This window comes from Gobio gobio (genome assembly GCF_949357685.1).
Source record: "Gobio gobio genome assembly, chromosome: 16".
In the NCBI taxonomy this organism is placed as follows: domain Eukaryota; kingdom Metazoa; phylum Chordata; class Actinopteri; order Cypriniformes; family Gobionidae; genus Gobio; species Gobio gobio.
Window position 1 is genome coordinate 25,136,727 of NC_137109.1, and position 142,483 is coordinate 25,279,209.

Below are 142,483 nucleotides of genomic sequence, written 5' to 3' on the forward strand. Positions count from 1 at the left end.
ATGTGAACAATTCTTTAAAGATTTACTAAAATTTGTGTTTTAAATTACACAACAATAATACATATACATATATATTTTTTAAAACAATGTTGAACGCCTGAAGTAACAAACAACAGTGCCAGATGCCACACGTTTATTAAGTTGTATTAAATGAACCATTACTCTTCGTAAGGGGAGAGAGATGTTTCTTTGTGCAGTTTAAGGTGATTACGTTTAATTTATTTTCCTGTTATACTTTGTGTCTCCCCCTTATTTTTCAAGAGGTCCTCACAGATTGTGTTCATACAGGGTTCAGGCTTTCACAAGCTGTGAGTTTTATGGATACTGGAAACCTGGTTCTACAATCTGTTCTCACTGGGTGTCCAGAATGTGATATAAGGGAGCTATTGTGGGTCAAGCCCACACAGTAAAAGGCCAAATCAGAGGGCAACATATGTACAGCAGGTCATGCTTGTTGTCAAAGTCATCCAACCAGATCACAAAACATCTGTGTCTGTCTAAAAGGACAGAAGAAGGTCTATTTCTTTTTAGTTTCACAAATTTAAACAGTTTGTCTCTTTTACGCTATGTCACTGCCTTTTGAAGGAAGACTGAAGCTGGCTGTTTTCTGTTACTGTAAGCCTTTCCATCAATGAAAACTCGCTCTGACACTGGCGAAAAGACAACAGCTGCATGCAATACAACGATTTAATTTGAAACTCATGACTAGCATGAAATGACTGCCCTAAGATCCATTTATGTTTGAAAGTAAGCTCTGACTCATTGTGCATATTCCAAGCAAGATTCAAGTTGCCAAAGAATTCAATTTTTGCTTAGCCTACGTTGTGTCTGTCTGCTCTTTGCTGGATGGTTATCAACACTGTAAAAAAGTGAATAGGGTGTGTGTGGTTGATACATTCAAGTTATTTATCTAAAGTCCCCTTGAAGTCTATGTATCCCTTAAAAACTCATCTTTGACTACCAAAAAGACCTATTTAAACGTTTTGGGGTTTTAAAAAAAAGTCATGCCTTAAAATAGCTTGAATGTAACTCTACACCCTAGCTTCATTTAATATACGCTGATTCATGAATATGCTAATTAGCCCCGCCCCCACTCGGCGCACAAAGGTATCGCTCTTTACGACATCGGACGCATAACGTAATTAATATGATTAGCCTTTTGCTTGACTACATTATCAAAAAGCTAATGTCTTGCTAATGTTACACAAACCATGTTACCGTTCAGAAACGCTTTAAACATCATACTTCAATGGAGAAAGGCATCTAGTTCATCATAACATCATAAGTTACATCATATACATTTATTAATCATAAACCCGATTTTTAATATGACATAAAAATATAGTGGGATAACCTGGCTTCTCTTGTGACTACCCTCTTTCAGAGAATAGTTAATGATATGCTAAAACCCGCCCACACGTTGACGTGATTGGTTACAAGGTAATTGTGACAGAAACACCAGCGATTTCAAACCGCGTTTTTGGTTCACTGCTAGCCTGGTTAAAACCCAGATCATTCTCAGTAGTAAAATCTTTAACAAAAAAATAAAAAGATATTTGTAAAAAATTCTCAGAGCAAATCTAAATTTGCCGGAAGTTGTCTGGGATTTCCCAGGCTAGTTCACTGCAGTTTTAAGGAGAAAATACTTAGCAATGGTGCCGATTTATTGATGGTTTGTCTTAAAGCATATTAAAAACAGTCATATAAACAACAGTAAAAACTTGATTTTCACCACAGGCGGTCTTTAAAAATGACTGTTTGGTGTATCCTTGAAGTCAATTAGAATCAGACAAATGAAATCATATTTTGACTTGAATAACCAGTAAATGTAGATGTGACCACACAAAGCACAATTTTTACAGAGAGTGAAAGAACACATCATTGAGTCGTCAATGACCGTACATGTGTTTTCCATTAGAAAGGAGATAGATAGGCCTACAATAGCCATGCGTAGGTGTAGCTACTAGAGACACTTCTTTTTCAATTTGGTCCACAGTGCAGAGAATTGTAAATCACCACTGATATTGCAATAAACACTTTACCAAAGCTGGTTATCTGATTAATTTAAATGCAGGCTGTCAAAATAGTGGACAAAACATCTCTAGTTTGATACTAAAGGAAAACAGAAATTAAATGATTTATAAGGGTCTGAGGCATCCAGTGTATTCCTGAATTTAATACAGATGTAGACTCATTAGACTTGACATTTGTTTTCGTTCAGTGATTTTAACTTTGTGGTTAAACATTGAGGATATGAGCGGATCTTAAATATTTTTCAGCACACTGACCTTTGGTTTCTACATACTGTAATAACATAACAAGCGTGTTTGCCAGCAGGTTTCAGTGGCACGAAACCTCATTGCCTTCGATCTCTGACACAAAAAAAGTCTCCCAGTGTCTTGCTATGGAAGTAAAACGCTGTTGGAATGAGAAAAAGTACTGTGCACATATGTTTCCTACTCCAGCTCTGTTGGGAAACTCGAGACATCCCGTCCCAGGAGCGCTGCTGGGTACAGAAGCTCTGTTTAACATCCTCAAACTTTAGAGTGTAGTGATATAACAAGCTCAGTAAAGAGAAATGGCAGGTTTAAACATCAGGCATCTTTCCATGTAAAGTCATTACGGAAGCTCCCATTGGCACTTTTCAGATTCCAGTGGTTGGTTAGGATCCAAAAATGGCAGGTCTGTTCTGATACTTATAGGGCAATGCTAAATGTAAATAATAAAATGCAATGAGCTATATAATTGTGAGTCAAATGAAATAGGTTTAACAACTTTTAAAGACCCCATGAAATGTAAATAAAAGTTTTATTGCTTTTAGTCATGTGTTAGCTTTAAGGTCATCTACTGTACATGTTAAACAAAAACTCATGACAAGATCCACCTTTAAGATATATGCATTCAAAATGTATAGTATTTCTCTTCTGGGAAATAGGAACGAAATATTGACGACTCATCCATCCCTCCAAAACCACCTGCACCTGGCAACAATGACAAACATGGAGATATTATTTACTTAACCCTCGTGCACTGTTCGATTTTTGGTTACACTCCTTATGGTCCGTGTCAAATTGACCCTAATTGGATTCAATACAATTCCCCAAAAATCACACTATGAAAAAACACATACAATCAGGTACAAACAATTCACTTTTAATATCAATACTTTTCACACATTACAAAGAATAAATATCTGAATTTACGATTTATAAAAATACTTTTAACCACTATTTTTAAGATTGGCCCTTAGGACACTTGCCTTTATACATTTAGAACAATAATATCTTAGTCTAAACCTAAAGTAATCTTGACCAACTATATAGCATTATAAAAATATACATATAAAATATAACGTTTAAATCTCTCAAACCATATATGGAAATCGAAGAGTCTACATGTCATCTAGTGGAAAACGTTGGTACTGCGCACAAAAACATATATATATACCTCTCCTTGAACTGTCACCTTATCGTGGTGGAGAGGTTTGAGTACCCGAATGATCCTGGGAGCTATGTTGTCTGGGGCTATATGCCCCTGGTAGGGTCTCCCAAGGCAAACAGGTCCTTGGTGACGGGCCAGACCAAGAACAGTTCACAAACCCTTATGTCCACAACCACACCAGGCCCGGAGTTGGGGCTTATATGCGAGCGCCTGGTGGCCGGGCCTCCCCCCATGGGGTCCGGCCGGGCTCAGCCTGAAGGAGTGACGTGGGGCCACCCTCCTGTGGGCTCACCACCTGCAGGAGGGAGCGTAAGGGGCCGGTGCATTGTGAATCGGGCAGCAGTCGAGGGCGAGGCCCCCGACGACCCGATCTCTGGACACGGAATCTGGCTTTACATTTACATTTACATTTAGTCATTTAGCAGACGCTTTTATCCAAAGCGACTTACAAATGAGAGCAATAGAAGCAACTACAACAGTCAGAGGCTACAGTATGCAAGTGCTGTAACAAGTCTCAGTTAATCTAACACAGAACACACAGGATTTTTTTTTATTTTTTTTTTTTTTTTTTTAAATAAATTAGACAGACAGAAAAATGAATAGAATGTTAAGTGCTATTCTTGATTGGTCAGGTGCTGCTGGAAGAGATGCGTCTTTAGATGTTTTTTGAAAATGGCTACAGACTCGGCTGCTCGAATTGAGATAGGCAGGTCATTCCACCAGGTGGGGGCAGTCCAGGAAAAGGTCCGTGACAGTGATTTCATGCCTCTCTGGTATGGCACCACAAGGCGTCGTTCACTGGTAGAACGCAAACTCCTGGAGGGTGTGTATGTCTGAACAAGCGAGTTAAGGTAAATTGGTGCAGAGCCAGTGGTTGCTTTGAAGGCGAGTACCAGTGCCTTGAATTTGATGCGAGCGGCTATTGGTAGCCAGTGGAGTCTGATGAAGAGAGGCGTGACGTGCGCTCTCTTCGGCTCGTTAAAGATCACCCTCGCCGCTGCATTCTGGATCAGTTGCAAGGGTTTGATAGTGCATGCCGGAAGGCCTGCTAGAAGAGCATTACAGTAGTCCAGTCTGGAGAGAACAAGAGCTTGGACCAAGAGTTGTGTGGTCTGCTCAGATAGGAAGGCTCTAATCTTCCTAATGTTGTATAATGCAAATCTGCAGGACCGGGTTGTTGCAGTAATGTGGTCAGTGAATTTTAGCTGATCATCGATCACAACTCCAAGATTCCTGGCTGTCCTGGACGGAGTTATGGTTGATGAACCTAGCTGAATGGAGAGATTGTGATGAAGTGCTGGGTTGGCTGAGACCACAAGCAGTTCAGTCTTTGAGTGAGTCAGTGAGTGCAGGAGTAACAGAAGAAGAAATGGCCTGAAGGAGGTGAGTGGGGATATGGTCAAGCGGACAGGTAGGGGGGTGGTTGGAAAGGATGAGTTTGGAGACTTCAGCTTCAGAGAGCAGAGAAAAAGAGGGGAGTGTATGTGTTATGGTTGTTGAGATGTGCGTGTCGGTTTGTGGTGCGGAGAATTGGCTGCTGATGGAGGAGGTTTTTTGTGTGAAAAATGATGCAAAGTCATCAGCTGTAAGAGTTGATGAAGGGGGGGGGGGGGGGGGAGGACAGAGGAGCGAAGAGAACGTTCTGAAGAGTGCACGAGAGTCAGAGCAGTTGTGTATTTTGTTGTGATAGTATGTAGTTTTAGCAGAGGAGACGTTACTAGAGAAAGAAGCGAGAAGAGACTGATACAGGGTCAGGTCAGTAGTGTTTTTAGTTTTGCGCCACTTCCTCTCTGCCGCCCGGAGCCCAGAGCGATGTTCGCGGAGAACATCAGACAGCCAGGGGGCAGAGGGAGTGGTGCGGGCTGGCCTGGATGAAACGGGACAGAAGTTGTCTAAGCAAGATGTTAGAGTGGAGTAAAGAGTGTCAGTAGCACTGTTAGTGTCTAGTGCTGAGAACTGAGCAGGTGGAGGGAGTGAGGAGGAAACCATAGTGGATAGACAGGAGGGAGAGAGTGAGCGTAGATTACGCCGAAAGGTAATCAGCGGAGGAGTGTGTGTTGTATTAGGAGTTAGTAGGAGGTTAAGAGTGATGAGAAAGTGATCTGAGGTGTGTAAAGGAGTAACTAAAGTGACGTCTGTGGAGCAGTAGCGTGTGTAGATAAGATCAAGATGGTTACCTGATTTATGAGTAGCTGTAGTAGATACTCGCTTAAGATCAAATGAGGTCAGAAGAGTGGTGAAGTCTGCAGCCTGGGGTTTGTCAAGGTGAATGTTGAAGTCACCGAGCAGTACCAGAGGAGTGCCATCCTCAGGGAAGTGAGAGAGTAACATATCCAATTCCTCCAGGAAGGTACCCAGTTGACCTGGAGGACGATAAATAACTACAACATGGATTTTAGCAGGGTGAGTGACAGTGATTGAGTGCGATTCAAATGAGCAGTTGCCAGATAGAGAAGGGATGGGCTCAAATTTCCAATCCTTTGAGATGAGCAGACCAGTACCTCCGCCCCTCCCAATCTGGCGAGAGGTGTGTGAAAAAGAGAAATTATTTGAGAGGGCCGCAGGAGTGGCAGTGTCTTCTGGTTTGATCCAGGCTTTAGGGACGTGGAATGTCACCTCGTTGGCGGGGAAGGAGCCTGAGCTTGTGCGGGAGGTCGAGAGGTACCGACTAGAGATAGTCGGGCTCACCTCCACGCACAGCTTGTGCTCTGGAACCACACTTCTCGAGAGAGGCTGGACTCTCTACCACTCTGGAGTTGCCCATGGTGAGAGGCGGAGGGCTGGAGTGGGTTTGCTTATAGCCCCCCAGCTCAGCCGCCATGTGTTGGAGTTCACCCCGGTGAACGAGAGGGTCGCTTCCCTGCGCCTTCGAGTCGGGGATAGGTCTCTCACTGTCGTTTGTGCCTACGGCCCAAATGGCAGTGCAGAGTACCCGGCCCTCTTGGAGTCTCTGGGAGGGGTGCTGGAAAGTGCTCCGACTGGAGACTCCATCGTTCTACTGGGGAACTTCAGCGCCCACGTGGGCAGTGACAGTGACACCTGGAGGGGCGTGATTGGGAGGAACGGCCCCCCTGATCTGAATCCGAGCGGTGTTCTGTTATTGGATTTCTGTGCTAGCCACGGTTTGTCCATAACGAACAGCATGTTCAAGCATAAGGGTGTCCATCAGTGCACGTGGCACCAGGACACCCTAGGCCGGAGGTCGATGATCGACTTTGTGGTCGTGTCATCAGACCTTCGGCCATATGTCTTGGACACTCGGGTGAAGAGAGGGGCGGAGCTGTCAACTGATCACCACCTGGTGGTGAGTTGGATCCGATGGCGGGGGAGGAAGCTGGACAGACCCGGCAGACCCAAACGTACTATGAGGGTCTGTTGGGAACGTTTGGCCGAGCCCCCTGTCAGAGAGATCTTCAACTCCTACCTCCGGCAGAACTTCGACCGGATCCCGAGGGAGTCTGGAGATATTGAGTCCGAGTGGACCATGTTCTCCACCTCCATTGTCGCTGCGGCCGCTCGGAGCTGTGGCCGTAAGGTCTCCGGTGCCTGTCGAGGCGGCAATCCCCGAACCCGGTGGTGGACACCGGAAGTAAGGGATGCCGTCAAGCTGAAGAAGGAGTCCTATCGGGCCTGGATGGCTTGTGGGACTCCGGAGGCAGCTGACCGGTACCGGCAGGCCAAGCGGACTGCAGCCCGGGTAGTCGTGGAGGCAAAAAATCGGGCCTGGGAGGAGTTTGGTGAGGCCATGGAGAAAGACAATCGGTCGGCCTCGAAGAGATTCTGGCAAACCGTTCGACGCCTCAGGAGGGGGAAGCAGTGCCCTACCAACACTGTTTACAGTGGAGATGGGCACCTGTTGACCTCAACTGGGGATATCGTCGGGCGGTGGAAGGAATACTTCGAGGATCTCCTCAATCCCACCGACATGTCTTCCGTTGAGGAAGCAGTAGCTGGGGACTCAGAGGAAGACTCGTCCATCACCCGGGCTGAAGTCATCGAGGTAGTTAAAAAGCTCCTCGGTGGCAAGGCATCGGGGTTGGATGAGATCCGCCCTGAGTACCTCAAGTCTCTGGATGTTGTGGGGCTGTCTTGGCTGACACGCCTCTGCAACATCGCATGTCGGTCGGGAACAGTACCTCTGGACTGGCAGACCGGGGTGGTGGTCCCTCTTTTCAAGAAGGGGGACCGGAGAGTGTGTTCCAACTATAGGGGGATCACACTTCTCAGCCTCCCCGGGAAAGTCTATGCCAGGGTACTGGAGAGGAGAATTCGGCCGATAGTGGAACCTCGGATTCAGGAGGAACAGTGTGGTTTTCGTCCCGGTCGTGGAACACTGGACCAGCTCTATACCCTTTCCAGGGTGCTGGGGGGTTCATGGGAGTTTGCCCAACCAGTCCACATGTGTTTTGTGGATTTGGAGAAGGCATTCGACTGTGTTCCCTGTGGCATTCTGTGGAGGGTGCTCTGGGAGTATGGGGTCGGTGGCCCCCTGCTTAGGGCTGTTCAGTCCCTGTACGACCAGAGCAGGAGCTTGGTCCGCATTGCCGGCAGTAAGTCAGACTTGTTCCCGGTGCATGTTGGACTTCGGCAGGGCTGCCCTTTGTCACCGGTTCTGTTCATAATTTTTATGGACAGAATTTCTAGGCGCAGCCAAGGGCCGGAGAGTGTCCGGTTTGGGGACCACACGATTTCGTCACTGCTTTTTGCGGATGATGTTGTTGTGTTGGCCTCCTCGAGCCAGGACCTTCAGCGTGCACTGGGATGGTTTGCGGCCGAGTGTGAAGCGGCTGGGATGATAATCAGCACCTCCAAGTCCGAGGCCATGGTTCTCAGTCGGAAAAGGGTGGCTTGCCCGCTTCAGGTGGGTGGAGAGTTCCTGCCTCAAGTGGAGGAGTTCAGGTATCTTGGGGTCTTATTCACGAGTGAGGGAAGGATGGAACGGGAGATTGACAGACGGATCGGTGCAGCTTCTGCAGTAATGCGGTCGATGTACCGGTCTGTCGTGGTAAAGAAGGAGCTGAGCTGCAAGGCAAAGCTCTCGATTTACCGGTCAATCTACGTTCCTACTCTCACCTATGGTCATGAGCTGTGGGTCATGACCGAAAGGACAAGGATACAGGCGGCCGAAATGAGCTTTCTCCGTAGGGTGGCTGGGCGCTCCCTTAGAGATAGGGTGAGGAGCTCGGTCACTCGGGAGGAACTCGGAGTAGAGCCGCTGCTCCTCCACATCGAGAGGAGCCAGCTGAGGTGGCTCGGGCATCTATTTCGGATGCCTCCTGGACGCCTTCCCAGGGAGGTGTTCCAGGCACATCCCACCGGGAGGAGGCCCCGGGGAAGACCTAGGACACGCTGGAGGGACTATGTCTCCCGGCTGGCCTGGGAACGCCTCGGGGTTCCCCCGGAAGAGCTGGAGGAAGTGGCTAGAGAGAGGGAAGTCTGGGCGTCTCTGCTTAGACTGTTGCCCCCGCGACCCGGCCCCGAATAAGTGGAAGATGATGGATGGATGGATATATATATATATATATATATATATATATATATATATATATATATATATATATATATGTTATATATTTTACATGTTCATAAACTTCTATAACTTGTTTTAAACTTTACTTTTACGACTTATACAGTGATGGCCAATTTCAAAACACTGCTTGATGAAGTTGTTAATCTCAGCACTTCAAGACTAGAGTTGAAGAGCTCTGAGATACAACAAAATGTTTTGTATTTTGTGTCTGTACTTGCTTTTTGAATAGCTGTCCTGTATGGGTTAAATTGACCCACAAAATTTAAATTTTGATATGCACATTTCACAACTCATCAGCATGTTGAAACTTTGCATGCATGTTAATGACCCTAAATGAGAAAAGGTCACACAATTTCAAGAAAAACAATGTAGGTTAGATAGTATTTCAGATAGATTGAAAAAAGAAATTATAGCTCATTTTTACCATATGTGGCATACAAAAAATATTTCTGTATTGAAAAAAAGGGGAAAAGCATTTTTTTTTAGCTTAATAGGTTAGTAAAAAACTAAAATAACAAAATATAACCAATACATTTTATTATTTTGGGTCTCTAGAATTGCCTCAGAACATTAAAATATGCGGGTCAAATTGACCCGTGAACATCACGAACGTAACAGTAAATGTGTGTGTATATGTGAAAACACATCAGCGTGTTGAAACTTTGCATGCATGTTCATGATCCTAAATGAGAAAAAGTAACAAAATTTAAATAAAAAAAACATAGGTTAACTGATGTTTCTGACAACTTAAAAATCAAAACGGGTCAAATTGACCCGCAACATAACACAAGGTTAAGTTTTTAACTTAATTTTACATTAATATTACGACTGATGGACATTTCTGTTACTTTTTATGAAAAACTATTTTAGCACTGTGTTGGGTCTCTGAGCCCTGGTTGGTCAAAGAGGTCGGAGAAGACCCCCTGGAGGTCCAAAACCGGATTATCGGGGTTGACAAAGAGGGAGTGAAAGTGGATGACCCTCCTTTTCAAACCATCGTGAGGCCCACTCAGAGTCACTTTGGGTGGGCATATAATTCAATTTCCACCGTGGTGGAGCTCTGGAACTCTGGAGCTTCATTGTGTCCAAGGCAGTCACCCAATCCAACCAGGGGCCACTCTGGTCGGTCAGAGAGGTTGGATGAGACCCCCCCCCTGGAGGATGTGATGTTCAATGTAAAATCCAGGTCTTGAAGCAAAATAAGCCACCCAAACTGCTGGTATATTTTGGTTTTGATCATGTAAAATGAGCTTTTAAGCAAGAAACCAGAAATATAAAGAACTTGAAAAAGGGGCAAGCAGACTTTTGAAATGATCATCTGAGTGAGACTTTTAATTACCACACAGATCAATCACCACATTATGACAATCCACCACATTGTGACTTCAGCTCAGTGAACTGACAAATTGGCTTATAACAGACAGAGCAAACTACATTCAAGGGCACTGACTAGTTATATGTAAACTATAACTCTGTGGCTACAAAATGGTCATTTTATTATGAAATATGCAGAAAGGGATCATTAGGTTTTTCATAAAATATCTTTGGTACAATATGAAAAATAATCTGCACAAGTTACAGGTTTTACATTGTAGATTGGAAATGAAGACAATTTGGTCTGTGTTTTCATGTGCCAAATAGCATTTGTTCCAGCTTAAACCATGCAAACATGCTACAGGTATATCAAATACAACAACCAAAAACAATAAAAAGAAATACAAAATGTTAATAAAAAGTGTTGAACCAATATCTGATTCAAACAATTCAGACTAAAATTCCAAAACAGAAGTCGAATGAATATCCAGAAGTCGAATAGACTGCTCTAGCTGCTTCTATTTCCCTCATTTGTAAGTCGCTTTGGATAAAAGCGTCTGCTAAATGACTAAATGTATCCAAAACATATGAAGTGCCATAACAAATTGCTGTCATCAAGTTGTGATTAAAAAAAACAAAAAAACATTGCTCTTCATCCAGGGGTCTTTGGCATGTGAAAAAAAGTTACAATGCAAACTGCTTTCCATTTTCAGCATTCTGTATTTTGTTGCCTGGATTATTTTTTAATTATCTCTCCACTGCGCAAAATAAGACATTGAACTGTGTTGCCATCGTCTAAAAGTGGTGGAGGTTCAAATGAATTACAGTTTTACTTTGCAGAGCTACGTTTACTGAACACGAGACATTGTTCTGCTGCTATGACTTTTCAGGACCTTCTGGAAGAGATCATCTGTAATGTGACAATAAATAAATTAAGATTCATTATAGTCAATACAGTCACAAGAAGAGACTCTTTATTAATTGCATTTATGTGGGGGTACAAAAAAAATGCAATACATACCATTTTTCAGTACTTGAGACCCAGCCTGGGATGGAAAATTGAGAAGATTTATTTCATTTATTTTGACAATTCAAGCACAAAATATATTTATAAAAAATAGTTTATGACATACTAACCCTAACAGCAGCGGTGCGTCTGATTGTTGAGCCTTCAGCCTGGTCACTCACAATTTTAGGAGCTAAAACAGAGTTGCACGTCACACTGTTATGATGCTCTGAAATAAGATTATTATCAGATGTTTAAGAAAATTTGTCTGGTGGCTTACGCAGTGGCTTTATGATTACATCAACAGCATGTACAACTCCATTGGTAGCCATCAGATCACCCTCGACAACAGGTATCCTGTTCACATATATGGTGGAGTTGCGCTGAAAGTCATAAGAAATCAGAATGAAATTTAAGAATTATCAGAGGAAATCAGGAATGTTTCACCCATAGATGAATATTCTGTAATTATTCACTCTCCCTCACTTCATTAAAAAGCAGTTAATAGTGATGAATATTCTATGTGAAGATTCAGCAGATTCATTAATTCTTTGATGATTCATGATTTGGTGTGTGTGTGTGTGTGTGTGTGTGTGTGTGTGTGTGTGTGTGTGTGTGTTCTGCAGAAAGTAAATAAGTAAATACGCGAGTAAGTAAATAATGACAGAAATGTATTTTTATGATATTATATATATATATATATATATATATATATATATATATATATATATATATATATATATATATATATATATATATATATATATATATATATATATATATATACACATTATATATACAAATAATTTAATATATATAGATGGACAGACAGATAGACAGACAGACAGACAGATAGATAGATAGATAGACAGACAGACAAACATATAGATAGATAGATAGATATAGATAGATAGATAGATAGATAGATAGATAGATAGATAGATAGATAGATAGATAGATAGATAGATAGATAGATAGATAGATAGATAGATAGATAGATAGATAGATAGATAGATAGTTAGATAGACAGACAGACAGACAGACAGACAGACAGACAGACAGACAGACAGAGACAGATAGATAGATAGATAGATAGATAGACAGACAGATAGATAGATAGATAGATAGATAGATAGATAGATAGATAGATAGATAGATAGATAGATAGATAGACAGACAGACAGACAGACAGACAGACAGACAGACAGACAGACAGACAGACAGACAGACAGACAGACAGACAGACAGACAGACAGACAGACAGACAGACAGACAGACAGACAGACAGACAGACAGATAGATAGATAGATAGATAGATAGATAGATAGATAGATAGATAGATAGATAGATAGATAGATAGATATACACTACCATTCAAAATATATTTTTAATAGAAATGAATACTTTTATTCAGAAATCATATATTGCATTGATCAAAGGTAACACTAAAGACTTTTATAATGTTACAAAAGATTGCTATTTAAAATAAAAATTGATTTTCTTTTCTAATATGCAAATCAGCAGTTTAGAATGATTTCTGAAGGATCATGTGACACTGAAGACTGAAGCTTTGCATCACAGGAATAAATTACATTTTAAAATATATTAAAATAGAAAACAGTTATTATAAGTTGTAATAATATTACAAAATATTACTGTTTTACTGTATTTTTGATCAAATGAATGCAGCCTTGGTGAGCATAAGAGACTTCTTGGTCTCTGTCCTGCATTGTACATACTATGTACTTATTACAGCAATTACAATAACTGGGGTATAACTATGCATACTAACCCTATCCCTAAACCCAACCTTAACCGCTGAAGTTACCTTATATTACCAGTACTTTCTTGGGTAATTACATTGTAAGTACACTGTAAGTACATGTACTGTAAAATAAAGTATAACCGTCCTCTTTTACAAAACCTTTGAACAGCAGTGTACAAATATGTCGACCTATATTCTACTTGACTTCTATTGAACACAATATAATAGCATTTATTTTTTTCACTCAATAAGATAAGATTGATTGCAGTAGTGAGTACTGACCGTGCCTAACTCCAGTTTATCGCCTGCAAGGGGCTTCATTCTGGTATGCGAGGTCACAGCGCCGCTCACCAGGAACTCATCACCAATGTGGTATTTCAGAAGGTTTGCCAGCTCCTTGGGGTCTCCTATGTACAACATACAGTAGCAGGGAAACAACAGATGTTAGTATATGCTGCACATCCTCAAATACTGCTTACAGAAATCCCAAATCACGAGTAATCACGCACTAAACATCTGTTTTATGAACACATATGGTGACACATGAATGGCACTTGAAAGACATTACTCATGAGTTTGTTGAGGTCGGCGGGGGGCATTGCACTGAAAGCAGCATTGGTGGGGGCGAAGAAGGTGTAGGTCCCTTTTTTGTTCAGGAGCTCAGTCAGGCCGGCTCTCTGAATGGCGTCAACCAAGGTGCTGTACGGATGGAAGAACATTAATGCACATTATTAGGAGTTTATCTTTAGGCTATAAAGACAGACTGACAGCTCAAATTCCACCCAGGTCATCAGAAATCTGAAGAAATTACAGCTTCAAGTTTGAACATGCAACTACATTATCATTATGAAAGAAAGAAAAAACGTTTTGAGAGACTGACACAGGTCTTTGAATGTGGGTGATAAACAGCAGCTGCATATTTCCTTTCAATAAGACTGTGAAAACAATTACACCCTTTATGGTGGAACATTTTTTCTTCTAGTTTTTTTATAGGGCATTTCGGGTTAAGCACCACTGATGTGAGGTTAAATCTTTTGTACTGAAGTTTATACTCTTCAAATACCTCTAGATTGGCTTAAACAGACATTAGCATCTTATTTCAAATGAAAATGAAAATCCTGTCATCATTTACTCAACCTCATGCCATTCTAAACCCTTAAGTCTAGTGTGGAATACAAAATGTGAGTCTTATTTCCATATAAGCACTAGGTCGTTTGGGTGTCAAGATCCAAAAAGTAACTGTAAAAACATCATAAAAGAAGACTATATGACTTAATAGCTTTAGTGTGCTGGTGCCTTTTGACACCAAACGCCATTTGTTCTTATCAATGCCATATTTGATTGCAGAGCTACAGTGGAAGGGAAGATTCAGTGAATAACTATTCATAACAATTTCAGAAAATTGTGTCATCATTTACTCACCCGTTTCTTTATTCAGATATTTTGAAGAATATGGGGAACCAAACAGTTAATGGATCCCACTGACTTCCATAGTATGGGAAAATAAATACTATGGAAGGAAGTCAATGGGGACCAGCAAATGTTTGGTTACCGACATTCTTCAAAATATCTACTTTTGTCTTCAGCAGAAGAGAGAAGTTCATACAGGTTTGGAACAAATTTGTATTTTTGGGTGAACTATTCCTTTTAGACTTCACTGTGAAGAGTTTCCTTTGAATATGCTTACCTAAAACGATTATCTGCCTTCAGGACATCCATGACAGTTCCCATGGGGGGTGCCAGGAGTTTATCAACGATGAACATATTTGCAAAGCGGCCATTTTTGTCATGGGCAGCAATGCAGGCATTCTCAATGCACAGGCTCTGCAAGATCCAAATAAGTGAAATGGTTAAGGTTATCGGTAATACAGATCAGCACATTTGTTCCAAAGCTCTCTTTTCTCACAAGACTGATGATGCATGAAGTGGGCTGTGGAAAACATTAAGGTGATCCAAAAGAGAGGTTTCCGGTGGTCTGGGAATTCCATTACAAAGCAGAAATGTGAGAGCGCAGAGAGAACTATACCACCCTCGCTGCCAGCTACAACATGGCTAGAAATAAATAAAATTATGCGTGTTTGATGGATTGACATATAAAGACTTACATTTCTGAACACAAACACTCTAAGTTTCAATCCACCAAGAGTCTCCAACTCTTGCCCATGGTAAAGGCTCTTAGAGGAAAACCTCTCCTTGAGAATGTGGTTTCTCAGCAGTTTTTTCATGTCGGGTGTCATGGCCAAGCTCTTGTCTGCACACAAATGATACAATTACAGTTATTTCAGAGTTTCTTAAGGCTCATTTGCTAGATTAATGAAAATGGAGTGAGCCAACCTTTAAAAGCATCATCCAGTGGGGCTAATAAGGTCACAGCCTCAGAGCCAATGAGATGATCAGTAAGACCGGCTCCTTTAAAAAGCTTTGCGGCTGTACTAACAACTGATCCCTCTGCAAGCTCCAGGAGGGTCTTAGCTAAAACAAACAAGAGAGCACAATAAAGCATTGAATACAACTTGGTTAAAAAGTCAACTAAAAATAAGAGTGTCCAATATTTGATTGCGTTCAGCACTTGCTCTGCAGTAAATCGCTGAGCCATTTCAAGTTTTGCTGATGATACTTCAATTCTTTTGTTTTCTGCCTGCGGTAACTATGAGTGAAACGTCACTTCAGCATTGTGTATCAGACATTGCCAACTTGTGGAATAAAAATTAATTGCACTTATTCAGTCATTAAAGATACAATTTTTGTTGTGCAGAAAAAAAATATACTTACACTGTTACACACCTCGGGTCTTTAGCGACCCAATACAATTTTTACAAAACAATTATGGTAAAATGTATTTATTTTAAATTTATATTGTATTGTTTATAATTAATTGATTGAGGAATACTAAGAATGTAGATGTCTAACTTTAAATAAAGAATGAGGAGGAGGGTGGTGAATGACGTCCTGGGTCACTAAAGACCCAGGGTAAGTGTTTATGGGTTAATAGAGCAAAAAAAAAAATTTAATTGTGTCATGACACAAACGACTATACGTCTCCTAAAGATCATACCTGAGTCAGGGATGAGAAGTTCATTGATGTAGTGAACGACTCCATTGGTTCCAAGTTTATCTCTCTGCATGACGATGGCTTTGCCGTTGATGGTCATCTCTTCACCATCGCAGCCGACTTCCAGCACGGAGCCCTGCAGGGTTTCCAGAGGTGTTCCAGCCACAATGGACTCAGAGCAGTGCAAGTTCTTCAGAATGTGGTAGTTCAGCAGATCTATATACCAAAAAATTATGACCAATTGACAACACATCTCAACATCAGCACAGCTGTGCTACTGGGAAAAGACATATCATAATAATAGTTCTGGAAATGAAACTGCTGTTGCAGCATCTGAAAGATTTCTCCAACATGAACTCAAACCCAGCAAAACAAAATTGTCTCTATTTTTTCTGCATGTTCCTGGTCTTATTGAGCATTATACATTATTATTAACAAAACGTTGGTCTACCTAATCTTTTAGCAAAATTGAATAGCTTTCTTGGCTTCTGAAACATTTTTCTGTTTGGCTGACGTTACAAATGAATCTCTTGTACTTCCTCCAACCACCTGGCTCCAATCTGGTATGTACTATAATGCCAACTTTTCACAATCCAATCACATCCCAATGGATAAAATTAGTCCCACTCAACATTTTTTTTTTTTCATTATAGAAGTAAAATGGATTGTGACAGGTGCCGTATGCTGAAGAAGAACAAAAGTACCTTTAAGAGCAACAGGGTCTCCCAAAATCCTGGTCAGTGTTTCTGGAGGGATCTTCTCAAAGGCTTCATTGGTTGGAGCAAAGATGGTGTAGGAACCCTCGTTCTCCAACAGAGTGGTGAGACCAGCGGCAGCAACTGCAGTCTAAATGAAAAGGAAAAAAATGTACTTTGTACCATTTATACTACATAACATTCAATGCCTATTGAACTAGTAAATTCCCTCAATCTACCCGTAGAGTGTCCAGGTCATCATCAGTGTCAATCAAAGAGTTGACATTGTTCGTAATGGCGGTGATGACTCTGTCAACAACATGCACAATTCCATTGGTGGCATGCTGGTCTGTCTTCACAAGCCTTGCACAGTTCACTGTCACAATCTGCAACAAAACATATGGTTTGGTAATGTACAGAGAACTTCACAACAAATCATTTGTAATAAAAAAACTAACGCTTTCACATTTGACTTACTCCATTAGAATAATGGTGGATATGAACATCAAAGTCCTGATACATGGAGGCGAACGAAGTGCCATGCTTGAGATCGTCAGAAGTCAAGCGTCTGTTGATCATGTGGTAGTGCAGAGCATTGAGGAGTTCAATGTTGACGTTGCTCACCAACGCATCCAGAATTTCCTACAGCACATTTTGAAACGACATTGAGCTTATTTCGATATTTTTTTTTTCTGTTTTTACAGTAGACAATACATCATGTTTTCTGGGAATTCTTTGTCTGCATAGCCTGAATATGACGGGCTACGAACACTTTATTTGTTCTACGTGATCTATGGAGACACATTGCTGGGAACTCACAGTGGGAAGCGCAGCCCAAGCCTCATTGCTGGGAGCGAAGAATGTGAAGCTGCCGGGTCCTTCGATCTCCTCTTGCAGTTTTGCTCTTTCAGAGTACATCTTTGTAGTAGTGGCGCCAATCACACCCAGGGTTTTATAGATGTTCGTCAGAGGTAGAGCTTTGGAAAAAAAAAAAATAATTTTTTATTGCTATATCATAACAAACCTCTTTTCATGCATGCAATTCTAATTACATACCTGCTGGACAGCCTTTTTCTCCAATGGCCTTCTCATAGCCAGGGCAGCACTCATAGCTGATCACCCTACAAAAAAAGTGATTTTAAGATTTAACAAAGTCAAAACACATTGCTCTACACTTCATTGAACGTTACAGAAGATTCTGCGGAAATGGGTGTTCTTCAAAAACTTCTGCAGGAAATCAGGTCTATATTTCTCTCTTTATTATTGCGAGGGCTGAAACGGAGACAACCAACACACTCCTCAATGTGTTTTAAATTGCATGGCTTAAGCTATACTGTACGTCTTCATTTTATTTCTTGCCAGATATTTCCATGATAAATAAGGTCTGTGTTTGAGTTGGTCTTAGAGGGTCATAAAATCTCATTTCCTTTGGTAGCAGAAGAATCCGGAGGCACAGTTTGGGCCAGGGGGAACTCCTGAGAGGGAACTCTGACACCAGTAGTCCTGTCAATAAAAACATTTGGAAATACCTAGGAATTACCATACAAAGGTGCAATAATTGAGACACTGCAGATTGACACATAGCTTTCCATTTCAGAAAAATGTTATGATCATTTACTAATGCAGATAATCTTTATATGCATGATCGGTTTTGGCTTGGTTTGTTTTTTTCAAAGAAATCAACATTGCATTATTTAATTAGTGTAAGGTTTTTTTAGTGACACAAATAATGACAAAAAAGTGCTTGTATGGGACTAAATAATAATCACTAAATCCATTTTAAAGTTATCACCAATCTATAGACTTAAAGGTAAAGTATTCTGTGCTTATTTTAACAATATTCTTATGCAGCATAAGAATTTGCTATTGCAACTTTTCGCAGAAGCTCAAACGTGCTGTGTAACACCAGAATGAGCCTCATTGGTTCTTGCAGAAGCTCAAACATGCAGCTTAACTCACAATAATGAACCTCATTGGTTCTTGTGGAAGCTTAAATGTGCTGCGTAACACATGAGAATGAACCTCATTGGTTCTTTCGGAGACTCAAACGTGCTGCGTAACATGAGAATGAACCTCATTGGTTCTTGTGAAGCTCAAATGTGCTGCGTAACACATGAGAATGAACCTCATTGGTTCTTGCGGAGACTCAAATGTGCTGCGTAACATGAGAATGAATCTCATTGGTTCTTGCTGAAGCTCAAACGTGCTGCGTAACATGAGAATGAACCTCATTGGTTTTTGCGGAAACATATGTGTGCAAGTTGAAGAATGTTTTTATGTGAATAAAAGCCTAAATTCAATCTGTTCATCATATAAAGCGATTTTGGACTAAATAGCTCAATTCATATGGATTAGTTTTTTCTCTTTTGACGCATTTTGAAGCGTCAAAGTTTCAGTTGCGTAGCTGTTTATGGAGAGTACAGAAAGCTCTAAGATTTCATCAAAAAGATCTTAATTTGTGTTTCGAAGATGAAAAAAGTCTTACAGGTTTAGAATGACATGAGGGTGAGTCAATGAGAACAGACTTGTCCTTTTTGGGTGAATTATCCTTTTAACATATTTTGCAGAGGAATCCTTGATACATCGATGATGTATTCCATGGTATGTGCACTTAGTCTAAGAGGAATTTGAATTATATCTTTTAACGGTTGCTCACATACCAATTCCAACAATTGTTAGCAACTAGCTTGAGTAACCCACAGCATCTTAGAGTGTGATCAAGTGGAAGACTAGAAGGCAAATCTAAACAAAGACAACAATCCTGACATTCAGGCATGGGGTAGACTTGTAAAACGCATGGAAGAGGAAAGCAGACTGAACTGATTATCAAAACAGATGGTAACTCAACTCTTGTTTGTCTTCTGCCAACATAAGCAAAGATGGTAGCCATGGATTTCTGACAAAATAAACAGCTAGGCTGCATCCGTTACATATTGTGCACTTTCAAGTGGTGTGACAAGAGGTTCCAAGAAGTATTGTGAAAGTTGTATTATGCTATGTTGAAATCTATTTTCAGTGTATGAATGGTCAGCTGATTTATCATTTTGCGTCTTCTAAGAGGTCTCACTTCCCAAATATGAAGGATATCAAAAAAGTAACACTAACAACATGATTTCTCAGGCAACTTCTTCTTAATTTGGAAAAATGAGATGATAGCAATCATCCTTATTTTGTTCATTAATTATTTCTTTAAACATTTTAAAGGTTTGCTGAAATGATCCACCCATATTATAACCATTCAAATCACAGATATTCAGCAAAAGGTTTTCTATTAAATAAAGTGCCTGAACCAGGGCACTAAGGAATACATTCTGAAGAAAGTTATTAGTCTCTCCTCAAGTGACCTGGAAACATTCTGTTCCACAGTACTGACCTTTATAAACCAGTCATACAAAGAGTGCAGTTATTCCCACAAATTTCCTCTGACCTCAAAACCTCGAAACCCCAAAGAAACTCTGTAAATCAAGTGTCACAGAACACAACCTTGGGCTTTCCTGAGGAAGCTACATCCTTTCACTGCAAGACTTTTTTTTTCACACAGACATCAGAAAAACAGAAAACTCCTTGAGACCTGGCCAATGATTTGTGTGCGTTTGGGGATATACGGCCTTCTACAGGACTCCCAACTGAAATAATTTCCTTAAAAGCATCCAAGCACCCACAACTCTGACTTCCTTTTTTTCTTTCTTGAGAATTGCTATGAAAGAAACTTTGTTTAAAAATGGGAAGATGAATAAAACAAATCCTTCTCTGTCTCAAGATTGCTGTACACTCTTAAATTATGTTCTTGATCAGATTTGCCAAACAGACAACTTTTAAACATTTGAATAAAGGAATGATGAAAAATAACAAAAGGCATGACAAATAAAAGGCAAAATAACCAAAAAGAAAGTCGTTCTAAATGATCTATGCCAACATCCTTAGATTTTTACGAAATGGGAAAAATTCTAGTCACTCTTCCACAGCATTGCATTTTTGATGTACTATCTTCCAAAAGTTTGGGGTCAGTAAAATATTTATAAAAATAAATGAATAATGGATGCATTACACTGATCAAATGTGAGATTAAAGACATTTATAATGTAACAACAGATTTCTATTCCAAATAAATGCTGTTCTTTTGAACTTTCTATTCATCCAAGAATAAAGCACTTTCCACGAAAATATTAATCAGCATAACTGAAAGTAAATCTGTTTCTCAAGCAACAAATCAACATATGAGAATGATTTCTGAAGGATCATGTGACTGGAGTAATGATGCTGAAAATTCCGCTTTGCATCACTGGAATAAATTACATTTTAAAATACATTCACATTTTTAAATCTAATAAAAATGTAATATTACTGTTTTTACTTTATTTTGGTCAAATAAAAAGAGTCTTCTTTCAAAAACTTTTAAAAATCTTACAGACCTCAAACTTTTGAATGGTACTGTAAATATAAATAACATATGGTGTCGCAAGCACTAATTCAGCACTAAGTATAATCTCTAGCCAGGATACATGGAGTTGTTCATAACTTCTGCAACAACAAAAAAACCCCTCCCAAAACTTGTTGCTGTACCTACTTAACATGTACACCTTATGTAAGCAACATTAATCTCTTACATAATGTCTCCAAATCTAGACGCAAATAAACATTCCAGACTCCTCTCCAGATTCCAACATTCTTAATAACCATCCATCATGGAACATTTGTACCAAAACGGCAACTTCGCCCATTTAAACTATCCCATTAAATAAATCGATTTTTATTGATCTTTTAAAAGTAAAAATGTTGTTCTTGCATTGTAGACACTGAATATGCGGTTTCTCCTGAATATATATTTGTCTGTGGAATGTTCATAACACCTTCCCCCCCTGTGGGGACATTAAGTGGCTGTCAATCAAACAGTGTTTCTACAAGTTGTAATTGTAATCCAGGTCTTGGAGCACCGAATAGCTTTTAGACAGAAAGGCACTTAATTCAGGATGTTAGGCAATTTAACCCCATGAAGACTGAAGCCAATTTACAACAGACATATGGTAACCATTACTACACAACGTTCTTCTATATACTGTCAACTTGAACTCAAATACCCTGTTCAATGATTCATACAAAAGAAAATTGGCCTTTACAAGAAAAAAATAATCTGTCCATTGTGTAAAATTATAACTTTTATGAGCTACACAGCTGGTGGAAAATCGAGACTGAAAGATGTCAAAGTGCGCCATACAACACACAAAAAACTTTAGAAATATTTTAGCTTGAAGTCATCACTTTAACAAGACATTTCCTCCTCATCACGCCAAAAGGTTGCTATTTGGAAAATGCTTCATCAGACATAGCCTATGTCTCATGGTAATAAACATTATTTAGAACAACCATATCGATGATGTATTATAGAATATAGAGGTCATATAGAAGTTTATTCACATATTCATCTCTCAGCACATTCTGCCACTTTAGACGAAAATGCTGAAAATAAGTAATTAACTTAAACTTTAATGTGGGGGAAAGAATCTGGTATGACAACTGGTGAAATATTTTCCATCTAGTTATGTCCTGAGAGACCATTCCCTCTTCAACTTGAAAAGACAATGGAATTTTACCTAAGAAGAAATTATTCAAAGTGTCCGGTACACTAGTTCAGACTTAAGCACAGTAAAAAAACATGTTTGCAAAAGGCTAAATGTTATCCTGACAACTGTACCTGTCTGATAGACAGATAGAAAGTTAGACAGATAGACAGATAGATAGATAGATAGATAGATAGATAGATAGATAGATAGATAGATAGATAGATAGATAGATAGATAGATAGATAGATAGATAGATAGATAGATAGATAGATAGTAACTCACGTTGGTTTGCCACATATTTTGCGGTGATACCATTGCTTGCAGTTGGTGAAGTACTTCTTATCCGTTCCTTGAATCTTCTGCATAGCACAAACATTGGGGCTGCAAAGCAAATCAAATAAACACACCCTTCTTTAAATGGTCCATACATTCACCAAATGCTTAATGCATTTTGCAGGACTAAAGAAAAGGTAAAGCTTTTTACTGATGTTCAGACCATGTTGGGAAAATGATCAGCAGGGCTGCATATAAATCAAAGGGTCATATGTCTTTATTTGTGTTCATTGTTTTAAACCCATAGTGCACACAACAGTTACCAGTTATTAAAATGATCTACGAAAGACAGCAGAACAGCCCTTACCCATGAGTTCTTCCTCTTATCCTGCTGTGCTGAAGAACAGCTTGATACGGGGATTTCGCGGCGAAAACTGTCGCGATTAAGGTGATAGCCAGAGCAAACAAAGTTAAGCGCTTCATTTTGCGTCCCTGCACGCGCACTCCACAGCGGCACTGCGTGCAGCAAGGACCGGCTTTAAATACAGGGACCCCTGTGCTCTGATGCTCTGGGAGGGGCTTCAGAGGACCAGCAACACGACACTTTCACTTACAGACACAGACACATTTCAGATAAAAGTAAGATTTACTAGCATGATAAAGCTCTGATACACTGTAATAATTGTAAACGTTTTTTTGTTGTTGTGTGTAACACTTTAAACATTAGGCTACACTATTATTATGTAGGCTAATATAGTTAAGACAACAAGGTGTAACTGTGCACAAAAAAAAAAAAAAAAATTATATATAAAACTTAAGTAGGCAAATGTACAGTATTATTATGTATTATTATATCAGCCATGAAAAAAATAGTAAAATACCTATTTATATGCATTTAAATGGAGCAACCAACAGGAGAATCCAGGGAGGAGCTGAAGGCAGTAGGACCCAGGGTGGAGATGATAGTGGGAGGAGCCAGGATGGATTGCCAAGCCAGAACCCCAGGATGAAAGCTCACTGCAGAGTCGAGGGAGGGAGGAGCCATGGTGTAGACTTAGCAGACAGAATCAGGTGAACTACAGACCGAGACAAAGCCGATGTGGGTGGAGAACCAGGTGGAGCCGAAGAGCCGACGAGACCGGATGACACAGAAGGTACTGGAGACAAAAGGGGAGTTGTGGGGATGAGCAGCCAGCGGCGGAGCCAGTGCGCCAGTGGACTGAGGTGAAGCTGGAGGGAAGCCAGAGCCCAACGATGCCAAAGGGGTGGTGGGATGCAGATGAAGGCCTATAAGTCCATGGCACAGGGAGAGCGATGACTGACCAAGGCGCAGCCGGAGGGACAGTCCCAGGTGGAGCTAAGGGGGCGAGGGGTTACGGTGGAGCGTACAGGTCAGCAAGCCAAGGTGACGTGACGGGCACAGAGGTTCTATGCAGAGCATGCAGATCGACAGTACAGAACTGACGAACTGAACTTGCCGGCTCAAGTACCTGGTCAGACATGGTTGGCTCTGGCTCCGGGACAATCTGTGGCTCAGGCGTTGGTTTTGGATCACATTTCACGGCAGGCTCTGGCTTACTGTCTGCGGTGGGCTCGGGCTTAGCGTCCATTGGCATGATGGCTGCAGAAAGCAAGCTGAATTCCTCCTCTGTCCCACAGATATTGAAGGGGGAACCATTATGTAGCAGCACCCAGTCTACATACCCCCTGAATGTCCTTTGAGGTCTGTCTCCGGGCAGATCTCAACATGGAGACACAAGCGTGAGGGAAAAATACATGCAGGCTGTCATTATCATATTGGACAAGATGGTACAAATCCAGGAAGGCCTGTGTGTCTCTCGAGGGTCTGTTCCTCCTGCGAGAGGAGGAGAATTTTGATTGCTGCTAAATGCTAAATTGCTGCATTTTTTTTTCGTAGCGCACAATAATAACTTATAATAATTCACCGCATTGTGATTGTAGTAGCATTCTTAAATGGGATGGGGTATTGTAGCAAGGGAGCTGTTTCTTTCTTCTTTGTTTTAAGTACAAATAAAACATCCATGTTAGAGATCTGTTGGTTTGCTTACTGCTGTGAGTAAATAACCTCAACTCTGACCTCTAAAGACTCTACCAAAGAATGAATTACATGAAAGAAATACAACTATTCTGGAACTATAATGTTCCCTGATAAACCTCACCAAAATATCTTCCACCTTACTTGAACAGAACATCAAAGCGCTTTGGATTCAAAACATGTAGGACAGCACTCCATTACTTATAGAATGAATAAAACAGTTATCATGTTTGGTTTTATTCATATATATATATATATATATATATATATATATATATATATATATATATATATATATATATATATATATATATATATATATATATATATATATATATACTGTATGAACTGATAACACTTTCTCCCATTTTCCTCACAACAGCAGAACAAATTCAAAAACACTTTTCTTTCCTTACTGAAACAATTTTCTTTCGAATGTGTTTCCAATAAGCATTTAAATGTACAATAAAGAGGTCAAGTTTCCAATCCAGTTGGATCACATTAGAGGAAATGGGACAATAAACACTTGATATTTCTTTTGAACATTTAAATATTTAAAAACAACCTTTATTTAAACCAGTTACACTTTTACAGCTTTTTAAATTTATTGTGGGAGTTATGTGGTTAGTTATGATATGTGTCTCAGTAAAAAAATAATGATTAAATTATGCTTTTTCACCTTTCATGTAGTGTGTGTTTCTGCTGCTGACAAAAGAAGAGCAAGACCAGGGTTGGGTTGAGCATTTCCGGGAGACTTTGAACCAGCCTGAGTCATAGCACTTTTGTTTTTGACCCCAGGGATTTCTCCCCAGAACTGCAAGTGAAAACAGACACAATCACAGTTAATGAGATGGGGCAAGCGTTGAAGACTGCAAGTCAAGACCAGATTCCTGCAGAACCTCTGACACTTGGTGGAGCAAGTGTGGTACAAGCACTGACACAGATGATGAATAAACATTGGGAAGAAGAATAAGTACCAGATGAGTGGCACCAAGACATGATTGTAAAGTTGCTGAAGAAAGGAAACATCACTTACCGTAAATGTTGTGGTATCAGACTACTGTCAGTGCCAGGAAAGGCCTTTTGCACTGTCCGGATAGTAAGGCCCTGATCAGACAGAACACATTTTTCAGGTTTGAAAACGCGAGACGCACTACACTGCCTTTTTTGGTTGACGTTTTTTAATTTAGAAAATAGCAGTGCGCTGCGTTTAAAAAAAATAAAGTTTCTAGGCAACCCCTGAATCAGCTGTGCTGTCAGTCTAATCAAGATAACCATCAACACAATGGAAGACCCGCCTCTCCATTCATTCGATTGGACAATGGGGAAAAATCGAGTTGACGTCGGGCACTTTTCTGCTCAGAGTTGATTTTTTTTTTTCAACTTCATGCGCTCAGAGCGCTCCTTCAAAAAACCAATGTGTTCCAGCAGATGCACAATCTCTGGGTATCACCAAGCATTAGCATGTCACTCAATATCTGCCTCTATATGTCCATTGTGTTAGCGATTGCAATCGATGCCTGCTTGTGGTGTCTGTCAGGCGTTATGAAATTATGAAGCAGACGAGACAGGAGTAATGAACTTCATCCCTCTTCTTTACTTTATTCACTTCCGTTCTCACACATATTACGTCAGAACACAACACTTCAACAGTTCGGACTTCCTCTTCCAAATAGTAGTCCACAATATAATTCACTCATGAACACAACACTGCAAGACCTGAAAAAAGACAGTACGCATTGTCCACAAGTTGGACGTGTTCCACCAGTGGTGCCTCAGATGTATTCTCCACGTCATGGAACATGACCGTGCTTTCCGCCATTTTGTCTGAGCATCGCATCAAACTAGCAGGTCACATTCTGAGGCAATCAGAACAACACCTAGCAAAAATTGCACTGACATGGATGCCGCCCAAAGGATGGTGAAGGCGAGGAAGGCCGATGAAGACCTGGCGGAGTACATTCAAAGAGGACATAATGTGAGCCGGTGTTAATTGGGAAGAAGCTGATTCCCATGCAGCTGATCGCAACCAGTGGAATACGCTTGCTACCCATGTGCCCTGTAGCGCAGATGGACCTAAAGAAGAAGATGTAGTAGTGTGATATATAGCTATTTCTGAATGTAAAATGTTTGCCAAGTTTTAAAGATCAAAGGGCACAACAAATAAAGTTATTTTCTTCTAAAAAGAAAGAATTGATTCTGAACTGCCGAAATGAGAAATCCATTCTCACTTCCTGTTACATACGCTATATTGCCAAAAGTTTTGGTACACCTGGCTTTACATGCACATGAACTTTAATGACATCCCATTCTTAATCCGTAGGGTTTAATATGGAGTTGGCCCACTCTTTGCAGCTATAACAGCTTCAACTCTTCTGGGTTTAGGAGTGTGTTTATGGGAATTTTTGACCATTCTTCTAGAAGCGCAACAGTGGCGCAACAGTGGCACATATGTGGCACTGGTGTTGGACGAGAAGGCCTGGCTTGCAGTCTCCGCTCTAATTCATCCCAAAGGTGTTCTACCGGGTTGAGGTCAGGACTCTGTGCAGGCCAGTCAAGTTCCTCCACACCAAACTCACTCATCCATGTCTTTATGGACCTCGCTTTGTGCACTGGTGTGCAGTCATGTAGGAACAGGAAGGGGGCATCCCCAAACTGTTCCTAGAAAATTGGGAGCATGAAATTGTCCAAAATGTCTTGAAGCATTAAGAGTTCCTTTCACTGGAACTAAGGGGCCAAGCTCAACCCCTGAAAAACAACCACACACCATAATCCCCCCTCTTTACACAAGTACCGTTCTCCTGGCAACCGCCAAATCCAGACTCATCCATCGGATTGCCAGACAGAGAAGCGTGATTCGTTACTCCAGAGAACACATCTCCACTGCTCTAGAGAGCTTTACAGCACTGCATCCGACGCTTTGCATTGCACTTGGTGATGTAAGACATGGATGCAGCTGCTCGGCCATGGAAACCCATTTCATGAAGCTCTCTACGCACTGTTCTTGGGCTAATCTGAAGGCCACACAAAGTTTGGAGGTCTGTAGCTATTGACTGCAGAAAGTTGGCGACTTCTGTGCACTGTGCACCTCAGCATGCGCTGACCCCGCTCTGTGATTTTACGTGGCCTACCACTTTGTGGCTGAGTTGCTGTTGTTCCCAATTGCTTCCACTTTGTTATAATACCATTAAAGGGTTAGTTCACCCAAAAATTAAAATTAGCCCATGATTTACTCACCCTCAAGTCTTCTTTCAGACAAATAAAATCTGAGTTATATTAAAATGTCCTGGCGCTTACTAATGGCAGTGAAAAAAAAATTAAGTCCATCTGTCCATCATATAACTGCTCCACACAGCTCCGGGGGGTTAATAAAGGCCTTCTGAAGCTTGAGTAAGAAAAATATCCATATTTAAAACTTTATAAAGTGAATTATCTAGTTTCGCCCTCCGTATTTAACTCACGGAAAAAATGTAAAGCCTCTCACAGTTTAAAAGGCTAACGCTACGTCTGACGAGCGTAACTGGTGTGCAGTGTCGTCAGACATAAGCATTTTGAACAGCGAGAGGCACTATACTTTTTTCTGTGAATATTTACAAATTCATAAAATTCATTCATTAACCATTTCAGTCATATCCGACTCTTGGTGACTCTATGTGCCATCATTGCCATACATGAGAGACTGTCCATTAATTTTACCGGGGTGGGTTGCCAGGCCTTTCCCCAACCCTCCCATTACATGGCATGGGACAAACATGCATTCACACCTACGGACAATTTAACTTCCCCAATTCCTACTGTGGGGAAAACTGGAGCACCCAGAGGAAACCCATGCAGCCACTGTGCCGCTAATTTTAACAACAGTCCAAGAGATTATCTCAAATAAACACTGTGTCAAAGTCAGGAGATGGTATGTCTGGACATATTATTATTATTATTTTTTACAGTAAGTTCTTTAGGACTGGTACTTGGTTTATTTTGGGGTTACCCTATAAATCTAGCAGCAGTGGTTAATGATCTCTCCTTATATCCTCTAGGCTGGCCCGATGCTCCATTAGTTGTGTGGTATTTAGAGAGGTGATTCCTCCTGAGTGCTGCGGGGAGGGGTTTCCCTCTTTGCACTGCATGTGCATTAAAGCCTTACTTTTATATGTGACTTTGTTTTTTGAAGTTTATTGAATAACAGGAACATCTACTGAGTTACACATAAGCCATAATAGGTTATTTTCCGATCTTGATTTTCTTTTCTTGTATAAAAGCAGCGGGGATCCAGGATGCTGCATGTACAGTACTGTATGGTAGATCATTATAATACAGATGCCTGCCACGTCAAATATCGCATGCAGCCCGACAAACATGTTTGAACAAGTCATCAGTCTCCACGCCACACTGAAAAAAGTCAAATGACATTAAAGTGAATTTTTATATTAGACTAATCAACCAGTCTTGTTCAGTTTGTCTAAAAGCAAATAACACTCCTCATAAAAAATAAAATAATTTTTCAAATAGTATTTTCACATGACATGCACCAGAGTTTTTGCAGTTGTCTTTATTCATGGTAAACTAAATGAAATATTGACTAAATTGTAAAAAGCAAATAAATAAATATAAATAAAAACAATATTATATTGACCTTCATTAAAGAACATTTTGGCTTATGTTTAAGGAAAATATATTGATGGAATTTAATAAATAAATTATCTTTTCACTTTGTAGAAGGATTTTGCCAAAAATAAATATTTTTGATTAATAAAAAAAAACAAGTAAAGTTGGTTCAGTTTTGTTCAGTGCATGAGTTTAAATTAATCTCTTTGCATAGTTTGTAATATTTTAGCGATTAAACCATTTTATTCCGTAGATATATCAAATTTAATTTGGATAGGTGTGATTTTGTAGATATAAGTTTATTAAAACATGAATAACTTACCTGCTTTGAACTTACCAAAGAGTGTTGAAAGACTTGTTTTTAATTGATTCCAAATTAAAAGGGAACATTTTTGATCTTATACATTCTCTGGAGTATCATTTGAATCTTTCATGTTTCCACAAGCTTTGATATTTTACAGAATACAAATCCAGGCTCCAAAATCTGATTTCAGTGAATGGCATCTGTTTAATACACTGTTCTGCACAATCAATAAGAAAATCTCCAATAAAAAGCATCTAATAAAAAAATATCTTCAGTAAAAAAAAAAAAAAAAAAAATCTGCTTTGATTGACAGTCTAATTTACTCAATATTTATTATTTGTTATTTCATGTCAGAAATGAAATATGGCACATTACTTTGTTGAGGTCTGCTTCTTCTATTACTTTTTATGGCCATGTCCAGGAGTTGCCATGGGGCCTAGTGTTTAATGTTCAGCTCAGCTTCAGCCAGGGAAGAGCACATTCCTTTGCACTAAAACCTAAAAGGGAGAAGGAATGCCCATTTGTCCTTTGAATTTTGATACCTTAATGCTTCAGATGCCCAGTAAACAAAAATGAGAGAAAGTGGAATTTTTACATTCCACATCAAGACATTTGATATAAATCCCTTTGTGTGTTAATTTCGTGTGAGCTATACAATCTCTCTTTGGAAGCTCCATGATTTTCTCGGTGATTTCCCTGCCTTTTCACACTTCGTTCTTTCCATTGTTTACTCAACACTCATGTGTCAACAGAATAATATTAATGGATTGAAAAATGCCCATGCAGCCTCAGTATCACTGCAGCTTTCCATATCAAGCCACGGGGATGGGGAATGGGTTACCTTAAGGGGAAACAATTAAGTGTGTTTTTCCACTCTCTTTGGGGTATGCCAGTGGTCTCCTTACTGTCTGGCACTATTTCCTGCTTCCAAGATCAGGTTAACTGAAGCCAGAAAACAATTTAGCAAGAATACAATGCTGCTGACCCTAAATAAAAATATTTAAAAAGAAAACATCCAAAACGGACATGAAAAAAGTTAGTTACTGATCTCGCGGGAGCCTATATGAAAGTAAATAAATATATAACAGGTGGCTTTGTATATAAGAGCAAATTCTCATGTTACCCCACAAGTGTCACATGTTTGGTCTGTTTCAGTTGTGTTTTTGCTTTTGTCACATGTTCCTTTGTTCTGTTTGTTTCCATGGTCACAGACATGAGTTCATCTGTTCAGCTGTGTCTTGTTAATTAGTTATACCATTCACCTTGTTGTCCTCATTTGCCCTGTGTATTTAGCCTTCAGTTCTCCCTCAGTGTTTGTCTGTTGTCGTTCCTGTATACTGGTGTTTGAGTGTATCCTGAGATTATTGTTAATTAATGTTACTGTTCCAAGTTCTCCTTCTCCTTCGCCTTCTTTGACACTAGTTTGTAACAACAAGTTTCGTAGATTCCCAGCTATAAACAATCCAAGAGCATCTTTCCAGCCAAGCCGAAGAGGTCAGCTGGATGGAAATCTATTGAGACACTTCAAAACGTTGTACTTTGTCTAGTTCCGCAATGTCCTCCAGCAAGGGTTATTTTATTTTTGCACATTTTTCTTGGATTACATCATCCTACAATGTCTATGTTTATACCAGTATCTGAGTAATATGGCTTTTAATCTAATTTATTATAGGTCTTAATACTTCAAGTGACTGATTTTTTTCATTGCTTTTTTATTGCTCACTTCTGTTTAGATAGAGGGACTGTCACAATGAAAAAAGGGTAACGACCATTAAAGAGAAAATCGTGGTTTAAGGTTTAAACCTGTTTTGTTCTGTTTGTCTAAATGCAAATAACACTACTTAAAGAAATTAAATATATTTCTGAAAAAGACAATAGATTGTTGATGTGAAAACATTACTGACTGCAGAAATTATTATGGGCATCTATACGTTTTTGTGGCATTTTTTGTTTGTACTAAACATTGTACTAAAGAAAATATGAAAAGACATAACAATCAACATTGAGGTCTTTTAAAGTTGTCTTTATTTATAATAAGTAAACTAAATTAAACATTGAAATGTTTTTCACAGTAATGACACGATCAAAAAGTCATGAAAACATGTTTTTACATTACTTCAACCCATCAAAATAAGTTAAAGGGTTAGTTCACCCAAAAATGAAAATTACTGATTTACTCACCCTCAAGTCATCCTAGGTGTATATGACATTCTTCTTTCAGACGAACACAATCGGAGTTATATTAAAAAAGTCCTGGCTAATCCAAGCATTATAATGGGATTGTCACAATCACCAGTGAGAGTGCCCCTGATTACCACCTGAGGGCACTCCACCCCGGACTGTCACTCCATCACAAACTACATTACCCATAATCCTTTGCCCGGACTCATCATCACTCATTGTTTGCACCTGTGTCTCATTACCTAATTACCCCATTACCCCAGCCTATATAAACCATGTTTCACCCTGTCATTCACTGCAAAGTCTTGTTTGTCCATACTGCATTTTTGAGCATTCTCCCTGGTTTCATGTCTCTTGGTTTTGGATTTCGTGCCTGTTCTGTGGATTACCTGTTTGCCTGTCTCTCTTGTCTTGTTTGCCTTATTGGACTGATTACATGTTATGACCTCTTGCCTTTTTGATGACTACGAGTGTGGATTACCCTTTAATAAAGCTGCATTTGGATCTTCTACCTTCTGTCTCAGAGCAGTATGTTACAGAGATTGACTTGATGGGTTGTTTTTGAAGTCAATAAAAGTGCATCTATCCTTCATATAACTTCTCCACATGGCTCCGGTGGGGTTAATAAAGGCCTTCTGAAGCGAAGTGGTATGTTTGTATAAGAAAAATATCCATATTCAAAACATTCGGCAGTCAGCAGAGCGTGAGTCAACTTGCGCCAAAAGAGAAACCCCACTTCGTTCGTTAATATGCATGTGTCAAGTGTCAAGGGTTACTCTTTCATTGTAAATCGATACCTATGGCAATCTGCCGAAAGTTAGCTATTTTAGTCTATAAAGTTTTAAATATGGATATTTTTCTTACACAAACGTGCCACTTTGCTTCAGAATGCCTTTGTTAACCCCCAACCCCCCCGAGCCATGGATATATTTTATGATGGATAGATGCACTTTTATGGACTTCAAAAATGACCCATCAAGTCAATTCCATTATAATGCATGGATTAGCCAGGACTTTTAAAAATATATATAACTCTGATTGTCTGAAAGAAGAATGTCATATACACAGGATGACTTGAGGTTGAGTAAATCGGGGGCTAATTTTAATTTTTGGGTAAACTAACCCTTTAAGTGATTCTAAACTTTATTGAAGCTATACAAGGTTCAACAATTTTTTTTAAAAGTCAGATTAATGTAATTTAAGTTTAAATGATTTATTTACACAGTCAAGATGATTGTACTCAAAAAATTAAGGCATCACAGAACCTAGGTTAGGAACCTAGATGTGCTCTTTGATACTAATCTTTCATTCGAAAGCAACATTTCTATAGCATCTGTAAAACCGTATTTTTCCATCTTAAAAATATTTCTAAATTACAACATGCTCTCAATGATAAATGCAGAAAAGTTAGTTAATGCGTTTATGTACTCAAGGCTAGATTAGTGTAATGCTTTACTGGGTGGTTGCCCAGCACGCTAAATAAACAAACTCCAGCTGGTCCAAAACGCAGCAGCTCGAGTTCTTACTAGAACCAGGAAGTATGACCATATTAGCCCAGTTCTGTCAACACTTCATTGGCTCCCTGCATATATTTTAAAATCTTGCTAATTACTTACAAAGCACTAAATGGTTTAGCTCCTCAGTACCTGAGTGAGCTCTTAACACACTATAGTCCTTCACGTGTTATTGCGATCTCAAAATTCTGGCCAGTTACACATTAAACCTTGCATACACATTATCAATTTCTATTATTCAAATCAGTTAAATGTTTGTTAGGCTGAATAAATTAGGTCAACCGGGACTGGAAACACTTCCTATAACACCTGATGTTGTGTTACATTGTTACATTGTAAGAAGAATGACATATGCTAATATTAGTCTGTCTGTTTCATCTTTATCCCGAGGTTACCATAGTCAGCCGGATCCGGTCCATGTTCAGATCAGATGGTGGACCCACGCCTAGACACTACCACAACACAGCCCTGAATGTCAGCAGAGACTGTGTAGACAATCCCTGTGAAGGCCTATTCGACATGACAGCCATTAGCACAGATCCTCAGCAAAGACCACAAAAAGCAGACAGGTCCTCCACACAGACTTGAATCATAATCACACCATGTTTGTTTGTTGGCCAGAGGAGAACTGGTCTGGTTTTCAAAGCCTGCTTTCTCCCTAGGTTTTTTTCTCCATTCTGTCACCTGAAGGATTTTGGGTTCCTTGCCACTGTCGCCTCTGGCTTGGGGACATTATTTAACACTATTATTGATCTGACTGTACCGACGCTGTTGTATGAGAACTGAACTAAGCTTGATGATGACATCTTTTTGGCAGAACTGCTTTATAGATGAAATGAACTAATTCAATAATTGATGATCTTTACAGCGGAACTGAATCAACACTGAACTGACTTCAGCTGAACAACAACTGAAATGCATAATTTTCACACATTTTTTTAAAATGTTGGTCTGAAGTATCTTTCTTCATGAAAAGAAAACCGTTAGCAATGCAACAACAAAATAAATGTCAGCCTCAATAGTGCTTTTTGTAGGGGAAAATGAAAAATAGATAATACACTCTAAAAAAAAAAAGGTTCTATATTGCACCAAAAATGGTTCTTGGCTCGTAATCATAGGGGAACCTTTTTTAGTGCTACATAGCACCAATTTTGGTGCTTCAGTGGTTCTTCAGCGGTTCTTCAGTGCTATATAGCACCAATTTTGGTGCTTCAGTGGTTCTTCAGCGGTTCTTCAGAGGTTCTTCACCGGTTCTTTGACTAAGGTGCTATATAGCACCTCTGAAGAACCGCTGAAGAACCACTGAAGCACCAAAATTGGTGCTATATAGCACTAAAAAAGGTTCCCCTATGATTACGAGCCTTTTTTTTTAGAGTGTAGGAAGATAAATTTGAGAGACTACTGTATGTAGCTGACACAGGATCAGGTTACTGGGGCTGATGCCTTAAGAAAAAAGGTCAATATAATGTGCTCTTGTGGACCTTTGCTCTCAGGATTCTCTTAAAATGTGTTTGTTCCAGTGGTATTGAAAAGTTTATAAAAGAGTCACTGTAGGTCTACTTCCAGAGAACAAGTCTAGCTGAACCTTTGAAGTGCTTAATGCACTTCATAACCACTTAAACTTAAACCACAATATATTTCAGTGGCAGCTATGTTTAGACATATGTGAGACGAGTCATTCTGAATGGCCTGGTTTGACCCTAATGGAATGAATCAACCCTTGTATTGCTGGGCCACATTACAGGACAGGGAAAGAGGAGAGCCTGTGTGATCTCATGACCCTGCTACATGCAGAAGGTGGAGGCTGAGATCATCTCAAAACATTCCAGCAACACACACAGCAAAGCCTTTCTGGACAGCTGGACAGGACATATACGAGGAGGATAAATGCAAAATATGAATTGTGGAAGTAACCAGAGGCTGCCTAAAGATAACAGCAGAGTGTTAAAAACAAAATTTTGTTTCAAAGCTTTATATATATATATATATATATATATATATATATATAAAGAAATATATATTTCTTTATATATATATATAAAGAAACTGGATTACAAAAAGTAGCTAAATAATTGCAATTAAAATCAGAATTACAAAAGTTTTAAGAGCTGAATGTTCTTCAGGGATCTCTCTCCTTTTAACCCATTGATTTACATGACTATCCAGTTGTTTGTTAGCCTGACAAGCCAGACCCACATCAAGATGTTCAAATTCCCTCTGCACGGAATAGGATAGCACTACAACCACACTCTAAAAAATACTCGGTTAAAAATAACCCAAGTTGGGTTGAAAATGGACTAACCCAGCAATTGGGTTGTTTTAACCCAGCAATTGGGTTGTTTTAAGCAAACATTTAACCCAAGCGCTGGGTTAAAACAACCCAATTGCTGGGTTAGTCCATTTTCAACCCAACTTGGGTTATTTTTAACCCAGCATTTTTTAGAATTTAACCAGAGCAATGAAGAAGGTGAAGCGGAGCTAGTTGATAGATTAAACTTTTGCCGTATCCGGTCGGCAAAACTCCGAACACATCTTCCTTTCTTACGAATGATTTCAGTGCCGTTATTTGTTCTTTCCTCAAAGAAAAGCTTAACTCCAAATCTTCCAGAGTCGCGGACAAAGCCGATTCGAAAGACCGTTGTTCGCCAGCTTCTTTGTTTACGAGTAGCGCGCGGAACAGCGTCAACAACTCTGCCGTCATTATGTTAAGCCCACCCACCAACTCTATACACAATGTGATTGGCCTGACCAGAGTTTGTTTTTTCCAGCTCGCAAGCCAACGGAGAGTTGCTAGACTACCCTGGCTGCAAATTAGATTGGTTGCAGCTAGGGTGCGTCTAGATTTCTAGGCTAGTTGTTTGTGATTTACCGGATATGTATTTATTTAATTCATTTTCTCACAAATTCTAAAATATTTTAGAGCTTGGAAACACAAAAAAAATATTCTATTCTATTCTATTCTATTCTATTCTATTCTATTCTATTCTATTCTATTCTATTCTATTCTATTCTATTCTAATAAAAATGCCCTTGAAGTTATAAGATTTTATTAATTTACATGATTTTACCACATCAAGAAATCACACTTTTTAAAATTAGGCAACCTCATACACTCAGGTTTTTCATGACAGTGGGAACGCTATTTCTTTAAAGAATTAAAATATGAAACATCTTGATTTTCAGTCATTTTATCTTATTTTAAGTAATCTAAGGGCCCCCTCATGAGCCCCGGCCGGAACCACTGTCTTAAGGTGTTCATTAGTGCCCTCTTATGGTTAAATAACCACTTCTTGTGCTTCTGATTGATATGGGCAAAATTTGTTTATCAGCAAAATAATGTCATATAGGCATACGTGGCATGATTATGTTCTGGTGTAGACTGCCCCAACCCAGATTCCACTCCAAAATAAGTCATATTAATTTCCCAAAATTGCTTATATAAGAAGAAAGCCAACAGTATGCTGTTTGATCATTTGGGGTGTTCAAATCCTGAGCAAATGGTCATCAATTGTAGAATGGGAACAGATGTGGGTAACTGAGAGCCATCTCAGACAATGGGGTGTCTGAACTACATTAACATACAGACCACAGCTGTTACAACAGGAGCAATTTCATTGACGTTAGGGGTGGTAAGTTGTAACAGGATAAAAGATTTGAGTTTAGGATGTTCGGGGTTCATTCTGACTCCAAAGATGCTTCATGTGCTTTGTCACTGCAATGCTGCTTTTCCATTGAGATCTTCAACGTTTTCACATTTTTTTCTTAAAATGGTTTTATTCTGGGCTGTGTTTCCAAAAAGCATCGTAAGTTGATCACATAGAGACCATTAGTGGCAATTGTTCTACGATCAACTTAAAATGCTTTTGGGAAACGCAACCCTGCTTAGTTTCTTTGGCATGGTTTTCCCTGTTTATGTCTGTTCTTTGTTTCAGTGATATATTTATTGTGTATATAAGCCTTCAGTTCTTGTTATTCTTTGTCCTGTGTCATAGTTGTATTGTGTACTCTCGTTGAATCTCCTGGTGTTCATTAAAGTCTCCTTGTTCCTGTCATTTTGTGTTACACGTCTTTATTGTTGGATTGCACTACACAGCCCTGTGACATTATAAAGCCACCCAAAATAAGAGACATTTCATTTATTTCCTCCCAAAAGAGTAAAAGTCAACAAACCCTTATTGTAGTACTTCTCAACTGTTATGACTCCAAGGCCCACTTTCTCAAAGATAATATTCAAAGGCCTTCATATATAAATGTTTCCATGCAGGTCCCCAGGAAAATTTCCATCCCAAAGCCGACTCAAAACCTGCCCAAACAGAATGATTCCCACAAAAGGGCCTTAAAAATAAAAGTTTAGTCAGTAATGTCTGTTGGGGAGCATCAAAATAAAGTGTTAGTTTAAGCAGACAGTCTACTAATCTAATGACTGGTAGTTCACATGTAGTTGCAGGTAGAATGTCTAAAGTGGACCATCAAAATAAAGTGTTACAGTGTATTTTGCAGTAAGTGTTTTTCAAATGAACAAAGGAGGTGGATTTTTTTGACTGCCTTTTATTTGGCACCCGCAGTAGATTCCTTAAGATTGACTTTGCTCTTTCCCATGTGACTGACACTTTCAGACTGCTTAATTGAGGATGGGCAATGCTTCATATGGATAATTCAACTACTCAAGTGAAGATAAACCACCCAATACATAATTTCAGGGCACAAAAAAGCCTGTTTTATTATTATTCAGAATTCCAGAGTTTATGAAGGTAATTCACAAACCTGAAATCCAAATATCCTTATTTTATTAACATTCCCTTACCATCCAAACATCACAACATTAATTTTCTTTTATGTCAAATGGAAGTTTCAGGTTGACTTTTACAGTTCATCTGACATTTCATCAGGCCTATATTTCTTATTATGATATTTTTGGTTGCTGGGTTCCCTGAATGTTCTGACTAAGCATTTTACGAGCTTTGAAAAGAAATCCACTAACAAAAGAGACCTATTCTGGGACATGTTCGTTCAAATCCTGAACTACTAATTTGTACAAAGCAGACTTTTACTTTCCCCCTGCACAGTATCTTAGAAAGGATTAAGTCTGAGAAAAGGTGATAGAGTTCGAAACAGTAGACGCGCTGGATTCAGGCTACACCTGCACAGGTTAAACAAAACAGGCACGGAAAAGAAATCCTTTGAATTGACAAACATGACACCTGATCCGTAGATCATCAGCCAGTCTGACTAAATGAGCTCTTGTAGACTGCTCCACCTGAAAAACGACATGTCAGTAACGTGATGCCTTACTTATATAATGCGTCTATTCAGTATGGGGCTGATGCAGGACTGAAGAGGATGCTCAAATACACCTGCTCCATCATACATTAGATACAACAATACATAGTTACCAGAGGTGCAACGGTTAGTCTAAACTACAAAACAGATCTTTAGACTAAAACTAAGTGGAAAAACAAAGATAAGTGGAGTAGACGACACAAACGAGCGGATCAGGGGCATTTATGAGAGGAGCATTTATCCCTGCAGACACTGATCCACAGCACCGGGAGGCAAGATGCCAGTCCAGATACCGGACGACACCGATTTCTTATCTTTCCGAGATCAATGTGAAAGTCAGGATGGCTGGGTCGCCCGTTATAATAAAGGAGGAGTGACGGTGTGGTGTCGAGACGAGGAATGCAAAACTGTGCAGAAACTCAAGGCAAGTGCGTTGCAATGCGGATACTAGTTTGTTTACACTCTTGGCTTTCAGTCCACAGGCATCCGCGTCTAAAATGTATAGTATATTTTGCGATATTAGGCTATATATCATCAGTGACGTTGAATAGTCATTGTCTGTATGAAAACAAAAAATGTTTCTGTGCAATTCGCTTTATCTTTCTTTGCGTAGTAAACAAAACCTTTGGATTCCCTCTTCACGAATGCAGTGTAATATGGTAGCTATGGCTATGGCAAGCTGTTTTAACATATAGGCCTATTCTTTAGAAGTAGCTTGCGTTACTTTTACTTTTTTAAATAGCCTTCTAATCTATTCAATTAGTCACTAGTAGGTCTAATTATTTATTAAATACCAGTACCTACTTTGTTACTAGTCCCAAATTGCACATGTTTGCCATTGAATTTAAATAGGCTCTGTGGTTCAGATATCCACTATATGATGATAATAAGAAATGTTTCTTGCAGTAAATCAGCATATGATTTCTGAAGTGTCATGTGACACTGAAGACTGGAGTAATAATGCTAAAAATTCAGCTTTGTCATCATAGAAATAAATTACAATTTGAAATAGATATAATAATATTTCACAATACGGTACAGGGGCACACCTGCACTTTTCACTACTCCCATTGTGTATGAATGCAGAAAAATATATGTTTGTATTGAACATTGATGGAGCAACAAATTTTTTTTTTTTTTTTTTAATCTTCTAAATGTATGAGGTGGTGAGGGGGGCCGTTTACCCCACACACAGGCAAAAGGCTCACCAGCATGGGGCACAAAGTATTTATACAAATACTTTAGCAAAAATAATGTTTTTAATAGCCTAATGGTCACCCTAAATTTGTTTAAAACAATCACTTTAGCAAAGTTTGTGCTATTTTCTGGTTATTTTGATGAATAAAATAATACATTTTTGTTCAATAAATACTGTCATTAAAATATGCTCTTTAAAATATATATATATATATATATATATATATATATATATATATATATATATATATATATATATATATATATATATATTTAAAGTAAAGATTCTGAAAGCATTGAATGAGATGCAATATTAAATTAATACAGCTTTACAGTAGTGACAAATTAATATGACATTTTATTATATGATTAATACCATATTTTTAAATGTGATGCTTTCATTATAAATATGGCGATTATCTCTAAAGTGGACACTCAACTTAATATATGACATTTCCCATCTGAATCTAACCATGTCATGTCAACAAATGGATTAGTCTGCCAGATATTGTGTTTATGCCTTTTGCCCCAACAGCAGGGGTGCCTTTTTAGCCAAATATTACTTTTACATATTCTTCCGTTATTGAAAAACTGTTGCTTTGATTAACTTAAAACTGAAAATCATCAACAGGACCTGTCTCAAAATATATTGAATAATTGTATTGATTCTCATTTGCTACGTAGCCTAAATCTGCTAAAAACATTACATATTAGATAAAATTAGCATAAAATCAATTGTGCGTTGCTGTTTGCGTTAGCCTCAAGGATCAGCCAAATTTTCACGTGCATCATCAAAAGCGGTTGTTAAGAAAAGTGCTGAGCTGAATGTTTTTGTGCCATCTAATGGTTTAAAAGAGAATAAAGTCGAATGTGGCCTTTGCCACCCTACTATTTTTTACTATATATACTATATACTTGATCAAGTAAATGCAGCCTTGGTGAGTATAATAAAATTCTTTCAAAATATTAAACAATCTTACTGTCCACAAACATTTGAATGAGACGGGTGTATATTATATCACTATTTCATATTTTTTGTTGCTGTAAATGAGCTAGTTTTTGATGATGTGGTTCAATTTGAATCAAGTATACTTGCTGTCAAACGTATGTGAAAGACTTACATTGCTTGTGGAACAGCAGTATATCAATGTGTGCTGTGACATTGCGTATACAGTATATATTATAAGCTTCTGAACAGTAGCTTTCCTCACAGACTCCAGAGCCTTTCCAGAGAAAATCTTAGAGAAACAAACAGAGATATGGTTATGGGCCATTTGCCCAGGGGAAACTCAGCGTACAGTGAAGCAGGCCAGGCCTGACTGCTTCATGATCCACAATCTCTGAGATGAAAGACTGGTCTCTCAGGAACAGACTGCACCCATGAGATGCGCTGAAAAATTAAGAGCGGAAAACTGTGGTAACAGCAGGCTCAGATGAGGAAACCTGAGCCCCTCCTGCTGTCTTACCAGAGTTTTTTCTGGTTTTTGTTTTGTTTTGTTTAGTTTTTTGTGTGTGTAAAAGAACTTCTGTTGACCTCTCTGACAATGACTAAAAGCCGTCCCAATGTGAGGACCTATGCATGAGGTCCGTTTCAGGCATTTGTGGGGAAATTATTTAGACTTGTTACGGCTGCAAAAATGAGAGGAGATGACAGACCTTCTTCAATAATTCACGCAGCTCTCCGGGGCACTGATGCGTTCTTTTCATGAATAATTGAGCTTTGTAGGCTTTGACGACATTCCATTCATAGAGACTAAATACAACTTGTTCCAAGGAACCCAATGGAAATGAGGAGGGACTGATCAAGCTGGGGTTGTAGGGGGTTGGGAATAAATTATTAAATGATGGCAGGGTAGAGTTGATTGAGTTACACGGTTACTTACGTCGCAGAGTCATACAATATCTGATCACATTGCATTTGATGTATTCATGCTTACCTGACCCTCCTCCCAACCCAGGCAGAGTTAAAGGATAAGGTGTCTACAGTATACCTGGAAAAAAACGGTTTCACTCGACACAGGCTACATGTAAGCTTGAAATACAAGGCCAACGTGTTTAAATTTAAAGCTCCACTGTATCTCTGTCTACTGAAGTTCCTTTTATACTCACTGTTTGCTGTGTCAACTTTTACTCTTTGTGACCTGACATGGCTGAGTCATGCAGAAAGCAGGGCTTTTAAAGATAAGGAAAGGAATATATCTATGTATAAATGGTAGCTGGCCTTTGTCAGCACAGTGAAATTCTTTCATTTTTCATCTGCCCCGGTAACAGAATGCATACAAAATCTGTCAGCACTTTATCACGGCAGCACCAGAGGGAAAACTACTGGAGATTTTTCACTGCTGAACACACTTTGTGAACGTTGTATTCGACTGCAATGGAAAAGTTCTTAAGATTTGAAAGAGTCAATGAGACGGTGTCTGTTTTTCCTCTTAGATGAGAATCGTGTGCAAGGACGTGACTGCAGAGACGCTCTACGACGTCTTGCACGACACAAGCTACCGGAAAAAATGGGACACCAACATGATCGACACTTTCGATATTGGAAGGCTGACAGTTAATGCAGATGTAGGATATTATTCCTGTGAGTCACTCCTTTGTCTCCGTGTCTGAACTCAGCACCAGTACACTTTTATTATTATTATTATTATTATTACGCACATAATTGTGCTTCCAATGAGTACAATGTTTGTTATGGGTGGCTTCAGTACATTTAATGATGAATAACCAACAGATAAACTGCAAAGATGAAATTCATTGGGTTGTTCATGGTCAAATTATTCTAATGCAGTGCTCTTTGGTATACTGTGCATGAATATCAGCAATAATGTAGATCATTTAAAGCAATAATACAAGAGGAAACAATTGCAAGAGAGTAATATTAATACTGCAATTCTAATATTGCCATTCTTAAAGCTTAAAAATAACATCTTATATATTACAAGTGTTAGACTTATTGTTTTCCATATGAAATGATGCATTGGTTAAAGTTTACCTTCTTGTCTTTTCATGATTTAACAGGACTCTAAATCTCGTCCTTGTTTTTACAGGGAAATGTCCAAGTCCATTGAAGAACAGAGACTTTGTCACCATGCGGTCATGGCTTCCTCTTGGCAATGACTATCTGATAATCAACTACTCTGTCAAACACCCGGTATGTCTGTGTTTGGTCTGGATTGTTAGGTCTGTAGAAGCTCTGATTTTATTAAACATTTTGGAACAGTCAACAATATAGTCCAGCACAGTGTGTCAGTTGGTATGTAGGTCAGCCTTCCAGGTCTTCAGTCGCTTGAAACAGAAGAGGCCAGATCAGTGACAAAAGTCTGACAGAGGTATCAAGCACACTGTCGGGTGACTGAATCCCCATTTTGTGATGAATTACATGTCTAGCGTCAACAGGCTTGTGTCTTCCTTTATTTTCTCTAAGTAAAATCTGCACAAGATGTTGATTTCTTGCTTTTAAAGCTGAAATAAATTCCTTAATTATGATTGGTTAGTCAAGCGAATACTGGCTGCCGACCATTGCCATGCTGTATATCCTTTCCTCCGGGTAAATGAAACCAGTGTTTCACACAAACATTTTCTGATGCTGTCTTATGTCTCAGTCTCAGACCTCTAACGATTTTAGTATTAATATTAACTGCAATATTGTTGCAGTGTTTGGCTTATTGCTAGATTGCGTCATTGTTTTGTACATTGTAGCAGATTATTTTCCAAAGGCTGGATTATACTACACAACTTTTAAAATCTGAACAGAACACTATAGTGTAAATGTTTATACAGAGAAAAGGCCTGTTCACACAAAGGACGGTAACTATAACGATATGATTCTAAAAAGAATAGTCCACACCAAAACTGTGGAATCACTTTCAAAATGATTTTTCCAGTCCATTTTTTGACATCCAATTAGAATACATTCCGCTTTAAAGAGCTTGAGCATTTAAAGGGATAGTTCACCCAAAAATTAAAATTCTGTAATTTATTCACCCTCATGTTGTTCCAAACCCGAAAGGCTTTTGTTCATCTTCAGAACACAAATGAAGATATTGTTGATGAAATCTGATAGCTTTCTGTACACTCCATAGCTATGCAACTGACACCTTGGCACTTCAAAAAGTTCATAAAGAGGTCGTAAAACTAATCCATATGAATTGAGTGGTTTAACATTAAACCATCAACTCACACATCAGTATGACACATAAAGTGTTACGCAGCACGTTTGAGCTTCCGCAAGAACCAATGAGGTTTGTTTTCGTGCGTCAAGCAGGTTCGTTTGAGCTTCTGTTAATGTACGCTGATCAATGTTTAAATGTGAATAAAAGTCTAAATGAAATCTGTTCGTCACATAAAGCGATCGTGTCTCTTCAGAAAATGTTGACTAAAACGCTCAATTCATATGGATTAGTTTTACGATCTCTTTATTAATTTTTAGAAGCACCAAAGTGGTAGTTGCGTAGCTGTCAATGGAGGGACAGACATCTATCAGATTTCATTAAAAAGATCTTCATTTGTGTTCCGGAGATGAATGAAAGTCTTAAAGGGTTAGTTCACCCAAAAATAAAAATTCTGTCATTAATTACTTACCCTCATGTCGTTCGACACCTGTAAGACCTCCGTTCATCTTCGGAACACAAATGAAGATATTTTAGTTGAAATCCGATGGCTCAGAAAGGCCTCCATTGGCACAATGCACTGTACACTCTCAAGACCCATAAAATGTACTAAAGATGTCGTTACAGTGGTTCTACAATAACTTTATAAAGCGATGAGAATAGTTTTTGTGCGCAAAAAAAACCTAAATAACGACTTATATAGTGATGACCGATTTCAAAACACTGCATCATGAAGCTTCGAAGCGTTATGAATCAGTGAGACGATTCAGCGGTTTGGATCGCCAAAGTCACGTGATTTCAGCAGTTTGGCGGTTTGACACGCGATACGAATCATGATTCGACTCGCTGATTCATAACGATTCGAAGCTTCATGATACCGTGTTTTGAAATCGGTCATCACTATATAAGTCGTCATTTAGGTTTTTTTTGCGCACAAAAACTATTCTCGTCGCTTCATAAAGTTATTGTAGAGGCACTGTAGTGAGATGGACTTTGTAACGACGTCTTTAGTACGTTTTATGGGTCTTGAGAGTGTAAAGTGCATTGTGCCAATGGAGGCCTTTCTGAGCCATCAGATTTCAACTAAAATATCTTCATTTGTGTTCCGAAGATGAACGGAGGTCTTACGGGTGTCGAACGACATGAGGGTAAGTAATTAATGACAGAATTTTCATTTTTGGGTGAATTATCCCTTTAAAGCAGCAGAGGGCGTACTGTAACTGCAGTGTGTACTTATAAACAGAACTACTGTATAAAGATAACTATAACGATAACTATATAAACGTCCACACTAGCGGGCAATATTGTTCTGTTTATTCTAAGCACCAATGCAGTTTTGTCATCTGCTGCTTTAAATGCTCGAGCTCTTTAAATTGTGGTGGATTCTGTTTACCTGTCACTGTTTTTATTGTTCTTCAGCTGGAATTCAGCATTCCAACGTTGTTGTTTATCTCTGCCGTTATCGTTGTATTTGTGATAAGGACTCTACTATTCTATATTTCACGTGTACGTAGTTATTTATTTGGTGCCTATATTAAGCCATATAATATGCTTCACGTTGGCGTTTATATCAAGTGGCGCTAATTGCAGAGTCAAATGACATCCAGCTCCACCTCTCTGGACACCATGGGTGGAGGGATAGAGTCATGGGTAGGATTAGGGTGTGGTTGAACCTTCTAGCTTCACCTATTACTCCCAAATTACATCCAGAGAGGGGGAGCTGGACTTCACGCTTCACCCATTGCTCTGCAGTCAGTAAGCCTCTCGTTTATTTTGCAGCAATGGCAGACTACTAAATACCTCAGCTGTTTAGGTCAAATAGTGGTCAGAGTGTTTGTATATTTTATCCATTCTTACAAATTTAAACATTCACTCATTCCCATGAAACTAAATTCTCATTGTTGCTATTTTTTCAGGAATACCCACCAAAGAAGGATTATGTCAGAGCCGTGTCGTTACTCACTGGGTACTTGATCCAATCCAATGGAGCAAACTGCTGTACTCTTTATTACTTGACGCAGGTGGATCCTCGAGGTGAACATTTCTAGTTCAGTATCATTTACGGAAAATAAATAAAGGCTTCACTTTTAAATATTAGTACGCTGGAGTCACAGTGACAGATCGCCTCTTCTTTTGGTGGAAAAGTACACCACGGACATGCTTGTTTACTTGACACTTACACTGTTTACAGTTTCAGGCCTGTAGAGTTGTTGCCGTATACAAGGACGTCATGTTTCATCATGATGTTGTCTGGCAAAAATGCATGTGTTTAGATTGAAAGTGAAGTTCATGCTGTTATTTTATGTAATGTCTTAAAGTCCTGGCCATCTCCATTTTTCTTCTCCATTCAAGTATGCTCATGTGCTGTACAGAGTGGGGAACCAGGGAGCCTTTAAAACTCCTACTTACACATATTTTATGAATTTGCTGATGTCATCTTTTCCATGCTGCTCTGAGCGATGGCTTTGATTATTAATGTCTTCCGTTGCTGTGATGCACCAGCTGTTTGTGACTTGTGGGACAGACACTTAGATTCGGTTTATTGCAGTTGTACAGTAGATTACAGGGACAGAGAGACAAAATTACAGTTTATACATTGTCTATGAAATGGGTTTATGACAGCCGGGATGCTGCTGTGTATTTAAAACACACAAAATGCACACTTTTTATTACATTAATGGTGAAATTTGTTCTCTCTGCATATTCTTCACAGCAGAATATATTGTTTTAAAACTTGATCTTGATATCTTTTCAGGTTCTTTACCCAAGTGGGTAGTGAACAGAGTCTCACAGTTTGTGGCACCAAAGGTAAGAGCTAAGTGCCTCGAAAGATAATATTTTCCTTTTACATATTTTTGAAAACAATTTATTTATATAATGTGTAAAATAAAATAACAGTTCAGCATTCTTTTTTTTAAAGAATGATACATACAGTACCATTCAAAACTTTGGGGTTGATAGGATTTTTTCAAATGTTTTTGAAAGAAGTGATATTGTGAAATATCATTGCAATATTGGGCGATAGTGTATGGCAAATTTTGGGGTTTTAGGGTTTTTAGCATTGTGGGGTCTTTTTAATGTTTTGAAACATGCTCACCAAGCATTTTTTAATAAAAAAATACACAGTAAAAACAGTGAAATATTACTACAGTGAAATTTGTGACCCTGGACCACAAAACCAGTTATAAGTAGTATTTGTGGCAATAGCCAAGTTGTATGGGTCAAAATTATTGATTTTTCTTTTCTTTCATTAGGATATTAAGTAAAGATCGTGTTCCATGGAGATATTTTGTAAATGTCCTCCCTTAAATATATATAACAAAATATTATTAGTTGTAATATGCATTGCTAAGGACTTTATTTGGACAACTTTAAAACTCAAAACCCAATATTTCGATTTTTTTGCACCCTCAGATTCCAGATTTTCAAATAGTTGTATCTCGACCTAATATTATCCTATCCTAACAAACCATACATCAATAGGAAGCGTATCTATTCAGCTTTCTGAATATTGTGGTCCAGGGTCACATATTATTAATATTAAAACGAACAGTTTTTTTAATTTGAATATAATTTAAAATCGAATTAATTCCTGTGAGGTCAAGTTACTATGCTGATTATTGTTTGCAGTACTCAACAGTCAAGCTCATGTTGGCAATAACAAATTTCAGTTTTCCTCTGCTGCCCTCTGGTGGTTGGAAATGTACACGTCACATAATGTTATGCTTAAAAATAAAAGAAACACATTAAATGCTTGGTCCAGATCTGTCAACTTTTTCTTTTCTCACAGGCCATGAAAAAGATTTACAAAGCCTGCCTAAAGTACCCAGAATGGAAGCGGAAACACGACCCTAATCTGAAGCCGTGGAGGTACCCGGAGCAGAACGCGCTGCCCTGCATCAGTGTAGCTGACCTGACAGTGCAGAGAGCAGATTCACTGGAGAACATCGATGAGAGCAGTGTGAGTGAGGAGAAGGCCCAGCACCACAGCGATTGTGATGATGAGACCTAAGATAACTCGCAGGGACTCTCCTTGTGTTCTGTGTGCATGTGAAAGTGAGTGTGTCTCATTCTCAGTTGAGGATGGTTCCCTTACGTTTATTCTATAAATCATACACTCCCTTCTTTGGATTGAACAACATAACAATATAGTGTTTTGCAGAGATTTAAAGGCCTCCATTCTAGCTGGTTGTATTAGACATGTTTAACTGATACTTTTTATAGTGTATGATGAACTCATTCAGTGTAAAATGTCTTACACAGTATCAATAAATACTCTGGAAGATTTCAGCTCACAATATGAATGTATTGTATCATTGCTACACTCTAAAAGGGTTAGTTCACCCAAAAAATTTAAATTCTGTTATTAATTACTCGCCCTCATGCCGTTCCAAACCTCTAAGACCTTCGTTCATCTTCGGAACACAAATGAAGACATTTTTGACGAAATCTGAGAGCTTGACTACTACTTCCAAGGCCCAAAAAGGTAGGAAAGACATTGTTAAAATAGTCCATGTGACTCCAGTGGTTCAACCTTAATTTTATGAAGCGATGAGAATACTTTTAGTGTGCAAAAAACAAACAAAAATAACAACTTGTTGCTCACGTGAACAGTGCCGGCCAATGGTAAGCCGGCATTCTGGAAACGCTGCACTGTTTACACTGTCAACAGCGTAAGAGTCTGACACAGGCTAGAAGAAATTGTTGAATAAAGTCGTTTTACACTGTGATTAGCTCCTCATTGAGATTGAATCAGATCAGCATCATATTTTGTCAGTCTAATCTTAAGGCCTTGGTGATGTTAAATTGTGAAGATCTTGAGTTTTCGCTGAAGGCCGTGTCTGGGACAGCCTGACAAAGTCTGATGTTTCACATGAAACAGGAAGCTGTTGTGTAACTCAGGCATTCAATGTCCAACTTGCCCCAAACTTCACACGTTTCATTCGCATATTAATTCATAGTAATAGCGCCAGTCACTGGCAACAGGAAGTGAAGTGTTTAACACTGTGATGCACTAGCAACATACCAAAATATGCAATTGAGTACTAAACATTCTAAAACATGCTAGCAACACTTAGCTGAGTGCTAAAGCATGCTATTATTGTCATGAAACAGGAAGTTGTTGTACCTCAAGCTTACAATGTCCAATCTGCCCTGGCCTGAAGATATCGAAACACCAAAATGTAGTTATAGTCATAGCGCCACCAGCTGGCAGTAGGAATAGTGGCAACTCAAGCATACAATGTCAAAAGTGCCCTGGCCTGAAGACATCTAAACACCAAAATGTAGTTATAGTCATAGCGCCACCAGCTGGCAGCAGGAATAGTGACAAATACAAATGACTGACATAGTCCTATTTTTAAATGCATATTGCCCACCATGCTCCAGCTTTTCCTAAAGCCACCGGGTGGCGATGGCAAGGGTCCTTTCATCGCTGCTTGCAGCTGTAATTAGGGCCCGAGCACCGATGGTGTGAGGACCCTATTGGATTTCGAAAGTTTATTATTCTTCTTCTTCTTCTTCTTCTTCTTCCGAATGAATCGCTTTTTTGGGGGCCTAAACACGCTCGAAAACTCACAAAACTTTCCACACGCATCCAAATTGGCGAAAATTTCCGTCTGTTATGGTATTCAGAATTAGGCGTGGCAAAATGGCTCGACAGCGCCACCTAACGTAGTGCCCCTCCCGCTACGTTTCACGTACAGCTATGAAATGCGGTATACACATGTAACAGTAGCCTGGCGTGGCCATACTCAATTCTAGTCAGAATATGAGTCTGGTACCGCTCCATTGAGCTTTGATTATGGGGCGTGTTTCAACCGAGCCAGGAAAGACCTCAATTGGATAGACCCACAACCAATCAGAGCAACGGAGCGACGCGTAACGTTAGTTGTCAAATGTCAACAGAACTCAACTGCACTGTGTTGCCAAGTCCGTGTTTTTCTCCATGTCCGCGGGTTGAAGCGACCCCAATTATGTGATTATATAAACCCAGGAATGCGAATTTTAGCAGGCAACCTTGCCAAAATAACATATTTTGCCAACCAAACGCCATTTTTTTCCGGAGAACCCCCCGGAAAGTTATTGTTTTGGGCTATAGTTTTGAATAGCAATTGTGCGCGACATTGCAAAAACACTTAGCAACCCTGTCTGCACGCACGCTGGATTAAGTAACGTTACAAGAAAAAGATGAGTGTAAACGATCTTTGCCAGTAATAAAATAATTTAAGGATACACAGAGTACTTACCAACACGATCATCGTTTCTGAGAGAACTAGTGAAGGTGAATGCATATACGAACAAGTTCTCCGTTTAGGATAAGAGCAAATTCAACCCAAGAGCCTTCGATGACGTGGATGATTACATTACTGTTGATCATCTGTCCATCATCGTCTAAAGCCCGCCCTGACAATTTCATTGGTCCGAACAGTTTCTGTTCGGGCATAATTACTCCTCTATGGAGCGAGTCCAGACCGAATTGCCCGAGCAAAATTTTTTGTGGGCGGGGCTAAATTCGGCTGGCATCCAGGCTAATGTAACAGCCCAATACCTACAAAAAAGTCTCTACATGCAAAATCTGAAAACCAACAGGAAGTCAGATATTTTAAATTTTTTGTTGCAAAATGTGCCATTTCCAGACGTTGTACTTTAACGAACTCCTCCTAGAGATTTAATCAGATCAACATCATATTTGGTCAGTCTAATCTAAAGGCCTTTGCGACGTTAAATTGCGAAGATCTTGAGTTTTCCCTGAAGGGCGTGTCCGTGGCGGCCTCGCAAAATCTGATGTTTCGCCATGAAAAAGGAAGTTGTTGTAACTCGGACATACAATGTCTGATCTGCCCCAAACTTCACATGTTTTATTAGAGTCCTTGCCTGAAAACATCAACATGCCAATATTCAGTGACAGTCATAGCGCCACCTGTGGGCAACAGGAAATGGCATGTTTTACGCTGTGATTAACTCCTCATTGAGATGTAACCAGATCAACATCATATTTGGTCAGTCTAATCTAAAGGCCTTGGTGATGTTATATTGTGAAGATTTTGAGTTTTCCCTGAAGGGCGTGTCCGTGGCGGCCTGTCAAAGTCTGATGTTTCGCCATTACACAGGAAGCTGTTGTAAGTCAGGCATACAATGTCCGATCTGCCCCAAACTTCACATGTTTGATAAGAGTCCTGGCCTGAAGACATCTACATATAAGTTACAGAATTAGGCGTGGCAAAATGGCTCCAAAGCGCCATCTACAACATTTCAACTAAGTGCCCCTCCCGCTACGTTTCACGTACAGGTATGAAATTCGGTAGACACATGTAACAGCCCAATACCTACAAAAAAGTCTCCTGGTACGAAATCTGAAAACCAACAGGAAGTGAGATATTTTGATTTTTCTTTACTAAATAGTTGCAAATTTTCCCATTTCCAGATGTTGTACTTTAATCAACTCCGCATAGAGATTTTATCAGATCAACATCATATTTGGTCAGTCTAATCTAAAGCCCTTTGCAACGTTAAATTGCGACGATCTTGAGTTTTCACTGAAGGGCGTGTCCGTGGCGGCCTCAGAAATTTTGTTGTTTCGCCATGAAACAGGACATTGTTGTAACTCGGACATACAATGTCTGATCTGCCCCAAACTTCACATGTTTTATTAGAGTCCTTGCCTGAAGATATCAACATGCCAATATTCAGTGACAGTCATAGCGCCATCTGTGGGCAACAGGAAATGGCATGTTTAACACTGTGACGAACTCCTCATTGAGATGTAACCAAATCAACATACTATTTGGTCAGTCTAATCTAAAGGCCTTGGTGATGTTATATTGTGAAGATCTTGAGTTTTCCCTGAAGGGCGTGTCCGTGGTGGCCTGACAAAGTCTGATGTTTCACCATGACACAGGAAGCTGTTGTAAGTCAGGCATACAATGTCCGAACTGCCCCAAACTTCACATGTTTGATAAGAGTCCTGACCTAAACCCATCTACATGCCAATATTCAGTTAGTCATAGCGCCACCTGCTGGCAACAGGAAATGGCATGCTTTATACTATAATTCATTCCCAGAAACACTTTTAAATATGCCATGAAATCCCAAAAATGCTAGAAACACAACAAATCTTGCAACACGTGGATACGTGCTACTGTATGTGATTTACGCCATTAAACAGGAAGTTGTTGTAACTCAAGCATACAATGTCCGATCTGCCTCAAACTTCACGTTTGATAATAGTCCTGACCTGAAGACTCTACATGGCAATATTCAGTTATAGTAGAAGCGCCACCTGCTGTCAGAAGGAAGTGTGGCACATTGAAGTGAGTTTGCCATTTTTTTCCTATATTGACCCGCTTAAATGCATGTCGCCCACTATTCACTGTTTTCCTGAGGCCACCGGGTTGTGGTGCATGTGCGAGGGCCCTTTCATCGCTGCTAGCAGCTTTAATTTTGTTTGTTTTTTTGCGCACAATAAGTATTTTCGTCGCTTCATAAAATTAAGGTTGAACCACTGGAGTCACATGGATGATTTTAACAATGTATTTACTACCTTTCTGAGCCTTGAAAGTGTTAATTAAATAGCTGTCTATACGGAGGGGACATGAGGGTGAGTAATTGATATGAGAATTTTCATTTTTGGGTGAACCATCCCTTTCAAAATAAAGGTTCTTTATTGGCATCTATGGTTCCATGAAGAACGTTTAATATCCACGGAACCTTTCCATTTTCACAAAAGTGGAAAATGCTCTTAGTTCACACACTAAGAAAAAAAAGAAAAAAAAACACTGGTTATTTTAAGAACTGTTTACTGGAAGGTTCTCTGGGGAACCCAAAAGGGCTAATCTATGTCATCACTACGCATCCCTCTTTTTTTGGAACCTTTAGTTTTAAGAGTGTATGGAGCACAGCTTATTCTGTGGAGCACAGCTTATTCTGTGAAGCACTTATAAAACAAAAATGTCCAGCCCCGCATTCTGAGGTGAGGATTTCCCGTGTGAGGTGGCAGATAGCAAGGACTTCCTTAAACGTTCCTTAAAGTGACAAAAACCTCAGGGGCTGCAGATATCAGTACTGTTTAGTATGTATCTCTCTGTGTGTGCTTTTGACTCCGTTGCATTTTTCTCAATGTATTGTCTTTAGAATAAAAAGTTTGTATTTCTAAAACTAGTTTTTAAAATGATTTAAATTATATGTAAAACACTACTATACAATTTAGCATTTTTATTTTTGACCAAGTGACCATTCACTTTTATACATCTCAGCTTTAAAGATTTGTTATATGAGTAGAAGTGCTTTCCACTTTTTTTTTTTTGGCAAGGAGGAAAGTTTATTCAAAACGGTATCCTTTTTCTTCATCCATAAATGTACAGCTGGGGACCACTCCTCAAAACCTCTATTGTCTCAGACACTTCCTGCTTCCCATTTGAAACAGTTCCTGCCTACATCAATCAGATTGGGCTGTAGGGGAGAAAAGGAAACTTCATAAGTGAACCCTCCGGCTTTCTCTCACAACACAAGTTCTATTGCTTTGGCTGCAACGGTCAAGCCTTTCTTCATATCATCTTCATTTTAAACCTAAAAACACACCCTATTGTGAACTTTCGATGACGTCATTAATATATAACAGTGCTGGACAGGATGCTGGAAACATTTGATATATACAGTTCTGGGCGAAAATCTTAGGCACATTATATTTTCACCCCCATCAATTGTAATAATACAGTGGGTTTTTTGTATGCACAAGGAGTCTGACAACAGCCGGTATGATCCACACAGAGATCCGATCTCACCATCATCAAGTCTGTCGGTGATTACATGAAGAAACAAAAGAATATAACAGACTAAATTCAGAAGAAATGTGGCAACGTCTCCAAGATGCTTGAAGAAACCTACCTGCAAAGTACTGTGAAGAAACCTACCTGCAAAGTACTGTAAAGAGTTATGTCACAAATATCATCAAATTATGCAAAAGTGTTAAAATATTATTTAAATATGTATGATACACAAAAATGCTAGATATGAAATTAACCTTTAAAAGACAATTGAGACGGCCATTTTATTCTAAAAGGGTTTAAAATGACCATTCAACCACAGGCTGTTGTTGAACATGCACAAATACTAACATTGTTGAACTATGCATGACTTTAAAAAAATGAAAAAAAAAATCTATGTTTTTTAATTAAATAGGCCTAATTAAATGTATAAAGAGTGGAAAAATGAAGGACATTTTTATTTTCTATAAGTTCACAGGGTCAAACATATATACAGTAGTTACACACATTTAGAAACACTCATCACTTAATGTTGCCAATCTGTTACTGAATTTAGCTAAAACTGTCGGTAGTTGTGTCAATTACAAAAATTAGGCTAACTATTGTTTTACTACGATTAAAACCCCCCAAAAATGATTGTAGTTATTCCATGGTGACCAAAAAATGAACCATTGTTTTGCTACAAAAACCATAGTTTGGTAGTCAAAACGCCAAAAAACATGGTTTAACTATAATAAAACCATGGTTTATTTTCGTAAGGGTTGTAGGTCAAACCAGAGCTAATTAGCCTAAGGACAGCAATTGTTGACGATTCATCCATCCTTGTGGTGGTTGTTGTCTTTATTTAGCAATTGGTATGTTTTTAACAAATAAGTTTGATTAATTCCTGTGGGTAGTTTATATTAACAACGTGCGAAAGTCTCTGCTAAATATAAAACTTATTTTACTCGTAAATTAAGGAATTTTCATTTTCTATAGGTTTACAGTGTCAAAAATATACAGTTACACACATTTAGAAACACTCATCATTTAGTGTTGCCAATCTATTTCTGAATTTAGCTAAAACTGTGGGTAGTAGTGTCAATTACGAAAATTAGGCCATGGTTTACTACGATTAAAAAAACAAAAAAACAATGGTTATTGTAGTTTTTCTAACCAAAAAATTAACCAAGGTTTTGCTATAAAAACCTAGTTTGGTACCTAGCCTACCTAGTTTGGTAGTCAAAACTTCAAAAAATATGATTGGTTTTCGTAAGGGTTTTCGACAGCAATTGTTGACGATTCATCCATCCTTGTGGTAGCCTATAGTCTTTATTTAGCAACTGCATTTTAACAATAGGCAACGTTTGATTAATTCCTGTGGGTAGTTTATATTGTAGAACAACACACGTGAAAGTCTCTGCTAACCACAAATCGTATTTTACATATAAATCACAAACCACCATTCTAAAACCCTATACAGGAAATTCAGGGAAACTGGAAAATTTTTACACATACGCCACATTTCTCCATTAACACGTAAAAATATTCAACATTCTTTGGTTAATTGTGTGTTTTTGAAACTGTGTTAGGCTTTTGTGGCCTGACCAGAGCACTATACTGAATGAAGATCACTAATATCGGCACAGTGGATACACGTCGCTGTCCCTTTAAGAGCTCAGTTAGTTCTCAGCAGCAGCAGCGCTGTGCCTGTGCACTGAATCTCCGGCATAACAAACACAACTATCAGCAGCGCAACACTCAAACTTTCTCCAGCACATCTCACATTACTGGAGTTTAAAACGCTCCGCATCAACTCAACGCGATATCGCGCGAATATGTAACGCGAATTAATTAAGGTAAGGTGTCATTTAAAATCCTTTTACATTCAAACTTATATCGTTAGGTATTTGACAACATCTAACAAGCTGTCAGATAGCGGGGAGTGTGATTCATATCCGAAGGCTGTCCAGTGCGTAAAGTGTGTACAGTAAGATCTTCTAACATCTAATGAGCGTTTTTTGAACTCGTTTTTCATAGTGCAGATCTCGAAGCCTTTGTGGTCTGAAATCTCAGACCTTGTAAAGAAGGACGTTCTGTCAAGTAAAGGTTACTTTTTAGTTAAGGTCGTGAGTTTAACTATTAGCTTCCCAGCAGAGTGTTGACTATTGAGATTGAATTCCACTGATTCTCCTGTCAGGAACAGCAGAGGTGCATTGAGTCCTCATGTAATGCAGTGTAACGCAAGATTGGCTCTGTAGGGTGTTGCTCACTGACTGAGGAATCCGATACCCAGAGGCTTTACACTCGCTGAATGTCACAGTTTAGTTTAAACTGAATTAGAAACACCCAGAGCTAATTTGCCAGTTCCTTACAGACACAACAACCGTGGGAGTCTGCCGGGAATTCGCAAGAATAACTAGGCATTTTGAAGGCCTCTGCAGAAAACATTTTCATCCAGCAAGTGTAGCTATAGTGTGGATGATGTGGAAACTCTACATTCATCCCCCACTTTTTAAATGTGTCCTTGTACCCCTGTATGTGCCATATGTCTAACTGAGCAGATTCCCAGATGCAGATTAAGTTCTCACAACATGGACGAGTGTATTAATTGTGATAAATCTCTTGTTGCATAATCTGACCTGTATTCCCTCGGTGCACTTCATGACACTTGGAGGATGGGAAATATATTTTCAGATCCAGCAGAGATTTGAGCCTTGGAATGTCCAGTGCAAAGATGTGATTTTTAATTTCGAGTGTTTTCATTTTGTACGATTGTTCTTTAGTTCATCGTTGTTGTATTTTTAGAGGGTTGTAATTACAGAAGAAATTGCAATATAATATAATATAATAAATATAATATACCATTCAAAAGTTTGGGGTTGGTAAGATTTTTTTTTATGATTTTGAAAGACGTTTCTTATGTTTACGAATCCAAAATACAGTAAAAACAGTAATATTGTGAAATATTATTACAATTTGAAATTACAGTTTTCTCTTTGAATATATTTTAAAATATAATTTATTCCTGTGATGGCAAAGTAACATTTTCAGCATCATTACTCTAATCTTCAGTCACGTGATCCTTCAGAAATCCTTCTAAAATGCTGATTTGATGCTCAATAACCATTTTCTAATTATTATCAATGTTGAAAGCAGTTGTACTGCTTAATATTTTTTATAAAAACGGTGATAATTTTTTTCAGGGTGAGACATTTTCTTTGATTATAATAAATGTAATAAATAAATAATCACAACATCCCCCTTTCTATCGCGACATGGCACACATATATGTCAAATATACTTCAATGAAGCCACTGGATTTTACAATAAATTAATGAAATAATCATGTGAAACAAACAATTTTAAAAGAGAGGAAGTTTGTAGGGAATGTTTTCGCTTACGTTTTTATGTATATGCATTGGCTGCTACAATATTTGTGTTTTCATTTAAAACAAATCTCTCTGTTAGTTAGCCATTTTTGTTGGACATTAAAGGATCTGATAGGACTTAAATGTGAAAGCGAAGGTTATCTAGCAGCAGCGTGGAGGGAACTGAGATCTCAATATGTGTTTGAGCAGGGGTCCAGCAGATTAATACACAAGTGTGTTCTGTCATCTCAGCTACGCGGCCTCCACCAGTTGTGAACAATGACGTATTGTGTCACACAATAGTGCTTCACTGTTATTTATACACACCCCCCAGCACACTGCATCCCAAAAGCCTCCTTGATTCCTGCGTTTCACAAATTGCTTTTGACTCTACAGCTTCCACTAATTGTTCGTTCTGGAAGCCCAGGGATGTTTGAGTAGGATATGAGAGGGAAAGATGTTTGGAGATGCTTTTGTCCATCATAACTCACAGAGCAGTGCCATCAACAAGGTTTTGAAGCATCTTTTTTCATTAATGAAAATCAAAACAACAAATGAATATGATCATGCAAAATAACGACAAAAAAGTTTACTCTTTTAAAGTTTACTCACTGCTCTCCCACGAGACTGAATTGTACTAGTCGAAGGCTTTATTTGAGATGCTATGTGCTAATGTCTTAATTTCCTGTTGCATGTATTGCCTAGATGTACAGTTTTTTTAATCTCTATGAAACATCATTTGAAGTGCAAATAGTAATTTGAAGATTTCTGTTCAGATAGCAACCCAAGTTGTCCCTTCCATTATGATTTGAGATAGTTTTGTTACTTCCTATGAACTTCCTATGAATCGAGTGGGTGGAACTGAAACACAGCTTTTGGTTGTTCCCAAACAGGGCGTACAGTATGAGTTGCCATCACCGTTGGCATTAGTAGGACTTATGACTTATGCGTAAATAAAAATGGGAAGACATGCATGAACAACATAAGTAGCTAATTCTATATTCAACACATGTTTTGCTTGAGTTGCTTGATTTTTAGGAGACCCCATGCCAAAACGTCTACAGACATAAAAAAAAATCTAGCAGAAATAGCAGCTTAAGAGAGCTTAAAGGGTTAGTTCACCCAAAAATGTAACTTCTGTCATCAGTTAACTAAAACAATTTAGTATCACACAGAAAGGACACTCTTAGTACTGATAAAGTGTGTATGTGTCCAGTTGGTATCCTATTTAAATGTAAAATTGGTGAAATGCTTGCAAAAAAGAACAGTTGTCAGCGAGTGTGTGTGTGTCATTTTCAATAGACATCGACTGTTCACGCATCATTACAAGAAAACATGCATCATCACTGGCTTCATTTTGTAATAATATTCCGAAAGAGGAAATGTGTATCAGACAGCCAAGCTGTTTCATTGAAATGAGTGGCTCTTTTATTGCGTAAAATCAATATTTGTTGCAGTCCCTGTTTCCATGAAAGACCATCTTATTCTGTTAGCTGCTTTGGTGTCTAGCATTTTGATGTCTATATAAATGGTTAAAATTTCTGTTTTGTGGTGCTTTCAAAAATCAAGAGGAGCTTGTCAAGGTCAGCAATCCGTGAAAGTTCTTTCTATGTTTTAGGTGTTCTGCCCATAGACTGTAAAAAAGATGGACGACGCCCCTTCACTATCTTCTATTGGAGAAAAGTGAAGCCGTCAACGTCCAAATATGGCGCTGATATGGGACCGGAGTCTGTAAGCTGCAGAACAACTCATTATGTTGCTGTGAAATAAACATATGTGGAAATGTAGAAATTAAAGTTAAAGCTCCAATCTCCTCCCGAAAATCCCGTTAAAAAATCCATTGGTGTTTCAGTGACAAGGTGTCAATCACATGACGTCATGACGTCGCACCCCCGTTTTTATAGCATCAAATAACTAACTAAAACAAAACTTATTTTAAAAAACAAATACTTGAACTTATATCAGGGTGATAAAAACGACCTAAAATGACAAACCATCTTTCAGGTTTTCCTACTTACAAAGCATGTGGAAGTCTGTAATTTTTATCATAGGTACACTTCAACTGTGAGAGGCGGAATCTAAAAATCCAGAAAATCACATTGTATGATTTTTAAATAATTATTTGCATTTTATTGCATGACATAAGTATTTGATCACCTACTAACCAGTAAGAATTCCGGCTCTCACAGACCTGTTAGTTTTTCTTTAAGAAGCCCTCCTGTTCTCCACTCATTACCTGTATTAACTGCACCTGTTTGAACTCGTTACCTGTATAAAAGACACCTGTCCACACACTCAATCAAACAGACTCCAACCTCTCCACAATGGCCAAGACCAGAGAGCTGTGTAAGGACATCAGGGATAAAATCGTAGACCTGCACAAGGCTGGGATGGGCTACAGGACAATAGGCAAGCAGCTTGGTGAGAAGGCAACAACTGTTGGCGCAATTATTAGAAAATGGAAGAAGTTCAAGATGACGGTCAATCTCCCTCGGTCTGGGGCACCATGCAAGATCTCACCTCGTGGGGCATCAATGATCATGAGGAAGGTGAGAGATCAGCCCAGAACTACACGGCAGGACCTGGTCAATGACCTGAAGAGAGCTGGGACCACAGTCTTATGTGGCGTTCACACCGGATGCGATTGACGCGAATAATTCGCGCGAAGTTGGACGCTTGAACATTTTGAGTTTACTCGCTTCATTCGCGCGTGAAGTACGCTTCATTCGCGTGTGACATTCACTGCACAACAGACGCAAATTCGCGTCATTGGAGGGGCTTCTGCCAGCCGGCTCGTCTCGTTGAGAAATGGCTGACATGGCTGACACGTCTTTTTTTTGTTAAAGGTCCCATGGCATGAAATTTTCATTTTATGAGGTATTTCAACATTAATATGAGTTCCCCTAGCCTGAATATTGTCCCCAAGTGGATAGAAATGTTGATCGGTGTAAAACCGAGTTCTGGCTGTCTTTCTCTGCCTTTGAGAAAATGACAGGCCAGACGAGCCAATCCTGAAGTCTCCTGGTTTGACGTCCAAGCAGGAACGGTTTCCTCCCTTTCCCCCGCCCAGAGAATCTGGCACGCCCATGCAAACACTCGAGATCATTAACGTTACTTGTGAACGAGTGAACACTGGCAGTTTCTCAGTGTTTGGATGTACAAATGAAAACAGAAGTCTTTCTTCAGTTCCTTCTGATCTGTGATCATTGATTTCTTATGTGTAGCTTATTATTTATTATTTGTGGACACGCAGCGGCTTCTCTCTCTCCCGACAGAACAGTGTTTTCGTGTTTTCTATCTTGTGAGTCAGTGTTTTTGTACGTCCTTGTCGCGTCTATCTGTTCTAAAATGTGCATACAGTCTTTTCTGTTTAACATCAGCAGTCACATCTTTAGAGATAAACTTCACACACGCCGAAGCTCGGCCTCCAACATCCCCGACCCCCAGTACTGCATCTGGCCCACAGCGGAGGCACCAAACGCGGCGTGAGATTAAGCAGAAGGAGGGTAAGCGTGAGGGTATCCGGCTAGGCTAGCCAGCTTTCCCCACAATAAACTGGATTACATTCGATTACAGCTGTTGTGTCTTTGTTTGCGCTGTGTAACGTTACTCAATGCGCGTCAATGACGCTATTCATATGATTGGAACATATCTAGAAATAATGCTATACTCAACACTTACTAACTCGTTCATCTCGCTGTAATGGTACATTGCATGTGTTACAAAGTTGGTAGAATAATGATGAAGAGGACTCGGTGTGACTTAGACTCGTGTTTATTCAGAACTCTCAGATACAAACACAATAAACTCGCGCTGACTGACAGCGCTCTCATAACTCAGTAGTTACTATAAATAACTTTGCTAGCAATCGCTTCGTCTCCGTGATGTCCGGTTCGCGAACGAATCATTCTTTTGAATCGGTTCTTTTTAGTGAACCGAACCAGTTCACCAAATCGGACTGAATCGTTCTAAACGGTTCGCGTCTCGAGTCAGCGCTGATCCATAATTTACTAAAGTTACTAACTTTCTGACATGAGTGACAGCCCCTCCGACTAGAAATAAACTAATAACCTGAAGTATATGCTAGTAACTACAACAGTTCACCCTGAACTGAGACATGCTGAGAGAACTGATGAGAAGTGAACACAGGTCCATCCGTCTCTCTGGCAGACTCGTGCCTGCTCGTGCCTAGTTAAACCACGCCCCCTCCGCTCATTTAAAATGCAAAGATGTCAGCCAATCACAACAGTGGGCGTTTTTACTGAAGTCTCACAGCAGACACGCCTCTTGAAGCAGGGCATTCAGCCACAGGGCAAACAGCAGTATAGAAAAAATGCCTTTTATTTCTAAATTATGACATTTTATGATGTAAAAATCATACTAATAATATAAGTACACCTCAGAAAACACTATAAAATAATAGAAAAATGCCATGCCATGGGACCTTTAAAATCTACTGTTAATGTGTGACAAAACGTATTTTTAGGACTTTTTCAGGCGATAATGTAGAACTTTGTTTAAAGCTGAAATCTGTGGTTTATTTATAAAAAGAGTGCCTATTTGAACATTTTATCTGCCGTTTTCAGAGTTGTGAGCTCCAGTGGATCAGCGGTGCTCCGCGCTTGTTTACCCCGGCGAGAGAAGCCTTTCCTCGCCTAGTCCTTCCGCTGCTGGCTCTGATGTCTCTGTGGTGTGTCTCGAGCTATAATTCGTCTTATGTAACGGGCGATCTTTGGTCTCATGGATCTATAATTTGTTCCCTGGCAAATCGTTTTGGCTGAGGGCAAAGTGAAGTTTCATTACTTTTATATTTTTAGGCTATAACTGTACGTTATAGTTGTAGCCGATTAGCACTGACTTTGAATGTTTGACTGAATTGTTTGCTTTATTTCATGTATAGCTTATTATACCTTTAACTTATACTTTTGTATTATTGATCATACATAAACTTGCATTTAACAAAACGAGACTGGATTGTGTTTCATGTCATTTAATGTTATCACAGTGATAATCATATTGTCTGAACCAGATATTAATATACAGATTTTCTTCTCATTGTTGTCACTACTAGAGCAAGCTCGTGATTGGTTAACGCGGCGTGAAAATCCGCCAAAGTTCCGATTTTTCAACTTGAGCGATTCAACCAACGTGATTCACGCGTTCAAAACGCTCAATTCACGCGAATCGCGCCATTCGCGCCGCCGAATGCCATTTCGCGTCTCTGCAGTGACTTAACATGTAAATCACTCGCGCGAATCGCGTCATTCCCGTCTGGTGTGAACGCACCATCAAAGAAAACCATTAGTAACACACTACGCCATCATCTATTAAAATCCTGCAGCGCACGCAAGGTCCCCCTGCTCAAGCCAGCGCATGTCCAGGCCCGTCTGAAGTTTGCCAATGACCATCTGGATGATCCAGAGGAGGAATGGGAGAAGGTCATGTGGTCTGATGAGACCAAAATAGAGCTTTTTGGTCTAAACTCCACTCGCCGTGTTTGGAGGAAGAAGAAGGATGAGTACAACCCCAAGAACACCATCCCAGCCGTGAAGCATGGAGGTGGAAACATCATTCTTTGGGGATGCTTTTCTGCAAAGGGGACAGGGCGACTGCACCGTATTGAGGGGAGGATGGATGGGGCCATGTATCGCAATATCTTGGACAACAACCTCCTTCCCTCAGTAAGAGCACTGAAGATGGGTCGTGGCTGGGTCTTCCAGCATGACAACGACCCGAAACACACAGCCAGGGCAACTAAGGAGTGGCCCCGTAAGAAGCATCTCAAGGTCCTGGAGTGGCCTAGCCAGTCTCCAGACCTGAACCCAAAAGAAAATCTTTGGAGGGAGCTGAAAGTCCGTATTGCCCAGCGACAGTCCCGAAACCTGAAGGATCTGGAGAAGGTCTGTATGGAGGAGTGGGCCAAAATCCCTGCTGCAGTGTGTGTGCAAACCTGGTCAAGAACTACAGGAAACGTAAGATCTCTGTAATTGCAAATCAAAATCATACAATGTGATTTCCTGGATTTTTGTTTTAGATTCCATCACACACAGTTGAAGAGTATATGATAAAATTACAGACTTCTACATGCTTTGTAAGTGGTAAACCTGCAAAATCGGCAGTGTATCAAATACTTGTTCTCCCCACTGTATATGGGACAAACCACCTGGAAGCGATCGATTCACTTTTCAGGGTGTGCGGCACGTTTGTTTCTGCCTCATTCAAATTTCATTTCATGAGACCAGCCTGGTTGTATAGTTGCATTTTTACCATTTTATATCATTTTACCATTATATTTTAGATCCCTTAACCCTACACCCAAACCTAAACATAACCACTTTAGAGTATAAAAAAATATCTAAAATATAACGGGCAGAAAAATGTTCAGTTACAAAATACTGTTAAATCAATATTTTGACCCACTCCTACCTCTAAAACGAACCTTAGCAGTTTCTTAAAAAATGTACAGTAAGAATGTAATGTAATCACAATCATTTATTTATTACAAAAATGTCAAAAAGCAGTACCAAAGCAGTGTGTTGCAATATGTTGCATTCTCAATACACAACTATAATAGTTTTGTGTTGTTAATCATTAAATATCTATTCCCGATCCACTCCGTGAAGGCACGCACTACTCATTGAAATGCATATATCACCCAAAACATGGCATGTCACAATCAATGACAGGGCCTGTCCCAAATGGCACACTTCAAAGTCACTTACGGTCTTGTGGACTTACAATGGCCACTGCATGATTGTGAAGTCCATGAGACCGTAGTGTGTCCCATTTGTCATTGTAGGTTTCAGAAGGTTGTGCTTCCCGACAGTCAAAACAGCATTACATCATTAAAGTGCGGACCCGTAGGACGACTTTGAGTGTTTAGGGTGCCATTTGGGACAAGCCCAACACAGGCAAGAGCAAATGAGTCTTTGAGATCACTGACGTAAACTAAAGCTGCACGATTCTGGATAAATTGAGAATTACAATTTCTCTCCCACAATTCTAAACAGACAATTAAACAAAATAACTTGTAATTTACTAGAGGTTCTGACAAAATGTCTATTTAACATTTTTTTTATTCATTTGAATGCATTATTTAAAAAAATCTGTTTGAAATTCAATGACTCGCTCGTGAAGACTTCACTTGTTTCATTACTGGATGAATCAGTGTTTTTGAACAAATCTCTTGAATAAATGATTCACTGACAAATACATTTTTAACAGTCACTTTAAACGATTAAAGGGATAGTTCACCAAAAAATTAAAGTTCTGTCATTACTTACTCACCCTCATGTCGTTCATTCTTGTGTTACGCAGCACGTTTGAGCTTCAGCAAGAACCAATGGTGTTCATTCTCGTGTGTTACACATCATGTTTGAGCTTCAACAAGAACCAATGAGGTTCATTCTCGTGTTACACAGCACGTTTGAGCTTCAACAAGAACCAATTAGGTTAATTCTCGTGTTACGCAGCACATTTGAGCTTCTGCAAGAACCAATGAGGTTCATTCTCATGTTACGCAGCACATTTAAGCTTCAGCAAGAACCAATGGTGTTCATTCTCGTGTTACACAGCACGTTTGAGCTTCAACAAGAACCAATGAGGTTAATTCTCATGTTACGCAGCACGTTTGAGCTTCTGCAAGAACCAATGAGGTTCATTCTCGTGTTAAGTGGCACGTTTGAGCTTCAGCAAGAACCAATGGTGTTCATTCTCGTGTTACACAGCACGTTTGAGCTTCAACAAGAACCAATGAGGTTAATTCTCATGTTACGCAGCACGTTTGAGCTTCACAAGAACCAATGAGGTTCATTCTCATGTTACGCAGCACATTTAAGCTTCAGCAAGAACCAATGGTGTTCATAATCATGTGTTACGCAGCACGTTTGAGCTTCACAAGAACCAATGAGGTTCATTCTCATGTTACGCAGCACGTTTGAGCTTGACAAGAACCAAAGAGGTTTGTTCTTGTGCGTCAAGCAGGTCAAGCAAGATCAATGTTTATATGCGAATAAAATCCAAAATTCAATCGGTTATCATATAAAGCGATCAAGTCTCTTCCAGAAATTTTGACTAAATCAGACCAACATACAGCAGCCTGCTGGTTATAAAAGCAATCGTGAAGTGATTATTTTCACCAACAGATGGCGCTGCGAGTTATGCTAACTCTACTTGGTCGCACGCCGCTACTTCACGAAGACATAACATGGATGAGGTTATGGATTAGTTTTTGACAATCTCTTTATGAACTTTTTGAAGCGTCAAAGTGGTAGTTGCATAGCTGTCATTGGAGGGACAGACTATCAGATTTCATTAAAAAGATCTTATTTTGTGTTCTAAAGATGAATGAAAGTCTTATGGTTTGGATTTGGAATGACATTTACATAAAGTTTGGTTTTACCACATGTACATTACATACGAATGCTCATGAGATCATGTTGACCCCTCTTATGGTTCCAGATGGCTGCGATGATCTCCAGTTTCTCTTTGTATCATGCACATTCTCTTTTTTTCCTCTAGCACGGGAGAGAGGAGGAGGGTTTTGTTTGAGGGACAGCTGTATCCTGTGTATTCAGTAGTTCGGAGAAAACCCAGATCGGCCATTAAGATAAATATAGTTAGGGCGGGGCGGACAGAGCAGAGCAGGGCACAGTTTTCCCAGCAAAATACATGTTGATTGTTGTTTGAGATGGTGGCCATCTTGCTTTCAGTCAAGATGTGGAGGATGATTTGAAGATACAGGTACAGTGCTGCTGGAATGAGATGGTTCTGATGTCCTGCTGCTTGCCTTACCATCTCTAGACCTTCATCTGCGAGAACAGGCCTGCCCGAGACCGTCTCATTCTTATCAGAAAGCGACCCTTCCCCCGGAATCCTCAGGTCACAGCGGGGAGGGAATGCGGTCATTAGACAAACACTACCCCGTTTATAGTGTGTCGTTCCTCTGTGTCCATGACAGTGTTTTTTTATAAGGCTGTAGGCTGTGGGATGGTTACTTATTGGCTACTTAGTTAAAAAAATTATACTGTGCTTGCTCCTGACTATTCAAAGCCTATAGAATTTTTGACTATTTAATTGTCCATTAGGCAAAAACTGTCTATAAGTAATGGCAGACTGGTTGCTCTTGTCTTATGCACTGTATGCTGTAAAGTTAGAAATTGTGGTTGACTTTTCTTGGATTCCTTTTGCAAAATAATCCCTGTCTTAACTGCACAACTGTACATGCAGTTGCAAGCTAAAACGGACATGGGAGCCTGCATGTCAACCTGAAAATATGTAGCGTAGTATTAAAGTGACAATGTGGTTGTTTGATGTCACTCAAAAAAATGTGTGAATACAGCTTTTTTGTGTAGGGGTTGAGAAATGCAGCTGTGAAATGGTTGGGTGTTTGTTGTATTTAGAGTCAATTGATATTAATTTTGAACCATGTGTGCTGCATTAAGTGCAGCAAATCCAAAATGAGATGAAGGAAATGCCACCTCTTGCAAGGAACCAAACGAATAGTGCAAGTTTGGGTTTCTCTGTATACTGTTCAAAAGTTTGAAGTTTGTGAGATTTGTAAAATATGTTTGAAAGGAGTCTTACCTCACATTTATTTGATCAAAAATACAGTATTTTTGAAATATTATTACAATTTAAAATAACTGTTTTATATTTAATTATATTTTAAAATGTCATTTATTCCTGTGATCAAAGCTGAATTTTCAGCATCATTACCCCAGTCTTAAGTGTCACATGCTCCTTCAGAAATCATTCTAATATGATGATTTGTTTGCTCAAGAAACATTTCTTATATTTATCAACGTTGAAAACAGTTTTTGTGGAAACTGTGATCGATTTTTTCCTCAGGATTCTTTGATGAATTTGATGAACCATATAAATGTCTAAAAAAAAAATCTAACTTTTGAGCAATTGAATGTATTCTTACAGAATAATAAAAAGAAATCTACTGATCACACACTTTTGAACGGTAGTGTAAATAAAATCCTGCACCAGAGCCACTTTCATGACACTACAATTATTTGTTTGACTTCACACGAGAATCACAAGTATCATCATAATTCAGTATGCAAATAGATGCAAGAGAGAAGACCAGTTGCAATTCAGTAGGCAAATATTACAATGACAGTTACATTTTACATTTAGATTTTCAAACATTAATTATAAATTTAAAATTTTTACAAAGAACAAAAACAGACAGCATAGTTAACACTAAGGTGATCAGATTTATGAAATGGAAACTATGGACATTTCCTATTTGAGTGGTCCAAATATCACTGAAATCTCGTTTAATTAAACAACGGGGACACTACATTTTTGAATGTTTATTTTTAACATTGTTGTGGGTACCATATATTATTATCAACACTAATAATTATTAGGATTTATTTTAATTATTAGGATTACTACACCTGCAAAAAAAAAACACACAAAAAAACACAACCCCCCCCCACACACAACAATAAAATATAAAATAACAAAAGTACAAAAATAAAACAACATAAATGACATTTTTTCACATTTTATAATTGTATTTAATATTTAAATTTGTACTATCTGTTTACACTGTAAATGGAAATGTTTCAAATGTTTTGTATACTTACTATCCTTTTTTGGGCTTTTTATTTTGCTTTTTAGGCTTATTTTATGTTTTTTTAGGCTTGTTTTTTCTGCAAATGTATTTGTTGCAAGTGTAATTGGTAATTTATTTTTATATAGTTAAGATGTGTGGAAATTACTGCGTTGTGACTTAAATTTTCAGTGATGTTTAAAATTGTGCAAAACAATCCCGCACCCTATTGAGGCACACATAGGATTACTTTAATATAAAGGGTTAGTTCACCCATAAATGATAATTCTGTCATTAATTATTCACCCTCATGTCGTTCCAAACCCGCAAGACCCGTTCATCTTCGGAACACAAATGAAGATATTTTTGATGAAATCTGAGAGCTCTCTGACCCCCCCCATAGACAGCAATTTAATGAAATACTTTCAAGGCCCAGAAAGGAAAGACATTGTTAAAATAGTCCATGCTTCGAGAATACTTTTTGTGCGAAAAACAAACAAACAAAAATAACGACTGTATTCAACAATTTCTTCACGTCTGTGTCAGTCTCATACGCTGTTGATGTAGTTAATACGGTGCGGTGCTTCCGGGTTACGTCAGAGCCACCCCAGCACGCTGGCTTACCATTGGCCAATGCTGTTCACGTGAGCAATACGGCACATGCGTGTGATGCTGACGCAGCAACGTAAACTGCGTAGGAGACTGACACAGACGAGAAGAAATTGTTGAATAAAGTTGTTATTTTTGTTAGTTTTTTTGCGCACAAAAAGTATTCTCATCGCTTCATAAAATTAAAGTTTGAACCACTGGAGTCAGTAGCTATGTTTCCAACCAAAGTAATTTATGCGCAAAAATGCAATATCTCATAAAACATTTGCGAATAAAGCACCGTTTCCATCCAGTGAGTCGAAGAGAACATTATCGTCACTTCCTGATAAACTACTGCTAAAAAATCACTAAGAAACATAGGAGAAGCCACCATATATAATCATTTTCGTATATAATAAATGATTTGCGTCTCAGAGAAACTTGTGCCTCTCAATAAACGTGTTGTCTTGCTTTCAGAGGCAGATGTGCTGTTTGGGAACGCAGTCGTGTAAGACCGTTCTAGGAGGGAAATATACCGAGCATCTTTGACAACAGACTTCTGAAAGACCAAAACTTTCAAAAAAACATTTCAGATGCTGTGAAAACAAGATTTTCCCGCTGGTTAGTACAGTTATGCTGTTACATCGCGAAAATCACATGATTTTCTTTATGCGCATCAAGGAATTTATTCGGTAAATGCATTTTCATCGTAGTTTATGTGCATGTTTTCGTATCGGATCGAAAATGTATCCGACTCAAATGAGCGCCTACGTTTTTAATGCGCATTTTTTGAATTTATGCGCATCTTGGCGTTTCCGTTCAGCATTTTTTGATGCAATATCCCAAAATGCGCATAAAAATAGGTGGATGGAAACATAGCTAGTGTCTTATGGGTTTGGAACCACATGAGGGTGAGTAATTAATGACAGAATACAAATTTTTGGGTGAACTAAGCCTTTACCATGAGTAGTTAGTATGTTACTACCTTGAAAGCGATAGAAGTATTTCTTTTGATATTTGACGATAATTGCGCTCTGCTCTCATCCAGGTTACGTCTTCATGAAGTAACGGCGCGCGACCAAGTAGAGTCAGCATAGCTTGCAGCGCCATCTGTTGGTGAAAATTAGGGGTGCTCCGATTGATCGGCAACCGATCTCGATCGGTCGATAATCGCTTTGGGATGATTAATCGGCGGTCTCCAAAAAGGCCGATCGCATGAACCGATCGCATGCTGACGACACATAAAACCCGTGCCTGCCGTGAGAGCTAGGGCATGATATGCAGCGACACGGTCTCGTTCTCTTTCCAGCGCGGGTAAAATAATTATAATGTATAATTTATATACAATTATAATGTATAATGTAGTGCACTAAAATCGAGCTGCACAGTTGACACAGGATTTGCCACTTTGCACAATCGAGGCAGTGTCGCATCGTCACTAAAGTTTATCATTTGCATTTATTTTTAAGTCTTGCCAGTGTTCAAACCGTTCAGCACTCGCGCGCACAGTCTGGAGAGACACACACACACACACACACACGCCATCTCACAAAAAGCTTGCGAGTACAAATTGCGCTGAAATGGTCAGATACACACAAATGTATGTACAAAATGACCGTCTTGACGAGTGTGCACGTAAACCCCGTCGTGACTCGCGAGTGAATGTTTGTGCAACTGCATGTAACCGTATCCGTGTTCGCTCTTAAAGTGACAGCTGTCGAATAAACTGCTGCTGTCTCTGAGTTTCTCTTTGTCTTGTGTTGTTTGATGAACCTTTATGACACTCACTGCTCTTGAATGACTAACTTTTGCAACCTTAAGTGTAAGGATTAATCTAATTTAATTTATTCAGGGAAGACCAATATTAATTTACATTTGAATTCTTATTAAATGTCTTTAGGATTTCTTACCTCAATACTAATGTTAGACCTACCTGAAAAATTGTTTTTAAAAACAAAAATGCACTGCATGATCAAATATTTAGGTGAGATAATTATATACATTCATTTGGGAAAGATGGCCTACAGTAGCCTTAAGTTATCTCATTTTCTAAAATAAACACTTGGTGGTTCTTCAAGATCTTGACTCAGTTAATTTAGAGTTAGTTTCATTTCTACAAATGGTGCAAAATGCTGATCGGAGCATCTCTAGTGAAAATAATCACTTCATGATTGCTTTATAACCAGTAGGCTGCTGTATGTTGGTCTGATTTTGCAACGTTGTTGTTTTGAACGTGCTTTAAAACGGGGACATATCTGGGGACAGCTCTAGTCGGGGACAGAACACCAAAAACACGTTGTCTGGTCACCTTAAGACTGAAATTATCTATAGAACAAATTTGAGCGGAGTCTGTAGATTAAGGGATTTGGGCAGAATTAATTGCAGCTGTTTTGCCACTTGTTGGCTTTATGATGACAGTCTTGCTGAAGGGAGTTTTTTCCTGCATTGCTGCTAAGGGAAAAAGAAAACACCCAGACCCATTTCTCTCCTTTCCTCAGGTCACACTTTATCAGTCCTCCTCACAAGCTTCCTGCCTCCCCCCTCACCGTGGGATCCGGTGAATCAGAGTGCCTGAGCCAAAGGTTAGCATCCAGAGTCCAGACAAAGGAAGACGAGGATATGACTCATCAACCTTTTTTAACAGCCTTCTAACGTCTGCTTTTTTACTCCGACTCAGTGTTGTTGAGTGAAACAGACAAGGCTTTTTTAACACGTTCCTGACTTTTATTGTGTTTTATAATCGAGGTGGAGTGATTTATGATTGATTTAATCTCTGCCACAAATAGAAAGTGGTACCGTACATGCTCATAAGTACCGCCTATTGAAATGTCCTTGAGAGAGAACAGTGTGAATCCTTTGTGGATTTGTACACTCTGTGATGAGAGTTTGTCCTATCATCACACCCACCCATCAGGCTCCACCCCTTCATGAAATGTAGCAGCCCTCTGTTCCTGGGTTTGGCCGTATGCCACTCGTAGCCTTGAGATTCCTCGTAGGCCACTGTTCTCAAGTGCTATCTCTCTTTAGGACACGCAGTCAGAAATGTTTATAGAAAGCGTTCTCTCAGTCTCACTTCCGAAAGTTATGCCACCCCTGCCGAACAAGCTTTGCCCCACCCGCACGGATTTTCTCCCAGGCCCACCCTGGTGGAGTCCTCGACTGTTGCTAGTTCCCTCGTGCGGACCGCATTTTCAACAGCTTTCCCTCAATGGATCGAGGCTTCTAAAAATAGTATTGTCATTCATTGCATATGCTCTCTGTTACAGCTTATCATGATGTGCAATTCTGCAATATTCCCATGTGTTTCGACTCTGAATGCTAATTTTCAAATGGAACAAAGATTTGTTTTTATTCAGTCACTGACTTTTTTGTTCCAACGCAGTGGTTTTAAGAGTCTATGAGCGGGGTCATGGCCTTGTCTGGAAATGTCAGGGTGATTCAGTCTCAGGCTGCTGAAAAATGCTCTTTGTCACACAAAAAAAAGACCATCATCCTCCCTGCAAATATCAGCCATGTCTTTTGTTCATCATATTTAGAGGTGGACATTACCCATTTAGTTTTGTAAGATTTAAATTACCGGTTGCCTTTGCATTTAGGCACAATGCTAGTATAATAATAATTAAATAATAATAATAATAATAATAAATATTAATAATTTGTATGAATGTGCACTCTGAACGCTGAAACACGGGCTACTAAAGCCCTAAGAATTTACAATTATTCAATTTACAATAGTGTTCTCCTTATAATTTAATTCCAGGCATTACTGCTCACTTTCAAACCCATAGTTTCACTTTTTTTGGGTGGTCTGGAAGGCGTGATGTTCTAGCATTAACCAATCAGAGCTCAGGTATCGTCCAAAATGCCGCAATAACCAATCAGAAAAAAATAAACTTTTTTTTTTTAAAGTCAAGGCCATCATTGTTTTCTTGATTGATTGTCGCTGTCATGTTCAATTACTCGTGCTCATCCTAGGGCTGCACAATTAATCGAATTTGTAATTGTGATTACAATTACGGATGCCACAATTACGTAATCGTTCAATAAAATTTAATCGCAATTACAAAAAAAGTCTGCTTATATTATTCTGTGTACTTAATGTTTTTTTTCTTTCTACAGATTATCTTAAGTTTTTCCCCATTGTTTTAATTTTTATTTTTAATATAACATTATAAGACTATGCATATTTTTACTTTTTTTATTTAAAGAAACCAAACCAATGTATATTTGACTTTTGAGGCTTAATGCTATAGAATAGTCGTATTTAATAATTGCAATTACAATTTCAAGGGAATAATCGACAATTATGATTTTTTGTCATAATCGTGCAGCCCTAGCTCATCACTATTATCATTATCATGATAGTTGTGCCTGAAGTGTCAGTAATGGTATATATTAGGGTGCTGATCCACTTGTCCGTGCAACACTTCTGTCGCGCCGCACTCCACTTTATTCCTATGGATGACGTCAAGCGACTTTAACGCGCACGCAAAGCATTCCGGGAAGGCGGCGCTGCATTTGAACAAATGCCGCGCATCAAAAAGCTGGCCCAACTTTATGCAAATTAATCCGTTGAACGCGACGCGATTATCGAATCGAAGTAGAGCAAATGGAGACGGAGGGAAGTCTCTCGCCGGTCCTTTGTTTTTCATTCCCCGCTGGCTCAAACGCACACCCATAGCGGTAAACTTGAGGAACGCCCATCAACATACACATGAAGGGAAGCGTCACAACACCACGCTTCAGTCGTGCCGCGAAAGTGGATCTGTATCGTCACACACATACATGCAAATGAATGGCCAGAATGCATTAAAAGTTTCCTGTTGAAAACTGTGCCGTGTAACTGGCCCCTAAGTTAATAACTAATGATTTTTACTACGAAAATGATTTTTTTTGTGACATATTTTTTTCTATCGTGCTGAATCAGTGCTGAACTTACTTAAACTGGACAGTGACTTTCTTCTAGAGCTGCTGTACAGCCATTATTTTCCTATTAAAGCTATTTGCACTTAGTGTAAGACACTCTAATATTTAAAAAATGGTGACTTGACTTGACATACTGCAATATACACATGTAGCAAAATCTCTAACGATAGACATTTTATACCGTATTACTTTAATTTTAAAGGGTTAGTTCACCCATAAATGATAATTCTGTCATTAATTATACACTCTCATGTCGTTCCAAACCCACAAGACCCGTTCATCTTCGGAACATAAATGAAGATATTTTTGATGAAATCTGAGAGCTCTCTGACCCCCCCATAGACAGCAATTTAATTAAATACTTTCAAGGCCCAGAAAGGAAAGACATCGTTAAAATAGTCCATGCTTCGAGAATACTTTTTGTGCGAAAAACAAACAAAAATAACGACTGTATTCAACAATTTCTTCACGTCTGTGTCAGTCTCATACGCTGTTGACGTAGTAGATACAGTGCGGCGCTTCCGAGTTACGTCGGAGCCGTATATATAATTTATATATATATATATATATATATATATATATATATATATATATATATATATATATATATATATATATATATATATATATATATATATATATATATATATATATATATATATATATATATATATATATATATATATTTATATATATATATATATATATATAAATAATAATTATTATTATGTAAAAATATAGTCTAGTCTTTTTGTTATTTAATGTATTTTACACATTATTAATTAATTACACTGAGGTTAGATCAAATTCTTGGTGAATTAAAGAGGTATTTTTCCATTAACCATTAACTTTTTTTTCTCTGCTTGTTTTCTCAGATGAAGGACTGGTGTCGTCTGCTGCTCTTGGCTGGAACTGCTGCTGTTTTGCATGCAGCCTAAACAGCACCCATGCACACTATGGCAACAATCGGTCCATGCTCAGATGCAGAGGACCTGTTGGCTTCCATCCACCTCGAGAGATATCTGGACCACTTCCGTCAGGCAGGCTTTCTTCTCGCCCGAGACTTCTGTCATGTGGACAATGTCGCTCTGAACAGGGTGGGAGTCTCTGCCACCGGCCACAGGAAGCGTATCCTCAAACTGGTCGAGCACATTCAGCTGATCTGTCAACATCAAAGGAAAGAGCCCTTGCTAGATCGCTGTAATTCAGAGTCCGCTATTCACGAGGTGACCCCTGCCAATGTGGAGCCTCGTTCTCCTTCAAGACATCCTGGCAACTCTTTAGAAACCTTACGTAACAGCTCTGCCCCGAATCTTTGTGCACAAGTGAAGCGCTCATTCTCCGAGCGTACCACCGGTGTTGTAAAGCCTGTACCAAAACCAAGAACTGTCTTCCACAAACTAAGAGCCGAGACATTTTCTTTACCAACACAACATGAAGTGCAACCTCGTCGAAAGTCATCTCAGGATCCACTTCTAATAGTTGCAGAAGATTCATCCTCTACTGTGTCCAGTACAGACACTGTTGAAACATTTACTTGTGAACCAGGTTTGAGTATTACCAATTCAACCCCAGAGACTGGTGGACCGTTACCCCCGGTGCCCCCTAGGTTAAATCGAGGAATTCCCCCATCCACATTCAGGAAAATGTCAGACCAGGAGCGTCTCAGTACCCCACCGCTCTGCACCCCACCTGACTCCCCCTCTAGTTATCAATGCTCTCCCTTCACCAACACACCTGGTTCACCTCCAAGTCCTCCCTGCTCAGGGCTAGAGATGGTCTCTAATGAAATCTACTGTGGCACTTTATCAGGCACTCCACGTGTGTTTTGGGGTCGCTCTTTACCCGTTCCTCCTCCACGGCAGGAGGTCAGCCCATCCACTGAAAATCATAGGTAAACCGTTAAATCTTCTTTGGAATGAATTTTTTTTTTTTTTGCTGAGCATACCATACCATTTAATTTAAAAGATTATTTTTGATTCTTATGACTATCCCTCCTCAACTAATTAAACGTTCTCATCCTATAGCACTTTAGAAAACTCCAACTCAACTGAAACACCCAAAAGAACGTCTGGTAGGTTTATTAACACACTAAGTTTTATGATTTACTCGCCTGAAATTTGTTCCTAACATGTATGACTTTCTTACATATCTTTTTTTCTGAACAATTATATTGTGAAAAATGTATGTGAAGAATCTCTCCCTCTCTCCACTGACATGGTTCCAGTGCAGGTTCCTGGGTTGTGTCCGTTCTCGAACCATTCTGTGCATTTCTACTGCAGAAAAGGAGGTTCCGGTGTTGTGCCGAATCTTTTTGACTCACCGAATTATGTGACCGTAGTAGGCGCTTTATTGAGCTAATCCTAATCCAAATCCTAATTTTAACCCTACCATCACTACATTTTGTGTACGGTCCCATAAATCATTGGGTCACAGAATGATTGGCCGGTGTTGTGCCGAATTTTAACTCTGCCAAATTATTACCCCCATCTTTGAGGCCACTACCTGCCTCCGGGATGTGCAAGGTTTTTTTTTTTTTAGACTGGTTATAGCCTTGTTATAGTCACATAAACAACACATTGCAGCATTACATTCCTCAAGTCTTTAGAAATACGAGGCCAATTCGCGTCAGGTTCCAGTTCGCAGAACAGGCTTTGGCTCAAGAAGAGTTCGCGAGTGGAGTAACATCTCACATCAAGAACGGACAAATCTGCTGCAGTCCATGAGGATGAGATGCTCTGTAGTATTTAAAGCAGCTACACCAGATACTGACTGCTATTTTTGATATTAGACAACCCCCTGCCCCTTCCATGTTCAGGGACTCATTATTCAATTTTTGTTCCTCAGATGTCTGAAATGTATTCAGTTTATGTCTCAGTTGTTCAATCATTTTATGTTCATACAAATATTTACACATAATAAGACATTTGCTGGGGAATATATATATATATATATATATATATATATATATATACTTAAATAATATATATAATACATACATAAAGACATACATCAGTACATACACACATCCATCTATCCATACATGCATACATGTATGCATGCATGCATACACACACACACACACACACACACACACACACACACACACACACACACACACACACACACACACACACACACACACACACACATACATACATACATACACTCACACACTTACATGCATTCACACATACATACATACACACATGCATTCACACATACATCAATCAATACATACACACATGCATCTATTCATACATACACGCATACATACATACATGTATGCATGCATACATACACACGCATACATGCATACACACACATGCATACATACATACATACATACGCATACACACACACACACACACACACACACACACACACACACACACACACACACACACACACACACACACACACACACACACACACACACACACATTCATATGCATACATACTTACATGCATTCACACATACATACATACATACGCATACATACACACACACACTTACATGCATTCACACATACATACATACACACATACATGCATACATACATCCATCAATACATACACACATCCATCTATCCATACATACACGCATACATACATACATACATACATACATACACACGCATACATACATACATACATACATACATGCATACATACGCATACATACACTTGCATATATACATACATGTGCATGCATACATACATACAGTACATGCATACATACACGCATACATGGATGCATACATGCACACATACATACATACATACACTTGCATATATACCTACATGTGCATGCATACATACATACAGTACATCCATACATACACGCATACATGGATGCATACATGCACACATACATACATACATACATGCATGCAAAACTTGGTTGGTAAGAATTTCTTTTGTTGACCGAAATGAATTCAGCAAGGACACATTAAATCAATCATAAGTGACCGTAAAGTCATTAATAATATTACAAAAGATTTGTATTTCAAATAAATGCTGTTCATTTGAACTTTCTATTTATCAAATAATTAATTTATTTTAATATGAATGTGTTTATCTTTTTCTACTATTTTCTGTTTTCTGTTCTGTTTCAACTGGCACAGCATCTGCTGAGGACGAAGATGAAATGATCAACCCATACTGTGAAACTGTTTTCCACAGCAAGCGACAATATCAGCATTCAGAGGTGAGAAACTTGAAGTGAGCAAACTTAATTTTGAGTGCATTTTCATTTTATGTACTCAGATAGGTGTCATTTATTTATGGTTAAATATGTTTAGGTCGAGAGGACCAAATTTGAGGAAAAGAATGCAAATAAAGAAGATAAAACAAGAGACCATGGGTAAGTCCAATTTTTTCCACAAGAGCTTAAATTGACTGTTTCCGCAAAAGCCAGCAGAATGTTTGGTATGCCCAGTGTTATATCCAGCTGGTAATCACTTAGTGACGCTGAAAACAAAGCAATCTGGGATAAAGTGATAATGTGATCTGGGATAAATGTGATAAACATTAATGTACTGACATTTGGTCAGAAGCGATGATTTATAGTTTAAAAGGTGTTAGTGTTTTTCTCACACACCTTTCTTTCAGAATTTTAATATATATATTACTAATAAATAAATTACTTATATATATATATACACTATATATATATATATATATATATATATATAATTATAAAAAAAAAAATATATATATATATATATATATATATATATTTTTTTTATTTTTTTATTTTTATAATTTTATATATATATATATATATATATGTATATATATATATATATAGTGTATATATATAAGTAATTTATTGAGGAAAAAAAAAGTTATTTATAGAATTTTTTTCAAGAAAACAATCAGTAAGTCAGTGGGATAAAATAAATGTTTTAAAATGTAATAAAAAAACATAAGACAATCTTGTTTCTTCAGAAGTAGTGATTGGGCAAAAACTTTTTGGTATATGTATACCTGGACAGAGTTGTATTTTGGTATATGTATACCTGGACAATTTTTACAGCTGAGGCCTGTGCATTGTTTTTAGCTGTAGAACAAATAGAAAAGGAACAACAAGGTCATTTCTTAATATGTACAGACTCTAAATCTTGTCTACAAGCAATTGAGTACCTGAAGACTGACCATCCTACAACTGTCAGTACAGTAGGAAAAGTGGACTACTTAAAGAAGCATGGTTTTAATATAGTTTTTTTTGGATACTGGGCCATATGGGACTGGTTGGGAATAAAATGCTGAGGAAGCCCTTCAGCTGTGAATGACAGAATGTCAATTATCAACATCTGATGTTAAACCCATACTGACTTTGTATATTTCCAAAAAGTGGCATAAATAACAAAATCTTATATGAATTGAATCCAGTTATAAATGAAAGGCCTAACCATTATTTAGACATGACCAGACTGTATATACAAGATGCTGAGGCCTTCTGGAAGGAATAAAGAAGGAATATTCAGAAGGAATAAAGGCCTTCTGAAGTGAATCGATGGGTTTTTTTAAGAAAAATATCCATATTTAACACGTTTTAAAGTAAAATATCTACCTTCTGGCGCACCGCCTTCAGTGTAGCGCCTCTCGCAGTTCAAAGCGATTACGCTATGTCCGACGTCATTGTCGCGCCAGTCACGCCTTTTTGCATAGTAATATTACTCTACAGTACATATTTTAAACCACCTCCTCCACCTCCCACAGGCAGAACAGTCACTCGTGGCTCAAGCGTCTTGATTCTCCAGGCTACTGCACTGTGGGTGAACCCACACCGGCCTCCCACTCGTTCTCCCTCCCTCATAACCTCGGCACCAATGAAGCAGATGAGGACAACATCATCTCTCCCTACGCCAGCTTCACCTCGCTGTCCGAGCGGGTAGCACCTATCCTCAGCGGCTGGCTGGACAAGCTCTCTCCTCAAGGGTACGCCCCATCGGGGCTGCTACTCTCCTCTCATCTCTGCGTCTCCTGCACGCTCCTCAATGGCTGTTTCTGCTCCCTGTCTGTCCTCTCCGGCCGGTTTGTCATTACTTCACGTGTTGTGTGTCCTGCTGTCTCCTGTCCTCTGCTTGACATCTTCCAGTGTCTAGATTCACTTCCTCCTTAAACAATTTCAGAAATGTAATCTTTGCAATGTAGTCGTTTTCCTCTGACATCATATTTGTACCTCTGTTATAGAAACTATGTGTTCCAGAAACGATATGTGAAGTTTGACGGGAAGAACTTGATGTACTATGGTAGTGAAAAGGTATGATTGCAAATGAACAGACTCAATGTCATGATGACCTTGTATTATTAAAGGGATCATATCATACATTCATCATTCAGAACCGCTATTAATATCAAGGTTTTTACACCCGAACAATCATAATATACTCTACCGTTTAAAAGTCTTATATGCTCACCAAGGCTGCATTTATTTGGTCAAAAATACTGAAAAAAACATTTATTTAAAATAGAACTCTTTTGTACCATTATAAATGTCTTTACTGTCCCTTTTGATCAATTTAATGCTTTCTCAGTGAATAAAACTATTAATTTCTTTTTAAAAATCTGACCCCAAACTTTGAACGCTAGTGTTTTTCCACCCTCTCTCTGAATTGCTTTGATGTAAACACAGTCTTTGCATGTGTGTGGGCACTTTTCTGCAGGTTTACTGTCAAATATAGTTCTCTTACGAGAGGTTCTCTCGTATTGCGTAAGTTCCTTACGCTACGGGAAAGTATTCTTTCTTCGAGATTTCTGAAAAACCCAAAATTATCCTTAATTTTGTAACATTGTCAACGCAGTGCGGCAGCCTGGCAGACCATAGCAGGCTATTCCAGCGTGCTATTGGCTGCTCTGCTGGCAACTGCAGCAGCCTATCGGTGAGCCCGCGTGACGTGGCGACCAATGAGGGCGCTTCGCGCCCACCTGGCTTCATTTGCCTACAGGTGGGGCGTGGCCACGTGTATATAAGCAGGGCTCACGGGCTGCATATTCGATTTTCTTTTCTTCAGCGAAGCCCTTCGCATCGCTGGATCTGGAACCCGCCGCCGTGACCGCGCAGACAAGCAAGCAGAGGACAGCGCCTGAGGAAGCCGGCAGCATCGCGCCACCTTCAGCCTTCCGTGCCTGCTCTGCTATCCGGCAGCCCCATATCCTTTTACGCTCAAAGTGTTGTCGCCGCTGCGTCACACTTTTCACAAAAAGAGCCGAGCGTTGATACAAATGTCTCGTTCCACCTGCGGCTCGTGTCACGCGCAGCTCAGCTCCGGGGACCGCCATGTGATCTGCGCTCTCTGCCTGGGCCGTGATCACGCCGCCGCCGCACTCCACGCTGGCGGATGCCAAGAGTGCGAAGAACTGACGATGTCGACCCTGCGGGCTCGACTCGTCCTGTTCGAAGATGATATCCCTCCAGTCCCTGCCACGCCGCGCAAGGAGAAGCGCCGCTCGCAGCGGACTCCGGAGCTCGCAGAGAGAAGCTCGCCGGAACCTTTCCCGCCCGCTTCACTCTCGCCTTCCCCGCCCCCACCCCAGGCCGCCATTTCTGTTGCCGCCTCCGGGGATGAGGCGGATGCGGCCGCGGAACGCGCCGACAGCTGCTCCATCATGGCTTCCGACAGCGAGGACTGGTCTTCCGCGTCCTCTTCAGTCCGGGGCTCCGGACGCTCTCGAGCGGGTGAGGACGCCGAACTCTTGCGCCTTCTCACCCGGGCTGTCGAGCAGCTAGGCCTCGAATGGGCCCCGCCCAAGGTGGCAGCGCCGAACCGACTTGACGGATGCTTCCTAAACAGTCGCCGCCGTGCGCCCACCTCCAGGACTGCACCCTTTTTGCCGGAGCTTCACGAGGAGCTCGCAAAGTCCTGGAATGCGCCATTCTCCGCGAGGGTCTCGTCTCAGGCTTCTTCGACGCTCTCACAAGTTGACGGCGCGGCCGAGAAAGGCTACAACGCTATCCCTCCGGTGGAAGAGGCGGTCGCAGCGCACCTTTGCCCGCCTTCTGGTTGGCGCTCAAAGGCTGCCCTCCCGTCTAAGGCCTGCAGAGTGACGTCATCGCTGATCGGCCGCGCTTTCGCTGCCTCCGGTCAAGCTGCGTCCGCTCTGCACTCTATGGCCGTGCTGCAAATCCTCCAAGCTAATCTCCTCCGCGACATGGACGAGAAATGCTGTGACGCTGAGTTAATCACGGATTTGCGAAGCGCGACGGATCTCTCCCTTCGCGCCACCAAGACCGCAGCACAGGCCCTCGGACGCTCTATGGCCTCCCTCACGGTAGCTGAGCGCCACCTCTGGCTCACGCTCGCGGACATGCGAGAAACAGAGCGCGCGGCCTTCCTAAACGCCCCGCTCTCTCCGTCTGGGCTTTTCGGACCAGCGGTCAAGGGGATCGTCGACCGTTTCTCCGAAGTGCAGAAAACGACGCAGGCCATGAACCTTTTCCTGCCTCGACGCCCCGGCGCTAGCAATAGCTCCGCTGCTCGCCGTCCTCGTGACCACCCAGCAACGAGCTCCGCGCAGCGCCCAGCGCGGCCCCCTTCGTCTCAGAGAAGACCGAGCGGCCGCCCCAGATCGCGCTCTTCCAGCCGTGGTAAGCCGCCTCCACCTCGGGGCCCCCGGCCTAGGATCACGCTGAAGCCCGAGCCTCCAAAGTCCTCCTAGCAAGAGGCGAGAAACGACGGTTAAGTCCCGCCGCGGCCGGACCACCGTCAAAACTCTTTTTCCTGTCAGCCCCCACCACTGTGGCTGCTGCAGATGGATTTCACGCAGCCAACGAGCCGGCAAAAATGCCTTCTCGCCTGTCAATAACCGCCGTTTTTACGGCGAACCAGAGAAATCACAAAAGTTGCATTATTTCTGGTCGCACGGCTCGCGCCGTATGTGTTTCAAATGCAGTAAATGTGCCCACTTTTCTGTGTTCACCCCTGCACACAAGCACTATAAACCCTGTGTCCCCCACTCACATAAAGCGGCCACCGGCCGCTCGAGTGCTAGAGTTAGGTCACGTGTCCGCTTGTTTGCGTCCACGACTAACCACCACACGCGCTGTCACACAGCCACTCTTAACCGGTCATGTTCCACGCGTAAGAGTTGTGCCCGCTCAAACGCGCTCACACATTTTCGCGAACATTATGCCTCAGGCGCCACGCGCCACGCCACACACCATTTATTTTCCGCCCAGGGTGGCCGGAGCGATGAGTGTAGGGCCGCACACAAGCCACTCCCCGCTCGAAGCGGCAGAGATGCAGTGTGTAGGGCGGCCAGCCATCGCGAGCGATCGGCTGGCCCACAGCACAGAGAGCGCGCGCACTGCGCCCGCCCCTCCTATACGGGCCGTCAAACCCGCGAAGCGCGGCGTTTCGAGCCCGGAGGCCGTTCTATCCCGTGTGGCGCACGCGAGAGCGTGGGAAGCCATTCCAGGTGTATCAGAATGGGTGCTGAAAACAGTGAAGCACGGCTACACTCTGCAGTTCGCTCGCCGCCCTCCGCGCTTCTGTGCGCGTACAGAGACGAGAGTGAGCGAGGAAGTAGCACATCTACTTCGAGCAGAAATAGCCACGCTGCTGTGCAAAGGGGCTATAGAACCGGTTCCCCACTCTATGAGCGAGTCAGGCTTTTACAGCCGGTATTTTCTCGTGCCAAAAAGGGATGGGTCGCTCAGACCGATTCTGGATCTGAGGCGTCTGAACAAAGCTCTTATGAAAAGATCGTTCAAGATGCTCACGACCAAGCAGATCCTCGCGCATATTCGCCCGAGAGACTGGCTAATCTCCCTAGATTTGAAAGATGCATATTTTCAAATCAAGATAACGCCGCGTCACAGGCCATTCTTACGATTCGCCTTCGACGGCCAGGCTTATCAATACACCGTCCTTCCGTTCGGCCTGTCACTAGCACCCCGTACATTTACGAAGTGCATGGACGCGGCCCTCGCTCCTCTGAGAAATCGAGGGATGCGAGTATTGAACTATCTGGACGATTGGCTCATCCTGGCGCAGTCGGAGGCCGAGCTCCTCGCCCACAGGGCAATGCTGCTCAGCCATCTGGACAGCCTAGGGCTCACGGTCAATTGGACCAAGAGCTCATTAGTGCCCACGCAATCAACCTCATTTCTGGGTTTGAATCTGGACACTGTGGCAATGTCAGCCCGCCTGTCACCCCATCGCGCGCGCCAAGTTCGGCGCATGGCTGCGTACTTTCGGCCAGGCAAAATCGCACCTCTCAAGCTGTTTCAGAGGATGCTGGGACGTATGGCCTCAGCTGCAGCTGTGCTCCAGCTGGGCTTAATGCGCATGCGCCCGCTGCAATGCTGGTTAAACGCCCGAGTGCCTCACAGGGCCTGGGCGTCCGGTGGCTTCAGGATCAGAGTGACTCAGGGCTGCGTGTCAGCCCTAGAGCCCTGGTTAGTAGCCGACTGGTACCAGAGGGGAGTGACGATGGGAGCCATCTCACACCGCAAGGTCATCTCGACGGACGCCTCCACCACGGGTTGGGGCGCCGTTTTCGAGGGCAGATCAGCCTCGGGCCTTTGGTCGAGCGAGGAAAAACTCCTACACATAAACTGTTTGGAGATGATAGCGGTAGAGAACGCGCTCAAGCAGTTTCTCCCGCTTATACGAGGACACCATGTGTTAGTCCGGTCGGACAACACCACAGTGGTGTCCTACGTGAACCGGCAGGGCGGTGTCAGGTCCAGAGGTCTGGGCAATCTGACAGAACGCCTGCTCGTGTGGGCACACAGCTCGCTGCGCTCGTTGAGAGCTGCGCACGTGCCGGGCCACCTCAATGTGGGCCCGGACAAGCTGTCCAGGGGCCTCATTCTCCCAGGAGAATGGTCCCTGCACCCCCAGACAGTCCAGCTGGTATGGCGCCTGTTCGGCAGAGCGGAGCTCGACCTCTTTGCAACAAAAGAGAACGCCCGCTGCCCGACGTTTCTGTCCAAAAGCGAGGATGCGCTGTCCCAAACTTGGCCCAGCCTCCCGCTGTATGCTTTCCCGCCGATCTCCCTATTGCCCCAGGTCATAGCGAAAATCAGGGAAACGCGCCGTCCGGTGCTCCTTATAGCACCGCGCTGGGAGAACCAGATTTGGTACCCAGAGCTGGTGAAGCTGTCGCACTCACCCCCCTGGCCAGTTCCGCTGAGAGCAGACCTTCTCTCTCAAGCAGGAGGCTCAGTTTGGCATCCCCATCCAGAGCGATGGTCTCTGCATGTATGGGTGACCAACGGATACCCGTTGACCTGCCCGAAGGGGTTATGAACACGATTTCACACTCTAGAGCCCCCTCGACGAGGCGGTTATATAGTTCTAAGTGGTCGGTGTTCACTGAGTGGTGTGTTTCCAAGGGATTGGACCCACAGCAATGTGGGGTCCAGCGGGTGCTCTCCTTCCTCCAAGAGCTTTTGGAATTGGGCAGGTCCCCTTCCACGCTCAAAGTGTATGTGGCGGCTATAGCAGCGTTCGCTCAGACGACGCTAGGTAGCACGCTAGGAAGGAACGAGCTCATCGTCCGTTTCCTCAGAGGAGCCAGACGGATGAATCCCCCGCGGCCCCCGTCGGTTCCTATATGGGATCTGGCCTTGGTCCTAGAGGCCCTGAAGGCTCATCCCTTTGAACCGCTCGAGACTGTGGAACCAAGGTTCCTTTCGCTGAAAACCACGTTTCTGATAGCTCTGGCTTCAGTGAAACGCGTGGGGGATCTACACGCGCTCTCAGTGAGCCCGACGTGTATGGAGTTCGGTCCTAATGACTCTAAGGTCATTCTCAGACCGAGGCATGGTTATGTCCCCAAAGCGATCGGCACTCCCTTCAGGGCGCAGATTATCTCCCTCTCGGCTCTGCCAGCATCCGATGAGGGGGACGGTGGCAATTTCCTCTGCCCTGTCAGGGCATTGAGGGTTTATGTCACACGCTCCGCCGCCTTCAGGCGTTCTGAGCAGCTATTTGTTTCGTTTGGTGGGCGCACTAAAGGTCTCGCCTCCTCGAAACAGACCCTGTCCAGGTGGATAGTGGACGCGATTGCAACTGCATACGCTTCCAAACACCTGCAGTGCCCGCTAGGTGTCAGAGCACACTCCACCAGAGGCATGGCCTCTTCGTGGGCTTGGGCCAGAGGGATTTCCATCCACGATATCTGTATGGCGGCAGGCTGGGCCTCCCCGTCTACGTTCGTGAGATTTTACAATCTGGAAGTTCCTGCCTTACAGGCGAAAGTGTTATCAGTTCAATAGGGCAGTTGGTTCTGCCCAGTGATTCTGCGCAGACATAGCTCACATACTGGTAGTAAGTTCGGTACTAGGCTCATGTGAATTTGAAGGAGACCGGCGGTGCCGTTCCCTCATTTACGAGACGAGCTGTTGTGAGTTTGAAGGTGACCGGCGGTGCCGTTACCTCACTCATATAACAAGATATTGTGAATTTGAAGGCGACCGGCGTTGCCGCTCCCTCATTCATGAGACAAGGTGTGGTGAATTTGAAGGAGACCGGCAGGTGCCGTTCCCTCATTCATGGGACAGGGTGTTGTAACCACCCGTCGTAAACCACCCGTCAGTTCGAATGAAGTGTCTGTATATGTGGTGGCCCGTTTTTTCTTTACCGGCCACCCTGCCCGAGCAGTGTTATGGTCCCCGGTTCCCTGGGATACATATGCTGTATGCGAGGCGCGCACGGCGTTGACAATATGTTCCCGTAGCGTAAGGAACTTACGCAATACGAGAGAACCTCTCGTAAGAGAACGATACTCGGTTACTTAACGTAACCTCGGTTCTCTCTAGAAGAGGGAACGAGTATTGCGTTCCTTGCCGTGCGCCCCGCTGGCTTTTACGCTTCAGAACTAAGAAAACCGAATATGCAGCCCGTGAGCCCTGCTTATATACACGTGGCCACGCCCCACCTGTAGGCAAATGAAGCCAGGTGGGCGCGAAGCGCCCTCATTGGTCGCCACGTCACGCGGGCTCACCGATAGGCTGCTGCAGTTGCCAGCAGAGCAGCCAATAGCACGCTGGAATAGCCTGCTATGGTCTGCCAGGCTGCCGCACTGCGTTGACAATGTTACAAAATTAAGGATAATTTTGGGTTTTTCAGAAATCTCGAAGAAAGAATACTTTCCCGTAGCGTAAGGAACTTACGCAATACTCGTTCCCTCTTCTAGAGAGAACCGAGGTTACGTTAAGTAACCGAGTATCGTTTTTAACCGCCCTTCTGAGCATTGAATAGTGTGTTACACAGCTGAACAACACTGAATGGATGTTGTTGACATTTAAAGGCCCTTTCACACCAAACGCAGAACAGGAAAGGACGAATGGTCTATTTACACTAAGAGCGAAACCTATATTCATTGAGCTGAATGAAAAACAAATTGCCAGAACAATTGACGGTGGTGATTGACAAACAAATTCATGTGCGTGTTAAACCTTTCAGCTCAGCTGGTCTGGTAAAAGTTACACTGTTTAATCATTTAAGGTTTGCAAGTTAGATTCAATAAATAATTTTTGGGCTGGGTAGAATGTTTTGTGTTCCCACATTTACAGTACAGTACAATCATCTGATTCATCATGATATATGACCCCTTTAAGCACTTCACGCTGCCTGAAGACCTTCACAATATAAACAATTCCTACATTCCATTGTGTTTTTCTGCAGACGTCACATATGTTGGTACACTGACTGTTATTCTTAACACAAATGGTCTCTTTCTCCCAGGATGCTTATCCCAAAGGTGTGATTCCCTTAGCTGCCATACAGATGGCCCGTGTAGCCAAAGACAATAAATTTGAGGTTGTGACAAATCACAGGACGTTTGTGTTCCGAGCTGATAATGATGGTAAGCACAGCATTTTTAGCAGACCACTTCCTTTTTCTACATTTACATTTATGCATTTGGCAGACGCCCTTAGCGACTGCATTCAAGGTATTCAGTTAATGCATTTCCTGGGAATCGAACCCATGACCTTGCCGTTGCTCTATTGCTTGAGCTACAAAAATGCTTGTTTGCAAAAAACAGCAATTCTTGTAATTTTTTACAATTTTGGTCACACTATATATTTGGTGTCCTTAACTATTATGTACATACAATGTACTTGTTGTGTTCATATTGTATTGCAAAAACTGCTATTGAGGTGGGAAACGGGTAAGGTTGGGACATGTTTGGTGGTATGGGTAGGTTAAGGACTAAGGGAAAGCTCAACAGTGATTGACTACAGCTGAAATTACATGCAGGCATTTTTAAAAATATAACTAAAAACATGTATGCACACAGTAAGTGCATTGTATCAAATTATTAATGTAAATGTTATTACATAAGCCGCGTTTCCACCGAAAATTACTCGGAACAATTTGTCCCAGGAACTTTTTTTTCCTGCAGACCTGTTGCTGTCTGCATTTCCCATCGCGGCCTAAATTACCGGGAAGATTAGGCAAAAGTCTGGTGTCATAGGACTGCACATGACTTTTCAGTTCCCACTGGATTTTGTCCTACGCATTTAAGCTTAATAAAGCCTGAACCTCGTTGTTGGTCCATCGTCATATTTTTAAAACTCCATTGTTGATTTGAATAGCAAACATCTATTACTGCACGCATCGCAATAGACTTTTAAAAAGGGTGGTTGAAATAAAATGCTTTGTGGAGTCAACCAATCAAAATGCTGAGTGGACTCAACAAATCAGCATGTTCAGTGCCCAAGTCCCACCCCCAAAAGTTCCTGAAATTTGAAAAAGTACTACCTTGCGATAAGGGACTTTCTGAGGGGGACATTTTTACCTGGAACTTCATTTAGATCTGGTCCCTGTGGTCGAAACACACAGAGTACCACCCCAAAATTCCTAGTTCCTGGGAAAAGTTCCTGCAGTGGAAACGCGGCTATAGTAGTTCAAGACGCATATAAAGTGGCTGATGATATAGAATTGGAATGGATCTTTAGAAAAGTGTTTTACTGCTTATTGGAAATTTAACTAGGGCAAAAGAAACCTAATGATCCTTCTTTATGTCTTATTGTAGTCCAGAGGAGCAAATGGTGCTGCATGTTGCAGGAGCGGGTCAAAGAACAGCTGGTTTTTGGCCGTCCACGTTTTGGCCCTGGCAGTCACTGCCAAAAGAGCGGCTTCTTGGAGCTCAAAGGAACCAAGTCAAAGATCTACGGCGCAATTATAATGGAGCAGATCTGGTTGTACAAGAGCGAGCAGGTGATTAGTAAATCACGTTATAGTTAATAGTGTTATGGCCATACTACTCTAGATTTAGGACCAGTGATTTGGTTTACCTCTTTCTTCTCTCAATGGGACGCAGTTTGAGTGTTTGAAAAGAATTCTGAACTTCCTACCTATAGCATATGTACAATGCATTCAAACATAGTCTTAAATTGTTTGCATCATGGAGGTGTGATTGCTAATCCTTACATTAAGGCTGACCCCTTGTGATATCTGTTTTACAGTGCTTTAAAAATGGGATTGGAATTACTGTAGTTGAGGCCAGAGGTGCTACAATTCGTGATGGGAAGGGCAAGAGCTTTGATCTCATTACACCGTATAAAACCTTCAGGTAAACAGGTCACGCTATGCTTCTGTTAAGTAGCTTGTATGTGTTTACCCTCTTAAGTAATTTTCAACACTGCAAAAACATTGTTTAATCAGTAATTTGGCCAATGGGGGTCGCAAAATAAACGTAATCTATATTCTCTTAAAAAAAGTCATATTCTCATGTTTTGATTCTCTAAATGTATAATTTTTGAGGACATTTAAATATTTTTTCAGACAAATATTTAAGAAAAAAGGAAGACTAAAGATTATCATGTAATACAGAAAAATATTTAATATATTTTTGTTTGTATTCTAACATTTAGTTTTCATCTTTATACACTACCGTTCAAAAGATTAAAAAAAAATGTTTTTGAAGAAATCCTCTTCTGGTCACCAAGGCTGCAATTGATCCAAAATACAGTTAATCAGTAATAATGTGAAATAATTATTGCAATATAAAATAACTGTTTTCTATTTTAATATATTCTAAAATATGATTTATTCCTGTGATGCAAAGCTGAATTTTCAGCATCATTACTCCAATCTTCAGCGTCACATGATCCGTTGAAAACCGCTACTCCGCTACTCAATATTTTAGTGAAAACAGCGATACAAATTCTTTGATAAATAGAAACTTTTGAACAGTAGTGTATATTTTGTAATACACACACATACACACATACACACAAGCACACACACATGTCTGGTTCACTGTCTTTGTGGGGACTCTCCATAGACGTAATGGTGTTTATACTGTACAAATTGTATATTCTATCCCCTTACACTGACCCTACTCCTAACCCTACCCATCACACAAAACGTTCTGAATTTTTACATTTTCAAAAAAACTCATTTTGTATGATTTATAAGCTTGTTTCCTCATGACACGAGTCCCCATGAGTCTGTGTGTATTCAGGTTGAATTCCCAACTAGGATAGAAAAACAAACGCACACAAACACACACTCGTTATAGAAATAGTCAATTTGATCGGTTACATTTTACTGCAGACTTAAAGAAAGCAGTGAAGTCATTCAGAGGTCTGCTCCCACAAAGTAACCGTGCCAGACTAGAGACAATTAATAGGATCCTTGAAGGCAGAGCATTAAGAGGGTTTTGTGCACACTTGCAGCTTTACGGCAGAGTCGGAACGAGAGAAGAAGGACTGGATGGAGGCCGTCCAGGAATCTATAGCAGAAACACTATCTGATTATGAGGTGGCAGAGAAGATCTGGTCCAACAGGTCCAACAAGATCTGCGCAGACTGCAAAGCCATCAATCCAGACTGGGCATCCATTAATCTCTGTGTGGTCATCTGCAAGAATTGCGCAGGTGTGTGTGTGTGTGACTGATATGGTGGTGTATTATCAGCATGTTGGCTTTTATAATTTAAATTTATAAAGCCCAGTAAATTCTGCTGAATTAGACTAGAAATTCATTAAAAGAGTCGGTGTGAGATATATTTAGCATTTTCCAAATAGTGCCGGCTAATGGCAGTGCAGAATCTTGGTTGATACAGATGGTACTAAGAGTTTCTAAGCTCATTTGAGAGTTCATATGAGGTAAACTGCAGATAAATGTGGCTAAGAGGCACCATATCAGGATGTCTTAATGGGACAAACAGAATGAATGGTGCACGGAGAGTGATGTGGTGCCTCTTTTGTTCTGTCTGCCTGCAGGCCAGCATCGAAGTCTTGGCACAATGGTGTCGAAAGTGCAAAGTCTGAAACTGGACACCAGCGTGTGGAGCAATGAGATTGTTCAGGTACGTTTTTTTTCTGTGAAAAGATCCTTATATTCCAGTTATCAGGACTCTCTGTGATTTTACTACACTGTATTTTACAAATAAGGCAGAGATGACCCTTATCTTTATATGTTCTAGCTCTTCATAATGCTTGGCAATGATAGAGCAAATGAATTCTGGGCAGCCAGACTTTCTGTGACTGAGGAGCTGGACTGTGATGCCTCCCCAGAACAACGGAGAGAGTTTATCACCCACAAATACAAAGAAGGCCGATATCGCCACCCTCATCCCAGTTTCAGCAGCCAAGAGGAACTTCTTAAGGTAAAGGATAAACCCTTTGCACTTACAGGGGACAGATTATGGGAAAAAAAAGATATTTCCTCCTTATTCCTCTTGAGGTATTGACATATCAATATCTATTTAACAACTTGATAGGTTAGTTATAGCTCATTTCACATTTAAAAAAGTTAAACAATCATAACGGAGATTGTTTACATATAGAAGTCTTCTTTAACACATCCTCTGTGACGGCCGAGAAACTGCGCCGTGAAATGTGAATTGTCCTATTTGCCAAGTTCAAGGATCCATAAATAAGACTGATACAGTAAAAAAATGTGCTCAAAATTTGGCAAACCACGCCGCAGGATGGGCTGATGGTACAATAGCTAGCTCAGGGTGCATTGTCCTATATGCTAAGCTTAATGGTTCATAAAGAAAACACATTGGTACAGTAAAAAGTGATCTCTATTTGGATTTCGTTAGGGCAGTATTTATATTGTCCCATATAAAACTTTAACAGCCAGTTAAAAAATATTGGTAGAGTAAAATGTAAAAAAAATATTGTATTTTGTAAGACCAAAACACTCTTTATTAAACCACCTTGTCGGATTTAATGCATACTTACAGGTGGCAGAGAAATGCATCTAACAGCGCTTATTATGAGCAGAGCCATAGACATAAAATAATATAAAGCGCTGTATTATACATCCTTGTTAATTCACAAAATTCTTTATTGATGAGCCATAGTCTTGTTTACTTAATAGTAAAATGGCAGTGACACACAAAGGAAATAGGTTATAGTAGCCTATACATAAACCGGAAACTGTAACGTGTGAGCACGCAAAAAAAAAAAAAAATTATAATTGATTTGTAAATTTTTGTAAAAACGATATACACAAAATGTATGTGTGTGTGTGTGTATATATATATATATATATATATATATATATATATATATATATATATATATATATATATATATATATATATATATAATATATTAGGGATGCCTCAATTCTCAATATAATATTGAACCATTCGGTACAGCATTTCACGGTTCAATTGTGAATTGCGTTTTTTTCCTGTTTTGCATTTAATTAATTATTTTTCTACAAATTCTATAATTTGCCTCCATTCCAATATAGCCTACTGAACAACGCGACATTCACATCACACTGGTAGAGTTATACTCACGGAACACTAGTTATTCACAATCACGAAAGTTCGTTATTCATAATCCCCCTCCACCAAACTTTACACTTGGCACAATGCAGTCAGGCAAGTACCGTTCCCCTGGCAACGCCAAATCCAGACTCGTCCATTGGATTGCCAGACAGAGAAGTGTGATTCGTCCCTTCAAAGAACATGTCTCCACTGCTCTAGAGTCCAGTGATGGCGGACTTTACACCACTGCATCTGACGCTTTTCATTGCACTTGGTGATAATAATAATTATTATTACTTTTGGATTATTATTATTATTATTATTGTGTGAAATTATCGTCTTAAAGTCATGGATATTTCTATAGTAAATATACATTTTTCTCAATAATGCATAGTAATCATGAATGATAGGAAAGGCCATGGAAAAGTCAAGGGAATTCATTGTTCAAAAAATGTGGAACCTATTTATTCTCGCAAAGAGTTAGCAGTGACTGAAGCCTTTGTGTAAACCTTGTGCAGATGTACATAGGTCTTTTGCACAGATAACAGTGACGGAATTTTCTGGTCTGATGTTTTCAGTGCCACATAACCTTAACACCTTTGCACAATAAATGCATTTCCCTTTCCTCTTTTGCAACAGACCCTTAGTTTTGAAATGCACACAACACTTCCTTTAGTTAGAGCAGCTATGTACTATAGCAGTGGCCATTTGTCTGTGTAATAGCTTTGCTTCAAAAGAAAACTTTTAGATCAGTCCCCTCTGGGGCAGTGAGGACATCCTGTCTTAATATAGCCAGAGCCATCTAAGTATTATGCCAGCGGTCAAGCCAAGATTAGTGTGTATTATTCTTTCTCAGGACTTTACCAAGGCTATCATTTGTGTATTCAGGCTACCTATACACCCCCGGAATAAGCCATGGATGTGCTGTGAATTGTAAATAATTAAGAAAGCTAAAAGGACTGCAATGAATAGATGGATTTTTGGAAGAAGTTTTGAATGTCCTTTGGCTGAATGTGCTATTAGCAGTGCATTTGTTTAAGTGTTTGTGTGCGTATGTGGTCCCCCTGCAGGCGCTGTGCACTGCCGTGACCGAGCAGAACCTGCTGAAAACAGTCACTCAGATTTTTGCAGAAGCTGAGGCCGTTCGACTCGCTGACGCTAATGGAAACGTTAAGCGCCTGTCCCCACATTACTCATACACTCAGTCTGCAGGTATGATAGAGTCCTTTCCAGTACTTCACTACAGCCATATTTCTTAAAGGTGAAGTTTATCATTTATTTGTTACCAAACGGAACTGTAAAAAATAAAACAGTTATTCTTGTGAACGTGGTGCCAATGCTTTCATTTAAGTTTTGTTTTGTTCCTCTGTACTGTGGAAAGCCTTTTAATTTTGGCCCTAGAATTTTTTGATTATGATATTTTTTTGTTTGGACACTCTAATCAATTTCCTGCTAAACAGTTTATTACAAGTTATCCTGCCCCAAACACAAGGCATTGGTTGAGCCATAAGCTAAAGCGCCACTGGGGAAAGTTGTGAAAAGACTTATATTTACTATAGGAGAAAAAATCTGACATAAATAAAATTACATACTTCACCTTTAATGTATGGAAAATGCAATATTTCCTCTTTAAGTGAAATACAAGAAGTGTGAAGTATCATACTGTCATTTTCTGGATTCAGATTCTTGTGTTTATGATGAGATCATGCAGCCCATCCTGTACTCCGGCTACCTCTACAAGACAGGCTCTTTGAACAAAGGGACATTATCCCGCAGAACCAGAGACGGTAGGCGAAAACAAGCCTTGGTAGTGATTTAGGAGCCGAATGTACCACTTCAGGAAAAAAAATCTATTCAGTACTGTTTCATACACATGAAAATGTGCAAATATTAAATTCACTGGGTATTGTTGAAATGCACAAAGTAATTAAAATGATTACAAAAGGCATGATACATTAAAAAGTTTGTGGTAAGATTCTTTTTTTTAAAGAAATTAAAACTTTTAATCAGCAAAGATGGATTAAATTGATCAATAGTGACATCAAAATAATGTACAATATTACAAAATGTTTCTACTTCAAATAAATGCTGTTCTTTTTTTCATCAAATAATCCATAAGAAAAATTCCACAAAATTATTAAGTAGCACAACATGAATAATATTTTTCTTCAGCATATTAGACTGATTTCTAAAGGATCATGTGACACTTAAGACTGGAGTAATGATGCTGAAAATTCAACGTTGTCATCACAGGAATTAATTACACTGCCTTAATTATTATTATTATTATGAATTATTATATTTCAGATAAATACTGTTCTTTTGAACTTTCTATTCATCAAAGAATAAAACATTTGTTTTAAAAATAACACAACGATTTTCAACATTGATAATAATCATAAATGTTTCTTGAGTGTCAAATCATCATATTACAATGATTTCTGAACGATCATGTGACACTAAAGACTGGAGTAATGATTCAGAAAATTCAACTTTGATCACAGGAATAAATTACATTTTAAAATGTATTCAGTTATACAATATATTCAGAAAACAGTTATTTCACATTTTAATAATATTTCACAATATTACTGTTTTTTTTATAAAATAAATGCAGCCTTGGTGAGCATAAGAGGCTTCTTCAAAAAACATTACAAATCTTACCAATCAAAAACTTTTGAACAGCAGTGTACATTTTAAAATATATTCATTATTTATATATTTATTATTTCATTATTTCACAATATTACTGTTTTCAGTGTATTTTTGAGCCTTGGGTGTTCATAAGAGATTTTAAAATGATACATTTAAACGGTAGTGTGAGTAGCTGCCTGATAACCACCTGATCACTGATTCAAAACAACAGTGGTCTTATACTGACATCTAATATGAAAAATACAGAAAAAAAAACTTTTTTTCTGTGCATATTTAATTACTACTCGTGTGCATTCAGAATATTATATTCTGTTGTTGAATTTTTGTTTGTTTGATTTGGTTGTTTTCAAATACCTTTTTGATTTGATTTTTTTCAGCAGATTTTCAAAAGTACTGGTGTACGGTGGAGAAGTCTATTCTCTTCTATGAGTCGGACAGATGTCATGAGCCCAGTATGAAGATCAATGTGAAAGACATCATCTGTTTAGGAGTTAACAGGCCTGATTCCAGCAACAACAGCGGCTTTATTGACAAGTGGGTATCACTGCATAACAGAACATCCTTCGGGACATTTTCCAATGTAGAAATGGTCATTGTATCTTACATCATAACATTTATAACAATCTGATTCTTGTTGTTCCATTCAGATTCAGATACACTTTTGAACTTTACTTAACATCTGATAAACTGATCCAGTTTGGCTTGGAGACTTCAGATGCGTTGCACAGTTGGGCGAGAGCAATAGGGAAGGTAAATCTTACTCATTCACGCTGTGTTTTATGTGCACAAGAAATATCGTGTCACATCAGTGCGTTAGATCTCACCTCGGTTTTGATCTCTGGCAGGCCACCACACCTCTCAGCTGTCACTGCCTGCTGGCGCGAGAGTTCGAGCGAGTGGGCGTACTGCGCTACAAGGCCATGCTAGACCCGCAGTGGAAAGAAGGCTTCTTTGTTCTGCAGAAGTCCAACCTGTTCTTATGCCCTGGAAATGATGGAGCCGCAGAGGATATTATAAACCTCAAACACCTACAGGAGCTCAGTGAGTCTGTTCGCTGAATCACTGTGACACTGATACGATATTTCAGAGAAAATAATGCAAAATGTATCCTCAGGGATTAATAAAGTAGCTATGTACTTATCCGTCTTTGTCTTGGGTTCAAGGCATTGCATCAGAAACAGAGAACCATGAGAAGAAGGACATTCTGGTTCTTGTTGAGAAAGGAAGGTGGGTCTTTGTCTTCTATAAATGCATATTAAGCCAAATTAAACTCATTTACTTTCTTAAAATGCCCCTATTATTACGCTTTTTTATAGATATTACCATTCATGTAGTGTGTAATATAGCTGTTTGTGAACGTATGTAGGTTTTTAATACATTTGTATAATGCCAGGCTATGGTTTTCATTGGCTGCCTGCTATTTTGACCCGCACTCAAACACTGTAGTTGTAGCTGAGGCCTGGAAGAGTTTGCGTTGTCAACATGTCGAGAAGATGCTGTTTTCTGTGTTGTGAAAGCAAATGGATGAGGACTGAATTGATGCGGTAAAACTGACGCCATCGTTACTGTTCGTATCACTGTGTATAAAGTGCTGAGGAAACCTCCGCAGCTGAAATTTAGATATGGTAATGGGTGTTTTGTTTCCGACATGCACTGTAATGCCGAGTTCACACTTCACGGTTTTAGCCCCGATTTTGACTCGCCGACAAATTCCAGAAATCGGCGCGTTCACGCGAGTGACAATCACGCAGTGTGAATTATCAAGGACGCGATCTGAGAGAATCTAAATTTTTGGCATTCTAAATATCTGTACCTGTCTGCGATTCTGCGATCTGCTGTGTGAAATGTGTTCTAACTGAAAATTACAACGGCGATGACTAGGGCTGGGCGATATGGCTGAAAACTGTATCACAATATGATATAAGTGTTTCATATCGGTCGATATCGATAATTATTGATATTTTTTATGACCTATTTAAAATAAGGACCAGGAGAAAAATATTTTACATTTAAACATTTTTATTTTAAACGTAACCTTCCTCTGATTATAATCCCCTCAGTTATAAAGGCAGAAATGTCAACACAACCATGGAAAACACTCAAATAATTAAAATATAAACACAAGTCTAAAATCACAATGAACACTAAACAATTATCTCTCAACGTTAAGGTGCAGTGCCTCCGTTATTTCTTTGTAACTGTTACCGTTTGATGCTTTGTCATAAGGCACTGATGCGGAGTACCTCTCCATGTAGTTTCAAAGGCTGAATCCGAAATCGCCCCCTATACCCTTAAAGGGTTAGTTCACCCAAAAATGAATATTCTGTCATTAATTACTTACCCTCATGTCGTTCGACACCCGTCAGACCTCCGTTCGTCTTCGGAACAGAAATTAAGATATTTTAGTTGAAATCTGATGGCTCTGAAAGGCCTCCATTGGCTCAATGGCACGTTACACTCTCAAGACCCTTAAAAGGTACTAAAGACGTCGTTACAAAGTCCATCTCACTACAGTGGTTCTAAAATAACTTTATGAATCGGCGACAATAGTTTTTGTGCGCAAAAAAACCCTAAATAACGAAGCTTCGAAGCGTTATAAATCACTGAGCCGAATGATGATTCGGATCGCGTGTCAAACCGCCAAACTGCTGAAATTTGCCGATTCAAACCGCTGAATCGACTCAGTGATTCATAACGCTTCGAAGCTTCATGAGGCCGTGTTTTGAAATCGTCATCACTATGTAAGTCGTTATTTAGGGTTTTTTTGCGCACAAAAACTATTGTCGCCGATTCATAAAGTTATTTTAGAACCACTGTAGTGAGATGGACTTTGTAACGACGTCTTTAGTACCTTTTAAGGGTCTTGAGAGTGTAACGTGCCATTGAGCCAATGGAGGCCTTTCAGAGCCATCAGATTTCAACTAAAATATCTTAATTTCTGTTCCGAAGATGAACGGAGGTCTGACGGGTGTCGAACGACATGAGGGTAAGTAATTAATGACAGAATTTTCATTTTTGGGTGAACTAACCCTTTAAATAGGGCTCTATTTGAGGGGACAGACATTTGTAGTGGTGTCCAAAACGACAGTGGACGTTATTGAGTGCACTCATTCAATCCCACAATGCACCGCAATAACAAGTGTATAGCTGATGTACACACAGCGGCTGTCCGAATTCGCTCACTTGTTTTCATTCACTCACTCAAGTGAACTGTTTAGGGGGCGATTTTGGATTCAGCCAAAGCAAGAATATAAACACGTCCCCAAATGAACGAGGCGCGCGCACTGTCAGCGGAGGCTCGTGCTGCGGAGCCAGACGAAAGTATAAACAAGGCTGGTAAAACAAGTTTGTGGTATTACCAGTCTTGGTGGGGATGACAAAATTTGCAGATGACACAGTCTGACTACGGTCAGAGTTATACAATCCAAAAACTGCCATACTGGCAAGCTGCCTTGTTTTCCTGTTTTATCATCAATTTCCTCGCTCGCTGCGGCACTCATTTTCCACGTATCACTCCAGGCCGGTTCTGTTTACTGAAGAATTAATCCAACACGAGACAACGATATGGCGCAACCAAACCTGATACAGTTACATGATTGGCTGTTAGCCTGTCACTCCCTACGTTGCTTGGTTACCAGAGAGTGGCTTTGATAATGCAACCAAACTTGCTTCGCAACCTCATGTTTCTTCCGATGAAGAAAAAACAAATGATCGAACGTTTTATCGAATGCATTTTTTTAATATATCGATTACGTGTCTATCGCGATACATATCGTTATCGTTTTATCGCCCAGCCCTAGCGATGAAATACAGCCAATGAGAGAGCAAGATACAAGGCAGCGGGAAGTTCGGGGAGTTATAGACCAAAATATCAGTATTTGAATAGATATATTTACAATTATATAAAACAGAAACAAAGCACAAACATTAGCTTGACCAGCCGCAACAGCAGAACATTGCAAAATAATTTATTTACCCTCCAACTCTCTTTGCAGAACATCATTCTTGTTCCCGGCGTCTCCCCAGCCATTTCCTTTCAATTTTTTTTATTTTTCTGCTTTTCGCTGCAAATCAGCGGCCAAACAATTTGGATCGCAAGCTTCTTGCGGGCTATCATTTTTAATAACAATTCCATTCTCGTATGAGAACTCCGGTCTGACGCACACGTGATATCGCGTTGTTTCCTTGTCACATCTCGCGTGTGTTTGGTTGTGAAACATAGTTTGCGGACGAGACAGCCTTTTTGGCGATTCTTCCTATTGTAAAGGTATGCAGTGTGAAACCCCCTGTCCCCGATATATATCTTGCAATGTGCTCACAGCAGCGACTGAATGCTACCCCAGATAGTCATGCAGTGTGAAAAGAACTGTGATCCGACGACTTTGAAAATCGTGCAGTGTGAACTCGGCATAAGTGGTAGGCCAATCACAACAGACTGGGCCATCTGACCAATCAAAGCAAAGGGGTTTAGAGAGACTGAAGAAGTGTTTTTTGACCTTGTATGCATGTAAACCTATTGTAGTAGGAGGCTTCCCAAACAAAATTAGGAACCTTAAAAATAGCATAATAGGGGCACTTTAATGCGTCCTACTCTAATTGCAAATAATTGCAAGTTATTACAAAGAAGAAAAAGTCCCACTAAAAAAATGACTGTGCCTGCAGGACTCTGCATCTGCAGGGCATGGGCAGGACTGATTTCTCCCTGTGGTATGCAGACATCCAGAAGTCTGCGGGAGGGAAAGGGAACAACCTTAAAGACCAGCAACTCAGCAGAAACGACATCCCCATCATTGTAGACAGTTGCATTGCATTCATAACCCAATATGGTGAGAAGATTAACCGATGTCATTTCTGATTCGTGTGCTTTGTTATATTCCCTGTGCTATAACATTAACGTCAGAATCCAACTGATTCAAAACTATCTTACACAGGTCTGGGCCATGAGGGTATATACAGGAAAAATGGTGCAAAGTCCAGAATCAAGCTTTTGATGGACGAATTTCGTAGGGATGCCCGTAATGTGAAACTACGCATTGGAGACAACTTCATAGAGGATGTGACGGATGTACTGAAAAGGTTCTTTCGGGAGATTGATGATCCCATATTCATGGCTGATCTTCACCCCTTCTGGAGGGAAGCTGCCAGTTAGTACAGTAAACTTCATATATACATTCAAACAAAGAAAATGTGTTAAATATTATGGGTTATTTTCAGCATAATGTTGTTGACGGGGATCTGTGGCATGCTTACCATTGCAAACGATAATTTTGATGGAACACACACCGATCAGGCATAACATTATGAGCACTCACAGGTGAAGTGAATAATACTGATGATCTCTTCATCACGGCACTTGTTAGTGGGTGGGATATATTAGGCAGCAAGTGAACATTTTATCCTCAAAGTTGATGTTTTAGAAGCAGGAAAAATGGGCAAGCGTAAGGATTTAAACGAATTTGACAAGGGCCAAATTGTGATGGCTGGACGACTGGGTCAGAGCATCTCTAAAACTGCAGCTCTTGTGGGGTGTTCCCGGTTTATTATCAATATTGACCCCAAAGTTTGGAATAATTAATAATATGTAGTTTTCAAAAGTACAAAAATTGGATTGGGAACTCAACCAGATGTTCTTCCACCTGAAAAAGACAAATACAAAAGTTGTGGAATTCATCTAAAAGGTTTAACGATATTACAAGGTTCACATGGTATGTGTATTGTTAAATGTAAGTACATAACAACAAATGGGTTTCACAGCCATAGACATAAAGTTGAAAACGACCCAGAATATTCACAGATACTGTATTTCGGATAGTTTGTGCTGTGTCAGTGATTTCTCGTACTATATGCAGAGATGCCTCTAAAGGCACAGCGTTTAGACCGATACAAAGACCTGATTCGAGGTTTACCACGGGTCAACAGGACTACATTAGCAGCACTCATCAGTCATCTCTACAGGTGAGTCTTCATTCTGATTCAGATGTCTGTAATCATAGCAGCTCTTCCACCGCTGTCTCTTCCTCTTTCTTACGGTACAGAAGTGTCTGTTTTTGTAATTATAGCAGCTCTTACACTGCTGTGTCTTCCTCTTTCTTAGGGTACAGAAGTGTGCTGATCTGAATCAGATGTGCACTAAGAACTTGTCCCTGCTGTTTGCTCCCAGCCTGTTTCAGACTGACGGAAAAGGAGAACATGAGGTCAAAATCATAGAAGACCTCATTGATAACTATCTGTATATATTTGATGTAAGTGGATAACTTCATAGCATGATATTCTAACAGATATAATATGACATTTTACTGTGTTAAAGACCTTTGCAAAGTAAGTGCTGTGGTGCGGTTGTAATATCAGGTGACGATACAGTACTTTGATATACCATATGATACACCGTAACTGAATGACAAGCATGGTAATTAATTCAAAGAACAAGTACAGTGGTAAAAAAAATGGGAGTACCATTGTACATTTTGGTACTTTTTGTGGGATTTAGTTTAGTTTTGAATATATATATATTTATTGTTAATAATAGTTTGTAATTTTTAAATGCGTTTTCTTGTTGTGTTTGATCAGATTGATGAAGAGCATCAAACTCAGATTGAACTGGAAATCAGTTTGATAACCACCTGGAGAGACACACAGGTAGAGCAATTTATAGTTTATATTTTATAATATATTCTCTCTTATTATTATTATTAAAAAAAAAAATTCTGTTTCTTTCAGCTCTCGCAGGCAGGGGACTTGATTATTGAAGTTTATCTAGAAGAAAAAATACCAGATTGTTGCATCACTCTGAAAGTAAGGGATCATGTTCGAAAAAATTAATACATCTGTGTGTATATATGTGTATATATTTATTTAATAAATATATACACATATATATTTATTTATAAATATATATATATATATATATTAAATAAATATATATTACACACATATGTTTATGTCCCTATATATATGTATATACCCTTTAGCAGATAATGTCAACATTATGTTTTAGTCCATTGTCCCGGATGGGGGGGAAATTGTTTTTTAAGATAGCTGTATATCTGCTTATTAACCTTTATTAGTACACTTAGCATATAGATGGCCTCAAAGCTAACATATGGGTAAATGGAAAAATAAGAAAAATAAAAAAAATTTAAAGATAAAAATAATAACAATTTTAAGCAAAAGAGTTTGAAAAGGCATTTTTATGTCCAAAAAATGTATGGTGTTGATTCATATTGGTTTTACAGCTTTTAAGACAGCATTAATTCATTATTAAACAAGATTTCTGATTTTACCACCCAGAAAATGTCAGGTGGTGCGACCAAATATTCATTTAAAATAATATACATATACAATATACATATGAATTATTGTAAAATGCATGAAAGGTAAATTCCCTTTCCCTTTTCTATGTATTGCCCTTTTAGTCCAATTCACATAAACGGACACTTTTCTTTGTGTTCAGAACACAATTTTCCATAAGGAGTTTTATTTATTTTATTTTATTTTTATTATTTGTATACATTATGTAATGGTTTACATTTATATTTCTTACTTCATTTTGCAATTGCAGTGGGAATTGATACTTTTAAATGTAAATTTGCTGGTTGCACCACCTGATATTTTAGGTCTTTGAAACACCACAACTCAAAAAGTCAATTGAATTTCAAAAAATTTTAAAGAGTATCTTACAAAGGAAATATTGTAGATCAAATTGATATGTGACATGTATTTATTTATTTTAGGAAAATTATGAATTCGGACACAAAAAATACATGCCATGTCATTGACCCATATATAAAATAATATTGTAGTCAAACCTTTATTTAATCTTTAGAGTAGTTTGCTTCATGTGTGTATGTGAATGGTTTTTGACCGATTACACAATTGCTGTTACACAACATTACCACATGGTGGCAGATTGAAACCATTATTGCAAACCCTTATGTGCCTCTCCACAGGTGTCCCCAACTATGTGTGCTGAGGAGCTGACCAATCAGGTGCTGTATATGAGAAATATTCCTGCTGGGGAAAAAGACGTGTGGATGACCTTTGAGGCCATTGAGGAAGGAGAGCTAGGTAAAAACAAAATGCACACCAGTTTGCTTAAGCACAATTTTACTAGGACGCCACAGAGCAATCAATGAAAACAGTAGATAAATTCAGGATGCCATTTCTGCAGAGCGACCTCTTCACCCCAAAGAGAAGGTCCTGGAACAAGCTCTACAGTGGTGTAAAATGGCCGATCCCAGCTCTGCATATCTGGTGGTGAAGAAGGTGCCTAGAGGAGAAGCCATAGACATTTTCACAGGTGAAAGCATATTCATGGCATAAAGTGTTGTGATAAATATTTTAAAATTAAAACTTTAGCTTTTTTGTTCTGCATTGTGACAAATTAATCTAGTGTATCTCTGTGTTGTGGGTTGCAGCCTATAAGAGTGAGATTGTGAAGTCTGGAGTACTGAAGTGTCGGGAAGAGCCGCCCAAACTCTTGCAAGGAAACAAATTCCAGGAGCGATCATTCCAAATTAAAGACCACAGGCTAATCCTGATGAAGGACAAAAAAGTATGTATATGGTTCATCATCAGCTTCTTCATAAAAGCATATTACAGGGTTCTGTAGCAATGAGAAGACGGTGAACTGAATATTTCACAATCGTTCCCACATTATACAGAGCAACAAGCCTGAGAAAGAGTGGCAACTGAAAAACTTGAAGATTTACATGGGGATCAGAAAGAAGTTAAAGCCACCAACAAAGTAAGATGCATGCTTCACATTTCTGCTTTTAGAGCAAATTAACCGTCTTTTCATCAGTGGACCTTATAAAACTTGAAATAACGAGTGCATTTACTTGCAGATGGGGATTAACAGTAATGCTGGATAAACAGCAATTGTAAGTATTATTTAAATGTGTTCTACTGTACACGGAATAGATCAGGAATTCATATGATTCTGTCTTTTTTTTCTTCTTTCTTAATGCATGTATAAAGGTATTCATAATGTAATTTAAATACTTTATACAAATTTAGAATGCAGAAACTGAATAAAGGATTAAAACTGTATATTTAACCAGTATTAGTTTTATGTCTCCAGTAGCAATCCATACCTACTTCTCATAAAATAAAATAATTTTACACTATAATTTATACTACTGTTCAAAAGTTCAGGGCCAGTAAGATTTTAGTAAGACATTATTACTTTTATCAGTAAAGATAATGTTACAAAATATATCCATTACAAATAAATGCTGTTCTTTTGAACTTTCTATTTATCAAATGATCCTGAAAAAAGGTCACATTTCACAACTGTTTTGAACATTGATAAATAAGAAGCCGGTTTCTTATTATATGTTTCTTGAGCTGCTGAATAGTCAGCTTTGCCATCACAGGAATAAATTACATTTTATTAAATATATTAAAGTAGAAAACAGGTGTTTTAAATGTATAATAATATTTAGCAATATTATAGTTTTTACTGTATTTTTGAGCAAATATGCAGCCTTGGTGAGCATAAGAGACTTCTTTCAAAAAAGCATTAAAAATATATAAATAAAAATACATACATTACCATTTAAAAGTTGGGGTTAGTAAGATGTTTTCAAATTAAAAGCATTAGGAATACCTTTTACCATAGGCCAGTGTTTCTCAACTGGTGGGTCGCATGTAGTCAGCATGTAGCATGTAGTCAAAGAAACAACAGCAAAAAATGTCATTTTAAATGTTTTTCTGATGCAACTTTTATTTTGAAAGATGTGCATGAAAGCTGTTGACTTTTCTGTCAGACGCAGTTTCAAGGTGCGTTCACGCTAGGGCTGCACGAATAAAAAATGGAAAAATAGGCTACATGAATATTTCGTTTTCGAACTATTAGACCTATTATTTTTTTTAATTACAATTATATCTGCATTTATGTCAAAACCTAGAGACTTTCAACATCAAAATGTCATTTATTAATATGTATTCGCGTCAAAATGACATATAAACATAGTTTCCAATTCTATTTTGCCTGGAAACGTTTCCAACACGTGAAAAAATAGGCGTTGGTTCAATGTCTAGCATGCACGCGTTTTGGGCGTGGCTCGAGGCGCGCCTGTCACTCAGTGTGCAAGCTCTGTTTACATGAGAGCCGAAAAATAAAAACGGACACGCCACGCAGCCAGTGTGTAGCCTAATGATACCCTCATGTCACGATTCGATACATATCACGATACTGAACTCACGATACGATATAACTGCAATACTCTAAGACATATGGTAAAAGGTTAACAAAAAATATACTCTTTTGTATTGATTAAAATGCTAATTTTGGATTACATTAGGGGTGGAAATAAATAGGCTTAGATTTAAGGATACACGGAGTACTTACCAACACGATCATTATTTTTGAGAGAAATAGTAAAGGTGAATGTATATACGAACAAGTTTTAGTGAACGAATTCAACCCAAGCGCTCTTTGGTGACGTGGATTACATTACTGTTGATCATCTGTCCATCATCGTATTAAAGGGATAGTTCACCCAAAAATGAAAATTTGTCATCATTTACTCACCCTCAAGTTGTTCCAAACCTGTATGAGTTTCTTTGTTCTGCTGAACACAAAAGAAGATATTTTGAAGAATGTTTGTAACCAAGCAGAGAGAGCAACCATTGACTACCATAGTATTTTTTTCCCTACTATGGTAGTCAATGGTTGCTCTATCTGCTTGGTCACCAACATTCTTCAAAATATCTTCTTTTGTGTTCAGCAGAACAAAGAAACCTTTAAATGATGACAAATTTTCATTTTGGGGTGAACTATGCCTTTAAGTCCACCCTGACAATTTGATTGGTCCGAACAGCTCTGGTTCGAGCATAGTTGCTCCACAACGGATCAAGTCCAGAACGAACTTCCTGACCTCAATTGTTGTGGGTGGGGCTAAGTTCGGCTGGCATCCAGGCTAGTGGCTCATACCAACCTAGTAACTTTATTGTATTATGAAAAAGTAGTTTGGGATATTCTTACAAGTTATGTATATGTTAAGTAAAGTGGGACTGGACTTTTATGTGTGTGTCAACCATTTTTGACAAATCAATTAGCTTGGATTCAATTCCTAAATATTTGGGTTGCAGCCTAATGACCACGCTAAAATGTGTGTCCCGCGACCAAATCAGTTGAAGACCTCTGCTATAGGCTTTAGAGAAAGGGTCTATATAGCTACACATTGAACCATAATCACTCTCCTTAACCCTCACAGGTACCTTAGCTGTTCCTGTGAAACTGAATTATGGGACTGGATGACTAATTTACTAAAAGCACAGGTACAGCACATTTTAAACTGAACAAATCTAAACGTTCATTGACTATTCAAAGTCGTGATTTACCATTAACGTCCTCCCTCAGAATGACGATCTGCGCCCACCTGTGATGAGACGGCACTCTTCCTCGGACATTTCCAAGCAGAAGTTTGGCACCATGCCGCTAGTGCCCATCAGAGGAGAGGAGAGCAACACCAACTCCACCATGCTCTCCGCCAATCAGACTCTGGTAGAACACAACAGCGTCCTCTGGTGGTTCGGTACATGTGACGCTTGCTTGCTCTTTGCTTTGAGATTCAGCATTTTTTTGTCTTTGTGTGTTTTTGCAGAGAAAGCTTCACACGAGAAGGGCACTCTCAATGTTCTTTGTAAGTATTTCTTTTTATCTGCAGATGAATCCAATGCAGTCCGTGTAAGAATCATTTTAACGTTCAGTTTGTTGCCATTTCTCCAACACAGTTGTCACAATTACTCCAATTACAGTGGCTGGTCAAAATGTAAAAGTAGGAGGTTTGAAAAGTATCAAATGACCTTTGCGTCTAACAAGCGCTTAAACGTTTTGGAGTGCGCTTTACAAAAGAGCCTATACTTAATTGAGGAATTCCCTTTGACTTCCTCGCTTCTTCCCCCTCGTTCCTGTTGGCAACCAGGGTTTCCTGATATGACAGGATGCATTTGTGGGAAGAATGCTTCTACTGCATTGTTCTGCAACTGTAGCCTTGAGGGAGGGCAGGGAGTTTTTGGGAAAATGCTGCAGCCTCTGGTGTCCCAGCCCACAAGCTTTCGCAAGCAAATTGTCCGCAGGCTTCATGCTTTTGTCCTCAATGTATTCAGCAATTATCTTGATGTTGTTGCTCTGATACTGAGACAAAAGTTTAAGCTTGGAAAAGGAAGTAATTTGTTTTGAACATTGTTGTGGGGCGAATCCCTTTCTGTGCATGTCCCGCTAACCATCAAATACTTCTTCTTTTGTTCGCATACCGGTAGATCATCTAACCAGATATTATAGTAGCAGATTAGGTCTTTCCATGAGATAATAGTCACTAGTGTGTTCAGAACCGTATGTTTAAGATGTAGTCCCTGTTAACTTCTGTGTAGATATGATATTAGATATTCAGAGAATGATTCGCTTCAGATAATATCAAAATAATATTACACAATATAGATGTAGTAGTATATAAAACATCAACTAATAATAATAATAATAAATTATTACGAATACTATATCAATTTATGAACCTTATAATAAATATTATAAGGTCCATGTATTAGTATATTCACAATATAATATGGCTAATTTAATATATTCAAAATGTACAACCCCAAATCATAAAAAGTTGGGACAGTATGGAAAACGCAAAAAAAAAAAAAAGAAAAGATTTCTAAATTTACTTTGACTTGTATTTCATTGCAGACAATATGAACACAAAATATTTCATGTTTTGTCTGGTCAACTTCATGTCATTTTGTATATATGCATCCTTTCCTGTCATCCAGACCTGCAACACATTTCAAAAAAAGTTGGGACAGTAAAGCATTTACCACTTTGTAATGTTGCCATTCCTTTTCACAACACTTAAAAGACGTTTAGGGACTGAAGACACCAAGTGATGAAGTGTTTCAGGTGTAATTTTGTCCCATTCTTCCTGCAAACAAGTCATAAGGTGGGCAACAGTACGGGGTCTTCGTTGTCGCATTTTGCGCTTCAAAATGTGATTTAATATGCGCATCAAAATGCGCCACACATTCTCTATTGGAGACAGGTCGGGACTGCAGGCAGGCCAGTCAAGAACCCGTACCCTCTTCCTCCGCAGCCAGGACTTTGTAATGTGTGCAGAATGTGGTTCTGCATTGTCTTGTTGAAATATGCATGGACATCCCTGGAAAAGATGTCTTCTTGAAGGCAGCATATTATGCTCCAAAATCTCTATGTACTTTTCAGCATTAATGGTGCCTTCACAGAAGTGCAAGTTACCTTTGCCAAGGGCACTGACACAACCCCATACCATGACAGACCCTGGCTTTTGGACTTGTTGCTGGTAACAGTCTGGATGATCCTTTTCTTCTTTGGTCCGGAGCACACGGCGTCCATTCCTCCCAAAAAATACCTGAAATACTGATTCATTTGACCACAGTACACGTTTCCACTGTGTGATGGTCCATCTCAGATGCCTCCGAGCCCAGAGAAGTCGACGGCGCTTCTGGACACTGTTAACATAGGGCTTCCTTTTGGCACAGTACAGTTTTAACTGACATTTGTGGATGTAACTACGTATTGTGGTACTTGACAAAGGTTTGCCAAAGTAGTCCTGAGTCCATGTGGTGATATCGCTTGTAGATGAATGATGATTCTTGATGCAGTGCCGTATATATATATATATATATATATATATATATATATATATATATATATATATATATATATATATATATATATATATATATATATATATATATATATATACTATTAAAATGGTATAATTCAAATAATATAAATAGTATAATATTATAACAAATATAATATAATTAAATAAAATAATAATTATTACAATTATATAATAATATTGTTATATATATATATATATATATATATATATATATATATATATACATATATATACATACATATATACATATATACATATACATACATACATACATACATACACTATTAAAAATAGTATAGTAAAATAATGTAAATATAATTAAATAAAACAATAATTTAAAAAAATAAATGAAATATCATTCAACAGAACCAAAATACAATACAATTAATCACAATATATATTCATTAAAATAATTTAATAAAAATAATAAGTATTATTATGATTATTATTGAGATTATTATTATGTTATTTTTGAAAAGAAGTTAATATGATTGTTATCATTATTTGTTGAATATTGTGTTCTTATGTTGCTGTTGTTTTAAATTAAACTCAACTTATTTTTATAACTGTGGTAAAGTAACTGTAATGGATGGCCACTTATGTGTTATTGGTTTGATAACTTAGCTCAGTGCGGTTAAGTGTTGTTGTGTGAAATCTACTACAGATATCTTTTTGACCTCCTGGTATGCCTTGCCATTGTTTGCTTTTTCCCTACTCAGCCCATGAAGATGCAGCAGGACTCGTTTGAGGAGCGCATTGAAAGCCCCGAGCCTTTGTACGAGGAGGTGGGCGACTTCGGTCTGCAGGTGCTCAAATCTTTGGAAACTAGTTTCCTGTCCAGTGCTCATGCAGAGACACAGGAGGTGCCAGCACGGCCCATCAGCCTCGGACAGAGGAAAGCCGCCTCCCTGGATCGCATGGTTGGGTCTAACCCAGTGCACTCTCTGTCATCCTCTGGTCAATCTCTAGACACCCTGAGCCAAGAGGACTCTCTAAATGTCCCAGGTAGGCACAGGTCACACAGATCATGTAGCCCGCAACAGGAATTGCTGTTACAGGAACTCTCCACTATGTTCTGCAAGAAGCCAGAGTCTGAAGAGCAGCACACTACTGATCTTAGAGACTAGACAAATCCCATGAGCAATTTGCGTTGGAACTTGAAATTGCTGCCATATGTGTCTGTTTGAAACCGGCTAGGAAGAATCCAGTATTAAAATGCTCCTTTTATTAACATAAACTATTACTATAAAGTATTGTGCCAAAGCAGTCACTGGATTTGAGATACAAGTCTGTGAAATCTGTGCTATAATTATTTTGTATAAATTGGTTAAATCATTTTTGGCATGTGCATTTGTTGACTTGTTATACTGACCTCTCAACATTTGAAAGAATTTCACTTTTTGTGTATCATTATTATATTGTATTGTTCTATTATTTGTTCCTGAAGATAAAATTACACTTCAGTTTCATTTAGTACCTTTTTAAAGTACATTTCTTGGCTCAGTAACATTGTATTTTCTGTATAACAGTAAGAAAGGAATCGCAATGCATGTAAAGCAAAGCATCTGCGGTCTGTAATGCATAATCAGATGAAAGCATTTTCATAGATATTCCTGGACTGCAGACTGATTATATAACTACTGTATGGGTGCATTTCAGCTCTCCTGGGACTTTGACCAGATCTTTTTATATGTATACATTTTATTATATTTATTAATTTATTTAAATAGACTATTTGAATAATTCTCAAATAGTTCTCAGTGTTTGGAGACGTTATCAGAAGGAAGGCAATGTCAGTTTGGACTGGAACAGTAGAGGGCAGTAAAGATACAGCACATGGTGGCCTGACAATCGGTTGCGTTTTCAGTGCATAGATTTTCTCTTTACAGGCATTTATTAAAGGCACATACAGTTCTATAAAATCTCATAACAAAATAAATCTGTTCTTACCCTGAATTTCTGTTCTTTGTATTTTTAGTGTTCTTCCAATGTATAAATATTTTTTGGCACTCATTTTCAAATAGATATGAAGCACTACTACTGTAATGAATTCCTTACTGCTGTAGAGAATTGCTTATTTGATCTAGTGCTAAAATGGATTTTGATTGTGGTATGGTATCATGTGGTTTACTCCATATGGATACTTTGATATGCAACACATGCTTTTATAGTTGATAGCATAAAAAGTTTCCATGCATTGATTGATTTTGTTCATATGTACAATGAATTTATTTGGTCTAAATGTAAATGTTTCAGCTACTGAGATCTTTGTTGGTTTATACTCAATCCTTGAATGTAAAAATAAATGCAAGTGTGTCTAAATTAAAAGAAACAAGTTCATAAAACTCAAAACAATGAAACAATTCAGATTACTTAAAATGTGTCAGTTTTGTGAACTCAAAAGTAAACGAAAGTTCTAAATACTCATAAAAGTTCATTTGATTGAATTGTATAATTTTAGTTGGTTCTACTCAAACCAATGAAGTATTTCGAGCTTTAGGGTTTACTGTGTTATGAAAACAAAATGTCAAAAAAGTCCAGTTTTTTTTTTTATGTTTATAAGAACTTTCTTAGTTCAGCTAAAATTCTGCAGACATTTTGGAAATGTTACCTTTAAAGGTCCCGTTTTTCGTGTTTTTGAAGCTTTGATTGTGTTTACAGTGTGCAGTATAACATGTGTTAATGTTTCATGTGTAAAAAAAAGACAGTATTTTTCACACAATTTACTTATCTGTATACTGCTGTTTTCACTGTCCTCAAAACGGCCTGAGAATTTCCTCATTCTATGAAGTCCCTCCTTCAGAAATACGTAACGAGTTCTGATTGTGCCAGCGGTTCCCGTGTTGTGATTCGACAGCAGCTTAGCACACGTTGCCCGAGAAGGTCACGCCTCTTACCATAACGGGGAGATGAACGCACTCAAACTACAGCCCCTGAAGGCCAAACAAAGGTGATTTGACTCCGGGATGAAAATAACAGCGTCTGATGGCGACAAACGCATCCGAACCGAACCGAACGCAACACTCCCTCTTCTCCACGAGGGAGCAACAAGACCACGCCCCCTTTTTCGCGTATTCTTGTGGGCGGAGGTTAGTCAACAAACTGCTCTACTGACGTAATTAAAGCAGGAAATACCAGGATGTAGTCCAAACCGGCCGTTCGCTGTAGGCTTTGAAAGGGAACTTCTGTTAAATAAAATATCTCGCTTGGAATTGAACTTTGAGCTTTATAATTTTACAGGTATTATTTATGCTCTAACAGCAACATTACACACTAACTAAAGTTTGAAAAATGGGATCACGAAGAACGGGACCTTTAAATGTTATGTGAACATTCTGAAACTATAGTTACATTAAACAAAAAAACTCTATAAATGACACATAAAGCTTTGAAAATGTTATTAACTCTTTCCCCGCCAGCGTTTTTAAAAAAAAGTTCCCAGCCACCGCCAGGGTTTTTGATCATTTTCACAAAAATGTAATGGCCCATAGAATATTTTGTTGTATGAATATCTGAGCATGCAATATATCAAAAGAAATATGCTCTTAAAGGATTAGTTCACTTTTAAATAAACTTTTGCTGATAATTTACTCATCCCAATGTCATCCAAGATGTCCATGTCTTTCTTTCTGCAGTCAAAAATAAATTAAGGTTTTTGATGAAAACATTCCAGGATTTTTCTCCATATAATGGACTTCAATGGGCTCCAAATGGTTCAAGGTCCAAATGACAGTTTCAGGACAGCTTCAAAGGGCTTTAAACGATACCAAACGATACCAGACGATGAATAAGGGACTTATCTAGCGAAATGATCAGTTTCTGCGAGAACCCGAGCAGTATTAATGCTATTATTTTACCTCTTATCAGACGAATGTGATCATCTCTGAGCTCCGCCATAACTTCTGCTAAGTGAGGTCAAAATACGAGCAAGGAATACCTGCACGGATCAGTAGAATGAGGCATCTACGATTGATATATCTATGGCCACTAGGGATGTCACAATTCTCAATATAATATTGAACCGTTTGGTACGGCATTCACGGTTCAATACGCGCTTGTGAATTGCGTTTATTCGGTTTTGCATTTAATTAATTATTTTTCTACAAAATCTATCATTTGCCTCCATCCCAATATACTGAACAACGCGACATACATTCACATCACACGTTAGTGATAGAATTATACTCACGGAACACTATAGTTATTCACAATCACGAAAGTTCATTATTTGCATGCGTTTTAAAGCCTTGCCGGTTTCATTCGCGTGTGCGGTTTTAAAATGCGCTTTTCCGAGTGCGCGCACACACTTACTGCGCTAATACTGTCAAATACACACAAGGTTAACATAAACACAGTCGGTGTTGTGTTGTGTTTATGTCTAAAGTGAAAGTAAAATCGCGTATATTAGATGCACACAGGTCTTAAACTGACAGCAGTGCAGTAGTGAACACGCTGTCCTTAAAGGGACAGTTCACCTCTAAAATGATGTCATTATTTACTCACTCTAATATTGTTTCAAACCTGTATTCATTTCTTGATGACAGAATTTTCATTTTTGAATGAACTATCCCTTTAATGTTAATACAACAACAAAAGACAAAGAGAAAATCACTCACTGCTCTTGACTGAAAAACGAATAAGAATCAATGTATATTTTATAGTGAAGTCTATAGTGTTTTATTTTTTACATTTATTCATTCAGTTTCATACATAAATGCTGCTGTTCAGATCTGAGCTGCCAGTGTAAATCTTTATATATATTTATTTTATATTATACAATACACTAGGAATTCAAGTTTTTTTTTTTAAAAGTAAAGTTTTAAGTTTAAGGTAGGTTTTTCAATTATTTTAAGTAAAATAAATAAAGAGTATTGCAATAAAAAATAGTCTTTATTCTCCTTAACCTCTTGTTGTTCCTGTCGCCTAAGAATAGAATAACAAAAAATGTATGTGACAAGCCATCAGAACCGAACCGAACCGAAAACCGTGTATTGTAACCAACTGTATTGTTGCATCCCTAATGGCCACGCTGGTATTTTGACCTCACTTAGCGGAAGTTATGGCGGAGCTCAGAGATGATCACGTTCGTCTGATAAGAGGTAAAATAATAGCATAAATACTGCTCGGTTTCTCGCAGAAACTGATCGTTTCGCTAGATAAGACCCTTATTCATCGTCTGGTATCGTTTAAAGCCCTTTGAAGCTGCACTGAAACTGTCATTTGGTCCTTGAACCGTTTGGAGCCCATTGAAGTCCATTATATGGAGAAAAATCCTGGAATGTTTTCATCAAAAATCTTAATTTCTTTTCGACTGCAGAAAGAAAGACATGGACATCTTGAATGACATGGGGGTGAGTAAATTATCAGCAAAAGTTTATTTAAAAGTGAACTAATCCTTTAATATGCTTTTAAACAACAACAACAACAACAAAAAAAACCTTTTTATTCTTGCGTCATGCATTCCTTTTTTTTATCAACGCTTAAATATGGGTAAGTTTCATAAAAAAGCAACATTTTGAACAAAAAGCTGAGAAAATCAGGTTTTTGTCTAAGACTACATCCAGATCGGATTCAGAACGATGATCAAACACAGATGGACTAGATCGAGTCCATCAACATCGAGTTATAATATTATTTATATCAAGATTATTATTGGCCACATTTAATTAGTATTCAGGGTAGAGCTAGGTATTGACTTGAGTCTTAAGGTGTGGTAAAGGAAGCGGTTTGAGTAAAAACGATTATTTTTGGATATGAGAGCAAGCATGCCTGACTGAGGATCAGTCAATCAAAAGTGTCTTCTGGGGAGATTTGACTTTAAGAGTAATCTTATTATCCAGGCTTTTAACTGGACACCTCTGAAGTAACCTTGTCATGGAGGGGATGCCTCTCATTTCCTTTCAGATAATCTCTCCCTTTATGTCCAAATCAGTCAAATATCATTTTCATTTGTAGCATTCAATTGTTCCCTCTCAGGATAAGTAACATATGTTTGTATATTATTATCATTATGATATCTGATGCTGTGGATTTGATGTTTTTGGGAAATGGGAGAAAACGTTTGTGAAGACCAAAAGTTGAAGTTGGGTTTGTATTAAGTTGTGAGACAATGAAGCCTTTTATGAGAATGCTAAGAATTAAATGTCACCAATTTCATGGAAAATACAATCTTTGTGATATTTGAATGTGGCTCTGCGAATCAAACGCTTGACCCAGATTTGGCAATATGAGGCACTTTCTGTGACCTATTATTTTATTTTATCTTTTAATTGAAAAAAATGAATTGTATTTTTTTTCTGTACAAATATTTGTTTCATTGTAAATGTCTAGTTCAATGTTTATTTACTGCTATAAAGTAGCAAAATCCCACAAATCAGGGTTCTCAACTATATTTAAACATCTTCCAAAGATGGTAAACTCCTGAGACCAACATTTGCTGTTACATATAAAGGCTAAGCACCTTTTTCACCTGTTTGTTTCAAGCCATGTATTCATTGAAATATTTCTACTGTTACCAATTCCAAATTTGACAGAAAAAATTGCAGCTGCAAGCTCATTCCTCATACAGTTGGCAGAACACACAGATATGTACAAGGTTTTTTCTTTCTTTCTGTGAGCATTCAGCGGGCTCAGAGTGGGAGCTCTTGTTTGAGTTGCTTTGTAAGTTTGGGGTCTTTTCTAGGGAAGAAGGGACAGCAAAGACAAGCCCCAACAAGAGCTTAGGGGATTAAGTTCATTCTCACTGCCAATTCGTCACCTTCCTTGTGCCCTCTGCTAGTGGTCTCAATGTGCTGCAGTGTTTTGTGGTGGCTGATTCACTTCAGTGAACAATCATAAGAAACATCAGCTCCTCCAAAAGCAGGAGGAAAAATATCCTCGGGGTTTTAGTCCTTCATCGAGTACAAGGGGACAAAAAAAAGCGCTAAATCATGAAGTTGAACGCAAGCTGCTCGGGCCGCGAGCCGAACAATGTTGGAGTATAGAAGTTTCTTAGTGAGCCTTTGTGTCAGTTCTGTACTTCATTGCTGTACAAAAAAAGCTGATTATATGAGGATTTGATGTCAAGATTGTCAATCTAATGCTCATGTGACCTAAAAAATCGTTATTATCTCTATGCATGCTCTCAGGACTGATATCTCTGTTCATGAATCCATGAATCATTTGAGGAAAATGCAACAACGTCAAATCGTTGGAACGCTTGAATCACTAGTGTTTTTTCCTTTTTTGGGCCGTTGAATCACCTTGAAAGCTAATGTTGAGATGACGGACAGTTGTCGAGTGATGACACGGCTCGGTCTTCTTGCACTGGGCACCCTCTTGTGAGCAAACACTTATTGTTGAGTCTGTCTGTGTATGAGTACCCCGCTCTGAAAGGATTCATTGAGTCCATGGATGAGTAACCTCGGGCTGCTCGCTCTTCAAAAGGATCCTCTAGTGTGTCTTTGAAAGCAGACTCCTTCAGTGTGAATCTGAAGGGGGAATCTACACCCATTTAACAGTGTTTTTGGAGCAAGCCTCACACTCGGGGTGTCTGACCCAATGGAGAGATAGAAGCTACAAAAAGCTGAAGAAACCGCTGGCTTACCGCAGACCAGGATTTTGTTTCAGTCTCGAGGAGGCGCTGCCTGTTTCCGAGCCCCACGACAATTGGGTGTAATTGGGACTTTTGTCTGAGTAGCATTTCTTCAAAGACAAGGGAGCCTCTCGGATAACCGCCATTATAGTTGTCCTTTGGCCTGGCAATTAGGATTTGAATTAGATGGTCACAAACCAAACCCTTAACACTCTTTTAATATGACCCTGGAGTACAGTCGGTATGAGTCTGAGAGCACTAGTGAAAATGCTTCTATTCTGCATTTTGCTCATGTTATATGAAATGTTTCATGACAAATGATAACATCAGCACAACAGTGTGAGTAAAAAAGTTGGGTAGCACTTAATTTTACAGTCCTGTTCCCTGTGTACATACTATAGTAATTACAATAACTGAGCAATAACTATAGGTACTAACACTGAATCTACTCCTAAGCCTAACCTTGACTCTGATAAATTATATAGTTACTAAACAGTACTTTCTTAGGTAAGTACACTGTAAGTAAACAAGTGCACATACTGTAAAATAAAGTGCAACCAAAAGTTGAATTTAAGACTTTCATGAATTCCAGAATGTCTTAGTATTGGGTTTGATCTGCTTTTCCTTTATGACAGCAGCTGAGTGAATCAACAAGTATGTGTAAATCAAATCAGATGATCATGTTTCCAAATTTTTTGGATCACACTCTATATCGTAGTGTCAAGGGGCGCCACAGACAGCTAAGTAAAGGTAAGTAAAGTTATTTGGAGAAAAGCAAGGTTTCGCCTAATGAATACAAATGTTATTAACAATTTTAGGCCATTTTCCGTTGATTTTCTCTTTGCAGCTGTTTGATATAGGATTTATTTGATTTATGCTACCGTTCAGAAGTTTGGGGTCGGTAAGATTACGTTTCTTAAGCTCACCAAGGCTGCATTATTTGATCAAAAATAATTTTCTATTTTAACACCGATCAGGCATAACATGACCACCTTCCTAATATTGTGTTGGTTCCCCTTTTGCTGCAAAAACAGCCCTGACCCGTCAAGGCATGGACTCCACTAGACCCCTGAAGGTGTGCTGTGGTATCTGGCACCAAGATGATAGCAGCAGATCCTTTAAGTCCTGTAAGTTGCGAGATGGGGCCTCCATGGATTGGACTTGTTTGTTCAGCACATCCCACAGATGCTCGACTGGATTGAGGCAAGTCAACACCTCTAACTCATTGTTGGGCTCCTCAAACCATTCCTGAAACATTTTTCCTTCGTGGCAGGGCGCCTAATCCTGTTTCCATGAAAGGGTGTACATGGTCTGCAACAATGCTTAGGTAGGTGGTACATCCACATGCATGGCAGGACCCAAGGTTTCCCAGCAGAACATTGCCCAAAGCATCACACTGCCTCTGCCGGCTTGCCTTCTTCCCATAGTGCATCCTGGTGCCATGTGTTCCCGAGGTAAGCTACGCACACACACCCGGCCATCCACGTGATGGTAAAGAAAACGTGATTCATTAGATCAGGCCACCTTCTTCCATTACTCCGTGGTCCAGTTCTGATGCTCACATGCCCACGTTGGCGCTTTGGTGGTGGATGGGTCAGCATGGGCACCCTGACTTATCTGCATCTATGCAGCCCCATACACAACAAATTGTGATGCACTGTGTATTCTGACACCTTTCTATCAGAACCAGCATTAACTTCTTGAGCAATTCGAGCAAAAGTAATGTCTGTTTGATTGGAACACACAGGCCAGCCTTCGCTCCCCACGTGCATCAATGAGCCTTGGCCGCCCATGACCCTGTCGCCAGTTCACCACTGTTCCTCCCTTGAACTACTTTTGATAGACACTGACCACTGCAGACAGAGAACACCCCACAGGAGCTGCAGTTTTGGAGATGCTCTGACCTAGTCGTCCAGCCATCACAATTTGGCTCTTGTCAAACTCGCTCAAATCCTTACGCTTGCCCATTTTTCCTGCTTCTAACACATCAACTTTGAGGACACTTGCTGTCTAATAAAGTTAACTTTTTCACTCACTTGCTGCCTAATATATCCCACCCACTAACAGGTGATGTGATGAAGAGAAAATCAGTGTTATTCACTTCACCTATTATGCCTGATCAGTGTATATTACTATGTCATTTATTCTTGTGATTGCAAAGCTTCATTTCTCCAGCATCATTTCAGCATCATTATTCCGGTCTTCAGTGTCACATTATCCTTCAGAAATGATTTGCTTCTTAAGAAACATCTTATTATCAGTGTTGAACATTGTTTCCACAAAACTAATAAGCAGCATAGCTATGACAAGTTGTCACAATTCCTCATTAAACTGACAGAATATTAAAACCATTTGATAGGATAGACATTTCAGAACCTCGAAAGGGATCTTCTACTTATACTGGCACCTATTGGAGTGGATGTTGTGCAAAAGCAAAAGATTTCCGTTATGGATGCCTTGTAGATATACAGTATTGACAAAATTATTCAATTGTGCAAGCAAAAGTGTCTAAGAAAGTATTACAGAGATAAAGTCGGTTGGAGCCTCCATGAGATGACTTGCACGTAAAATAAAATATTTTATTAGGCCACTGACAGAAAATTTCTTTTTCAAGTTTTTACTTAAAAAAAAAATTCAAAACAAAACTGCAGTTTAAGATGAAGTAAATTAAGAGTTCAGATGCAAAAGCCTCTAAAAGCCACTTCGGTCAAAAATGAATGACTGAGTGAATGCTCTCCGCATATAGTATACGTTCATAAAATACTTTCACTTCCAACCCACTAAATCCCATCCTCAGCCCATTCAGAAGTACCGGTACTTAGGTAGAAACCTATACATAGAAGCCTGACAAAAATGCTTATTTTAAAGAAAAATCTCAGACGGACTTAGAGGCTTTTGCATCTGAAGTCTTCAAATATAACATGCATTAAGGAGCGGCCACACTAAACTTTACATTCCAATGCTTGAAACCAGAAATGCAATCTCATGCAAAGAAGTTTGGCCTTTTCGCTGTGTTCCAAAGCTCAAGACCTGCGATTTTGTATCACGTGAACACGTATGCCCATGAAGATCGATACATCACGACGTGACCTTTCAGCTGAATTAAAAGAACAAACTGTAAAGCTGCAGGTTTGCAGTCTTGCAGGAAAGGGGAGTTGATTGTATTTTGATGGAATTTATGTTTTTTAAAAAGAGCGTGGTGGCATATCACGAAATTTTGCGTGCTTAGTTTGACTGTCCCTTAATCAAACAAGTGAATTTGTTCACTATTTCCATGTGACCTTGAAAAGCGTCAGTGCACCTGCACATTTTTCATGATCCCGGCGTGCGTTCGCACTAATGAGAGTACGATTTGTCTTTAGCTAGCCAGAACGTCCCCCACAAAACAATTGCATCCTGTTAGTTGCCCCAGTTATTTAAAACAACTTGAGCCTGTTTAGATGTGCCTGAATTATGCAAATCTGCATGGGGACAGCATTGTTGCACACATATATCCCTGGAGGGATGAGCCTGTAAACACCATGGCGGCATTCTTCCCTCGGCCCGAATTTCCCCCTCAGCACCCAGTCGATAAATAAAGGCAACGCTAAAGGGGTCTAATCCCGGGGATGACCCCGCTTTGTCACGTCACCTCTCCAGAGCTGAAGGGGGACGGGTGGGGAGAAAAATGGGGGAAAACGCTCCACATTAAATCCACAACAGTGCACGTCTAAGCTGTCACCTCTGTAAATGACCTCAGGCCTCGAATGGGGAAGACAGCAGAAAAGGACACACTTTATAACTCGGGCTCAATTCAGCCCCGAAGGCCCCACCTCTTATTTTGGCTGCACAAAGTGTTGTTGCCGGCTTCTCCGTACATTAATCTTCAACCCCCCGCTCGTCCCCCCCATCTCCACTTGGACGGCTCTCTCTATTGTAGCCCGGCTCATTGTAATGTGAGCCTGACTTCATCTCTATGCACCGGCAGGCAGGACTGTCTTTTCCTCTGTCCTGCGCTCCCCCCCCCCCTCGCCTCGTACCCCTGCCTTAATTGCCTCGGACCACCAGTATGTTGCGGCTGCAGATGTCTCTCTCCTTAATTTGCGTAGGGAGCACAATCAGCCCCATCTGCTGCAGTTTTTCCTTTCCACCGGCGGCCCCCCTCCCCGAAGAAATCACCTCTGCTCTCGCTTAAGTCTCTGCGGTAAGCCCCCCTACCCCAGAGCCAAAAAAGCCACAACTCCTACTCCTCCTAAAGAAAACCTTGTCAGTGGGGCTGGGATTGAAAGCCTATCAAAAAGCTATAGAAGAGTGCTTTGCTTCGGAAGAGCACAATCGAGGGTTGGTGTGAAATGAGGGCCCCCTACCAGTTTACTTTTTTGCAGCGCTACTCCCTGTCAGGCCTCTGAAAGAGGCTCGGGCTACAGAATCGGGGACAGATGGGAGGACTTTAGGGAGGAATAATCAGAACGCGCCGCGGCCGATAAAGGTACTGCGTAGCGCCGTTGTTTATACAAAACAAAATAAAGTACACAAGCATAAATCCTCTCAATGGGCCGTGTGACACTCGGCCAAAGGCAGGCGGGCGGACGGTCTCCCCCCGGACTTGCGCCATGTCTGGCTATTTCCACGTTGTTGAGGGGCAAATGCAGATGGTGGGCTTTCCGTTTTTTTTTTCTTTTTTATTATTCTTTCAGAGATGATATTTAAAAGTTCTCCGAGAGAATATAATTCACGTAATAATAGACAGACAGAGCAATTACTCTTCAAGTGACAGATGAACTGAACTGGCATTTTGACTGACATCGCCTCTCTCAAATGCCCACCGATTGCATTGGAATGGACAGCGAGAGTTGGGAATGATTGATGGTGCATTGGAAGACAAGGGAACTCCCTTTTTTGTGCATTTTCATAATTTCGAGAGACGACTTTTGTTCTTTCAAACAAAGCTCTTTCTAGTTTTTTTACTCTTTGTCTTCCGACTAAAACGAGGGTGTGAGATGAGTGAAGCCACTGTCACCCGTGCAGACCCTTATTATGGAGGGTTCAGTGAGCATTCGTGTCAGTTCATGTGTGCAAATGATTCTCTTTTCTTCATTTTATTTAAACTCTAATTCAAAATATATCGGGGACGCTTGCACAAATTTGAGCAAATGACCGCTTTCAATTGTGTCTGAGATCTCGGCGAGTTCTGCTTGTGGATTTTTGTACAGCTGGACAGTGTAGCACAATTTAAATCAAACTTGTTGCACCAATCCCTAAAATCATATGCACAAATGTAATATCATACTAATCAAATGTATTACACCCAAGAATTTCCCCCATTTTTAACACATTTCAGGAACATTATGTTCATGTGAAACTAGAGTATTGTGGATGGGTGCCAGAGCATTGCTTAAAATGTTATCGAGGTATAAAGCATTATGCAGTTGCTAGCCCAGGTCAAAACAGAAATGGTGCTGCTGTACTTCCTTGTGCCCCAGGTTTGGTTTGGTCCTTCATCATGGTTCATTCTAAATCAGTGACAATTTGTTCTCAATTAAACAGCTTGTTATAATGCCTTTTTTGTAAACTTCATCTTTACCATCTGTGGAGGGTTTCCATGAGTATAAAAGATGTGGCATTCATTTACTTATATCAATAATCTGCTTCTTTTTTTTGCTTCTTTCTTTGCTTCTTTCCCATATTATCTTTGTAATGGTTTAACATGTTTACATTAGGCTAAATAGGTCCAGATTTAATGTCCTAATATCTCATTTTTTAGCGGCCCTTCAAACATGCCAGTGCATAGCTCTGGTCACATGACTCTTTCTACTCTACACTAACACTAACGCCAGATGGCACAGCTAAATCCCCTGACATTAGTAAGATAATGTAATTGACAAATAAAGGCTTCATAACTATATACTCAACCCCCACAGGTAGCATCATAATCCCTTTAAATGGTGATATGATAGAAGAAGTGATATGATAGAAGCTGCCTAAGGCAAGACTAATGACATTTGTGCTTGTTCCTCAACTTGCTAAGAGCAAGAATGCAGTTTTGATGAAATATAAACCCTGATATGAATGCAATTCATATGAATCCTAGCCTATCTAAAAAAAATAGCTTCTGTTCAGCTTCTATATCAGAATAGCATTGTCACATTAATGTACAGTTACCCTCCAAAAGTATTTAGAGACGTAAGACACTTATGTTTTTTTAATTTTGTTAAAAGTTAGGGATCAGTAAAATAAAAGTCTCTTATGCTCACCAAGGCTTCATTTATGAACACATATAAAACAGTACAATTTAAAATAACTCTTTTCTATTTCATTATATTTTAAATTGTCATTTATTCCCGTGATGGCAAAGCTGCATTTTCAGTATCATTGCTCCAGTCTTCAGTATCACATGCTTCTTCAGAATAAATAGAAAATGAATAGCATGTGTTTGAAATAGAAATATTTTACTTTGATTTAATGCATCCTTGCTGAAGTATTAATTTTAAATGTCAGTGTAGATCCCATTAAAACATTTTGCCATACCCATGCTTTTCAAATGCATATGTATACTGCAATTTTTCCCAGTCCCAGAATAGAAACTATGGAAATCAATCATACAAATATTTCTATTGTGTGAAAATCATTTATATCAGTTTTAGAAATATGGCTACACCACCATTTTGTTATACTGAACACTTTTGCCCAAATGTTATTGTTTCTGTTTATTGAGGTGACAACAGTATATGAAGAGGTTGAGATGAAATATGAGACGAATTAAGGTAAATATTACAAAATATTCTTGTGTGCCAATTCCAGGTTTTTCAATTTTGTCAAACTACACTATATTTGTGTGTATTTAGGATACATAAAATGCTAGCTATTAACTTCAGCCATAGACCAATTAATCAGCCATTTTTGTTAATAAAAGTTAAATATAATTTAATCACATAAGATCACAAGTCATTTCCACCTCAGAATGTTATTAAACGCTATAATAATTTGAGATGTACATGTTGAAATGATTTTATTATTATTTATTTTTTTAATGGTTGAGTTCTCTTATAATGTACGAGTCAACATTTGGACATTGTTTAAATAATCTAGTGAGAGTATGAAACGCGTTTTATTTTCTAAACATCCACAATGCAAACGTGACCATAATTAAATAAACACCCATTAATGCCTTTGCGTCATGTAACAAAATATAAAAACAAATTAAGAAAACATTTCACCCAAACGAAAATTAAGTTATAAATTACATGTAATATTGTTATTATCAAGTAAGACATGCTGTTCGAATATGTAAAATCAAATGTATTAAGACATTTTCTGGTTGTCAAACATTAATGGATCATGTTCATTCATTTGAACTAAAACTATTAAAAACATTTGTGTTAATTGAAATTAAACTTAAATAAAATAAGATATGAATATTAAAAAACCTAAACTAAATGAAATTAGAAATGTTGCTAACTGACGTTAGGGCTAGTAAAAAATAAATACACCAACATGTATTTGTATACACTTACATTTATTTTATGTTTTTATATTACATTTATTTTATGCTAATACCACAAATACATTTACATATCTATTTACTTATTATAAATACGCCGCAATTGTACTTTTGGTATACCAAATTGATAACTAATTTTGTACTTAATGCAGTTTAGTTATCCAGAAATAGCTTTGGTCCAACGAAATATACCATATATTGTTTGTGCTAAAGTGGAACTATCGCAAGTATACGTTAGGTACACTTTAAATAAGTGTACTTATTTAAGTGTACTTCAGACTGCTATTATAGTGATCATACCATCCTTACAATTTAGACTTAAATTATTTACTTAAATTATTTAGTAAGACACGTGCATTAAAGAGGTACAAGTTCATTATTATTTATTTACTTACATTTATATCAGTAAGTCTTAAGTGATATATGTTGATAGATTTGTACTCAAGTATGAAATAAATGTATTTTAATGTATAGATGTTGTATAGGTTTATATTTTGGTATATATATTTTTTTCACTAGGGACATCAACCCAAAAATTTAAATAAATTAAACCTAAAAAAATAAATAATAATAAAAATGACAAAATCACAACTAAATTACTTAAGATTAACCTATGATTTTTTAAACATTGAAAATATAAAAGCTGTTTCAAAACTGTAATTGTATATAAATAATACTAACATAAGACTTCTTCATAAAACATAGCTTAAGACCAGTTGATTAAATGTGAAAAATGTTGTCCATTGTTTTGCAGATGCCACCGTTTTCAACAAAACTTTTTATGCGTTTTGACCATTCATTTACAAGACAACAGCATTTTGCGGGCCTGAAAAAAAAGGGTTTTAATGTGCAAGTTTTTGAGAACGATACCGTTATTGTCTCTGTGTAAACTACAAAAACGCAAATTTGTGAAAATGGTGACAAAATGCGCATGTGGGTGATTCTATAATTGCAGTTATATTTGGTGTCCAAAGTAATTTTTTCCTGCCTTTTAAGAAATTATTATATTTTTATAACTCATTGTTATGGATCACAAGATGTTACAGGCTTTAACAACATCATATTTTCTGTAAAAAGTGTCTTATATAGCTAAAAATCATGATTTCTTGTTGTCTGAATTATTCAGTCAATTAATCAAAATATCTTATATTACCTTTCTTTTGGTAATTTGTTTACAAATAAATTTTATCTTAAAAAAAAATTTCATCCACAAATCTTGCGTCAATTCTGTTACCGTACTTTGCCTTAAAATTGCTGGAATTATCTTCCACAACTAAGATGCAGGAAATGATGTCACTTTCCCTTACTGATTAGATCTGAGGCACTGAAAGGTACGTGTGCTCTCTCTGAGAAAATATTTTAATCTAAAAAGTTCTTACGCCAAGAGTTATTTTGTAAAATGTCAAAATTGTTACCACAATATCAAAAGGCAAACAGAATGTATCATTGATCACACATTTCAAGAGTTTTTGGCTAAATGGTCTAAAAATGTCAATTATGTTACCGTCAATCTCTGTTACCAATGCTGTTGACAAAATAACTTTTTTGTTAAAAGTAAAAAAGGGAAGTAACATGTTTGGCAAACACTTTATTATTACAATTGAATGTGTTCAATAAGAACACTAGAAAAACTGTTCACTAACAGACATTCTTTTCCCTTAACCTTTTGAAACGCAAAATGTATCTACAATTATAGAATCACTCGTGTATTACAGATTTGTGGTGTTTCTTTACAAAGTGACATTGCCAACTACTGGCCTGGCATGAGTAATACAGCGTTTTTAGTCGTTTTCGTGGATCCTTGTGAACGAGGATCGCTTTGACAATAGTGTCGTCTTTACATGAAAAACATGTTTACATCGTTGTTGTGTAAACTTACTCTTAGTTTGATATTTTTGTGTCTAACACAGTGACATTCAGACCTTTTAACTGTGACGAAAAGTGTCCAGTTACTTTTTGAGGCAATTATAAAAACATTGTGTTACTAAATGGTCTAAGGATCAATTTTAGCACTTTTTAAGAATGTATTCCTACAGGTGTTGTCGTCAGGGGAATACAGTGCTAATTGTGCCATTTTCCTTGTCGAGCCGCTGACAGACCTATGTCTGGCGAGGGACAGTGGGGACATACGGTCCTCATAGGTGCGAGTGGCACTGGCGCTCATAATGAAGGCTTTAGGCCTCGGCCCATGCAGTCTAAGGACATGAACCCCCCACAGAGCCTGCTTTACTGTGAAGCACCGCCTTTTGTTTGCCATTTATTTACCTTGCTTACCCAAGCCATAGTGGCGAGAACAATGAGGTCTAGATCAACAGCTCCTTGAATGGCTGCGGCTTCTTTATCCTTTGCCTCTGAACACTGGTTACCTCCGAAAGCCAGTGATTAAGATCCCAACGGGCTATCTTCAGTTCAAAAGCACAAAGGAACTCCACTTATCCAATAAAGAGTCCCACATTCTGCATCCGTAGCTTGTTGCCGTTAGATATGGTGGTGTGAATGCCACGTGAGTCTTTAGACACTTAAGTCACAATTATTATCTTTAACTTTGGGTGTTTTTCACTACCGTTCAAAAGTTTGGGGTTGGAAATATTTTTGAAATAAGTCTCGCTGCATTTATTTGATCCCAAAATGCAGTAAATATTGGGAAATATTTTGACAATTTAAAAGGACCGTTTTCTATTGTAATATATTTTAAAATGTAATTTATTAATGGGACGCAGCTGAATTTTCAGCAGCCATTACTCCAGTCTTCAGTTTTTGAGGAATATTAAGCATGGTCTTGAAGGTTTAATTAAGGTGTAATTAAAAATATAAGTTTCTTTGCGTTCACATACACACTATGCATATAATATACAGTATATATTCAAATTATAAACTGGTTACTGAATGAGGCTGAACTTAACCTTTGAGTTTTACAATTACCATTGATCTTCACAAGGTTTGTTAAATGCAGCATACGTTTTTTTTCCCTGTGATGTTTGGTGGCTGAATATTGGCTGCATGGGGTAGAAGGGAGGTTTGGGAACCGGTGGTCTCAACCAGCTGCATGGCAAAACGCCGCCCATTCCCTGCTCAACAACAAAAGATGAAAGCGTGTCCTGCTGGGTGGCAAAGACACCAGGTGACTAGAGCAACCTGAAGGGTAAAGCCCAAAGTTCCCTAATGCATAAAAAAAGCAGGATCCCATTCTATGGCCACCATTTAAGCATTTTGCAAAGGGGAGTTATTTCCCCAGCTTTTTAAACATGACCACATAATCCTTTCCCTCTCTAAACACACAATAGAATGGTTAGAAGGTGGCACCGCTGAAGCCTTCCATAATAAAACCAAGCATTCTGGACCAATGCACACAGGTCAGGTTTCACAGGGGAAACCAGGATCGCCAAAGATCGGCCTGCAATGCTAAGAAACATCCAGTTTTTATTTGAAGTCATCATTGCACAGAACAAGTGCTAGTTATCTGAAGTAATACATTTGTGAAGTTTGAAAGCATGCTACTGTGCAGCCAGTCACTACAGTCGCTGGCTTGAGTTAGCAGAAGAATGATCTGTTAAAATCCTTTGAAATGTCCATGTGAAGAAAAAAATGGACTCCATGTTTGGCCAAGTATATGGACAAACTCTGCAAACATTCACAAACATGATAAAACAAAGGGAAATCTTTAAACACGCTTTAAGTTGTCCTATGGACAGTCTTAGGCTCAGTTGTTCCATGGCTTTTTGACCAATGCTGGGTGAGCAAAACATTGAGTTACATGTTGTGGCCGGTTGCATAAGGCAATTTATATAGCACATTTCACACACAATGGTAATTCAAAATCCTATAATAAAATATCCATGGCTTTGCCAAACTTTGTAATGGGAGTGAATGGTACCTTAGATTTTGAAGCCCAAAAGTGCATCCATCCATCATAAAATTAATCCACACGGCTCCAGGGTGTTAATAAAGGCCTTCTGAAGCAAAGCGATGCGTGTCTGTAAGAAAAAAAAAATCCATATTTATAACTTTACGAATCACTGGCTTCCGGTAAAGGCCGTACATGAGTCTATTTCCGTCGGAAAAGTGACCTTTGATTCGCCATATGAGGTAGGATATAGCTTAGGTGACAGTAGACATCTCTCGTGATTTAAAACAAATAGAACTGGGCAAAAAACTCAAGCTCCTCCGACATTTCACTTTAAAAATTGTTTAGACTTTTAATGCGTGACCTGTGTTTTGTTTTGCTCTATCCTTTGCGCTTCCGCGTTCATGCATCAGGTCAGAGGTTGCTCTTCCACTGGAACTCAACTCCTTTACAGCGATTACCGCGAAGCCAGCGATTATAATTTATAATTATATATTACAATAATTATAGTGATTATAAGTTATAAATATGGAGTGAGAAAAATAATCTTGTTTCTGATTGAAATCTTGTTTCTGTCCCAAACACTCCATTGGCAGATAATTTAGCTTGTTTTAAGCAAAAACTCACTTCATTTTGATTTTATTTTCAAGTAAACAAGAAAAATGTCTTTTGTCATTTTACTTATCTAGTAAATGCACCTTGATTTGAGAATTTTTTGATATTTGGACTGGAAACAAGAAAAAGATTCTAAATAAGAAGAGCATTTTTTGCAGTGTAAAGACAGAAGTAAAGTGATGTAGGCAAATTAATGAACAGTTTTTTTAATTGAATAGTAGTAAAATACTAATGTTTGCTAATTAATTCCAGTTATTTTGACCTTAAACTTTATGCAAGAAGCTGTTCTGGGTTCTCCAGAGGCCACAGCCAGTGTGATTTTGTAAATAAAAATAAATAATATAAAAATATTAAACGCATGTAATATCACTTTTTTAATAGCCTAATGTTTTTACTCTGCAGTTGTGCAGTTTTAAGGGGGTGTATAGCAATTTTAAAATGTATTTGCCGAAATTAGTAATGATATTTATATACAGGTTATTTAAAATAGCAACATTTTATGTAACATTCACATTAAATATCAACATTTCTCAGTTGCTTTTTAGTTAGCTACTGTCTCATCAAAATTAATGATCACTTATTACAAAAATAAACATGTTTAAATAGAAATACATAATATGAAATATCTTTTATTTTATATAATATGATATTATGCAGTGTTGGGCAGCAGCTAGCTACAAGTAGCAACGCTACTAGCTTAAAGCTACACTATGTAACTTTTCCGTCCACTAGATGTCGCCTGTTAAAAACAAAGGCGTAGTTTGATGACGGCACGTTCGAGCGCAGAATCTTGGGACATGTGGTCTTCACCTCACAGCCGGTGGAAAAGAGTCAGGATAGGACTCGGGCAGAAATCATGTGGATGCGATTATTAACATTACTGTGTAGTATGAAGCAGAGCAGGACTGAGTGTTGTGGAGCTGAGCAAGGCCGCAGGAGCGATTGAAGAGTGGGACTGTTATTATGGCATAGTCGCCGGCGGGACTTTTATTATGACATGGTCGCCGGCGCCACTTCCGTTTTCCAGTCATGAGTATGAGGTAACGCAGCTTATCATATTAGATATATCTGATTGTGTTGAAAAGGAAGTTATGACGTTCGCTCAGCGGCTGCTATGACACTTGTTCACACTGCAGTAAGAGTAAAGCGTTTCTGCAAAATAAAACCAGAAACCGAGGGTAACATAGATATGACGCAATTGACAGGCGACTACCTCACACGCATAGCTCACACGACCCGGATCCTCGGTTAAAACAGCAATTTCTCACGATTTACAAATAGTTGGAAACATTTGGGATATTCTAAGTACTCAACTGAACAAAATATATAACACTTGCCTAGTGGTTTTTGGATATTTTAAAGCAAAAATGTTTCATAGTTCACCTTTAACTACATTTTTCAGTAGCTTGTCAGTAGCTCAGTTACTTTTAAAACAGTGTAGCTTTTCCAGTAGCTAACTACTTTATCCAGCAAGTAGCGGTGTAGCTTGACCAAAAGCTCTGTTCCATTTTGGGTTCCGACGAGTCACGAGCCTGTAATGAGCGAAGCTGAGTGGTGTGACGGACGCTAAGCTCAATATTCCGCTCTATGCTGGCGCGCTCCACTCAATCGCTCACGGCTCAAACGAACGCTCCACTCATGAACCGCTCACGCTCACTGGTAAAATGACGTTTGCTCAAATCCCACTCCGACATGAAATTTCTCTGTACTGTAGCCTACCATACTTGTTGTAGCCATTAAAAAACGTATTTTATTTCATGTTTATGTAAAATAATTAGGGCTGTCAATCGATTAAAAATTTTAATCTAATTAATAACATACTCTGTGATTAATTAATCTAAATTAATCGCATACATAATTTTTGCTGTGAAAGTATTTTAAATATTTCAATTAAAATGAATCAATGAATAATCAGCATTAGTGACAATAAAGTTCAAAAACTCTTTTATTATTATTTTCACTGTTCAAATATTGGCCATAACAATACACAATATGACCTAATATGCTGAGGAAATAAATTAAAAAGTGCTTCAGGAAGAAGATTTTTTTCACTGTACATACAAACAGGGCTTGACATTAACTTTTTTGCTCACCAGCCACTGTGGCTAATGGTTTTCCAAAGTTACTAGCCACTCAGCATTTTCACTGGCCACAATTTTGCTGCTTGGAAATTACATTTTATATGATTAAAGTTGAATTTGGCATGCTTAAATTACTTTATTGTGAGGCATTTTACTTGATTTAGAAGATTTAAAACCCTTTCAAACTTTCAATGCAGAGTGACCACCCAAATCAAGACTACATTGTATATCAGCTGGTATGTGCAGGTGGGCAATATGACTAATATGAGAAATTGAATATAGGCTAAATTAAAGAACAAAGAAGCAAATTACAAGAACAATAGTACATTTCTTAAAAAAGATATACAGATACAGTAGGTTTATTTAATATGTATACATTTATTTAACACCTGTAGTTGTTTGATTAACATTAATGACAGAAGTGAACAGCATGAGTGAGATAGGACACATCATAAGATGTGCAATATGTCAGAAGACATGGAGTGGGTCAGACATGATTTTGACCTCTTCATTAAGTTTTGTTTTGTAGAAAGCCTTTCTTTAAAGTGAATTTCGTTTTGTATAAATTGTATCTTAATTTGAATCAAAGTTTTATCAGCAAAATGCCTGGATTTAATAAGAAATAAGAAGCAAATGGGCTATAGCAGGCAATTATAATCATGACATGGAGGTGCCGGCGCGATCACTTGCATTGCACGTGAACTGGAGAGTTTCTCATAAATGAACCGAAACTCTGCGTATAGGCTACCTGCCTCACATACATATGAAATTTGTGTATAGAAAGCTTGAAATGTCGATTTTTTAAACTAAACAATTCAAAACGAAAAGAAAAAGGCAAGCAAAGCGCACTGTTCATGCGAGCAGCCCATGATTGGCAAATCAGAGCGATTCTGTCCAAAATGCTGCATGCTCCATCTCAGCATACTGTGAGTTTAACATGCATTTTTTTTTTTACTAATTCTGACTCTTGAGTATTTAATTTAAGTTGCATACATTTTGTTCTTGCACTGATGTTAAATTTGTTGCATTTTTTTTTTTTTACTTTGACAGCCAGTTTGAGATATAGGCTATGAGTATTGTGTGAATTGGATAGTTTACAAAATCAAATGATTTGGAAATATTTTGCCATTGAAATGACTGGGGAAAAATCCACCTGAATTCACCCTATTCTCGTTGAAATCATAATTACATTGCATTATGTTGTTTTAAACCCCAAATATTTTAATAACATTCACTAAAAAAAAAAAGTCTGTTGGATTTGCATGATTTAATTGTGAACATCGGTCCCACATGAATCAATTAAGTTAAACAAACATAATTTGTTCATGTAACTTCAACATCATGGACTGATTACATTTTAAGTGACCCAATTAAGTACTCACAAAGTGAATTTTATATGGCTCCCTGACATGATTCAGGCATTCAGTTTCATTTATTCATTCATCCACTTCAATTTCCTATATTTTAATGTTACACAACATAATTATAATACTGCACTAGCTAGTTGTCAAACTTTCAGCTAGTAACAGCATACATTAGCGTATTATATGCTAAGCATTAAAAGCTCCTTCAGCAAAGTCGTTATGACATTAGTTGTTTTAGTTCGGGATGGGCATATCGATATGAAGTATCGATATGTCGATACTGATGTGAGCATCGAAAAGTATCGATACCCAAATAAAAATATCGATATTACGGTGGGGTTTTTTTTTGTTTTGCTTTTTTGTTTAAAAAGATTATTCAATGCATACTATACGAATAACCTATTTTACTGAATAGTTGCGTAGTATAGAACTATTTTCCTGCTCATCTGAACGCACGCAAATGCTGTAAGACCGAACCAATCAATCATAGAGAGAGCGTTCGCTCACTGATGACACTATTGAGCTGCGTTTCCCAAAACTATCATAAGAAACCATTGATGCTTTTGGAAACGCATGGTTCATGAAAATGAACCATGATTTATTTTTTACTACAGTGACCGTAGTTCAACTTTTTGTAGATTTCCATGGTTACCACTACAAGTAAACATATTTGAACCATGTGTAAACAAAAATATGATCTAATAAGCCGCAATTAAGGCATATTGAATGCTAAAATACCTTTCAAATAATGTCAAGTGGGTATCTTTACCCATTTTACTCTTAGTAATTTTAATAATTTAATAAATTTAATAATTAAAAAGTTCAGTTTAGAAGTATCGTATCAGTGTTACTGGCCTTGAAAGTATCAGTATCGTATCGAAAACAAAATAAGTGGGATCGCCCATCCTTAGTTATAGTCCACAGCCTAAGCAAATGCTCCACTGTTCTCCACAATAGTAACCCACTGTAATTTAAATTCTTCTAATAATTCCAACATAATTTAATATTATATTAAACGCAATCAAGGCTCCTCCTTTCTCATCTTGCTCAAAAATACGTAAAATAACACTTTTACATATAAAATAACCACATTTACCCTCTCTTGATTTAGCCATATGCAAAGCATGCTGGGAACTAACAAGCCCCGTCCAGTTTCAGTTAATGCAACACAAATCATTCATGTAATCTCAACACAAATGGATTAAGTAAACTTCGATTTGACTTTTTAAGTGGATTGAACACCATCAAATTAAGTTAGGACAAAATGTATAGCAATTGTGTTGCTTTAGCTCATTTTAACGAAGCAATTTGAACAAGCAGTAAAAATTTTGTTTTTTCATTTTTTTTCTTCAGGAACAATTATTCAGTTATTTGTAACAATGCCAATGTAAAAAAAAAGAAAAAAAAAAAAAAAAAAAAGAAAAAAGTTTCAATTACAGTTTCAGAGTAGCTTGCCCAACACTGGCATTATGGCTGTTTCTACATATTGTTGTATTGTATTTGGTTAAGTGTGTGCGGCCCTTGTATTGCTTTGTAATATCGTATTTGTTTGTATTGTCTTATACTTTGAATTATAATAGGTTGTTTTGTATTGTCTTAACTTGTTTATTTTTATTTAATATAGTATTATTACTAACATAAAACAAGAAAATAGCTACACATTTGTGTTCGACATTCCCGTGTTGAACATCTTATTGCTACCAGCATTGAGTCTTTGAACTTAATTCAAAAGCAAAGGAAACAATGAAGCTTTTTTAAGACATTACATAACCAATATTAGGTGTTTCCATGGTATCAGAACAGTTTGTGTTTACACAGTGGTCAAAATAATAGGTTCAGAAGTTCACGCGATAAACCCGACTTGCAAAGGGAGTCCACAATTGTTACTGGGAGTAAAGGGGAATCATAAATGTGACACCACTATCCTTTTCTCCATACTAGATTTCTTTCATGTCAACATATTGACTATGCTGTCTCCTGGCCTTTAATAATAAAGAGTATTAAAAATGAAAAATACTAGCTGAAAAAGTCAATGATAATGAGGTTAAAAAATAAACAATGAGACAAAATGATAAATTACTAAAATGGAAATGGAAAACAAACAAACACTGGCTTCATAATTAAAAATGAATTTAAACAATCCAAATTAAATTAAAAATTAAATTACATTTATAAAATTCTGTGTGGAATATATTAAAGTAGATTAGAAGTAGATAACTATGAAATTCAGCCCTTAGGGAAATAAGAAAATAATTTAATGAGCAAATAGACTGGCCAGATTTCCTTTTCCTATTAAATTATTGTGTTTTATTGGAGTCAACATAATGTGCACATCATCATCATCACCACCACCAGTGTTGTTGTTTTAAATATTAACCTTATTTAAGCTATAATTGATTTAATAGCTAAGTTTTCTTAGGAAAGAGTGTGTGTTAATTGTGTTGGGGCATTTTCTTAAATTGCAGGGTTGAAATATTTACATTTAATGGTCAGATATATTCTTTATGTCTAAATTATCCTCACATTAAGCTAAACCAATAAAATATATTTTTTTCAGATCATGAAATAGGTAATAGCAGCATGTGTCCTCTTTTTACAGTGTCTGATTTACAAGCTGGTTTAGGGTATCTGAGTCTTTGAATTGAGAATTGAGAATTGTTATAATTTCAGTCACACATGAAGACGGTTGTGCTTCATTGCAAACCTTCATCTTATCAGTCTGTCAGTAGAACTGATGACTCCTGACCATTATTACCCTGTGAATGAGAGGTGGCAGGTCTAGTTAGGTTGGAAAGGGTATTCGGCAGTATGTTAATCATTCTCCTGACAGAGTACTGGCAAGAACCCATCAAAAGCCTCAGTGTCAGGTCCTCAGGACGAATGATGGATGCTCGCCCCACTCTGAGCTTCCAGAGGAGTGATCAGCAGTCTCCTCTGGCTTTACAATAATGAGGACAGGAAGCACAGTTTGCAAAAGAAGTGCTACGTCAAGAGTGGAGTGGGTTCCTCAGCCTTGAATAAGAAAAAGGAGAGGGCACGATTGATCAGCAGCTTTATTGATCATTGCTCCCACTGCTCTCCCAATCTGGAGGTGTAAGTGGGGCAGCTGAGGCGTTGCACGAACGTCACACCCCAGGTACTGTGCCCACTTTGCATTATTCCTCTGACAGGAGGATTAAGAACGCTCTTTAGTATGCACTGGAAATACTGCTAAGGCTGGAAAAACATTCAAACTTATATTTATGAAATCAAATCACAAATACAGGGCTGAACAAAGTAACATCTAAGTAAATATAATGTAACTGGGGAGGCTATAGAAGGTATCTTAAGGTCTTAATGTCCGCAATAAAATAATGCATCTGATATAATCATCATAAAATATAACATAGTGAGAGAAAAATATGTTCTTAGTAAACAGAGATGTTTATATATTACCCACTACACACTGTAAACGCGAATAAGTTGGCAAAACTAAAAAAAATGTAGGTAATCAGTAACATCAATTTTAAAGTTTAAATAAGCAGAACTTGCCGTTTTTTTTTATTTGGTACATTTTAATTGCTCTTAACTTGAAATATTTGAGTAAAATAATTAATTTATTTAAAAACTAGAACCGCCAGAGGTCGCTGTATACCTAAAACCGCCAGCAGGTAAAATTTACCCATGCCGATTATTACTGTATTGATACGGCTAAAAAATGTAATATGTCACTGTATTATGCCACTGTCTTCACAAAGTAATGTATAGAGTCATGAAATTATTATTTTTAGTCATCAACTATGTTTTTGTCCTGTTGTTTTATGCTATTTTAAGCAGGCTACACTAATCACTTTTTGGTGACTAAAGGCTAAACCAGCCTGAAATGACAACGAGAATTATATGAAAATAAATACATATTTGGGTGGTGTAATATTATAATAAAATGTCATTAATCCCATATTAAGATAACCCATGTTATTTAAATTACTAAAATACCCTAAATTGACAATGAAGAGCATAATTCACAGCACTACATAAGATGAATGATAATTACGGTAAGGATAACATGCGAATTCAAGTGCACAGTTTGACCTACTTAATTATTAATTTGTATAGTTATATCATTTATAATTTAAATAAGAGAACAACACCAATAAACTTGGGATAATCATGAAAATTGTTTTATTCATTCCATCATATCGAATTTTCTTTTTTTGTCAGGAAACGGGCAGACTTGAATAAATAGCAACACAGTAGCAAACAATACTCAATACAAAATTGCAAAACAAAAATGTATAATTAATCCAAAGTCTGAACATTTATAAATAGGCTAAAACATCTTTATTTGACCGTGCGTTGTGTGACTGTTTAAAGTAAGCCGACGCGTTGCTCAAACACAGTGCGAAAATAGAGGAATTATATAGGGGTAAATTTGAACCGTTGACGCTTATAGGTATAAATGCCCCGTTTTTAAATCTGGTTTTATCTAAACAATTTTTAACAACAGGGGTAAATAACACAGTTTTAGTAAAAGTCAGTGACTGGGAGACTTGGGTATTTAATTGGAAATCTGTTATGTTGAAAAATAGACATGGGTAAATATTACCCCGTGGCGGTTCTAGTGTTATATTATCATGTAATATCAACTTAAATATTTTTAGTAGTGGAAACTTGGCTAGCTTTATCTAGCTAATTCAAGAAATGCTACCTTGCTAGTTGGTAACACAATGGGCCATATCACCAGGCGCAATGCGATGTGTTTTTTGCTAGTTTCAGCTTGACGCAGTTATCATTTTCACGGCCAGTGCTATGTTGTTTAAATAGCAAATGCACTCGCGCCCATCTGTTCGCCCATTTGTGTGCGGGTCTGAAAATGAGGTGTGTTCAGGTGCATTGATGGTGCGTTGCTATATTGAGGCAACTGAAAACAACTGACCAACAAAAACCTGGTCTAAAGTCAATAGTTCAGTATTTTTTGTTATTTAAAGGGCACATTAGTAATGTGCGCCTATAGACGGGTGCACAACATGTGTGCACTCTGCTTATTACACACACAGGGTACACAAACATTTTTAAATATTAAAAATAAATGGATTCCTGTCTGGAGAAGTCTTTCCGCTCGCAAATTCCACCATGTAAATAGCGAATCCGCCATGGTGCAAGCGTAACTGTTATTAAATTTACATTTTACATATATGCATTTGGCAGACGCTTTTATCCAAAGCGACTTAAAGTGCCCTTATTACAGAGACAATCCCCCTGGAGCAACATGGAGTAAAGTGAGAATCGAACCAGCATCCTTCTGTGTATCAGTTCCATGGTTTAAAAGGTTATAAATGAGAGATATGTTTTTATTATGTGTTACTTGGTTTCTGTTGTGTTTATCTGACATGTACAGCTAAATGTGCTTTATAAATAAAAGAACTAGAAAAAAAAAGAACTTCAAAAAAAAAAAAAAAATGGTGATATATGGCACTAAAAGTTGCACCATATCTTAACAGGTTTTTTATATGGTAGTGGTGCTATATAGCACCTCACTCATCCCAAAGAACCTGAAGAACCACCGATGAAGAACCACTGAAGCACCAAGGTTTGGCGCTATACAGCACTTAAAATGGTTCCCCTATATGATTATGAGCCAAATAACCACTTTTAGTGCTATATAGCACCATTTTTTTAGAGTGTAGAACTGGCTTTTAAAGGGAATGGGAGATGAGTCTCTGATTGGTTTATTGCACATTACGCCCAAAACACACCCATGACTCATTAAGAGACTAGGTACAACCCTTTTGGACCATGCGCCTGGCGCGCAGGCCACTTTTTCCATCATTAAACTAGCAAAAGTGGATTTGGACACAACCTAAGTGCATCTGCGCCATGTGCTTCAGACCATGCGCTCAGATCGTTTAAATAGGGCCCAATGCTTTTTATAGCATCATAGCACTTGAATGAGTACAGCAATATAAAACATTTAACATATCTGTTCTCAAACCTAACTCATATTCCACTTGTCACCAATTTGTTTAATTTGAGTTAGCTCTACTCAAACCAATTAATTATTTTGAGCATTGGGGTTTACAGTGATAAGGTACAGCTTTCTCTTTATTCTATAAGGCTAAAGACCCAAACACATGCCAATACTTCTCATTGACAGAGACAAATTGTTTTGTATATTTGTCTGAGATCAATATCCTGTTTGTCCCAATGGACATGGAAAACTGCAGCGTGGTTTAACTGCCATTGTGGACCTGTGCATTGTGTGCCTATACATTCTTTCCTCTTGTATTATGTTATTATTTCATTTAATAGGTTCAACTTTAAACTTGTATTTATTTATGTAGCACATTAAAAACAACTTAGCTGCTCAAAGTGCTTCACAATTGTTTTAGAAGGAGAGTAGACAAAGAGTAAATGACAAAAAGATAAAAAGCACAACGCAATAAAATTACTATACCAAATAACAATTAACATGCACACAAATAGCCAATAACATTTATCATGCCTACACACGCAGAGACAATTACTCATCCAATTCCTTCAAAAGCTATAAGTTAAAAAGATATGTTTTCAACTGAGACCTAAAACCCTTTATAAATGGAGCCTGCCGAACATAGAGTGGAAGATTTACTATTGTGAAAGCTCAGTCACCCTTTGACTTCTTCTTAGAAGGAGTGACTTCCAACAACACTTGATCCGTCGATCTCAGCTTCCTAGCTGATGTGTAACATCCTAAAAGGTTATAAATGAGAGACATGTTGTGAAGAGAGAAATAAGGAAATAAATAAATATACATATAGCCTGCCCTTTTTTGACTACACTGAATTAACTTGCTAACAATGTAAAACTTTTGGCTGTCTCTTTGGTCATATGAAGTCTTCTTTCTTTGAAAGCCATTTTAATAATCTTAATCAGTGCAATTTAAAGGCAAATGATTAGAGCTAAGACTAATTAGTGGTCGAGCCAAAAAGTTTGTAACTAGACTATATACTTAGCTATGTCAGTAGGCTGAAGATGCAAAATTAAGTGAATGTAATGCCAATTTTAATGTTACAGACATCTCTCTGAAATCATATGCTGGACTACTCCAATCAAGTCCACTTAAACTCCACCCCTTTCTTACAATCGACTTCAAGCTTGCATTCAGATGATCTTCTTCCATTCAGTCAACTACCAATGGGTAGAACCAAGACTCCACCCCACATTTTTTCTTTTCGATAATCCGTTTCACTTGCGTGATCCCAAACCAGTTAAATGCAAACTCTGCCCCATAGATGTTTGTAAAGATTTCATTGGCCATGTCAATCACAGTGCTGATTGCCTACACAGTGCTACAACAAATACTATGTCACAATACAGAAGAAAAAATCTATCGCTCGATAAAGCAGCAGCAGTTTCCTCCTAATCTCTAACCGTTTCTCCTCATAATCTCCTGCATATCGCTTTGCAATATAGCATTCAAATGGGTCAGATACGTTTTGTGGTCTGCGTCTGCACTGTGCTATCCTGTCTCTGGACCGGAGCTGACAGACTTAATTTACCCTATAAGCATATGTGCTGTCTGAATTGTTCCCTACCCCTATATAGGGCACTATGTGCCGTTCACCATATAGAAAATAGAACATTTGTTAAAGGGGTCCTGAATTGAGAAATCAACTTTCGCTTGAGCTTTTGATATATCTAATGTCATGGTAATATAAGAATATCCTGTAAGTTTCAGAGCTGAAAACTTCCTTGTTAGTCAAAGAAAAGCTTTTATTGACACCAGGCCCAGCATACGATCGATCTCAGAATGTGCCAGGCTGTGACGTCAGAGTTTAGTGAAACACCGCCTCAACAGAAAAAGAACAATGCCTGATTCTGTAGCCCCGCACACCGACTACATAGAGCTAAACCGAATCGAACTTCTGAGCAATAAACATACCGCATAAGCTTCATTCGGATTCCAATATTATGAATGCATGGATGAACTTTATTTTTTAATTTAATTAAAAAATATATATATTTTTTGAGTATCCAGCTCACGTGGGGATAGACATTGCGTTTATTCCTTCATTTCACCACGGATTCGTTTGTAAACAAGAGACTGGATTTGCAGACAGTATGAGATTACATTAATGAATGAAGCAACACACTAATGTGAGTAAAATATGTTTTATTTAATATGTGATAGTATTGCATTGTTACAGATCATTTGATATCTATTGATTATGTGTACGTGTCTAACTGAACATACCTTAGCACGCTGTCACAGGATGGAGAATCCTTTATTTGTGGTGTTGGTGGTTCATTGCGATTCGGGATCAGACTCGGACATGTATGGGCCAGGCTCGCAAAGCCCAACATCCCGGGGCTATGTGTTTTCCAGACGGGCTACCAAACGTACGCCCGGCCTACCAACGGGCTATCTTAAATAGTGAAATAACATTCCTTTCTTGATGTGCGTTGTTCACTCTTTTGATTTGATAATTTGCGAGACATTTTGCGAGCCCTGTCGGCGATTCATACCGGTTGCCGTTTTTCCACACGGTTTCAAATCAATTCCCACATGTACTGACAGGGGAGCTGAAGCTCATTAAATATGCAAATCTTATCCAATCCTAGCCGCGGGCGTTTATGTCAAAGTCTTCAGTGAGGCACGCCCATAAAAACAGAGCGTTCCAGGAGAGAGCCTCAAAACCAGGGTAGAAAATAGCCTACTACTTATTCATTATGATGTTTTTGAATGTAAAAACCATGCAAACGTCATAAATTGACCTCAGACAACAGTATAAAAAAATTAAAAAAGCCAGTTCATGACCCCTTTAACAAGTGACCGATTTCAGCAGCAGCAGCATCTATTTATAATGTAGGGGGCGCGATGCTTCAGATTCTAGAGAGCATTTGATCCGATGTCATGAAAATCATTGATTCATATTGGCGGAAGTGAGAGACTGTAAGTTTTGAACGCTTATATCTTCTAAATGTGAAATTTGTCATTGTTTTGGAGCACACTAGCTTATAGATAACAGTAAGACTAACATAGCCATACTAAAAAGCCAGAAGTATGTTGCTACAGGTAACTCCGCCCACTCCGATGGAGTAAACATCAAGCATTTGCTAAGGGGAGTAGAAGTTTACAATTGGATATTATGACAAATCATTCACGTTTCACAAAGCCACAAAAACCATTAAAAGCATGCTCGTTGCAGACCGTTTACAGGTGCAAGAGAGAGACGTATTGGCTGTTTTGTGACGGATTGATTGTGTTGCATCATTGCTGTAATTTTGTTGCGTCCTTTTTAGGGTGCTTTCACACTTGGCTCGATTGCCTGGACCGAAACCCGAGTTCAATTGCTCCCTCGCTGGACTGTGTTCATATTATATTATTTGGGTCCGAACCGGGGTGCGTTTGCGTCATCAAAGCAGCTGTTTACCCAGTTGCTTAGTAACGACATCGAGCGTGAAGGCGGCAAAATGGATAGCGTTGCTCACCTCACTTTTATATTTTAGTTTTTTATCCGTTGGTTTTGTTTCCAAAGCTTCAGTGCGTAATGGCACTTGCGTCTGTCTGCCACGAGTGTACTGCAAATGCTCTAAAGAATGCTGAAGATGAGCAGAAATGAGATCTACAGCTCTCTGCTTGCAGTACATCAATCACACTCGCCAGGAAAATGAGTCAAACACACACAAACACACATTTTTATCAAATCATACATCATTAATAGCGGTTCACTTCTGCGACTTAGTACGATTGCATTACCAGAGTTCACATGAACCCTACCCCAGACCACCCTTTTTAAGCGGACTCTGCATTCTCAGAAAAAAAGGTACAGTGGAGGTACAATTTTGTTCCTTGGGGAAACTGTACCTTTAAAAGTACACAATTGGTCCTACAATTAACCATTGGCAGGCAAGTTCGGTCCTAGTGAGTCTCTGTCCTGCAGAGTTTGGCTCCAACCCTGAAAGACATCTATAGAAGCTCTTATTGAGAATTAACAGAGGTTTAGATGTTGGTTTTATTGGAAATATTTGGTCACCATTATGGTGATCAGTTTCCCCTTTAGTTGGCCAGTTTGACTCTTGGCTTTAGTTCGTGGTTTTTGTTATAGTGTTCACAAAACGCATAATCTGTTCAAATCAAAAGAAGCCATAAACAAAAATTGTCATGACGAAATTTTTTTGACTGAAATAATCACTTAATAAAACTATTAATAAATAATATTCACCAACAACACTTTCTTACCACAGATCAGGCATTCTGAATTTTGATTTTGAAATACATTCTAGGGGGAAAAAAGTTTAGACGCACACAGATATCAAGAATCAGCATATGAATCTCAACAATGGTGACATACTCAATGCTGCAATGCATGCTGGGAGCCATGAGTTTTATACTATGGTGGCTTAGTAGGGTTGGAGCTAAACTCTGCAGGACATCAGCTCTCTAGGACCGAACTTGTCAGGTACAATTTTGTACTTTATTTTCTGAGAGTGTGGTACGGTTTGCGGGTGCGCACCCGAGTTCGGAAGACAGCGTTCACATCATCCAAATGTACTGAACTCTGACGTCAATCGAACTCGGGTGCGCACCAAAACTGCTAGTGTGAAAGCACCCTTAAGGTGCGTTCACACCGGACGCGATTCGCGCGAGTGATTTACATGTTAAGTCAATGCAGAGACGCGAAATGGCATTCTGCGGCGCGATTCGCGCGATTGAGGCGGCGAGATTCGCGCGATTCGCGCGATTGAGGCGGCGCGAAGGACGCGAATTGCGGGAATCGCGCGAATCGCTCAAGTTGAAAAATCTGAACTTTGGCGGATATTTCGCGCCACGTTAACCAATCAGGAGCTTGCTCTAGTAGTGACAACAATGAGGAGAAAATCTGTATATTAATATCTGGTTCAGACAATATGATTATCACTGTGATAACATTAAATGACATGAAACACAACCCAGTCTCTTTTTGTTAAATGCAAGTTTATGTATGATCAATAATACAAAAGTATAAGTAAAAGGTATAATAAGCTACACATGAAATAAAGCAAACAATTCAGTCAAACATTCAAAGTCAGTGCTAGTAGGCTAACGTTTCAACTGCAACGTACAGTTATAGCCTAAAAATATAAAGTAATGAAACTTATCTTTGCCCTCAGCCTAAACGATTTGCCAGGGAACAAATTATAGATCCATGAGACCAAAGATCGGCCGTTACAAGACGAATTATAGCTCGAGACACACCACAGAGACATCAGAATTATTCGCGCGAATCGCGTCCGGTGTGAACGCCACATTAGAGTATATCAGTCATGTATACTATGAAGAGTAGATTGAAATTAAATGCACGTCTTGATCGAAATGCTCCTCTTGGTATTAACGCAAACAAAGTCAGTTAGGCAAAGTCTGTGAGTTTTAAGGCATTATGTTAGCCTTACTGTTTTCTATAAGCTAGCGTGCCCCAAAA

At 39.0% G+C, this 142,483-nt stretch overlaps 3 protein-coding genes across 6 annotated transcripts; 2 read left to right on the top strand and 1 right to left on the bottom strand.

The window, feature by feature from the left end:
* Window positions 1-9,492: 9,492 nt before the first annotated feature.
* On the bottom strand, window positions 9,493-23,202 carry tgfbi (transforming growth factor, beta-induced). The gene is made up of 17 exons (XM_079839398.1): window positions 23,005-23,202; window positions 22,647-22,745; window positions 17,860-17,924; window positions 17,623-17,780; window positions 17,281-17,445; window positions 17,043-17,189; window positions 16,813-16,954; window positions 16,112-16,324; window positions 15,391-15,528; window positions 15,162-15,307; window positions 14,744-14,880; window positions 13,625-13,755; window positions 13,339-13,463; window positions 11,572-11,674; window positions 11,423-11,484; window positions 11,307-11,331; window positions 9,493-11,195 (listed from the first exon to the last, which is right to left on the bottom strand). Exons 1-17 carry the CDS (start codon window positions 23,118-23,120, stop codon window positions 11,134-11,136), a joined length of 2,034 nt encoding a protein of 677 aa, XP_079695524.1. The 5' UTR covers window positions 23,121-23,202; the 3' UTR covers window positions 9,493-11,133.
* Window positions 23,203-38,410: 15,208 nt separating this feature from the next.
* On the top strand, window positions 38,411-48,179 carry stard15 (StAR-related lipid transfer (START) domain containing 15). The gene is made up of 6 exons (XM_079838544.1): window positions 38,411-38,998; window positions 42,208-42,355; window positions 42,822-42,925; window positions 45,800-45,917; window positions 46,639-46,691; window positions 47,674-48,179. The coding sequence occupies exons 1-6, from the start codon at window positions 38,852-38,854 to the stop codon at window positions 47,893-47,895; spliced, it is 792 nt and encodes a 263-aa protein (XP_079694670.1). The 5' UTR covers window positions 38,411-38,851; the 3' UTR covers window positions 47,896-48,179.
* A 7,161-nt stretch (window positions 48,180-55,340) lies between these two features.
* On the top strand, window positions 55,341-110,062 carry arap3 (ArfGAP with RhoGAP domain, ankyrin repeat and PH domain 3). Of its 4 annotated transcripts, XM_079838693.1 has the most exons (35): window positions 55,353-55,485; window positions 70,654-70,737; window positions 73,957-74,975; window positions 75,109-75,155; window positions 77,209-77,291; window positions 77,386-77,447; window positions 78,809-79,027; window positions 79,283-79,352; window positions 86,788-86,908; window positions 88,082-88,266; window positions 88,515-88,621; window positions 89,730-89,929; window positions 90,277-90,362; window positions 90,480-90,662; window positions 92,855-92,996; window positions 93,467-93,571; window positions 94,817-94,973; window positions 95,087-95,189; window positions 95,285-95,480; window positions 95,603-95,666; window positions 99,102-99,265; window positions 99,371-99,583; window positions 100,289-100,394; window positions 100,534-100,681; window positions 101,007-101,075; window positions 101,157-101,231; window positions 102,386-102,503; window positions 102,607-102,735; window positions 102,854-102,990; window positions 103,100-103,182; window positions 103,283-103,318; window positions 105,659-105,722; window positions 105,805-105,948; window positions 106,049-106,087; window positions 108,826-110,062. In XM_079838693.1, the coding sequence occupies exons 3-35, from the start codon at window positions 74,029-74,031 to the stop codon at window positions 109,231-109,233; spliced, it is 5,010 nt and encodes a 1,669-aa protein (XP_079694819.1). In that variant the 5' UTR covers window positions 55,353-55,485; window positions 70,654-70,737; window positions 73,957-74,028; the 3' UTR covers window positions 109,234-110,062. The 4 variants fall into 4 exon arrangements, with proteins under 4 accessions (XP_079694821.1, XP_079694819.1, XP_079694818.1 ...); XM_079838695.1 differs by lacking the exon at window positions 70,654-70,737 and having other exon boundaries at window positions 55,341-55,485; window positions 94,820-94,973; XM_079838692.1 differs by lacking the exon at window positions 70,654-70,737 and having other exon boundaries at window positions 55,354-55,485.
* Window positions 110,063-142,483: the final 32,421 nt, after the last annotated feature.

Bases quoted from the DNA above. Each gene is read 5' to 3' on its own strand.
- tgfbi (XM_079839398.1), bottom strand. From the start codon at position 23,120: ATGAAGCGCTTAACTTTGTTTGCTCTGGCTATCACCTTAATCGCGACA. The intron at 15,529-16,111 runs GTATGATCTTTA...TGTTTGTTTTAG, and splicing joins ACTTCTCATCCCTGACTCAG to CTAAGACCCTCCTGGAGCTT. The intron at 13,464-13,624 runs GTAATGTCTTTC...TGTTGTACATAG, and splicing joins CGACCTCAACAAACTCATGA to GAGACCCCAAGGAGCTGGCA.
- stard15 (XM_079838544.1), top strand. From the start codon at position 38,852: ATGCCAGTCCAGATACCGGACGACACCGATTTCTTATCTTTCCGAGAT. The intron at 38,999-42,207 runs GCAAGTGCGTTG...TTTTCCTCTTAG, and splicing joins AAACTGTGCAGAAACTCAAG to ATGAGAATCGTGTGCAAGGA. The intron at 42,926-45,799 runs GTATGTCTGTGT...CTATTTTTTCAG, and splicing joins ACTACTCTGTCAAACACCCG to GAATACCCACCAAAGAAGGA.
- arap3 (XM_079838693.1), top strand. From the start codon at position 74,029: ATGCACACTATGGCAACAATCGGTCCATGCTCAGATGCAGAGGACCTG. The intron at 95,190-95,284 runs GTAAATCTTACT...GATCTCTGGCAG, and splicing joins GGGCGAGAGCAATAGGGAAG to GCCACCACACCTCTCAGCTG. The intron at 99,584-100,288 runs GTTAGTACAGTA...TACTATATGCAG, and splicing joins CTTCTGGAGGGAAGCTGCCA to AGATGCCTCTAAAGGCACAG.